The 117,569-nt window shown below is 37.8% G+C and overlaps 3 protein-coding genes and 1 non-coding gene across 5 annotated transcripts; 1 reads left to right on the top strand and 3 right to left on the bottom strand.

Annotated features, from left to right (window-relative positions):
* The first annotated feature begins 1,158 nt into the window (after window positions 1-1,158).
* Window positions 1,159-40,858, top strand: LOC149811618 (serine carboxypeptidase-like 18). Its single transcript, XM_089992886.1, has 10 exons — window positions 1,159-1,267; window positions 1,359-1,396; window positions 1,497-1,595; window positions 1,897-1,977; window positions 2,382-2,531; window positions 2,949-3,020; window positions 34,230-34,354; window positions 35,045-35,158; window positions 40,584-40,629; window positions 40,775-40,858. The coding sequence occupies exons 1-10, from the start codon at window positions 1,159-1,161 to the stop codon at window positions 40,856-40,858; spliced, it is 918 nt and encodes a 305-aa protein (XP_089849012.1).
* On the bottom strand, window positions 33,103-33,176 carry TRNAN-GUU (transfer RNA asparagine (anticodon GUU)). Its single transcript has one exon. It is a non-coding gene; the product is annotated as a tRNA-Asn (tRNA).
* A 13,265-nt stretch (window positions 40,859-54,123) lies between the features above and the next one.
* LOC149811617 (uncharacterized) lies at window positions 54,124-65,639 on the bottom strand. 2 transcript variants are annotated; one of them, XM_089993204.1, is made up of 8 exons: window positions 65,490-65,639; window positions 64,888-64,911; window positions 64,041-64,146; window positions 63,432-63,500; window positions 59,215-59,708; window positions 58,114-58,375; window positions 57,190-57,398; window positions 54,124-54,394 (listed from the first exon to the last, which is right to left on the bottom strand). In XM_089993204.1, the coding sequence occupies exons 1-8, from the start codon at window positions 65,492-65,494 to the stop codon at window positions 54,328-54,330; spliced, it is 1,236 nt and encodes a 411-aa protein (XP_089849330.1). In that variant the 5' UTR covers window positions 65,495-65,639; the 3' UTR covers window positions 54,124-54,327. The 2 variants fall into 2 exon arrangements, with proteins under 2 accessions (XP_089849330.1, XP_089849331.1); XM_089993205.1 differs by lacking the exon at window positions 64,888-64,911 and having other exon boundaries at window positions 65,490-65,624.
* Window positions 65,640-101,993: 36,354 nt separating this feature from the next.
* Window positions 101,994-102,755, bottom strand: LOC149811616 (cysteine-rich repeat secretory protein 55-like). The gene has a single exon (XM_089992885.1). It carries the CDS (start codon window positions 102,753-102,755, stop codon window positions 101,994-101,996), a length of 762 nt encoding a protein of 253 aa, XP_089849011.1.
* Window positions 102,756-117,569: the final 14,814 nt, after the last annotated feature.

Raw genomic sequence — 117,569 nt, 5'->3', positions numbered from 1 at the left:
TTAATATTTAAAAATGCATTTTTATTAGAATATTATTAAAAAGTAACATAAAATTATTAAAAATATTAAAATATTATCCATATGAATCCATGTTCAAATCAACGTGTCACCAAGAACGCACAGCCAATGGCCAGTCCATGCGACATTCAATGCATAGATACATGTCTTAGTATCTGTATCTATTTCATGTCAGATTGGGAAGACTCCAAATAGTTTTTGTGATTTTTTTCATTTTATACACTATAATCTCCCCCAATTAGGATTACATTTTTCTCTTCTTTATAGTTTTGTTCTTTCCAACTCTATAAAAAGAGAAATTAGTCAATGATTCCATAAGTCATGGTTGAATCTAACTAAGCTTTCATAAACATTATTAAAGTTCAATGAATCTTCTGGACCTTTTCACAAATTAGAACAGGTCATAATAAACATAAGTATGTTTCTAATACCTGTGATTTTGTAACTTTCATATGTTTCATGTGATTCTAAATAATATTTTAGAACTTTCGCAGGGGCATTGCAAACATGTGAAAATGCAACCTTCCATCTATGAATGTAAAAGCTTCAAAAGCTGAGAAAGTTTTACACAAGTATAATCCTGTGAATAACTTTCACAAGCATTACATGCTTAGTTGTAAATGTGATAAAGCAATGACATGACATAACACATTTTTGCATAATAGATTTTCACACAAGTTAAATTCACAACCTAAAAGCAAACATGAGAAAGTTAATACTTGAGAATGTGAATCACATAAATCACTTTCTCATGGTCGTCTGAATAACCTGTGATCAAAAGAGATGCGAGGAAAGGGAGATGTCTTCCTTTATTATGAGTACTGTTTACTCCACGACTGGGTAATTCAAAGAGTGATCCATCCGAAGGTCAATAAAGTATCAAGCACCAGTTATGCATCTTCAACTTCATGAATTTTCTCATAAAAAAAACTTCATGAAATTCAATTTATTAAAAAATCCTGCAATTTAGGACATTTTGGAAAAAACATAAGCCAATATATATCACCCAATATTTGAGCAATTTCAGCCTCATTTATTTGTTGTTTCACCTATGCGCGCATGCCTACATGCAATTGGTCTTGTCTTTTAAGTAACAAGAATAAAATTTTCAAAAATATAACCATACATATGTAATACGTGATGCAGTGGCTCTTAAGTCATCCTGAATTTTTGTCTAATCCATTATACATTGCTGGAGATTCATACGGCGGCAAAATAGCTCCCCTATTGACTCTAAGAATTGTACAAGGTAAAGTCTCTCTCTCTCTCTCTCTCTCTCTCTCTCTCTCTTGGATGTAGCACATTAACTTTTATCTTTATGGTGGTTAATGACGTTGCAGGAATTGAAGAAGGAAGCAAACTTCTTTCTAACCTCAAGGTTTACCTTATTTATGAAATAGGAGAGATGAGATATTAATGCATCTGCCAATTACTATTTATCACTATCTTCTACTTTTTAAATTTGGAAATGCTTTCAGGGTTATTTTGTGGGCAACCCAATTACCGACATGTGGGAAAATGCTTCAAAAATTAGATTTGCTCATGAGATAGGCATCATACCAGATGATCTATATGAGGTACAGAGGCACTGTATTTGAAGTCAGTTATGAAGAAATGAAAATGCAAATTAGAAACCATTAAAAGAGGGATCTTGTTTAAAACAATTGCAGTTGCTATAAACTTGAATAGTGATATACGTTAAGTAAAATAAACAACACTTTTTTTGCCATAGTAATTTTTTATCTCCAAATCTTTTGTTAGAAGTACACATTGCAAAACTTCTAACAAAAGTAGATATTAGTTAAAGTAGACGTGATTTACAAGATTTCAAACATGAACTGAATTTTGCTTTGTTACTTTTTACCTGAAAACCTGGAGGCTACCAAAATAAGTTGTGATGGGCAATATTATATTCCAAGCAATGAAGAATGCGCCAAGAATCTTCAAATTGTTGAAGCGGTAAGGATGAAATGCCTCACTACTTTTCCATTAACTTTTGTTTATTATGAATGCTAAGTTTGTAAAGTATAATTCTCACATGGATGGCATTCTATTCTACTCACCCTTGGAGAAAACCTTGTTGCCGCAATTTCTACAAAGATGGGAAAATTTTTTACTGCCTTCTATTGATGAAATGGGTTATAATGGACAGTCTTCATTTTTTTTTTTCATTTAGGAAATCTTTAGAATGAGAATTCTAGTAAATTAGCCTCTAAATAAAAAATCTGCAGGCCCCACTGAGATTTCTTCTTCCAAAAGTTCTAAACAATAGTTCTCAACACAACCTTGGTTGTCATTTACAATATAATTGACATACAAGTACTGACTTCGTTTGTTATGGTTTTGATTGTTTTCATGTTCAGTTGTATGCAGACATCAATCTACCACAAGTGCTTGAATTTAATTGCGGTTCATTATGGTCCCCTAGGCCAATAAGAAGCATGAGATCGAGGCAAAGAACTCTTAGTGAACATCAAAAAACAATCGCTCCTATTCCTCCTCTACAATGCCGGGTTCTCTCTCTCTCTCTCTCTCTCTCTCTCTCTCTCTCTCTCTCTCTCTCTCTCTCCGCATTTGTGTGTTTTAATTATTTACTATATAGATATCTACCAAATAAGAATGTTGGTTGATTCCAATTAAAGGAAGGTTCCCTTGGGATACATGATTCCCACTGGATCTTCACATCAGAAAGTTGTGTATTTTTACATATTTCTGTTGATCAGTAGCTGATTTACTGATTTACAATGGTAAACTGCTAGCTTCATAATGCCTCTTTTTTACTAGCGATGTGATGGTTTGGTCCTCTCAACTCATCTTCACATGAGAAAAACCAACATATGATCTCGTGCATGCGCAAGCACATTCGGAATATTTTACTGAAAAAAGCAAAATACATTTGGTAGAGAGTTTTGATTCATATACTTTTGCAGGCATATGGATATTTCCTCTGTAATATTTGGGCCAACGATGAGACCGTCAAGAAGGCACTCCATGTTCAAGAGGTACCATTTATCGAATTCCGGAACTATTTCTCTTGCATCACAAATTACTTCATTTCTTGTGATGGACTTTTTTTTAGCGTTTACTTGCATGACTAGTGGACAACAATAAATATGGCTAAAGACCACCAGGGCTGGTAAACCAGCCGAACTAACAGAACAAGGCATGTTCAGGCTCGGCTCATTTACCAGTGGATTGAGCTCATGACTGTGCCCGTGCTCATGTTTAGCGAGCCAAGCTCGAGCTTGACTCATCCGTTCATGACAAAACTAAGCACAAGCTGCCTCGTAAAATCATTCCATATATATATATATATATATATATATATATATATATATATATATATATATATATAGAGAGAGAGAGAGAGAGAGAGAGAGAGAGAGAGAGAGAGAAGGGTGTAATACTTTTTTAGAAAGCAATATGTATTCATTTAGCAATTATATACATAATTGGTTTATTACAATACATTCCCCATTACATTGAAGAGCCCAGGCACAGCAGTTTGTCATGTGCCTACATATAATTCAAACTCCTTAGGATAGCAATTCAGTAGTTCAGGCAGATAATCTATGTTAAACCCTTGCTTATGGAATAGGACAGTGCCTTCCAGTTTCAGCAGCAATTTTAGCAGCAGTTTCTATTGTAACGACCCAAACCAGGGCCTCTCGAGCTCGAGTTTGTAGACGTTAGTTCTCAGGAAAAAAATTATCAAATTAACCTCAAAATCATGACAACTTTTTTTTTTTATATAATAACTGAAGGTTCATACATCCATTTGACAGTAATTGCTACCATCCAAAAAGTATCACAAGTATATAAGCAGACTAAATACAAAATATAAAATGAACAATATGTCAAATATTATGAAGTTGGGTAGTAGCTGAGTTTAAAGTTCACGATTAATTCCTTCTGTTGGCAGCAATCCCTAAACCTATAGTTGTAACTAAGAGAGAGTGTTAGTCTACAACTCAGTAAGTTTTCATTTACAAATTAGATACGACCATTACAATTAACTATAGTGAGATCTAAGCTCCTAATTCTAGTTTAGTTTGCTAACTAAGCATACATGTTGTTTATGAATTTTGCCCTCTTTAGTATTTTTTATCATCATTCTCAAAGGAGACATTCGCATTCTACTCTAATCGACTATTTTAGAAATAGCCTCCTTGGGCATAGCAACCTATGTAGACAACTCAGCCTTTACGGTGTTGACTATACATTTGAATCACTCACAACAACATAGTCCAAACCGGCTCAGACTATGGACACAAGTGCTACAGCTGCTCGCCAAGAGCCACAAAGTGCTTATCGGTAGCTAACCGAAGAGCTCGAGAGGCTATATCTGGCCCCAAGGTGCTCGAGGAGCTATACTTGCCCTCAAGGTGTTGAGCAGTTATAATTGTCATACATCCTACATGTGTCTAGTGGGCAATGTTTTAACCCCTAAGGGTCACCTAAGAACTTTTGAGCAAATCCTAATATACGGATGAGGTACACACCCCAAACAATGACCTACACCATGCCTCACCTAGTAGAGCTTTTTATCATGCTATGTGTGGTTACCCTATGCATATTATTCTTTCAACTTTTATTTCTTAAAGTTAGTGTCTTATACAATCATTAATGTATGTCCACTAATGACTTTTAACATATATACACATATCGTATATTTAAGGATAATATTATACTACAAAGTCAACTCAATAAGTCACGACATTTATAATGCCTCTCCCAAGGCATACACATGACATTCTCAGAACAGATCCTATCCCGAAACTCTAACTCATTTCTTGAAGTCATATATCAATCTTTTATATGCAGTAATGTCATGATTATCTCTACACAAGATACATTCATAATTTAAATCATGTCATAAATCAACATACAACATGTATCATCATATTTAAGCATCATACTAAACATCAAGGTTATAGATTTCTAAGCATGCTAAACAGTTATTCTATTCAAAATAAGATAAAACTAGTAAACTTAAAACACATTGAAGGATTCCTAAACTAACTAGTATGTATTTTATTTAACTAAGGAGAAATTTGAAAATATTTACTTACTTAGGATGCTTAAATTCTAATTCTAAAGAATTATCTTAGTCTTCTCGCAAGTTATGATCTAAAATAGACAACAATCCCGTATCATCATTTAAAGTCTCATCTTTGTGAAAAATTATGAAAATACCCCTAGGATTTAATGTCAAACTCTGACTTTGTTTTCTCAAAGTTTGTCAACATATCCCCTGCTAATGGATCCTACTCGAAGAGAAGAATCCAAGGATCCAATAATTACTTGAATTCGATATCAGGGTGAAAAGTTATACCTCGTTTACCAATTAAGCATATCGATGGCAAAATAGTCTTTTTACTTTTTGACCTTCTCTAGGTTCATATAATTTTTTCTGATTCATTTTGTCTTTACACCATACCTAATTCGCATTCATTACAGTTTAGATTTAGTTTAACTAGATCTTTTGATTGAATTCTGAATCTAGATCTACTCTTATTCCAAAGCTGATGATTTAAGTTTTCAACTATAAACCTGACTGGATCTTGGACTGGTATGCCCGATCCAAACATTTTCTTGATAGTTTCGCACAAGTATGGCTTTAACTATAGAAATGACTTTGATTTCTACTAACCCCAACTGGATCCAATTAGTTTTAGATTCTCTTTATATACACGAGATCCAATCTAAGTTTGGATCCACACTCAAATCTGACTTGTATTGGGGAAATTGAGGTCTTCACCATCTCGATTTTCACCCTGCTCTATGTACATGTTCATATCTGCTTGTATGCATGTATATATACATATATTCTCATATATATGTATATATGTGAATGTTATACATATATCTAAAAATTCTCTTTTCTTTTCTAACACATAGTCGACCTGGTCTAGACCGAGTTGGTCTAACCCAAACGCTCGCCTAACTCGATATGGCAACAACAAACCTAACTCAGTCTGGACCACATCGGTCCACCTAAAGCAAAACCCGACTCGGTCTGTCCAGACCGAGTCAGTCTGCCCCGATTATGGATCTCGCTCGATCTATTCAGGCCTAGCTGGTCTGCCAAGAAAACAGATTGATTCGGTCTTTCCAGACCGAGTCGGTCAGCAAAAGCTAATTCAAACTTGACTCAGTCACTTCAGATCGAGTTGGCCTATCAAAATAAGTCAGATCCGACTCAGTTTCTTCAGATTGAGTCAATGTATCAAAATAAGTCAGACCTAACACGATCTGTTCAGACCGAGATGGTCTGTCGAAATAGCTCAGACCCGACTCGGTCTGGGTCTGTCTAGACCAAGTTGGTCTGCCGTTCTACAAGCACGATGCGGTTTGTCCAGACTGAGTTGATCTGTTATTAAAAAAAAAATCCTGACTCAGTCTGGGCACACCTAGACTGAGTCATCCCGATCGTCTGCTGACCCGGCTTGGTCTGGTCGTACCCAGATCGAGTGGCATGGCCAACTCAGTCTACTGTTAAGCGCAGACCGAGTATGCCCGATGCTCAGGATCAACTATGTCTCCCTCCTTTTCCATTGTGTAGCTGCCTTCGGCAACCTCATGGTTGTCAACGGTTATTGCAGGGCATTCCTCTATCGTCCACTTGAATGTAGAGGCACTATTGCATTCTTTTTTTTGTGTGTTTTTTGTTTTTTTTGTTTTTTAAATCTTAGGTGGCCGGCAACTAGCTGGCAGTGAGAACGGACTCCTTTGCTCCTCCTCACCACGAATGACAGGCGACGGGATTCACCCCCTACCCCTGTCGTTTCTCTTTTTTTTTCATCACTGGCAACCTGCTGGTTGCCGGTTATGAGGATAGAGGGAACCCCCTCTATGCCTCACTATCGATATGAGCGATAGGGGCAGAGTCCTCTCTGTCCCTGTGCCTTTGTAAATTGCCGACAACTTCACGATAATTGGCCCCATTTTTTCAAAGAAATGGGGATGAGGTGCTTACCTGGCCAGTAGTAGCGTTCCTCGCTGCTACTGCGCATTCTCCTCTCTCTCTCTCTCTTTGTGTGTGTATGTGTCTCCTCATCGCCCCTCTTGCCTCATTTAAGAGGCACGTTTCTCCTCTCTCCCTTCCACTTTCCAAACGTGGGAGAGAGAGAGGGTAATGTCTTCTCTATTCACGCCTCCATTGAGGGGCATTTTCCCTCTCTTCCTCCATACTTACCATAAGTGGGAGAGAGAGAAGGGTAACTACCCCTCCTCCCTTTGTAACTTACTTCCAAGTGGGTTATGCCCACCTGGGCAGCATTACAATTCCACCTCATTTAAAAGAAGATTTATCCTGAATCTTACATGAAAATAATTGGAGAAACTGTGCGCGAATGTCTATCTTACTCTCCCACGTAGCTTCATTCTTGTTGTGATGCTTCCATCTTACCAGGACCATCAAAATAACCTTCTTCCTCAATTTATACTCTTTGAATTCTAAGATCTTGATTGATTCTTCACTAATACTTAAGTATTTTTGGATATCCAATACTGATTCGACTGTATCTCGTATGTGCAAAGGATCTGACACGTACTTTCTTAACATAGATACATGAAACACATTGTGCATCCTGGACAACGATGGGGGTAATGACAACCGATAGGCTACAAACTTTATCTTTTTCAAAATTTTGAAGGGTCCAATATATCTTGGACTTAATTTTTCTTTCTTTCTGGACCTCATTACCCCTTTAAAAGGTGATATCTTCAAGAAAATATGGTTACCTTGCTCAAACTCTAACTCACGTCACCTCTTATCTATATAACTTTTCTGATGATGTTGAGCTGTTAGGAGTCTTTCATGAATGAATTTTATCTGCTCTTCCATTTGTCGAACCAATTCAAGCCCTAAGGTCTTTCTTTCACTTACCTGGTCCCAAAACAGAGGTGTTCTACAATGTCTCCCATATAAAGCTTTGTAAGGAGCCATACCAATGTTGGTTTGAAAATTATTGTTATAAGCAAATTCTATTAATGGCAGAATCTCCTGCTGAGAGTCATGATACTCTAGTGCACAAGCTCACAATATATCCTCCAATGTTTGGATAGTCCTTTCTGATTATCCATCTGTCAGAGGATAAAAGGCTATGCTCATCTTCAATTGAGTCTCCATTGCTTCTTAAAAGCTTTGCCAAAATTTGGATGTAAATTTTGAATCTTTGTTGGATACAATGGAGTCTGGCACTTCATGCAATCTTGCTATCTCTCTAATAAAGAGGCGAGTCAACTGCTCGAAGGAACACGTTGTCTTGCACGTGAGAAAATGCGCAGACTTTATCAATCTATTGACAATCACTTATATTACATTCAATCCTTCTTTGGTATTAGAAAATCCTGTGACAAAATCCATTGTTATATTTGCCCACTTGCATAGTAGAATGGGTAGCGGTTGCAAGAGTTCGTCCGGTCTCTAATGCTCGATCTTTACTTGCTGATATACAAGGCATCTATTGACAAAATCAGCAATATCCCTCTTCATTCCATTCCACTAGAAGTTGTCCTTCAAGTCCCTATACATCTTTTTACTGACAGGGTGAATGGAGTACCTGGAATGATGTGCTTCATCAAGAAGTTGTTTTCTAAGTTCCTCTTTCCTAAGAATACATACTCGATCTCGAAATATCATAATACCTTGGTCATCTACTATGAAATCTGAAACTTTATCTTTAGATATTATTGATCTGATTCCTTCTAATTCTTGATCTAAGGACTACTTCTCCTTGATTTTATCCCAAATTTTAGATCCCAAGATTGTTTGGACAAAATCAATCAACCTGGTAGAAATTGCACTTCTGCTTTTTGCTCCACAATACTGACAAGTAGGTATGATACAAATAGTCTCATGGTTAACTCTACTTTTCGACTAAGTGCATCAGCCACCATGTTGGCTTTCCCTAGATGATAATTTAATTCAAAATCATAATCTTTGAGTAGCTCAAGTCATCGCCTCTATCTCATATTTAATTTCTTCTAAGAGAACAAATATTTTAAACTTTGATGATCGGTATAGACCTCAAATTGTTCTCTATATAAGTAGTGTCACCAAATTTTGAGTGAAAACACTATCGCTGCTAACAACAGCTCATGGGTTGGGTAATTCATCTTGTGCACCTTCAATTGTCAAGATACATATGCGATAACCCTACCATGTTGCATCAGGACGTAACTCAATCTCTTATGCAATGCATCACTGTAAACAGTAAAATCGTCAATGCCAGAAGGTAGAACTAACATTGGTGCAATGGTTAATCGCTTCTTGATTTCTTGAAAACTTTGCTTGCACTTCTTGTTTCACTTGAACTTTGCATCATTCTTTGCCAGCTTGGTCATTAGGGCTGCCAATATTGAAAATCCTTCAACAAAGCGCCTATAATATCCAGCTAAACCCAAGAAACTCCGAATTTCCATGGCATTCTTGGATGTAGACCAGTTGGTCACCGCTTCAACTTTTGTTGGGTCCACCATCACTCCCTCTTTGCTAAGGATATGTCTGAAAAATGAGACTTGATCTAGCCAAAACATACACTTAGAGAACTTAACATATAGCTTATGTTCTCTAAGTGTTTGCAAAACTATTCTCAAGTATTCTGCATGTTGTTCTTTATTAGCCGAATAGATGAGAATATCAGCCACGAATACCACCACGAACTTGTCCAAAATTGGTCTGAACACCCAATTCATTAAATCCATGAATGCATCTGGGGCATTCGTCAAACCGAAGGGCATGACCAGGAATTCATAATGCCCATATTTTGAGCGAAAAGTTGTTTTGGCCACGTCCTCCCGAATTTTTAACTGGTGATACCCTAAGCATAGATTCAACTTAGAAAAATAGGCTTTCCCTTAGAGTTGATCAAATAAATCGTCTATCATCGGCAGTAGATATTTGTTCTTTACTGTCACTACATTCAATTTTCTATAGTCGATGCACATGCACAGTGACATGTCCTTTTTCATGAACAAGATCGATGTGCCCCAAGGTGACACTGATGGTCGAATAAATCCAACATCTAACAACTCCTGCAACTGATCTTTGAGTTCTTTGAGTTCTTTGAGCTCTACAGGTCCCATCCTATAAGGTGCAATAGAGATGGGTGTCGTATGAAGAGCTAGATCAATCTGAACCTCGACTTTTCTATCTGGTGGAGTCCTGAAAGTTCTTCAGGGAACACATCCACAAATTCTCTCACAATATCTACCTCTGCGACTAAAAGGTTATCACCAACTTTTATCTTCATATAAGCCAAATACCCAAGACAACCCTTTTGTAGGTAACGGTTGGCTTGAAAATATGAAATAATTGTCGGCTTTGCTACTTTTCTAACACCTTGAAAGGTGAGTATTGGGGTTTCGGGGTGTTGAAAATTGATATTTTTTCTCTGGCAATTAATCATCGCATGATGGTTAGATAACCAATTCATGTGTAAGATAATGTCTACTCCCTTAAATTCTAATATCAGGAGGTCTACCAGCAATAGATGTTCTTCAATTTGTACTATGCATCCTTTGGTAACCTTATCTACATAAATGGTCTTTCTCATTAGTGTGTCTACTTGATATTTTATGTTTAAAGATGTAAGTGGAACAAGTAATAGTATAACAAAAGTAGGGATAGTGAAGCTATGTGTTGCACCTGCATCAAAAAGAACATGAGCACTAACACCAGAAATCAGAAGTATACCTTCTAGAAGGTTCAGACTAGCAAGAGCTTCTTATAGAGTTGCCATATAAACTCGGCATGGAGCAATTGGTTTGTCTCTGAGTTTTGCTCCATCTCCTTACACTGGCAGGGGCACTTCCTCGCGAAGTGTCTCGTCTTTCTATAATTATAGCACTTGATATTCTTTTTATCATAGTGGCTTTCATGCTTGAAGCTGCAAGTCATACAATTGTCGTTGCTCTTACAAGGTGGCCCTTGGTTCTAGGACTTCTTATTGTTCAGGCTTCTTTACCTGTTGCTTATTGTTGCTTCCCACACTGCTTCCTTCTTGTGCCTTCAAAAAACTATCATTGTTTTTTCGCTTTTTAAAGAAATCATGGGACAATGAACTGGACTGTCCTTGTTATTCTTGCTTTGGTTTCTCCTCTGTCTTCGGCTTCGCTGTTTGGACAGCCCAAAACTCGTAACGAGATGTCATCTCCACCAATCTGGCAAACTTTCGAATTTGCAACAGTCTCACCATTCTCAAAATCTTGGGCTTTAGTCCACACTTATAGAGATTGCATTTCTGCTTCTCTGTAGATACTAAAGCCTTAGCAAATCTGGACAATGAATTAAGCTTGGCGGTATAGGCTGTCGTACTTATACTTCCTTGTTTCAACTTTTTGGACTCTTTTTTTTTTATTCTCTCAATCCTGGGGAAAAAATGTTGGTATAACTTGTTCCTTAAGGTAATCTAAGGAACAAACTCTACATTACCCAAGACATCTCTGATGGATCACCACTAGTACTCAGCATCACCGACCAAGTTCGATGTTACGACTCAAGATTTTTGGTCATCGGGGCACTGTATTGCATTCAGTGCCTTCTCTACTTGCATCATCCACTTTTCTGCGGCCTCTCCTCTAAGAGTTTCATCGAGGAAAGGCACCCTCATATTCTTGAACTTCTCAGCCCAAAAACTGCTTCCAAAGGCTACCTGGTTCTGGCTCTACTACAATGAATTTTTTTAATAACTCATACAAAATTATTTCCATAGTGTAGCTGGGAGGCACACCACTCTCCACCATAGCATGGGCCTGTCTGAGTGAAGTTGGTGAAGCTCCTCCACCTTCTTCTCCCACAATCCTTAAAGGCAAACTTCCTAATGCTTGTGGAGATACAGGACCGCTGGGGCTTGCAATACCCCTTCTTGCAGAATCCCTTCTTGTAGAACCCTCATTTGGTTGCCTTGCTTGAGAAGGGCTTGCTCGACTCTTGCTTGCTTGGGAGCCCCTACATTAGTATAATGTACCTTAATGAGTCCTCAAACTGCAATTAAGAGTAGAGTGTATTACTAAGTAGTTATACTTGTTTAGTCATTCAATATTTACTTAAATAGACATATTCATCACACATAAATTATTATTTATTAAAAGACATCTTTACAATGTTTTCATGAGTTCTTCCCTAATACAACTTGTGAATCCTTACTAATAATTAGGCCACAACAGGCCTTTATTACTCGACTACAAGACACTCAATAATCATCATAGAACCCACTAAGGGGTAGGGGTACTTGGGGTGTATGTGGGTTCCTCCTCATCCTTAAAGTCTGAAAGAACCCTAACAGGTGATGGTATCGCAGTGTTGCTAAAGGCACGAAGGTATGAGTGTCAATTCATATGCCCTCTACCTCTCCTAGGTAGAGACGTGCCCTAAAGCGGCTGCAACAATCCTCTTGCTTATTCATCTTCTGTGACAGTAGTGCTCGTGTCTTGTTGCACTAGTTTTCTCCTAACATCCTCGTGACAGGATGTTCTATGTTGCTCCTGACTTCTTCTTTCACTATTAGTAGGCATAGCACTGCTCGGCCTTGCCCCGTAGTGGTTGTAGCGGGGCCTACCATAACCTGCACAACACTTTGTTGCGCCCTACCTTCATAGTTTTTCATTGATCCTCTCCTGACATGTCAATAGGGAGGACATCCCCATGACGTTGCCAATCCCTCAAAGGGTGGTTGGGGTGGTGCTACCCCTTGTACTTCAAATCCTTGTCTCTGATCATTGATAATTGGTATGATTTTGCAAATACTTATTTTTTTAAACAAGAATTGCACGCCAAATAATAAATTTAAAACCAGTCCTTGCACTCATGTAGAATGGCAAGTCGGATCGTCTCCTTAGGGAACAAGAAATAAGGCATACTATTTCACTTAAAAACCTCACTTTATTAATATTTTAAATGAAAATAAAAGAATTACACTACCTCTGCAATTACAATGCAATAAAAGTAAACACAATTAAAATGAAAGCAAATCCTAAACTAAGCTTGGAACTTTCTCTCTTCGGGCTCAATTAAGGAGGCAATGATAGATATCCTCCTCTCCAAGGGAGCAACCTATAAGAGAAACTACCTGCAAAACAAAATAACATAACCATACCTATACTAACATGACTATTATCAAAATAACAAAATGACCACAGGACTAACAATTAAAAAGTCACACAAATTAAATCTAACTAAAATTGAGAACAACTGAAAGGAAATCAACAACTAATAAAAAAATCAACAATAAATCTATCTAATTTAACACTATGTAAAAACTAAAACAAAAATAATAAGATTATACTAATGGTTAACATAAAAAGATTGTGTTAACGGTCACCATTAAAAAGAAAACTAAATAAAAGCACCTCTATTTTTCTTGATGAAAATCAATGCACACACACATGTAACAGACCTAACTAACACTAATATATTGACTAACACGAAGCAATACCCAAAAACAATAATAAAAAAAAACTATTATACCCGAATTACAAATAAAGAAAACTAATTTCAGCAAGACCTATCAACTTTGGGCAGATGATGGGCAAGGTCAAAATATATCAGAATCTCCTCAATTTCGGCATAGACCTACCCAATATCCTCTAGTTATGTGTCTGCCTTATCCCTAGACGAAACTCTATAAAAAATCATATGAAATAATGCTCTAAAACATTAAATTCACTTTACTAATTTCTATTTCTAACTATAATTCAATTAAAAACTAAGCAATTCAATCTAATTAAATACTAATAAAAATGAATACTAGTCTAAAATCAATTCTAAACTAAAAAATAATCACTAACATGATGATGCAATGCTAGAAATTAATTAAAAACATAAGGAAAAACTAAACCTCAAGCTAAATGTTCTACCACTAAATCAAGCAAACACTGGGCTAAAATCGACTAATTTAATATTAAAAATATGGATGAAAACATAATCTAATGCAAAATAGCAAGATAAAAATATATTTTAATCTAACTACTATTGAACTAAAATTAATAAATGACTGAAATAAACTAGGACACACTAAAACTGCATGACACGCTATTCAAGTAAATCTAATTTATCTAATTCTAATTAATCTAATCTAAATAACATTTCTAAAATACAAGAAAATAATTTAATTAACAAATTGATTTAACAAATTAACAATAAACTATATGTCTAATCAAATTAAATCTATTCTATGCCTAACTACAAGCATTGGGTGAGAAGACTTACCTCAATGGTTGTTCGACCAATTTTAGGAAAAAGAGAGCAGTCCACCTTCCTTGAAAACACGTACCCATGTTTTTTTTTTTGTTACTGCATGTTGCCTTGTCTGTGCACCACCACCATGTACACTCAGATGCATGATTTTCTGTTGGTTTGGCATATAAATTGTTTTCTTCAAGGTTCCATGTTGTCCTGTAACCTATAACTCATAAACACTAGAAGAGTAAAAGATTAAAGCAACTATTCATGACAGTTTATTCAAAAACTAACTAACAACAAAAAGAAATTAAAGCAATCTAATATATTCCTAATCTATAATTATGATACAAAAGTTTGCTCAGTCCTACTTCTCGGCAAGATCCAAGACCTTGCACTCTCCTGCCTGTGAGCCATCTGACATGTAGGGCTTGAGTCTTTCTCCATTGACCTTGAAAGTACCTCATGTGCGAGGATTGTAGAGGGTCACCGCACCATGTAGAAAGACTCCATGCACCACATATGGACCATCCCATCTTGATCTAAGCTTTCCTGTGAAAAGCTGAAGACGAGAATTGAAGAGCCACACTTTTTGCTCAGGCTCAAACACTTTTCTAACAATGTATTTATCATGAAATGCCTTGGTTTGAATTTTATAGATCTTCGCACAATTGTATGCATCATTTCTAAGTTCTTCGAGCTCACTCAACTGCAATTGTCGCTCCTTGCCAGCCTAGGTCATATCAAAGTTGAACTTTTTGATTACCCAGTAGGCCCTACGTTCCAACTCGACAATTAGGTGACATGCTTTCTTGAAGACTAAACGATAAGGTGACATGCTAATAGGGGTCTTAAAGGCAGTTTGATAGACCCACAATGCATCACCAAGGCATTGAGACCAATCCTTCATGTCTGGCTGAACTGAATTCTCAAGAATCCTCTTAATCTCCCTAGTTGAAACCTCTACATGTTCACTGGTCTGAGGATGATAATGGGTGACAAACTTGTGGTGCACAGAGTATCTTATTAGAAGAGAGACAACCTTCACATTCTTAAAGTGCTTGCCACCATCACTAATCATCGCCCGGAACACACCAAACTGACTAAAGATATTATACTTAATGAACTTAAGCACTATTTTATGATCATTGGTCTTGGTTGCCATGACCTCAACCCACTTGGAAACATAATCAACCACCACAAGAATATACACATTTTCGAACGGTGGTGGGAACAGGCCCATAAAATCAATACCCTAAACATCAAAAAACTTTATTACAAGTATGAAGAGCAAGGGCATCATGTCCCTCTTGGACATGTTCCCGGACTGCTGGCAACGAACACAGTGTTTATCGAACTCATGAGCATCCTTGTGGAGGGTGTGCCAATAAAATCTAGACTGCAAAACCTTTGTTGCAGTCGTCCTACTATTGAAATGCCCTCCATAAGTTAAAGAATAAGAATGGACTCATACTCTTCCTCTAGGTCTGCATAATACTTGAACAACTCTGGCTTATCCCAGAAATAGTGTTTGACCTGCGCTAAGAATCGATCTCTCTCGTTCTTGCCCCTATGTGCAAGTAGTTGTATGGTCACCAAATAGTTTGCAATATTGGCAAACTAAGGCAACTGTGATGATCCTACTGCCATAATCTGCTCATCTAGGAAAGAATCACTGATTGGTCTCTGATCCATTGTAGAATCCACAATCAGCCTGGAAAGATGGTCGGCTACTACATTCTCGTTGCCCTTCATATCTCGAATCTCGAGATTGAACTTCTATAGTAAAATACCCACTGAATGAGCCTAGGTTTGGTATCTTTCTTGCTCAGCAAGTATTTCAATGTTGCATGATCAAAATAGATAACTACCTTAGAACCAAGTAAATAGGAACTAAACTTGTCCAATGCGAACACTACGAAGAGTAACTCTTTCTCTGCCGTAGTATAATTCATTTGAGCATCAGAAAGAGTCCTACTTGAATATTTAATCACATAGGACTTTCTATCAATCTGCTGTCCTAAAATAACTCCTATGGCATAATCGAACGCATCGCACATGATCTCAAATGGGAGCATCCAATCTGGAGACTTCAAAATTGGTGTAGTGGTTAAGGCATCTTTGAGTGTCTCAAATGCTTTCATGCACTCCTCATCAAAATCAAAGGGTTGTTCTTTGCTTAATAAAGCACACAATAGTCTATAGATTTTTGCTAAAATCTTTAATAAACCATCGATAAAAGCCTGCATGCCCTAGAAAAGATCGCATATGCCTCACCGTATTAGGTGGGGTCAGTCATGAGATCGACTCCACCTTGGCTCGGTCTACCTTAATCCCTCTCTTAAACACGATATGTCCAAGCAAAATCTCTTCCTGGGCCATAAAGTGGCTCCTTTTTCAACTGAGGACAAGATTTATCTTTATACAACGTTTGAGCACCCTGGTAAACTTATGAAGACAATCATCAAAAGAAGAGTCATACACTGAAAAATCATTTATAAAAATCTTCATAACATCATCCACCATATCGAAGAAGATTGCCATCATGCACCGTTGAAATGTAGCCAGGGCATTGCAGAGCCCAAATAGCATATGCCTGAACGCAAAGGTGCCATAGGAACATGTGAATGTCGTCTTCTCCTAGTCATCAGGGTGCACTGCTACTTGATTGTATCATGAATAGCCATCTAGGAAACAGAAGTAACTCTGCCCACTAAGTCTCTCAAGAATCTGGTCAATGAATTATAACGAAAAGTGGTCCTTCCGTGTTGCTACATTCAGCTTCTTATAGTCTATACAGACTCGCCACCCTGTCGTGGTTCTCATAGAAATACTCTCTCCCTTCTCATTTTCAACTATTGTGAGCCCAGACTTCTTAGGGACCACCTGAACTGGACTCACCCATTGACTATCCAAGATGGGTTAAATTATCTCTGCATCTAGTCACTTGACAACTTCCTTTATGTTGGGATTCAGTCTCCTCTGCATGTTTCACATAGGCTTAAATCATTTTTCACAATAGATTTTATGCATGCAAAAAGAAGGATATATCCCTCTAAGATTTGCCACCGCCCAACCTATCGTTGCCTTGTACTTTTGCAAAACCTCAATCAATCTGGTCTCTTGATCCTCTGTGAGGTTTGCAGAGATGATCAAACGCAACATATGGTTGTCTTTGAGATATCATATTTGAGTGAAGTCGATAAGGGCTTCAACTCAAGTTGTGGGAGACATTTTATTGAAGACTTAGTCGGTGTCTCAACTAAAGCGAGGAGCGGCTTGAATCCTCTTCTCCAAGAAAGGGTACTGAAAACTATCGACGATACATTTAAGGACTCCCTATCTAGGCTATCTCCTACTATACAATAAGTATCTAATAGATCTCTAATCAACAACTCAAAGTCTTCTTCCATCAAATCCTAAACAATATCCACATGGAAGCAAGCCTCATCTCCAACGGGTCCCATGACTGCATTAAAGATATTCAATCTTACTTTCTTGTTGCCAAATGAAACATCCATCGCTTCGGTACGATAATTGATACATGCATTAGTCGTTGCCAAGAATAGTCGACCCAAAATGATCAGAGTCTGGCACTGGCTGTTTATGCCCTCTATATCCAAGATAATGAAGTCGGCTAAAAATAGAACTCATCTACCTTGACAAGCATGTCCTCAAGGATTCCTCTCGAAACCTTAATAGAACGATCTGCTAGATGTAAAGTCATAGGAGTCAGATTCATTTCTCCTAATCCAAACAAATCATAGAAATACCTTGGCAAGATATTAACACTTGCCACAAGATCTAACAACGCTCGCTCAATCTGGATATTTCCTATAATGCATGAGATAATATGAGCACCAGGGTCCTTGAGTTTAGGTGAAGTTTTGTGTTGAAGCACCAAACTCACATGCTCTATTAGAAGGACCTTAGGAGGAACCTTGTCTCTTGATTTGCATTTCTATGTGCACAGTTCCTTCATAAACTTAGCGTAGGCAGGCACTTGTTGAATGTCATCAAGTAGGGAAAGGTTGATTTGTACTTTCTTGAAAATTCTAAGCATCTCTTGCATCTTAACTCCTTGTTTTCTAATGCCTCCTAGGGACTTTAGGGCTCTGGGATAGGGTGGTTTGGGGACAGACACTGAGGAATCATCTTTCTTCTGAGGAGACTCACCTCTATCATTGCCTTTATCAGGGGTAGACGACTGAATAGAAGTAGAAAGCATGGTCTTGCTTGACTCATCTGTCATCTATCTTGGAGCTGACAAGTACTCTTGTCCACTCCTAAGGGCCATAACTATGTTAGTCTACTGTTGGTGAGGATCTGCCATACGTAGGTTAGAAGATATGGGATCCTTTCCCTTGGGGTTCACTGCAAGTTGGCTCGATAAACTACCCTCATTCCTCTGCTAATTGTCCATCTATGTCTCTAATTTGGCTATGGACTACGTGTGGTAGTTTAGCACTTGGTTGAACTTTTTAAAGGCAATTTGGTTGGAGGTTTTCACCTCTTGAAATGCTTGAAGAAATCTCTCATCAATGGAAAATTGTTGGGTGGTCTCCTATGGAGCTACTGTGGGAAACATAGGAGAGGGTTGGGTATAGCTTGGCCTCTGATAGGTCTGAGTGAAAGCATTAGTCTTAAACTGCTATATTGGAGGGACAAAGACCAAAGAGTGTGGATTTTTTCATGAGAAATTAGGATGGTTTCACCACCCCGGATTATAAATAGCAAAAAATGGGTTGTTCACTAGCTTGGCGAATCTCTGAGCAGCCTGAACTTGTTCTTAAAGGTACTAAGATGTCGAAGGACACTCATCAACAACATGTGTTAGGCTAGTGCATAGAGCGCACACCATATGAATAGGTGATGGGCTAGCAAGAAGCTGATTCAGTTTTTGAGTGAGCAAATCCACTTTGCTCTGCAACTTAGCCGTTGTACTCACCTCAAGAGCACCACCTTTTCTCACGATCCCTAGTATGGCCCTCTCGACATATGAAGTGGAGGCATGATGTAATGAATTCTCGCTCAAAGTGTCAAACAGACGTCATGCCTCATCCTCACTCTTTAACATGAAAATACCCCCACACAAAGAGTTGATCATCTGACGATTTTGTTAAGATAAACTGTCATAAAAGCATTGAAGCAGTTGCCATTTTGGCACCTAGTGGTAGGGACACTTCCTAAGGAGTTCTTTCATTCTCTTCCAGGTCTCATAAAATTGTTCACCATTAAATTCTATAAAGCTCATGATTGCTCATCTCAACTAATTAATGCAACCTATCAGGAAATACGTCTTGAGGAACTCCATTTGCATTTAATCCCAAGACCCTATTTCTATGTTATCTAAGGACTTAAGTCAATACTTGGTCTTGTCCTTCAACGAGAACAGGAAGAGGGTCAATTTTAAGGCATCATCCTTGAAATTTTGGATTTTCATAGTGGAGCATACCTTAAGGAACTCATCGAAATGCCTGTAGGGATCCTCTTGACTAAGGCCATAAAAGGAAGGTAACATCTGAATAACACTGGCCTTAATCTCGTAATGTTAAGCCCCTACATCAGGTCTCTTGATGCATGATGCTTGGGTGTACTCTGGGTAGAAAGTACTCCCTCAAAGGCCGTGTAGGACCAATAGGCTCTATTTGATCATCCATTTCGTTTTGACCTTGAGAAGAACAAAGTAGTCTCTTAGGATCTTTGTCAAAAGCATACAATGGGAAACCCAAAGATCTACACCCTTGCATACACTAACGTTAGTGTCAGATACGAGTGCACTAACTATTCTAACAAGTCATCATAAATACGACAACGCAAAAGATCACAAACCTATATTTACTAAGTTAAAGCTTATATTTACTAACTAAACAAAAGTATCAATAAAGTGAGTAATGAATTAGACCATATCTTAGCCGTCCCTCTGCAACGTCGCCAAAAATTTGGTGCGATTTTGCAAACAATTATTTTTTTTAAACAACTACACACCAAAAAATAAATTGAAAATCAATCCTTGCACTCGTGTAGAATGGAAAGTTGGGTCGTTTTCTCAGGGAACAGGTAATAAGGTATACTATTTATCTTAAAAAACCTCACTTTATTAATATTTCAAAAGAAAATAAAAGAATAAAACTACCTCTGCAATTACAATGCAATAAAAGTAAACACAATTAAAATGAAAGCAAATCCTAAACTGAGCTTAAGACTTTCTCTCTTTGGGATCAATTAAGGATGCAATGATAGATATCCTCCTCTCCAAGGAAGCAACCTCTAAGAAAAACTACCTACAAAACAAAATAACACAACTATACCTATACTAAGAAAACTATTATCAAAATAACAAAATGTCTGCAGGACTAACAATTAAAAACTCACACAAATTAAATCTAATTAAAATCGAGAACAACTAAAAGAAAATCAACAACTAATCAAATAATCAACAATAAATCTATCTAATTTAACACTACTAAAAAACTACAACTAAAACAATAAGATTATACAAACGGTTAACATAAAAAGATTATGCTAACGGTCACCACTAAAAAGAAAACTAAATAAAAATGCCTTTATTTTTTTTGACGAAAATCAATGCGCACACACATACCAAACCTAACTAACACTAATATATTGAATAACATGAATCAATACCCAAAAATAATAATAAAAAAAAAAACTAAACTATTCTAATCGAATTGCAAATAAAGAAAACTGACTTCGGCAGGACTTGTCAACTTTGGGCAGATGATAGGCAAGGTCAAAATAGATCAGAATCTCCTCGATTTCAGCATAGACCTAGCCAATATCCTCTAGTTACGTGTCTGTGTTGTCCCTGGATGAAACTCTACAAAAATTTACATGAAATGTTGCACTAAAACGTGAGTTTCACTTTACTGATTTCTATTTCTAACTATAATTCAATTAAAACTAAGTAATTGAATCTAATTAAATACTAATAAGAATGAATACTATTCTAAAATCAATTCTAAACTAAAAAATAATCACTAACATGATGATGCAATGCTAGAAATTAATTTAAAACACAAGGAAAAACTAAATTGCACACCAAGTGCTCTACCACTAATTCAAGCAAACACTCAGCTAAAATCGACTAATTTAATCCTAAAAATGTGGATGAAAACATAATCTAACGCAAAATAGCAAGATAAAAATATATTTTAATCTAATTACTATTGAACTAAAATTAGTAAATGACTTAAATGAACTAGGACACGCTAAAACCGCATGACACACTATACTGATTAACGATATTCAAGTAAATCTAATTTATCTAATTCTAATTAATCTAATCTAAATAACATTTCTAAAATACAAGAAAACAATTTAATTAACAAATTGATTTAACAAATTAACAATAAACTATATGTCTAATTGAATTAAATATATTCTATGCCTAACTACAAGCATTGGGTGAGAAGACTTACCTCAAGGGTTATCCGACGAATTTTAGGAAGAAGAGAGCAGTCCACCTTCCTTTAAAACACGTACCCACCTTTTTTTTTGTTACTGCACATTGATATCCTCTTGCTGCATACATCCCAGAGCTGAATCTACGAAGGGGGAGATCGATGGAGAAGAAAAGATGGTTGATGGTTGCTAGATGGGATTCTCTGCCGTCGATCAATAAAGATAATTGACGTTTTCATGCCAAATCCAATTTGAAGCTCCAAAAGAGTGTACATGCAGTGACTAGACACAAAATACAACGAGAAGAAAAAAAAAGAAAACACGATAAACACATAGATTTATAAGAGAATCACAGAGAAAAATGAAAAAGAAAAAGAAAACAAGAAGAGAAACACATAAAGAAGAAGAGGAAGAAGAAAACGTGAAGAAGAAGATGAGAGAAGAAATGCATGACTTCCAAAGCTTCCAAACGAGTTTAGGGTTGTTGTAACATTCTTTTTATATAAAAAAATCATCTATTACCTAAACTTGTCTTCAATTCAAGCTATTTTTAAGAATCACCTTCAAATTATTAAAATTTGCAATTTACCTGTAGGCACTATCTTTGAGGGTGAATCAGACTTTTCTCACCTTGGATCTTCAAATCTTGGATGGGTTTGAGTATGGATCTAATCCAAGGTCCATGGTGAAGGCTTTGGGTCAGCTCTGGGTCCAAATCTTCTTGAAAACTGATCCACTACCTTGAAATAGCTCTATCTCTCTCATTTTAAATTGATTTTGAGCGAAATTTGAACTGAAGCCTGTTTATACCTTAAACATCATAAACATAAATACTTATGCCATAAAACTACATATTAATGCAAGAATTTGTGATAGAATGATATGAATTTCATGAATTATCAATTATCACTATTATCGAAGCCGGGGGAGGAGTGGGAGGTGTCATACTTTTGATTGCCCTAGAGACGTCCATAAGGGCTATCACAAAAAGTGAGAGGACAACGATCATTTGGTCTATGTGAATGACCTTTGGATGCCTTCACCTTCCTACACCCCTATCACTCCTTCAGTCGCTCTCATTGCTATTACTATTGTTAGCATACATACCTGCTAACATGAAACACTCATTAAGTTCTGGATCTAACCAACATGTACTTTCCTATGACTCATTGCTACTTATTCACTTGGATGGTTCAAATTATCCATCTTATAAGACCTTAATATCTTGATAATCCTCAATTCATGATATTCTTTTTTCATAATCTTTTCTTTTTCAAAATCTGGCACTGATACCAATTGTAACGACCCAAACTCGGTCCTCTTGAGCCCGGGTTCGTAAACGTTAGTTCTCAAAGAGAAATTACCAAATTAACCTCAAAACCATTTCATAATTTTTTTTTATAATATCTGAAGGTCCATACATCCATTGACAATAACTATTACCATCCAAAAAATATCACAAGTACATAAGCAAAATAAATACAAAATGTAAAATGAATAATACTTCAAATGTCGTGAAGTCAGGTAGTAGTTGAGTCCAAAGTCCATGATTAGTTCCTTCTGTTGGCAGGAGTCCTTGAACCTACAGTTGTAACCAAGAGAGGGGTGAGTCTACAACTCAATAAGTTTCCATTAAAAAATTAGACATGACCGTTATAACTTTAGTGAGCTCTAAGCTCATAATATTAGTTTATTTTGCTAACTAAGCACATATGTTGTTTATGGATTTTACCTCATTTACCGTTCTCTGTTATCAATTTCAAAAGAGCGATTCGCATTCTACTCTAAGCGGTTATTTCAAAAATAGCTTCCTTGTTATAGCAACCCATGTAGACAACTCAGAATCTATGATATTAGCTAGACATATGAACCACTCACAACAATATAGTTTAAATCGGCCCAGACTATAGACACAAGTGTTGCAGCTACTCACTAAGAGCCACAAAGTGCTCATTAGTAGCTAGCCGAAGAGCTCAAGAGGCTATACTTGCCCCCAAGGTAATTAAGGAGTAATACTTACCACAAGGTGTCGAGGAGCTATATCTTCCCCCAAACTTTTGTGGTTCATGCTATATCTTACATGTATCTAGTGGGCAATGTTTTAACCCTTAAGGGTTACCTAGAAACTTCTGAGCAAATCCCAAGGTACGAACGATGTACACACCCCAAACAATGCCTTAGACCATGTCTCACCTAGTAGAGTTTATTATCATTCTCTGTGTGGTTAATCTATGCACATTATTTTTTTAACTTTCATTTCTTAAAGTTAGTGTCTTATACAATCATCAATGTATATCCACTAATGACTTTTAACACATATACACATGTCATATATTTAAGGATAATATTCCACTACAGAGTCAACTCAATAAGTCATGACACTTACTCCCAAGGCATATGTGTGACATCCTTAGGACAGATCCTATCCTAGAACTCTATACTCATTTCTTAAACTCATACATCAATCTTATATATGCAGTAATGTCATGATTATCTCCACAGGATATATTCATAATTTAAATCATGTTATAAATCAAAAAATATGTAACACGTATCATCATATTTAAGCATCATACCGAACATCAAAGTTATGAATTTCTAAGCATGCTAAACAGTTCTTTTGTTCAAAATAAGATAAAACTAACATACTTAAAACACATGGAATCACATTGAAGGATGCTTAAACTAACTAGCTTGTACTTTATTTAAGTAAGGAAAAAATTGCAAATATTCACTTACCTGAAATGCTTAAATTCTAATTCTAAGAAATAACCTTAGTCTTCTTGCAAGTTCTTATCTGAAATAAACAAAAATTTTGTATTGTCATTTAAAGTCTCGTCTTTGCAAAAAATTATGAAATTACTCTTAGGCTTTAATGCCAAACTCTGGCTCTGTTTTCTTAGAGTTTGTCATCATGTCCCATGCTAGTGGATCCTACTCGAAGAGAAGAATCCAAGGATCCAAAAATCACTTGAATCCGATATCGAAGTGAAACGTTATGTCTTGTTTACTAATTGAGCATATTGAGGGCAAAATAGTCTTTTTACTCTTCGACCATCATTGGGTTCATATAATTTTTTTCAATTTATTTTGTCTTTACACTATACCTAATTCGCATTCACTACAGTTTAGATTTAGTTTAATTGGATCTTTTAATTGAATTCCATATCCAGATCCACTCTTACTCCAAAGCGGATCATTTAAGTTTTCAACTATAAACCTGATTGAATCTTGGATCTGGTATGCCTGATCCAATCCTTTTTGTGATGGTTTGGCACAAGTATGGCATCAACTATGGAAATGGCTTGGATTTGAACTAACCCCAACTAGATCCAATTAGTTTTGGATCCTCTTTATGTACATGAGATCCTATCTAAGTTTGGATCCAAACCCGGATCTGAATTGTATTGAGGAAATCGAGGTCTTCACCATCTTGATTTTCACCCGGCTCCGTGTGCATATCCATATCTGCTTGCATGCATGTATATATACATATATTCTCATATATATATATATATACATATATCTAAAAAATCCCTTTTTTCTAACACATGACTGACCCGATCTAGACTGAGTCGGTTTAACCCAAACGCTGACCTGACTTGATTTAGACTGAGTTGGTCTGCCAACAGCAGACCTGACTCGGTCTAGACCACATCAATTCACCGAAAACAGACCCGACTCGGTATGTCCAGACTGAGTCAGTCTACCCAGATTATAGATCTGGCTCGGTCTATCCAGACCGAGTTGTTCTACCAAGAAAACCGACCCGACTTGGTTTATTCAAACTCTATCAATCTGCGAAAGGTAAGCCATACCCTACTTGGTATGTTCATTCTACAGGCCCAACTCAGTCTATTATTAAAAAATGTTTTTCTTTTCCTAACTCAGTCAGGCCACACCTAGATTGAGTTGTCCCAGTCGTCTGCTGAATCGACTCGGTCTGGGTCGTTCCCAGACCGAGCGGCATGTCGTTAAGCGCAGACTGAGTATGCCAGATGCTCAGGGTTGGCTCTATCTCCCTCCTTCGTTGTGCAGCTGCCTCCGGCAACCTCATGATTGCCGACGATTGTTATAGGGCACTCTCCTGTCATCCACTTGAACGCGGTGGTACTACCACATTCTTTCTTTTCTTTTCTTTTAAATCTCAAACCATCAAGAACTAGCCAATGGTGAGGGAAAAGGGGACGAACTCCTCTACGCCTCCTCACCATGAATGGCTGGCGGCAGGGTTTGCCCTCTGCCCCTGTCATTTCTCTCTTTTTTTTCATCATCAGCAACCTTTCGGTTGCCGATTGTGAGGACAAAGGGAACCCCCTTTGTGCCTCATGACCAATATGAATAGCAGAGGCAGGGTCCTCCCTGACCCTGCACCTCTGCAAATCACCGGCAACCACACGGTTGCCAGCCCCCTTTTTTTTCAAAGAAATGGGGAAGAGGTGCTTACCTGGTGGGCAGTGACGTTCCTTGCTTCTGTTGCGCCTTCTCCTCTCTCTCTCTCTCTCTCTCTCTCTCTCTCTCTCTCTCTCTCTCTCTCTCTCTCTCTCTCATGTGCCAAAATCGAAAGAGGGGAGAGAGGTGACCCATGGCTTCTTATAGCCATGGGTGAGGGGTAGTCGTTACCCCCCTCTTGCCTCATTTAAGAGGCACATGTCCCTTCTCTCCCTCGCACTTTCCAAACATGGGAGAGAGAGGGCAACACCCTCTCCATTCAAGCCTCCATTGAGGGGCGTTTCCCCTCTCTTCCTTCTCACTTACCATATGTGGGAGAGAGAGATGGGTAACAGCCCCTCCTCCCTCTGTAACTGACCCCTAGGTGGGTTATGCCTAACTAGGCAGTGTTACGCCCATCCAAAACACTGACATCATCTTCCATTTAGAACTTTCAATCCAATTCAAAGGTCAGACATAGAGATCGTATTTAATTCGATGAACACTAGTAACCATCCCCTCCTCATTTGCTATCTTCCACCATAATTTAATCAATAGAGAGTTGTTAAATCGGCGTAGTTGTTTGATCCTCGAGCCCCCATGCTCAAGTGGCATAGTGATCACTTTCCAACTAATAAGGGCTTTTACCACCTTGTCCGGGTGGCCACCCTATAAAAATCGCTTGATGACCTGATTTATGTTCTTTATCATTGATGCGGGAATAGCGAAAAGGCTCATGAAGTGTTGGGCCTCAGTGGAGAGCACATGTTTTACTTTCCATGACTCTACTTTACTTTGAATTTTGTCTTTGACCGATGACAGTGAGTTGGCTCTCATTATCTCCTCGTGCAAAGGAATTCCTAAGTATCTCATAGGCAATTTTTGTTCCTCACATTGGAACATCCTCTTCGCTATGGTTGTAATATCACCACATTCATCATGAAATACACTTGCGCTGCTCTTGGCAACGAAGATTCTCAACCTTAAAATTTCAAAAAAAACTTTAAGAATGCTTCTTAGGTTTATCATGTTTTTCACACTAGCTTCTCGAAAATCAACACATCAAGCAAAAAGAATGTGAGTGAAAATTTTCAAACCCAAAAACTTTACCCTTTGTACAACCCACTCTTGTTGGCTTGCTGAAGCATGTAGCTCAGGCCCTTCATGGCTATGACGAAGAGAAGAGGGGATATTTGGTCCCTTTGATGATGCTCCTTCTTAGGCTTAAAAAATGCTCCATGTCTACCATTTATCAAACTGAGATAAAAGAATACTCCAATATTACTCTGACCCACTTAATTCAACTCTCACCCACCTCCGTTTTTTAGTAGGATTTGCAAAAGAAACTCCTAACATAAATCAAATCTCTTTCGAAGGTCCAATTTGAGTAAAAATGACTTCTTCTTGGAATTATGCATTGAATGAAATGCCTCATGAGCACTTTGGGACAAAATTACATTGCGAGGGTCTAACCACTTGGTGTATCACTTGTTTCAGTCAAGAAGCCAACACCCTTGTGATCACTTTAAGAGGGGTGTGCAACAGTGAGATCAGCCTGAATTTCTCAATCTTGAAGTCACTCAGTTCCTTAGGTACAAGTACCAAGAAAGACTCTCCCCACCGAGCAGGCAAGCATTTGTTTTTGCAAAAATCATCAAATACAACTTTGAACTCCTCCCTACATGCTGGCCACACCGTTTTAAAGAACTCGACAGAAAACCCACCTTCCCTCTATACTTTATTGTTTGGTAGCTCCCAAACTGTTAACTTTACTTCATCCACCAAAAATGGCTCATTAATCATTGTTCTAGCCATTTCATCATACACATTCATAATCACTTCATTCAAGTCAAATAAGTTTTGAGTCAATAATGTTTTGAACATATCGTGAAAGTATCTTGTGGCCTCACCAATGATATCTTCACTCTCATAGGTGCGCTCCCCAATTGACATCGAGGGGTGAAAATTTTTATGCCTTCGGGAGGAAGCATCTAGGTGGGAGAACTTTGTATTTTGGTCCTCATTTTTTATCCAGTGAACCTTAGCTCTCTTATTTCTTGTTTTGCTTGCTACTCTATTATGTCATTCGAAATAAAGCATAGCCTGCTTGTCTTGCCTCTCCCTTTGCGGAATCGAACTCCTTAATCATCATGTTTATTTGGAACGATTTTAACTCCTCTTCCCAAGCCTCCACTCCTTATGCAAAATCAAACTTCTTGACAAGTTCTATTCTTTTAACAAATCTAAAAGCTTTTTGTAGGGACTCCCCATTCTAGCATTATGGCCTCATTGTCCTAAATTGATATCGGCCCCATAAATGCTCTACCATCATGCATTTTCTCCCACCACCCACTTTTAACGATGAATCTTTCAAGCTTCCGTAAACAAGGGTTCATCCTTTTATTTGACCAAGTGAACAACCCACCCAAGATGTGCAAATCAACCAAGTCCTACTTCTCTATAAATTTTGCAAAACAGTGCATGCTTCTAGTAAAACTTTGCTCTCGTACAATACACCAACTCACCCAATTCAGACACTCAAGCACTTCCATTTCAACCTACTCAATTTCTCCCAACAACACCAGGGGTCTGGTTGATGCAAAACCCACATCCATATGTGTGATGGCAAGAGACGTTGCAGCCTTTAATGCCTCACCAATGGGTGACCCCTCCATTAAACATGTTTTGGGGTGTTTTTGATGCGGCCCATTCTTTACTGCCTGCTAAAAAATGGCTAGGTTGCCAGTTGTTTGGTTTTTCAAGTGTACATGTTCATCACCTTTGGCAGCTTGGTAAACTGGAGCCTTCCTTCACCACTCGACAATGTCGCTTATCTTTCGGTGCTGCATTTGAGGTGTCCTCTTATCCTATGATTGTCGATCCCCTTTTGCGCCTGCACTTTGTGTGTTTTGATAAGATAAGCACCAGCTCATCAAATGAATCGATAACTCTAAATGATAATCCTCCAGGATAAATCTTGGAGTTACCAGTCGATCCCTCTAATGTTGTTATTATGTTAACTGCCTCCTGAAAAATAGATATTTGTTTTCATGTAAGCAGGAAACATAAATAAATGTTTCTGAGTTTGTATTTACTAGTTGTAACTTATGTATTACCATTAGCTTTATAAAATGGGTAATATTTAGTTACGTGTGAGAAAAAGTAGGTTTTTCTCTGTTGCTCTCATTTTTTTATGGTATCAAAGTGTGAAGTTCTTTTGAGCATTTTAATGGCTTCCAATATTGTTGCAACCCAGTGGAATGTTGTCGCAAGTCTCATATCAATCAAGTTGAATAAAAAAAACTACCTTCTCTGGAGATCTCAAATAGAATCAGTTATAATGAGCAAAGATTTCCTTAGGTTTGTTGATGGCTCTTCTCCTGAACCACCCAAGTTCGTCCTTACAAAAGGCATTTTTCGTTATGTCATTACAACAATCTACTGATGATCAGTGGTATCCTGACACTTGTACAACCAATCATCTGACCATGTCTGACCAGCAGTTCGCCAACAAATTCTCTTATCAAGGCAATGAATCTATCATGATAGAGAATGGTAAGACATTACCTATTTCTCATGTAGGTGATTTGGTTTTATCTTCTAAAGGCTCTACAGTTGATTTAAAGAATGTCCTTCACGTGCCTGACATTGCTTAAAATTTATTATCTATGGTTAAATTCACAGAGGATAATGATTGTGTTTTCGAAATCACATCGTTTGAATTTATTGTCAAGGATCTACAGATAGGCAAGATTCGTCTTCAGGGGACGAAAACCAACACAAGACTCTATCCAATTAAAGTGAGTGGCACTTTTATGATGATAGCCTATGCAGGGAATCAATCAACATTTCATCTATGGCATCAGTATCTCGGGCATGCAAATAAGAAGATTGTTTCTTTTCTTTAAACTAATAATGTTATTTCCTTTTATAATGTTAAGAGTAAAAAGGTTTGTGAACACTGTCTTGTTGAAAAGGCTCATAAACTTTCGTTTGGATGTTCCTTATCATGTAATTCACAACCTCTTGAACTATTGCATGCCGATATACGGAGACCAACTCCTGTCACCTCTTGTGAAGATTTTTGTTTTTAATTGTTAATCGTGGATGATTTTAGTCATTTTTTGTAGCACTTTTCTTTAAAAATAAAATCTCAATTATTTGACTATTTCAAAGGTTTCAAATCTATTATGGAAAAACAAGTTGGGTTCAATATTAAATCTTTTTAATCAGACAATGGTGGTGAGTTCGAGAATTATCTTAAGTGCAATGGTATATTTCATCACTTCATGTCCTTATACGCTCGAGCAAAATGGGTTGGTTGAGTGAAAACATAGGCATATTATGGAAACAAGGCTCAGTTTATTAAGCGATGCCTCTTTATCATATGAATTTTGGGTTGATGCTTTTTGAATAGAGGTCTATATTATCAACCGCCTACCCACCCTAGTGCTTAAACAAAAATATTCCTATGAACTCCTCCTAAACCAGTCACCTGATTATCATCATCTTCGGGATTCGAGTGTATATGTTATCCCCTAGTTACCCCCTACAACTCCACTAAGTTCCAATCGAAAACCAATTCTTGTATTTTTCTAGGTTTCCCCCTCTGTCATAAAGGCCATATCTGCTTTCATTCTTAAACCTCTCGCACATATGTCACTCATCATATGTACTTTGACGAGTCCCTTTGTACCGTACCATGTGTTTTGTCTCCCTCATTGGAGCCTGATCTCGCACGATGGGGCATCTTTCCCATGGTGGTCTTGGTAAATCCTTTGCCCACCTTCGATATCATCCCCACATTATCCGCTACCGACTCTGCATATGACCAGCAAGTTCTAAGCTCGACCCTTGAGTCTTCCACACCTGCGCCCACTGATTATTACTCACTTGATTCTCCTACACTCGTGCCTGTCTCACCTGACCCATCGCTGACTCTTTTTTAGCATGTCCCTTCTGCATCTGCACCTACTATCCACCGTTCACATGATCATATTCATCAGATGGTGACTCATTTCATGACGGGTTCGCTTAAATCCAAATCATTTTCTGCATCTTGATACCCCATTGCCTATACTACTTTCAATGCTCTGCTTCTAAAGACTGAGCCTACCACCTACAAGTAGGCCACCAAGCATCAACATTGACGTTCTGCCATGGAGGATGAATATACAACCCTCTTACATAATCACACCTAACATCTTGTTCCACCACAGCCTCAACTTAATGTTGTCGGCTCCAAGTGGGTATACCACATTAAAAGATATGCAGATGGTTCTATTGCCTATTACAAGGCTCACCTTGTGGCCAAAGGCTTTCACCAGGAGGAAGGGGTTGATTTTTTTGAGACATATAGTCTCGTCGTTAAACCCACCATAATTCGGGTTGTTTTGTCTCTTGTTTTCTTTAAGTGGCATATGCTTCAATTGGATTTTAATAATGCCTTTCTCAATGGATTTTTAGATGAAGATGTTTACATGAGCCAACTGCCTAGTTTTGTGCATTGATAATTCCCTCATCATATTTGCAAGTTTGACCAGTATTTGGTCTCTCATGCCTTTGTTATTTCCCAATCAGACGCTTCTCAGTTTATTTTTCAATAGGGTGGTCTCATAATCTATATATTAGTTTATGTGGATGACATCATAATCACTGGCAACTCCTCAACGGAGATCACTAACCTGCTTTCCAATCTTGGTGTGGCTTTTTCCATCAAAGATCTTGAGCAGCTAAGTTATTTTCTTGGCATTGAGGTGTTATATTCTTCAGCTGGCATGACTCTCTCTCAACAATTATACACTCTTAATCTGCTTTAGAGAGCTTACATGACCGATGCCAAACTCGTTTCTACTCCTATGAGTTCCTACTCCAAGTTATTCAAAGCTAGATTGACTTTGTTTCAGGATCCCACATTATATCACAACATTGTTGGTGGCCTGCAATATCTCTCTCTTACTCATCCTAACATAGCATTGATGCTCACTGGTGTGCAGCCAAAAGAATTTTACGCTACTTGAAAGAAACTTTGCATCATGGCCTGCTACTTCAATCATCATCTTCTCTTCAGTTCAGCACCTACTCAGATGCAGACTGGGCTGGTTGTCCCAATGATAGAAAATCTTCCACCGGATTTGTAGTTTTTCTTGGTATGAATGTTATTTCTTGGTCATCCCACAAGCAAAAAATAGTGGCTCGCTCTAGTACAAAGGCCGATTATAAATCCCTGGCCTATGTTGCTTCCGATTTGCTTTTGTTACACTCTCCTACGTGAACTTGGATTTCCTCTTCATACACCACCTGTGTTATGGTTTGACAATATCAGTGCTCTTTACCATTGTTCGAGCAGCCGAACCTTGCAGTTGATTGCTTAGAATCGTCAAAAGGTTGTTTACGAGCGGGAGGTTTTGAAACCACCTTCGAACTGTCTACATCTTCACCCCTGATCCATCCCCACTGCACTCGCTACTTCATGGACACAGACATATGTTCACATAGAGAAGGGTGTAATAGTGGACCAATCATGAACAAGTTCGTGAGGAATCAAACCAGGCGGAGTCACCAGCTGATTGATTCTTTTACCAGCCTTAAAGACCACCACCATCATACGTGCTTATTCTATTGCAGAATTAACCATGAGTGACTAATGGAAGCCTTTTATTACCTTTTAAATTAATAAATCTTGAGGCTTTACGTGGCAATGGGCATGGGTTTCTAAAAAATTCATGTTAGGAAAGGTACGAGAGGATTTACACATAAAAAGTGGTCGGTGCATATTAGCGCACAACACTTTCTGACCATGATGATTTGATGTTTGTTTCATTTGTGGTGGGAAAGGATTACATCAGTACTTTTCCATGTAATTTGCATGAAATAAACGAGGCCTAAGTAAATTACTCTATGTACCTTTTCACATTTTGGTTTTTAGTGCATGCATGGCATTGGCTAAGCTCATGTGGTAGAGGTGACTCATCAACATCTCTAAGTTGAGGGCGATGTCACGATCTCAAAACGCATAAGCACGTCCATTTCCACGAGGCTGAAGCCAGAGGAAGGGCTTGAACCTTCGACCTTATGGTTAACAGCCATACACTCCAACCAACTGAGCTACTTCAGCTGTTCCACGAGGCTGAAGCTGAGTGTAATCTTTGGTGGGCAAAAGTGGAACCTACAATCTTTATTTCAATGTGGCTGCGAGTGAGAGAGGTGGTTTTCCCCAGTTATTAAAAAAAAAAAATTAAGGTGTGTTTTTAAAACTTAGTATCTCAAATCCAAAATTTTCTGAACCAACCAAAAAATTGTGGAATTAGGCAATTTTGGGGATCTCAAATCTGAGGGTATGAGACCTCCCATTTGCATGAAGGTCAAATCTAGAGCAAGCCCCATACCAATGAACTTGTTTAATAGCTATCAATATGAACTTCTGTCAATATTAGTTTAATAGCATATCAGTACTATATTGGTAAATTAATTGCTTCTTGGCATTGTCTGCTGCAGTGAGCTTTATTTTTTCACAAATTAAAAATAGCATCTAATATATAGCATCTAATATATTCATTGCATGGTTGATTCAGTTTGTATTATCTTTGCTTGAAGTTACAAATTGATGCGTGGATATGCTTCCATACATATTCACAAATATAATTATCATCACATGTATATGCATCGTAGATGGGGTTAATAGTTGCTTCAATTGATTATACCTACAATTGACTTAGCAAAACCGATTTTTTTTGGAAAATTTTACATATATTTTCATTGAAAAATATTCAAGGATCGATTCCCACTAAATTGGCCATACCAACCAGGTTAGATTGACCAACGAGGGCTCTGGTAAGAGCAGCTAGTGCACGTTACCTTGTGTTGGGACGTTGCTGGTTCAAAACCCAATGGTATAGTTGTATTACTGGTAGGTGTCTACCTAACTGCCTTCCAAAAAAAACAAGGTTAGATTGAGTCATGACAACTTTTATCACAAGACCGAACTTGATTGTAAGCACAATTGATCGTAGCAAATATGTCCTTTTCAATGGGTGCAGCTCATTATCATGTGCAGATTGAATTAGTTTAGTTACAAAAATATTGTAAATGGTAATCATATCTAGCTTTCTAAAGTTCCTTTATTTTTAAAGGATCTTAATCCATCTCATTTCTTTTGAATAATTTTCAGGGAACAATTGTCGAATGGTATAGGTGCAACAAATCAATTGTGGGTATTTTCGATGATGAAGTTGAAAGCGTCATTGAGTGTCATCACATTCTCACTAGCAAAGGCTACCAACTTCTTGTTTACAGGTTATATTTATTTTCAGAATCCTTGAAAATTTTTATTTCTAAAACTCGTGCATTTAAATTTAACATTATTGATATGCTTCCGAATTATGGTCTTCCCATGTCAAGTGACAAACCATGGTCACCACTAACCAGGAAGGTGGAGCTTGAGTGGGCCATAGGTTAATTATCAACACCATAGTCAACATTAGATAATGTGCATAATGGGAATAATTTTGTCCTTCTTTTCTTCTTTTTTCCTTTCAAAATCACTCAAGACTAGAGTCTCTTTGGGCATCTCTAAAATGAAAGAAAGGAAATGATTAAGTAATAAGTATGGATGTACTGAGTCACTAGAATATGAGAACTAAAAATATGGCCATTTCCAACTCTTTTTTTGCAAATCCAACCATGTGGATGTGCTTGGCATGGTGAATTTGCTAGGAATAAACCATTGGATCGTGTATTTTTTATGAAAAAATGTGATTTTTGAATGCTTGAATATTTATGAAGATTATGAGCCATTGATTTTAAAGCCTTAAAAAAATCTAGTTTATGTTCTTATAAAACCAAGCATCTAGATCACATCCATACGGTTAGAATCAAGATCAGAAAAGAACAAAAAATCCATAAAAATTGTGGTTCACACATTAGTTCTGATATTCTAGTGACTATATTTGAAACAATTACTGATGAAATTACATATTTTGATAGTGGCGATCATGATCTAATGATTCCGCATATCGAGACAGAGGAATGGATAAATTCTCTTAATTACACCATCATTGACGAATGGCGACCTTGGTTTGTTGGCGGTCAAGTTGCAGGGTGAGTCTCTTTTTACTTTCAATGTTGAATATAAATATTTCAATGTTGGATATGCAAACCTAATCGCTCATTGTGGCATGGCATTACAATTTAAATGAGGATTATATTTGGTCATGTCTACATGAGATACAAATGCCTGTCTTTTTTAAATTTTTTTGTTGTTTATCATGAACATAATCATCTATTTGTGATCTATATGTTTTGTTTAATAGAAATTAGCTTTTGGATTGTGTGATTAAAACATGTAGGCAGGTTTTTGAAAGGCTTGAAAAATCAGAGGTTCGTGATGACCTATATATACCATGAGTGGTCAAGATCATAGTTTAAAAACTCACCGAGTCAACCCAGTGACTAGTGGATCGCCCAATCACTTGGTCAAAAAACTCAAGGAACTCAGTTTTTACAAAACTCAACCGAGTCATAGTCTGACTCGTTCTAGTCATATATATATATATATATATATATATATATATATATATATATATATATATATATATATATATATACTATATAAAATATAATATAAATATTATGTATATTATATATAAAAATATGGTTATACATTTATTAATAAAATTATACATTAAATATATCATAAGAAATATATATCATATAATGCATATTATATATAATATATTGGTAAAATACTATATAATATAGATATTATATATATATATATAGATAGATAGATAGATAAAAAGTCATGAGTCACTCAAGGACGAACCAAGTGACGAGTCACTAGGTTTTAAAACCATGTTAAAAGTTTTGTTTTGTTTTTATAAAAGAGCATGATTGATCCAAAAGTTGATCCTAGCATTTCGACCATGTTGAACCCTCTATGAGATCCCGATTGAGTCAAAACAGCTTGTGCCTATAATTATAATTTCTAGAGTCGTTTGTGTCTCATTGCACCATGACCAAATATTAACCCATAATGACTAGCCGATGTTGGCAAACTCACCAGTTTGAACCAGCCAACTCGTTGACTGAACCCAAGTGGCATCCCAACCAAGTGCCCTTTTGAGTTTTAGGGATCAATAATCTATCTTCCCCATTCATGGAGAGGGGGTTTTCTTAATATAATAGAATCAGTTACAAGGTGAAAAGATTTTGAGAATTTTCATGGGAGCTCGGACGAGAATCAAATGGAGATTCAGGGTGGTAAACTTAATCAACCCGTTGCCTATTTAGGATCGAGCGACTTGTCCCATACTAACCAGAATGCCCTTAACCTGTCAACACCACCCAATTCTCAGGACCAGCCTCCGGGGATTTGTACTTTAAGTGACCTACATATCCTGCCTGACCTGACAAACATGGATCCCATCATTTGAAATAAGATGGGTTTCATTATACATTCAATCCTAACCATCCAGCAGAACCATTTAGCTTATTGATTGGATGGCTAGGATTGAATATATTACAGAACCCATTCTATTTCAAATGATAGGAGCTGCTGACGAAACTGACTCAATATACTTTCCCTTTCCCTTTCCCTTTTCCTTTGGCTACTCACCAAACTCAGATCTCCATCACACCCCAAGACCCAAACTCTCACCGCAATATTTGTTTGTCATGGAAGCGAAGTAGGTTATATGTTCCCCCCCTAAAGATGCATTGTAGCAAACATTCTGTGTTTGGGGTTCGAATGAGCGCCACGTATATAAGCACGTGGGGCTCATATCCCGATGTGTGTCGACATCAATTAGCATCGGAGTTCGATGTGGTTGCAAAGACTTAAGTATCCTTTCTTGTCATTCTCGCCATGAAATGATGATTCTAGAAAAGGACAAAAATATCCTCAATCCAGAAAAAAGATTATGATCTTAACTCTTTAAAGTCCAAACATTATGTTTTCGCCCTAAGCAGTAAACTCCTCTTCCGTAACATGAGCTCTTTGATGAGTTGTGGAGCCTGATTCACTGTTTTTGCCCTTGCAGGAAGGGGGGTCCGGGGGCTCCCCCCGATGCCCCCCCCCCCCCCCCCCAGAAGAATTTTTTTTGGGACTTATAGGGGGGGAGCCGGTTTGCAGTGGATCCGACCTGATTTGGTTAGGGTTAGGGTTGTCGCCCTTGCCTTGTTTATATTCTCGCTTTTTTTTCCCGCTTGTAACTGTCTGTTAAGAGTAATAATATTTCTCTCTGGGCGGCCGTGGTTTTTTACTCTCTCGAATTTGAGGAGAGGTTTTTCCACGTAAATCTGTGTTCTTGTATTTGTTTGATTGTTCTTGTTCTTTGTTTCCTTTTGATTGTCTCTTGCTCGCGGTTTTTCCTAACACTCCTTATAATATTTTGCCCTAAACATTTCGGATCACCCTTTGACAACACATCATCCTGTTGTAACAGGAGCCCACTTTGACGATGCACCCTTTGTCGTCGTCTGCTACCACCGGAGCACACTTTGTCGTCGTCTGCTGTCGTCGGAGCACCATTTGTCGCCGTCTATTACCGTTGGAGCACTCTTTGTCATCGTCTACTCATGAAAAATAGTTGAACTACCAGGAAATCAACATTCTGACTATTGTTCATCATGATACCAGGGTGCAAGCGTTAAACTGAATAGACAGAGAATAGCGATTTACAATAGAGATAATGGTGGCAGCTTCGAACTGAGTAGACAGAGAGCAGTGATTTACAACATAAATCAGATAAGAAAGTATTGATTTACAGTAAAAATAATATCAGATAGTAGCAATTTACAATAGAAATCAGATCAGAGAGTAGCAATTTATAGTAGAAATCAGATCAAATAATAGCAATTTATAATATAAATTAGATTAGAGAGTAGCGATTTACAATATAGATCAGATCAGATAGTAGCTATTTACAGTATAAATCAAATCAGAGAATAACAATTTACAGTAGAGATCAGATCAGAAAGCAATAATTTACAACAGAAATCAAATCAGAGTAGCGATTTACATTAGAAATCAGATCAGAGAGTAGCGATTTACAACAAAGATCAGATCTGATTTCTACTGTAAATCACTACTCTATGATCTGATTTTTACTATAAATCGCTACTCTCTAATCTAATTTCTACTATAAATTGTTACTCTCTCGTCTAATTTCTACTATAAATTGTTACTCTCTAATTTGATCTCTACTGTAAATCGCTACTCTCTAATCTGATTTATACTGTAAATCGCTACTCTCTAATCTGATTTATACTGTAAATCGTTACTCTCTGATCTGATTTTTATTGTAAATTATTACTTTTTTATCTGATTTTTAATGTAAATCGTTACTCTCTGATCTGATTTATACTGTAAATCGCTACTCTCTTATTTGATCTTTATTGTAAATCACTGCTCTCTGTCTACTCAGTTTGACGCTGACACCATTATTTCTGTTATAAATCATTATTCTTTGTCTACTCAGCTCAACATTTGCACCCTGGTATCATGATGAACAATAAACAGAATGTCGATTTCTCTGGTAATTCTACTATTTCTCATGAGCAGACGATGATAAAGGGTGCTCTGACGACAATAGATGATGACAAATGGTGCTCTGATGGTAGCAGATGATGATAAAATGTGCTCCAGTGACAGCAAACGATGGTAAAGGGTGTGTCATCAAAGGGAGCTTCTGTTACAGTAGATGGTGTATTGTCAAAGGGTGATCCGCTGATAACATAGGAGTTTACTGCTTAGGGCGAAAATAAAACGTTTGGACTTTTGAAGAGTTAAGATCATCCTCCCTTTTCTAGATGGATGACATTTTTGTCCTTTTCTTGAACTGTCGTTTCATGACGAGAATAACCGGAAAGGGTACTTAAGTCTTTGCAACCGCACCGAACTCCGACGCTAAGTAATGCCGACACACATGAGGATATGAACCCCATGTGCTTATATATGTGGCGCTCATTCAGACCCCAAACACGCACTGTAGCAAACCCTACATCTTGGGGGAGAACACACAACACCCTCCCTCACGAAAGAGGGTGCCAGCACATTCTTCCCCTCTTTCCTTTTTACGGAAAGAGAATCGGGCCACCCCCCGGAACACTTTCTGCTGAAAAGGAGGGGAATCCCGTGTATTTTGGACTCTTTTTCCTCGTGGAAAGCAAGTCCTTAGTTTGTTTGGTCACAGTGGGTCCAGTCGAAGCATTTCCGCAGAAAGCACCCACTTTCCATGACATAACGGGCCCTTAAGGACTGATTCAAATTTATCTCGATGTAGAGGAACAGAGAAAGAAAATAAACCTATAGTCAAATCTTCTCACCTTGCCTTCAAAAGAAAGGGAGGCAACCTCTCGCGAGAAACAATGAAAGACATTGGCAATGTTGTGGCATCCAGGACTGTTAAACTTAATAGTGGGGAAAAATGAAGGCCTCTAGTCTGCCATTCTCAGAATATCTCAGATGGGCTGAGTAAGAGAGCAAGAACATGAATAAGGGGGAAAGCCAAACCCCCTTGCAAGGTAGTTCTCCCTCCAGAGCTCATATCCAAGTAGATCGTTGCTTGGAACATTAGGGGATTGAGGTGGAGGTGGGCTCGCCATCAGATCACGAAGACTTTGCGTAGCCTGAGAGTTGGCATCGCCTTCCTCATTGAGACAAAGGAATCTCATAGAATGTGATTAGATCATCAAAAGAAGCTGGAGTATTCAGGTCAAGGGTTGTGCTATGTTCAGGTTGTATGCCCGACTAGAGAAGGTTAAGCGCAATCTATCACAATAGTCCAAGCGAAATATAGGGCACATCCCCACTAGAATTAAATCCATTCAGTAAGAGCTCACCACCTATCAACAACAGATCGAAAGCCAAGACCAAGGGAGTATATCTAGAGAATTTTACCTTAGAGATGAGCTCTAATCACTCCAAGAGATGGAGGAACTAATGTGGAGACAGAAATCCAAATGTAAATGGATCAGGGAGGGTGATAAGAATACTGAGTATTTTCACGCAATAGTTAGCAAGAATATTACGAGGAAGAAGATTCTCTCACTAATAATTGAGGACGAAAGCACTATCAGCTCAAGGGAGGATATCCAAGCAGAAGCGGTCAGTTTCATGTCTTACATGTTTAGAGGAGCATATGTGATTGACAATGAGTCATCCAGGTTGATTTATCCGAGCCACCGGTTGGGCCAACCATATCTTTGTTCAATGTTATATAATTTATTCATATCTCTATGGCTTAGACTGTCATGATTAATCACAATACTTAAAAGTCATTTGTATCATTTAAAAGGACGTTTGTTACACGTTTTTATGCTCTAAATATCATCATCGCTTGAATGTTTTTTATATTCAACATCCAACACTTAGGAATACGTTACTTTGAGGAAATTATGAAGTTGGCTTTTGAAGAATACGAGTGCGTCAATAGCTTTTGTCGCTTAAGACTGTTCACACTAGAAATGTTGCTGTCGATGGGGACATTTCTATGCTTACTAATTTCTTAAACCTCATATGCAGGTATACAAGGAAATATGCACATGATCTTACATATGCCACAGTCAAGGCAAGCATGTTCCTATTCATATTTGGATCCAGTTGCTTGTCAAATAAGTGGATAGAATCTGTCTCATTTATTGATAATTTATTTTGACCTTTATTTGTTACTCATCAAAATGTTGCTTTGTTTCTGTTATAATGTGAGCATGCAGGGTGGGGGGCACACAGCTCCAGAGTACAGACCTAAGGAATGTTATAGCATGTTCGAAAGGTGGATAACCCAACAGCCACTTTAGTCTCTCTCTCTCTCTCTCTCTCTCTCTCTCTCTCTCTCTCTCTCTCTCTCTCTCTCTCTCTCTCTCTCTCTCTCTCTCGCTCTCTCTCTCTCTCTCTCTCTCATCAATGATAAGGCTCCATAAGGACTACTGTGGGTTCCTCCTAAATGAATAAATATGACTGGAATTTATGTGGATTATTTTTTGTTTTAAGAGAGAAGAATTTAATTATGGTGAATGAAAACCTACCAAATAAAAAAAATTTGTTGTTTTTAAAATTCTAACCACACAGATGTGTTCAGCATGATTGATTTACTAGAAATAGACACTTGGATCATGAATTTTGGATAGACAAAATAGTATTTAGAGCCTCAAAAATTTATGAAAATTGTACACGGTTGATTTTTAAAATTTATAAAAACCTATTCATGCATCGGAATCAAATGCTCCAAGAACTGATTCCTATAAAAACAAGCATATGGATCACATCTGTACGGTTAGAATTTTGAAAAAAATAAAAAAAAAATTAAATAAAACATCTATTTGAAAGGTTTGGCAGGGTTTTCCATTAAGGAGGTTTTCAAAATCATATATATATATATATAAGGTCACAAGAATATGAGAATTAGAAATATGAGAACTCAGGTGTGAACAGACTTTTATGAGCTTTTTTTTGTTTTGTTTTTTCTTAAATCGGATTGTGCATATGTGATCTATATGCTTAGTTTTGAAAGGACCAGCTCTTGAATCATCTGATTGCAAAGCATAAGGACTTTCTAAAGCTTGAAAATTAATGGCTCAATATTTTCATTAATATTCAACCATTCAAAAAAAATGTCGAAAATCATGATCCAACAATTGATTCCTAGCAAATAGATTGTGCTGAACGCATCTACATGGTCAGATTTGAAAAAAAAAACAAAAAATGCCAAGTTTACACTAGTTTTTCTTATTTTAGTGCTTATATATATGAGACACTAGAGTGAGAATCGGGATTTTCATGAGTCTTTTTAATTTTTCCTTAAATTTGATCATATAAATGTGATCTGCATGCTTGGTTTTAAAGGATCAACCCCTGAATCCTGCTTAAAAATTAGTCTTAGAATTTTGAAAATATTTAAGCATTCAAATAACATGTCTTTTGTTGAAAAATCATGATCCAGCAATCAATTTCTAGCAAATGTACCATGTTGAACACATCTGCAGGGTCAGGGTCAGATTTGAAAAAAAAAATATCGAAAATGCTTAGTTTGCACTCTAGCTTTCATATTCTAGTGAATATATATATATATATACATATATATATATATATATATATATATATATATATATATATATATATGTGTGTGTGTGTGTGTGTGGATTGAAGTTACACTGGATAACTTAAAACACTAACGGGTGGACGCGCGGTCGCATGCCGTGCATCCGTCTGAAGGGCCTTTAGCGACAGTTGCAATTGCTAAAGGCCCTTGTGCAAAAATATTCACGCTCATCTGATCCCTGTGTCCATTGATACGCCTCTCTCTCTCTCTCTCTCTCTCTCTCTCTCTCTCTCTCTCTCTCTCTATATATATATATATATATATATATATATATATATATATATATATATATATATATATATATATATATATATATATATATATGTGTGTGTGTGTGTGTGTGTGTGTGTGTGTGTGTGTATAGGGTTTATATTTAGTACAATCGATTATACCTCAATCTAGTTTGAATCTCACGATTTGAGCTATTTTGATGCAATCTAAGCTTATAGATATGTTCATCATGCTTGATTTAGTAGGAATTGACTCTTGGATCATGTTTTTTCGATGAAAAAACATATTTTTTATAAGTCAAGAAAAAGTGATGCCTTTATAGCAGTTGATTTTTGGATCACCGAAAAAAACCTTTATACATGTCAGAGTCTGAGGATCAAAAAGCTAGTTCTCACTGAACAAAACTTGTCAATCACATCTATGGTGTTAGATGTGAGAAAAAAACCTAATTTGCTAGGTTGTTTGCACATACAAACTATAGTAAATCTTAACCTATATATATATATATATATATACATAAGAGAGATAGAGAGAATAACCGCTAGTCTAGCCCCAAGCTTTGGTCCGCCTCAACCCTAAACCCTTCAACCAAATGATCGGTTGGTCAAAAAAGACCTAGGATGTTATCTACAAGGTTTGTTTAACAAACAACAAATTTTGAATTATATCATTACTATGTGTAAAATGAATTTTCAAGTGTAACCTTTGGGCAAGCCAAAGCGTGGTGACTCCTTGGGGAAGAGGGGTAGGCCCTCAGAGTTTTACGCTGCAAGGACAATGACCATAAGTACGACAAACAAAGCCAGTGCAACTAGATCTATGATCTTGGGGTGGTTTTTTCGAGTAAAAATAATAAAAAAAATGTATAATGCATTTTAAGTGGGTTTTCTTTAGACATCATGGTGTATTTGGATTTGATTGAATTCAAGAGAATTAGAATTCTCATATCCCTCAAATTCTCTGCACCTCTCTAAGAACTCTAATTCTTGGAACGTTCAGTACCCACCATGTCCATCGAGATACCCACTCCTCCCTCTTTCTTTGTCTCCTCTCTTCTCTTCCTCTTCTCTCTCTCTCTCTCTCAAGAGGTGCAAATGGGTAGGGTACAAGTCAGATCATGTTAAATTCGATCAAGAATCTAAAATATATGCAGATCCAAGTATGGATCTGAATGATATCAGATGAGATGTCTTGAATCAAAATACAAACAGGAATATTGTGTTGAAAATTTTACCTTAATAGGTGGGTCAGACAGCTGAGCTTAAACCAGGTATGCTCGGAGGCACGCGTATACATGCACTATCTTTCAAGTGAAAGTTCCTTTGCTTAAGATCAAGTCCTCAGTGCAATGGGTATTTATGCAACTATCAGGATACAATCGAGCTTTCGCCTACTTGCAAAAAAATTGATCAATACTCTGCATTGGGTGAGACCAATAACCTCGACACTAACCACCTTGAACAGCCTCTTGATTAGGATAGGAAGATCTAAGATTGATTTGGGTATGGATTCTGAATACAAATGAGTATAGATCAGAACTGCAGTTGAATATGAATCCAAACATCAACTGGATTAGGATCCGAACTATAACTACATTTGTATTTGAATAACAACTGGATCATAATTTGAACTATAACTGGATTTGAATCTAAATAGCAATTGGATTAGAATCCAAATAATGATTGGATCAGGATTTGAACAACAACTAGATATGGGTTTGTTCAGCAACTCGATTTGTATCCTGAATAGAGATTTGAACAACTACATCCGGATCCTGGATGAAGATCCGAACAATAACTGGATCTAAATCCTAAATAGGGATCCAAATTGCAACCAGATATGGATCCTAGATAGAGATCCAAACAAGAACCGAATGTGGATCCTGGGTAGATATTTGAATAATAATTAGATCTGGATAGTAATCGAATCAGGATCTTAGTAATGGATGAAACCATCAACTAGATTTAGATAGCAGATGAACCTAGATCTGAATAGCAACTGAATTTAGATCTAAACTATAACTGGATTTGGATCTTAAGATTAGATCTAAACTGAAACCAGATCTAGATCTGAACTGCAACTCTAAAACCAAAGAAGATAGTGAGAGAGACAGCAGGGTAGAGCTCATGGGAGAGAGAGGAGAGGAGAGATCTGAGGATGAGAGAAATGGGAGAGGGTTGGGGTTTATATAGGCCTCAACCCAAGGCCAGTCATAAAGGGCCTTCAAGAGGCCAAAACGACCAACTATAAATGGGTCATGGCTGGCCAAAATGGCCAACCATAAAAGCTCAAATAGCTGGCTAAGGAGTCAGAACCGACCTTAACCGAGTCAAAAGGTCAATGGTCAATAGGTCATAGATAAGGGGTAGCTATTGGACCATTTTGGACCATAAATGCCCATGCAAAACTGTTGGGCTTGGTCCAATATGGATAATATCTAAAAATATCTGAATAAGTTTAATGCAAAGTCAAAGCCAATAAAAAGGACTGGTCAAAGTGGGTTTTAGACTTTGATATTATATCCATCCCAAGTACTAAAAAGATAAAGACCAAATACAAACCCAAGGTCCAAGATCCAAGATTCAAGTCAAAGGTCAAGGGTCAAGATTCAAGGATAAAGCGATGCACAAGCCCAAGATCCAATGCCCTTGAGGACCTTGCCCTTTGAGGCACCACCCTTCTATATAAGTACAATGAAAGTTCTTACAACTTTAAATATAGGACTAAACTTTTGTAGAGAACCCATTACCCATAAACTTAGAAAAAATATGAACCAAATTTCAACAATCCTTCACGTGCATCAAAACTATAGATAATGACTCAAGCGACTGTTCGCAAATATTCAATGCATAAGTAAAGGTACCTTTTAGGTTTGAACTCCCACGTTAGTGTTACTTAGTCTTAGTCAGTCTAGGACCTCAATAGTGTTAGTTTTGAATTGAGAATCCTAATTGACCTTTCAGACATTGTAAGATATGCTTTCACTTTAGATGATCATAATGTGTCTACCAATATATAGAAGTTGTACATTAAGGGTTTTATGTTGTATCCCAGTTTTAAGAGTGCTCTAGAGACAAAGTCTTTGTCCTATAAAAGGCAACTCTCGCATTCACACTCACATAGGTAAGTTCATCAAGGGTGTAAACCTGTTTGAAACACCCTAGCCATACGGCCTATGGATCTTATTAAGAGTTCAATTTGAGCTCAACCTCTGTACACAGGTTTTGAGGACTTGACATCAAGAATGAAAAAATTATTAAGTTCTTAATCCAACCAATCAGAGACTTATTCTTCACATTGAACTACTCGACATGGTTTGACCCTTATCATGTGTTTGGGTTTTCTTCAATGGTAATTGCTTTTATAGACTTTAATGACATTCTCCTCAACGTCTTAAATACGATATCTCGAGAAAGTTTTTTTATCAATAGATTCGCTAAGTTTTGATAAGATTTCACATATTCAATTTAGATTACTCTTGGTTTGAGTAAACTATTCGCATAATTCTGTTTTAAACTAATATGTCTAGATTTTCTACCATAAATATTACTTCTTACTTTATATATAGTTGTTTGACTCTTGCAATGCATCGCTACCAGAGGTACTAGCTTATCTCTTAATGATATCTCCATTATTTAGTCACTCAACATCCTTACTAGCTAATTCTAGTGCTATCAACTCTGCTTTCATTATAGAATGGGTTATCGCAGTTAGCTTCTTGGATCCCTAAGTAATTGCTCAAAATCTAAGGGTAAATATTCAACCACATGTAGATAATGACTCATTGAAATCAGAATTTTAGTTTACATCATTGTACCTTTCAAGTACAACAGGTTCTCTTTCATAGAATATTCTATATTCTAAAGTTTCTTTCAAGTACTTCAAGACACGATATATTTCATCTCAATGCTCTTGTCCTATATTGCTAGTATATTGACTCAACTCGCTTATGCTGAAAGTTATGTCTGATTTAATTTCATTCATAGCATACATGAGACTGCCAATAATACTTGCATACTTCAATTGAAATATATTTCTTCCAGTGTTAATCGATAGCTTAACAATAGGATCAAAGTAGCAATAGGCTTACAATCATAATGATTATATTTTCTCAATATAGTCAAATTGAGTTAATGTATAATCATTTGTATGTCTAATTTAGTTTAATACAAAGTATGACATCAACTGAACCCTTGTCTTTCATGTCAAATTTAGATGAAAGAAGACTTTTGGTATTATTTATGTATTTTACATTATTACTCATGATTAGCATATCATTCACATATAGAAAAATAATTATAACATGACTATTTTGCAATTATGAAAGCTTTCAACCTCAGCTTTTAAAATCTTAAATTTTTCAAATGACTCATCTTTTGATTTTATGAAATAGACATAAGCATATTTTATGAAATCATCAATAAAAGTTATAAAATAATTGGTATCCCCATGAGTTTGAATATTTTTCAAATCACATACATCATTATGTATTAAATCTAATAATTTAGACATCACATTTTATAATATGTTCAGATTTGCATTTAAGAATAAATTCTAAGTTATCCATGCTTCTCAAAAGACTTATAATTAACATATCATAATTTAGCATGATATTAATCATATGAGTCAAGCATATAAATAGAAGAAGAATTAACTTTATTCATCAGATTGAGCTTAAATAACCCATTAGTGGTGTAGCCTTTGCCTACAAACTTGTGGTTCTTTGACAGTATAATAAAGTCGGATTTCCAATATAACTTTGAAATCATAAGTTATAAGCAAATGGAAAAATACAAGATTTTTCGTAATGGTAGGTATGTAATACATATTTTGTAAGGTTAAGCATTTTTGAAGGTAAAATAAAGTTTTACACTCTTTTTTCCTTTAACCTTAGCTTCATGTTTATCACACATATAGATAATGTGCTATTTCTCTACAGTTTTGTATGTTTTGAACATACTTCTATCATTGAATGAATGAATCATTGATCCAGAATCCACATATCTCATTTATCTGAATTAATTATAAATATCTCACTAACTACAACTATCAAGTCATCATCAGGTTTACAAGTTTTATTGCCTTAAAATTTCTTTCTGTGTTGGCATTCTCTCTCATAGTGACCCAATTTTTCTGAAGTATAGCCGAAAACATAAGTTTTCTTCTTAAAAATGAACTTGGATTTTTTGTTCTTGTTTGTAAGTCTGAGTTTTAACTTTGGTTTGCCTTCAATAATATTTACCTTAGCATGAACTTCTTTTACTCTATATTTCTTATCTCAAGATCAAGCTTCTTCCTCGATTTTAAGATGTTGAAGAAGTTGTTCTAAGGTAAACTCTTTATTCTTATATTTTAATTTATTTCGATAATCTTTCAAAGATGGGAGCAATCTTTCAATGATTATAGCTACTTGAAATAATTTATCAAAGTTCATACCCTCATGCTTAATCTGATTAGCCAAGATCTGCATCTCATAGACTTGAGGTAGCAATGGCTTTACATTGAAGAATTTGAAATCCATATATTTGTTAACTAAAACTTTAAGATTTCTTGCATCCTCTCTTTTGTACTTGCTTTCTAGGGCATTCCACAGCTTCTTTACAGTATTGACTTCTGAGTAGAGGTCGAACTGAATATTGAAGAGTGCATTCAGTATTTGACCATGATACACAAAGTTATCATGCTTTCACTTTGGTCTCCTGTCATTTTCAACAATGGTTATGTCCTCCCATTCTTCTGGATAGTCCTCCATGAGCACTACATTATTTTTGCAATCGTGAGGAAGATGACATCATGTATTGCCATAGTTTGAAATTAGTGCCATCCAACTGAGACAACTTGGGAAACTCTTGGTTTTCAACCTTCACAATCACCGTTTTGCAGAACTATCGCTTGAAAATTGTTTAAATTTTACCTTACTTAGTGGGTCAGGCAATTGAACTTGAACCAGGTACACTCTGAGGCACGCGCTATCTTTTAAGCGATAGTAGCTCTACTTAAGATCAAGTCCTCGGTACAATGGGTATTCGTGCAAGTATGCTCCCAAGATACAATTGAGCTTTTGCCTACTCATAAAAAATCGATTATTGCCCTACACTGGGTGAGACCAATAACCTCAACACAAACCACCTTGAACAGCCTTTTGATTAGGATAAGAAGATTTAGGCTCGTATTGGGTATGGATCCTAGGTATGAGTATGGATTATGAATATAAATGGGTATGGATCAAAACTCTAGTTGGATCTGAATTCAAACAATAACTGGATTAGGATTCAAACTGTAACTGAATATGGATCTGAATTACAACTAGATCAGAATATGAATTGTAACTAGATCTAGATCTGAATATCAACTGAATAAGAACCCGAATAACGACTGGATTGAGATCTGAACAACAATTGGATATCGTCATGTTCAGCAACTAGATCTGGATCCTAGATAGAAATCAGAACAACAACTAGATCTGGATCCTAGATAGAAATCTGAACAACAACTAGATCTGGATTCTAGATGAAGATCCGAACAATAATCGAATCTAAATCCTGGATAGAGATCCAAATTTCAATAAGATCTGGATCTTAGATAGGGATCTAAACAAGAACTAGATGTGGATCCTAGATAGAGATCCAAACAATAACTAGATCTGGATAGCAATCAGATCAGGATCATAGTAATGGATCATACCATCAACTAAATTTGGATAGCATATGGACCTAAATCTGAATAGCAACTGAATTTGGATATGAACTACAACTGGATTTGAATCTCAAGATTGGATTCAAACTGAAATCAAATCTGGATCTGAACTGCAACTCTGAAACCAAAGAGGATAGTGAGAGAGAGCAAAGTAGAGCTCATGGGAGAGAGAGAGAGCACTTGAGAGATAGAGGAGAGAAGAGAGCTGAGGATGAGAAAAAATGGGAGAGGTTTGGGGTTTATATAGGCCCCAGCCTAAGGCTACCCATAAAGACCATAAAGAGTCTTTAAGAGGCTAAAATGGTCAGCTATAAATGGGCCATGGCTGGCCAAAATGGCTAGCCATAAAAGCCCAAATGGCTAGCTAAGGAGGGTGCCCAAATAGGGTCCAAAATGACTTTTGAAGGGTCAAGACCGACCTTGGATGAGTCAAAAGGTCAACGGTCAAGGATGAAGGGTGGCTACTAGACCATTTTGAAACATAAATGCCCATGCAAAACCATTAAGCTTGGTCCAAACAAGTCAGTTTTGGACTTGGTGATTAAATTCACACAAGTACTAAAAGATAAGTCAAACTGAAGGTCCAAGGTCAAGCTCGAGGTCAATATCAAGATCCAAGAATAAAGTGATGCACAAGCCCCAGAACTAATACACTTTAAGGTATCACCCCTTTATATAGAGACAAAGAAAGTTCTAACAACTTTCGGTATAGGACTAAACTTTTGTAGAAAACCCATTACCAACAAATTTAGAAAAAAAATAGAGAAAATACATAGAGATAGTTTTAAGCTAAATTCCAACATATTGTATCCATAAAAAGGTTCAAGAACAAGCTTTTTACATGTAAAGATGCAATTGGATCAGATTTTTAAAACCAAACATAAATCATCAATTTTATATACTTTTATATGTATAGGGTCATTACAATATGAGAATTGGAAATAAGAGAACTCAGGTGTGAACATAGACTTTTATGGGCTTTTTTTTTATTTTTTTTCTTAAATCTGATTGTGATCTATATGCTTAGTTGTAAAGGGGACCAGCTCTTGCATCATCTGATTGCGAAGCATAAGGACTTTTTAAGTCTTGAAAAATGATGACTCAATATTTTCATAAATATTCAACCATTCAAAAAAAATTTATCGAAAACAGCATGATCCAACAATCGATTCCTAGCAAATGGACCATGCTTAAAGCATCCATAAGGTCAGATTTGCAAAAAAAAAAACATTGAAAATGCCATGTTTACACTCTAGTTTTCATATTCTAGTGCATATATAAATATAGAAAGGGGTAGTTGTGCAACCCTTAGGTGTGCAACTAAGCAGGATGACATTGAGCGTCAGTGTCAATTTTTGCAAAAAAGGCCTTTACTGGTGCACTAAAAGTGTGCGCCAATAAAGGACTGGAACCTGTAGTGTATTTCACCAGTAAAGGTCTTTTTGTGAAAATATGTCAGCGTCATCCCACTGGCATTGCGCTCTTAGTGATTGCGCAGCTACGCGTCACTATATATATATATATATATATGTGTGGAACACTAGAATGAGAATCAGGATTTTGATGAAGCTGACCATGTAAATGTGATCTACATGCTTGGTTTTAGAAGATCTTGAATCATCTCATTGCAATGTATAAGCAGGATCCTTTAAGGCTTAAAACTGGATCTTAGAATTTTTTAAAATATTTAACCATTCAAATAACATGTTTTTTGTCGAAAAAACATGATCTAGCAATTGATTTCTAGTAAATGAACCATGTTGAACACATCTACAGGGTGAGGGTCACGGTCACGGTCAAATTTGCAAAAAGAAAAATATTGAAAATGCTTAGTTTGCACTCTAGCTTTTATATTCTAGTGGATATGTGTGTGTGTGGATCGGAGTAACACTGGAAAACTTAAAACATTGAATGGGTGGATGCATCCGTCCAAAGGGACTTTAGCGGCGGTTGTGACCACTCCTAAAGGCCTTTATTTGCACAAAGCTGAGCATGCTCATCCGACCCTTGTGTCCACTTATACGCCCATCTCTCTCTCTCTCTCTCTCTCTCTCTCTCTCTCTCTCTCTCTCTCTCTCTCTCTCTCTCCATATATATAAGGTTTATATTTAGTACAATCGAGTATACTTGCAATCTAGTTAGAATCTCATGATGCCAGCTGTTTTGACACGATCTAACCTCACAGATGTGTTCAGCACGCTCAATTTAGTAGGAATTGACTCGTGGATCATGTTTTTTCAATGAAAAAATATATTTTTTATGAGTCGAGAAATCTGATGCCTTCATGGCTGTTGATCTTTGGATCACTGGAAAAAAACTTTATACAGGCTAAGGATCCAAAATATAGTTCCCACTAAACAAAACTTGTCGATCACATTTATGATGTTAGATGTGAGAAAAAAATAACAAACAAGGGGGTTCCACCCCATTTGCTTGGTCGTTTGCACATACAAACTACTATAGCAAATCTTAACATATATATACATAAGAGATAGAGAGAAGAACCGGTAGGCATACCCCAAGCTTTGGTCTGCATCAACCCTAAACCCTTGAACCAAATGATCAGTCAGTCAAAAAAGACCTAATATGCTATCTACAAGGTTTGTTTATCAAAAAACAAAATTTGAATTATATCATTAATGTGTAAAACGCATTTTCAAGTGTAACCCCTTCGCAAAATGAAGCGTGGTGGGGAAGAGGGGTAAGCCCTTAGAGTTTTACATTGCAAGGACAGCAATCATAAGTACGACAAGTAGAGCCAGCGCGACTAGGTCTATGATCCTAGGGTGGTCGCTTTGAGTAAAAATAAAAAAAAAAAAACTGTACAATGCATTTTAAATGGGTTTTCTTCAGACATCATGGTGAGTTTGCATTTGATTGAATTAAAATTCTCATATCCCTCAAATTCTCTGTTTAGATTTTTCACCTCTAGGGCACGTTTGGTTGATCCTTTAAAGAATGATTCAGAATCAATGTGATTTAGAATCTGGTGGGGTCTCATGTGATTCAGAATCTCACGCAAATTAGAAAGTGGCTCATTTGCAAAGGCAATTGAAATTCAGTTTCTCACAAGTTACCTTTTTATATTTGGTAGAGACTCCATGTGATTCTGAGTCATTCTTAAAGGAGCAACCAAACATGTCCCAAGGGTGAGAACTCTAATTCTTGGAACATTAAGTGCCCACCTAGGGATGGCAGTGGAACGGGGGACAATGGGGCCCCACCCCGCCTCGCCTCGTTTGGACCAGGGATGAAGGGCATGAAACGGGGATTGAGGCGGGGATGAAGGTTAAAATCTATCCCCGTGCGGGGATGGACTTATGCTTTCTCCCACCCTGTCCCAATGCCCGCCTTGCCCTGCCCCGCCCCTCCCCTCCCCTCCTTCAAGGGATGACTATAGATCGATGAAAATGGGGCCCCACCTCGCCCCCGTTTGGACCGGGGATGGAGGACATGAAACGGGGATGGAGGCGGGGTGGAGGTTAAAATCCATCCTGGTGCGGGGATGGAGGGGATGGAGGTTCAAATTTTGAGACGGGGTGGGAGTGGAGACCTTGTCCCCCGCCCCGGCCCCTGTACACTGCCATCCCTATATCCACCGTATCCATCGAGATCCCCACTCCTCTCTCTCTCTCTCTCTCTCTCTCTCTCTCTCTCTCTCTCTCTCTCTCTCTCTCTCTCGGGAGGTGCAAATGGGTAGGATACAAGTCAGATCATATTAAATCCCAACCTGAATCTAAAATATATGCAATATATCCATATCCAAGTATGGATCTGAATGATATAAGATGAGATGGGTTGAATCCAAATACAAACAGGAGTATTGTATCCATAAAAAGGTTTAAGAACAAGCTTTTTTACATGTAAAGATAAAATTGGATCAGATTCTATCTGAAACCAAACATAAATCCAGTAGAAATTAGGATTTGAATCCTAAAGTATTCTGATCAAGTGATCTGGATCTGATCCAAAATACATTTGAATCTTGTGTTAAGGGTACATACCTAGAAGTATCCGACTTGGATCAAATATCATGTGTTCAATATTATAGTTTTCTAGTTTGACTTCTAAACCAAATCTAATTAGGCAATATCTGATCAAGTTAGATTTAGTAATATACAGATACAAATTGATTTTGATCCATTTACATCGCAAATAGTATACCTTCGTTTCTGGGTGCCTTAATACCAAAAAATAATAGTTCTCACATCAGTTCCATGATAAATCCAAATGACAAGCTTTTCTTCCTGTGAGGGAAGGTCCTTTCTTATATGACCATGCGTTTCTTATATGACCATGCGTGACAACCACCACTATGTGAAGATCAGCATGCAGGGCGAGTCTTGTTCTACCATGACATGACAATTCATACCATTAAAGATAGACCTCGAGGAAGGTTCCTCAAAACTTATGTTGTTAGACCAGATCATTGGTTCATATAAGGATTGTCGTTCTTCGGGAAAGCCAACTTCGGGGTAGGGATGGTATTCAATCACCAGCAAGAAGTCACCTGAGGTAGGTGAGAGGGGAAGGAAAAGAAAAGTATGGTTTAGAAAACTAGAGATTGAGAATTCTATTTCTTGATATTTCTTTGGATTGAGAACTCTCTTTTCTACAAGATTTCGGAAAATATCTGAACGCACCCGAAAAGTTTGTAAAATTCTACACTGCAGACACCAAGACAAGGCCATCATCAATATTGACGCCTCTCCCATGCAACAGGCCGTTCAAACCAATTGTAGCTGGTCCTACCCCACACCTGAGCGCCTGGAACAACCTCTGAAACAGCCTTTTCCATTACAGAAAAAACCCACATCCTTATATTCCTTTTTGAGTGTGTAACGATCACTTCAGCTAGATTCCAGGTAATCCCTACTTCTAGAACAAACGAAATCTAATCGAGGTGTCTTCAAATTCAAAATCCACCAAGGGCTTTCCCACAATATGTGTGTGTGTGTGTGTGTGATGGTGATATCCCCATCAAAAATTGGGATGTTCAAGCAGCTGTTTTGCCTCAGCATTTCCAAGATGTTGACATAAAAAGGAGAAGCAAAGTATAGATTATAAAGGAAAGTCATCGCAAATCCACACACCATATAACTTAAGGTAAAAGCATCAAATAGCAGAGCCTAAAACATACTATCAGATAATGGCAGACACATAAATCAGCCTAACACATACGACCAGACAATGGTCGACATATATAATCCAAAACAACTAAAGCTTCAGAAGCCATTTTTATCATTCTTCCTCCTCGGCCTCCTCCAGCCAATTTACGAAAGGCTCCAGCGCTTGCACGAAAGTTTGCCTGTTCACCATTGGGAGCGTATTACACCAGCAGAGAACAAACGAAATCAGTATGCGAACATGTGAGGAATGCAAGCATTCATTCATTAATCAGAGTTTTGACAAAAGATTCATGGAAACAAGTTGAATATTAGACTCAAAAAAAACAACTCAATAAGGGTGTTGTACCCTTGTCAACACTCAACACTGGTACTGGTTCTGCTACTTCATGGGTACGGGTCAGTCCAGATTTAGAACTGACCAAATGCAAACCTAACCCATTACCTATCATGGTTTTCTTAATCTGTTCTTGTATTGTGTTAAAAATATATCTCTCTCTCTCTCTCTCTCTCTCTCTCTCTCTCTCTCTCTCTCTCTCTCTCTCTCTCTCTATATATATATATATATATATATATATATATATATATATATAGACATGCATGTGCACATACATATAAATATATGCAACTTTTTAATGAAAAATCAATACATATTCATATCTATATATGTAAAAAAATCCTACCTCCAGTACCATGATTTTAGAAATTCAGTTGACGTATCTACATGACAGTTTTTTCTGCAGATAGTAATGTTTAGAGACTACTAGTTACATAATTTTTTGATACAACAACAAACAACGACTACGCCTTTATCCCAAAACAATTGGGGTCGGCGATATGAACCAAAAAAATCATTCTGGGTCTTCCACATGAATCCTTCTCCTCCAATCATTTCTATCCAATGCCATGTCCTCGGTGAGGTTCAAAGCATTCATATCGTTTCCTATCATCTCCATCCAAGTCTTCTTGGGCCTGCCCGACCTCTTTTAACTAATATATTTTCTCATTTCTCCATCCTTCTAACTGGAGCATCATTAGGCCTTCGTCGAATATATCCAAACCACCGTAAACGATTCTCTCTCATCTTATTTTCAATGGATGCAACGCCTACTTTCTTAGGTATCTCCTCAGTTTTGAATCTTATCTTTTATTGTATTTCCACACATCCATCTAAGCACATGCATCTCAGCTACACTCATTTTTTGAATATGATGTCTCTTGACAGCCCAACAATCTGTATCATATAGTAAAGCGGGCCTAATTGTCATCTTATAAAATTTTCCCTTCAACCGCAATGGCATTCTACGATCGCACAACACTCCAGTTGCACTTTTCCATTTCATCCACCCAACCTTTATCCTATGATTTACATCTCCATCCATTTCTCCATACTTTTGAATGATAAATCCCAAATATTTGAAACAGTCATCCACCGGTATTTCTTGCTCACCAAGCTTCACTACACTTCCATCACTACTTTGTTGCTTACTAAACCGACATTCAATATATTTTGTCTTACTCTTACTCAACTTAAAACCTCTTGCTTCTAATGTCTGTCTCTATAATTCTAACTTAGCATTAACCCCAGCTCTAGACTCATCAGCAAACAACATACACCACGGCACATTTTCTTGAATTGATCTCATAAGCTCATCCATCACTATAGAAAATAGAAAAGGGCTTAATGCAGATCTTTGATGTAACACAACCATTATAGGAAAATTGGTTGTCACCCCTCCACAAGTGCGGACATTGGTTACTACTCCTTCGTACATATCCTTAATTATACTAATGTACTTGAGAGAAACACTTTTCTTCATCATTGTCCACCAGAGAACATCCCTCGGTACTTTATCGTATGCCTTCTCCAAATCAATAAAAACCATATGCAAATCTTTGTTTCTCTCTCTATATCTCTCAATAAGTTGTCTAAGAAGATGTATAGCTTTCATAGTTGATCTTCAAGGCATAAAACCAAATTGATTCTCCGATATCATGACAACCTTCCTCAACCTATACTCAATCACCATCTCCCAAAGTTTCATAGTATGACTCGTGAGTTTTATACCACGATAATTTGTGCAATCTTGTATAATTTTTTGATGAAGTAAATTTTATTGATCAGACAACAGGAGATAAGATGTCAGGCTTAGGTAATACATTGATAGATGAGACTCCTAGTTATATGATTACAGGGTAATTACGGAGGATAAATCCGACTGAATCTGAGCACTGTTATTAGTTGGATTTGGTAAAGCAAGTCAAATCCAATAAACAATCGGATTCAGATTCAGTTTTGGATTTTCATCCAAATTTGATGGATATAAGAGTCCAGATTCGGCTAAGGCTACGTCTAAACCAAACCCATCCATTTACATCTCTGAACCTAATAAAAAGGACAAATAACATAATTTTTTAATAAATGTGCACCAGCAAGGTAAAAGGCAGATAAACACCAAAAACATATAGAGAATTATGAAAGTTCAGAAACTCTGACAAGTAAAAAGAGAATAAAAATAAACTCAGGTGCTTTTCACATGTTTCTAATGTATTCTTATGGTAAATTTTTATTTAGTACGAGTTTACCTACGCTAAATTGCCCTCAATGCAGAAGCCTTTTTTGTGGTAAATTTTTGAAGTTTCAACTTTCAACCATTTTGGTACGAGTTCACCAACCCTAAAATACCCTCAAGGGAGTTTTTTTAACATTAGTTATTATTTTTAAGTGTTAAACGAATCATTTTTGGATGTTTTATCAATTAGCTTGATATTTTAAAGAGGGGTCATCATGCATTGTTTTATCAATTAGCTTGATATTTTAAAGAGGGGTCATCATGCATTGTTTCATTATCTAATCGGTTGTAGTTTCCCCACCACAAAATTAACAAATTTTTCAACGCAGTCACCACCACAGAGGTAGGTTGAAAATTTATGCTAACTTAACACAAAAAGGGAAATTGAAAATAGTTTTCCATACCTTCCTTTTGGGTTGGTACCCCTACGAAACCACATGAGAATTGTATCCTCTGCAAGCACATCCTGATCATAAAGAGACCTTATAATTTCAGGGAACAGCTTTATAAGCTTGGCATCCTCATAGCATTGAATCTGAACATTGTATATGAGCTCAAGCTCCAGTTTCGCATTCACACAAAATGTACTCAGCAGTTTTGCCCATGTCTTCACCTGTTAAACAGTAAAGATACTAATGAATCTTTCAAACACACATGCGCGCTTATGAACTCAACCCCCTTCACTGGCAGCATATTTAACATTTACAGTGTCAGCATCCAACTTTGCAGTGTGCATGCATGAGCATGTGTTCTATCTTTTATTACCCATCTTCATGATTCCCTAGTTTACCTTTATGCTTTCCTATGTCACACGGACTCGGCTCCAAGGTCGACGCACCCGCATCGACACGGGTGCGGCTCGGACTCGGTCCATTTTTTTGGTCCATTTTTTGGAATTTTTTTTAAAAAATTCTGGGCTACAGAATTTAAAAAAAATGGGGGGTGGGGGGGGTGGGGGGCCTGGACCCCACCCGCTGACCGCGCAGCGGGACCTGCGCTGGGGAACACCCCCCCCCCCCTCCTGTAAGGAAAAAAAACCCTGAATCCTTCACAACTCATCACCTGTCCCCTAACGGGCACAACTTTGACCGAGTCTTTATATATATATATATATATATATATATATATATATATATATATATGTATATATATATAGCCGAGTCCCCGTGTCCAAAAATTTTGAAATTGCGCCACACCCATGTCGCACCCGCACCCATATAACATAGATGCTTTCTATATTTAATTGTATAATCATTATGGTCTTTATAGTTCAGCACATAATGCAAAAAGAAAGGGGGGAAACAGAGGAAAAGTCAAGAAAGATTAACCTGGCGAAGTGCTGCATTTGCATTCTGCTGCTGATTTTTACCAGACCATTGGACAGCCTCCATAAGGACATTCCACAACATCCGGACAGCATCTATATCTGGTAATTTAGCATCCCTGACACGCTGCTTCACTGTCTCTATAACTTCAGATATGTCAGCCTCCTCTGATATCTGTGCTATAAGAGCAGATTTCATCTCCTTCAATTTGACCTCAAATATCTTCTTATCATTGTATTCAACCAGAGGTATGAGACCTTCCTTTCTGCAAAAATGCAGAATCCACTAATAAAATTTACTGACGACAAAGAGAAATCAACTTATAAATTTCACCCACACACCGCCAGCATGTGTGCGCACGTGCACACAATAATAGAATTTACTGATGACAAAGAGACATCTACATATAAAATTCACCCTCATCCACACCCACACACAGGCACAAATACATGAACATATGCATGGACACACGCACACATGCACACACATGTACCCGCCCCCAATACACATGCAAGATTGAAAACAAGTAATTACCTCCAACTGTAGAAACATAAATAAAATAAAACAATTCACCACATATGCACACAACCTCAGTTCCCAACCATCAAGATGTATCGTCTCAAATTTATTGTTATACAAGCAAAACAAGTATTTGTATGCCAAAGATCAAAATCATCATGAGATGGAGATGACGTTTACATTGTTAACCGCTTAATGTTTCAGACCAACTGAAAGAACAGGGATACTTTATCCCAAGAAAAAAATCATACAAGTCAACATTTAAAGTGCAAGTCCTCTCATTCAACATTTTAGAAATGCTCTGGCAAATTAATAAAACCACCAGTTCTATTGATCTGATAAGATGGAGAACTGGTAAAAAACACAGGAATAGACAGATGGCTCCACTAGCTATACCACTTAGAGAAGAGTAACATGAAACACATGGGAATACGCACATGGGTCCACTAGTTATAACGCTTAGAGAAGACAAATAAAGATTCAACTTTCAGCAACGTTTTAAGAAACACTGCAATGTTATAACTAATGGAACACTTAATTAGTCACTGGCTAGCAAAACTATGAACCATGAAAAAGAATATCCACCTGAAATGCTCAGAGAAACCTTCTGCAGATCGTTTTGCAGTGGGAAAAAACTCCAAAAGATTGTCTTCCATTTTTCCCCGCTTTAGAAGGGATATCAGATCATCAAGACTGTTCTCAACCAAATACTCCTTGAAAAATTCTGTTATGAACGAAAGAACGAGCCCCTTGGCCACGAGGCTGTCATTGAGCAGCGGCTGAAAAACCGTCTCTGGCGGAAGCCCCGATAGCTTCTGAGAGAATGTAAGGGCTGTGAAGATAGCAAGTTTCTTCCTTTCATTCTCCTCAAAAAGTTCCAGTGACTGCAGGAATTTTCGCATAACATTTTCAAGATTCTTTATGAGAAATGGCCTTCTTCGCAAGATCTTCTGTATGTAGAGAACATATGGGAGGATTGCTTCCCGCTTTGGCTCACAATCTAAAACAGAGTATGTGTGACGCTGTCCTTCATCAGGCTTTATGGTTCCAGGTTGTGTACGTCCACCAATGAAGACCACCTGCAGATCAAAAAAATTGTAAACTTGGAGCAGGTAACGTTTTGTCAGGAAAGCAGAATCAGAACAGATTGCACTCAAATAAGAGAAAAGTTCTCTATGACTGATCTCCTATAGTCCCGTTGCGCAGAGAACTCCTGATTCTGGTTCTTTGTCATGATCTTCATTTTACCTTATCATGTATTCAATTTATCAAATTCAAGATTAAAGACATGTCAGCCTGAAAATCAAAACTACAAGTTCAGATGTTAAGGTATGAACCAAGGTTTCCAGAAAGAGAAACGGAAATGGGAAACATCTTGGGACACAGAAATGGGAAATGAGGTTTTTCAGGCACATGTGAAACAGAAGACGAGAACAAATCGGGAAGCGAACTGGCAAAGTATTGAGAAACATGTGGGAAATGCATGGAAAACATTTAATAAAAAAGCCTTAATAGCATAATAAATTAATGAAACAAAACATGAGAAACATGTATCACACGAAAGGGAAACAAGTTTCCCAAATATGGGAAATGTGTTTCCCATCCTCTTAGGGCATTTCTGGTAACCCCGGTATGAACTATCAGCCAAATCCCAATAAAACATCCTAGATATGTCCAACCTATTCTGAAATTTTAGATATACACTGTTGACATCATCAGTGACTACATAACCTTAATCAAGACTGTCACTAACTATGTCACATGGGTGCGGGTACGGAGCAATTTCAAAAAATTTGGACACGGGGACACGGCTATATATATATATATATATATATATATATATATATATATATATATATATATATATATATATATATATATATATAACAATAATAAGATCTGACCATGATACCATCTTGGATCCGGGTCGGGTCCGGATCCAGACCTGACCCAAGTCCAAAGTAATTTTAATAAATAGACAAAAATAGACTCGGTCAAAGTTGACCGAGTCCAAAATGTGGACAGACTCGGCCCCGGTGCATTGACTGAGTCCCACACTTAGTTGACTGTGTCCGCCCGTGTCCGAAGTCGCACCCGTGTCGGGGCATGTCGATGCGGGTGCGTCGACCTTTTAGCCGAGTCCGTATGACTTAGGTCACTAATCGAAATTAATTATACTGGGGTATTCAAGACTAACATAGGGAATTATGATGAATTAATTGTTTTTGACTGAAGGAAATTCTTGATTCAGGCAGTTCATAGAGGAATCACCAAGACATAAGCATTAGATTGAACATTTCTGGACAATGAGCAAGATCTAATAATTGTGTATCAATATTCAGAATCACCACCCATTTATGTCATGGAAACCCTTCATCCAGCATGTTTGCCCAGTATCGACATGACACAACAACACAGGCACTGAAAGCAGGAGGCAACAAGGGAATTGGAATTGAGAAATGGCCCTTTCAAATCTTAGAGAATTTATGGAGCGAAGTTTAGGAAATGATATATAAAATCATGTGAAATACTGATAACTTGGAGGAAAGAAGAAAGCTTTTAAGAAATGAAAAAAATAAAGAATGAGAAGTAATTTATGCATATTTTATCACATACATTACAAATCTTGGAAACTTCAAGCATAACATAAGTGAGCTACTTTATGATACTTTTGAACAATAAATTAATATGCCAAGGGTAGAGGTGCTTTATAGATCCATACCTTCTAAAGGATATAAGAGGTTGTCTGTATCGTGCCGTATCGTATGATACGGTACGATACATATCGTTACATTTAGGGTTTATGATACACACTTGTATCACGATACGAGTGTGCATCATACCTGTATCGAGTATATCGTACGGTATCGTGTTGTATCGTATGATACAGAGCATATAGTATGATACACCTTCGACATACTTTAAAAAGGCCAAAAATTATTTTTTTCATTTTGAGTCTTAAATACCTTTTGAAGGCCAACTTTTCCATTTGTCTAGAGGCCATTAGAAGTGTATTTCCATTGTTTCTCACTGAAAGAAGTTGGTTAAGATAAAAAAATGCATTTTCACCATTTTTTCACTCAAAAAATGGGTTAAGAATTTAAGATAAAAAAATCTTTATTATGACTCTCCAAAAAAATTTGCATCGGAAGGCGCTCCCATACAAACTCCCACCAACGTACCACGAAGTTGGAGTGTGGAGCCTGATTTCTACCTTGATCCAACTTCACGGTAAGTAATCAGGCTCCACACTCCAACAAAGATGGCATCAGATGATCTGGCATAGCAATGGGGCACTCAATTAATGAGTGAAAACCGATTGAAAATCGAGTGCAACTATTGCCTATGTAATATGAAAGTATGAGTCTTGTGGCCTGTCACACGGACTCTTCTAACAGGGCACCGCACCCGTGTCGCACCCGCACCTAAGCGGGTGCGACACTTGGACACAGCTTCCTTTGCATTAGGTGAAGTCAACCACATTTAGTCCATTTCTATCCAAAAGTAGATTCAGTTAACCCTAATCAAGTCCATTTTTATCTATATCATATATATAAATACATAAATGCACACAACTACCCATAGTGGTAACTTAAAACTGCTAAAAATTATATATATATCCTCCCCGCACCCAAGTTTTTTTAAAGTGACGCATCTGCACCGTACCCGCACTTATGTGATATAGCTTGTGGCATGTTGCAAGATATTTAATATTTTGCATTGTTCTTGTGAGATAGTTGATGTTTGATGATGTCTTATGCAGCTCATAGAGACATAAATGCTTCATATGTGATTTTATGGTTATATTTTGTGCAATTCATCATTGTTTGATGTGATATGATTTTTTTAGATTTTTTACTAATTTTCTCTGATTTTTTTATGTTTTTGGATTTTTGAATTTTTTTATAAAAGACTCATGATACATTTATGATACAATACGATACTGTACGGTGTTACTATTAGCCCAACCGATACGGGTAACGATACACTACTTACAACCTTGGGATATTCAATGTCAATCCATAGTAGAAAAGCATTGATTCTTTTCATCTAGAAGGCAAACTTATGAAGATATCACAAAATATATTCGTATTACTTCAAATTTTATAAAAGAAAAATCTAAGCAAATAGCATCATACCTGCATCACTATTATTTTATAAAAAAATCTAATATCCAAATAGTTTCATGGCTTAGAATCAAGATTCCAATGACTAACCAGCTTTTTTTCATGTTGCAAAATAAAACTACAAAAAGAAACAATTGAACAGAAAAAAAAACAAGTTTTCCACTGAAAGGGAAAAGTACCCTTTCTTCTTTTATGCACTCACAAGATTTTGCAAAAATAATTCTTCCATTTTAAATTCACCACAATTAATTTGCACTATAAAATTCATAAGATAACAAAATTACAATAAATGGACCACATAGATTGACATGATAATCATCATCTGATCAAAACAACGGTCAGGAGGACTTTGCAAGGCAAAAAAAAAGAGAAGCAGAAAAAAAAGGAACAAAAGCTACAAAAGCAAACACAAATGGGAATGACTAGAACTGCAGCACGAAAATGGATCTTATATAGATCATCATTTCTGTGAACCTCAAGATGATTCACACCAGAATTTATCGTCTAAAATCTTTTCTTTCATAGTATATCTCAGTTTTGAAGGGGAAAAAAGGAAAAGAAAGAAAAGGTCCATGATACGGCAAAATTGTGCATTCCCATGACTAAATAAGTGAAAGAAATGTAAATATCCATTCAGCACTTAAGTATTTGAGTGAGCAAGCCTATAATGAGTACCTCAAAAAAGGTGTCACCATATCTTGAGAAGTCAAGATCTGCTGATTCAATACTCTTGGCAACAAGTTCCTGGATATTAAAAATATATATATATCAAACAAAGTAACAAGAAATAAGTGAAATGTGTCTTTAATTGTGCATATCATAGTCAACAAATCTCCCAGTATTTTCAAAATATCATAATTTGAAGGTTCATTGACAAAACCAAAAAACAGACTGTAATGCAATATTTTAAAATTGATATCTGAAAATATCACCACAATTGAAACAGTTTTTAAGAAATTCAATCTTTTGAAGTTTAAGATCTTGATTTTATAATTATTTATTTTAAACTTCCCAATATTTTGCTGAGAAAACCAGTTTTTTTTTTAAGTTCTACCCAGAAAAAATTAATGCCCAATATAATTGCAAGTCGCAGGTTAGTGACCATGATGTATAAATACAACAAGAAAAAACTCCGTGTGTGAGATGGCTGATGAGCAACTCACCAACAAAGCAAGAAATTCTCTATTTTTAATTTTTTTTAATGAGTAAGCCAGCTCCCTGAAATATACATTGCTTTCATTCACTAACAAGAAGTTCAATTCATGAAGATAGAGTAGTACGAACCAAATCACCAGCATTATCCAAATAGACCTGGACCACTGCATCTGCAAAAGTTGCAGTGTCCAAAGGAGCTGCGATATTCCGTTTGCGGGTCCTAATCCGCGTGCCACTAGAAGGAAAAAATGAAACCATCAGGAAACAAAATTTCCAACTAAGCACGAAAAGCCAAAAAAGAATAGTAATAACAACAAGGCAACCATGAGAGGAAAAAGATTCAAAGAACAAGCATCTCCGGACAAACACAAATCCAACTTACTAGAAAACAATGTGATGGCGAACTTATTTCAACAGACTCATGGCAAGAAATAATGTCTTTTGAGTAACCAAAAAAACAAAAAAAAACTATGGAAAGTAGAAGCATTAATGACAGAGATCAATTTTCCTCCTGAAGAAGCACCAAAAGCCAAGTATACCAAAACAGCAGTTTTCTTCATGATCGCATATATAGCAAGAGTCCACATTTCAAAATAAGCATTCATAAGTGATATTGACTATTCAAACAAAAATTATAGAAAGCATAAACCAAAAAAAAAACTAGTTCGACCAGATCAAGGATGCATACAAAGCATACAAATAAAATAAACAGGATAAAAAGATGTCAAGGATGGAGATATCATCAATTAGTTGCATAATTGCATATCAATTACTTGGAATCGAAAAGGAATCCATCTAGCATGTGCTTTAAAACTCGATTCGGCTCATGCATCGAGTCTTAAATATATACATAACTTATCAAAGAACACCAAGATCGATTCATAAATCAGGAAGCAGATCTACTTGAAGGCATACTAGATTACTAATATAAATGAAAATGGGCACGACAGATCGAGAACAAAGTATGCTAACTTACCCAAGAGTGGGTTTCTCCTTCGAGCTGCAACAAATTAAATAGGGGAAAAATCAACATCATCAGACAACCCAAATAGAAAACAGAATCCAAATTCCAAACAGATCAGAAAACACATATGCTAGAAAATCATAAAAACCAATCACCCACAGCACACAGAAATACCAAAATAACCAAGATTATCCAAAAGAAAAAGGCACAAAAACCTCTTCAAAAAAAGGGGGCATAATTTTTCTCAATCCAAAGGGGGCGACAAACCCAAACAAAGCGAAACCGAGAATAGATCTACAAGAAAAAATCGATCCCAATAGGTTTAAGCATCAAAAAAACTATCGAAATCCGATTTTTTGGGGATATTACGAATAAAACCTATGAAAGCAAGAAAGAAAGAAACAAGAAATCAAGAGAGACATCAAAACGTCCTTTTTTTCGTTTCTGCTTTCTTTTCTTCAGAAAAAAGACGAGGGATTCCACACCAAGAAAATCAAAAAGTGATAAAGAAAAGGCTAGGGAAAATCAATATGATATATACAAAGAAGATGAGAAAGATCCCAAAAGTGGTAAAAAAAGAAAGAACAAAAATTTGGGGATCAAGCAAAGCATACCTCATAAACCAAGACGGAGAGAACTCTCTTCTGAGGAAGGGAGCGGAGAGAGGAAGAAGGGAAGGGAAGGGAAGGGAAGAAAAAAAAATCCAAGTCGCCCGCTCACTTTCTCTCTCTCTCTCTAACCGACCTCTCCCTTTCTATCTCTACAGGGGGAAGGGTGGGAGGAAGTCTCTTTACCATCTCTACTAAAGAACCCTCATATTTATGAAAATAACTAAGTTGCACCCCCAAATTTAGCTGCTGTAGGAAAGCGCTTTCTTTCTAATTTTTTTTTTCCCTAATGTTATGTAGAGGTGGGCATTGGTCCGGGCAGCCCGCGGGCCGGTACCCTGGCTCGGCCCGAAACAGGCCGAGGGCTGGGCCACGGGCCGGAATGGTCGGCCCGGTCCAACCCATTATTATATATATTATATATAACATAATATATAATATAATATTCATAATATATAATATAATACATTTTATAAATAATATATATTACATTATATATAATATAATATATATTATATATTGGCCCAGCCCGATTAGGCTTATGGGCTAGCAGGCGGGCCGTGGGCTAGGGTTTTCCCAACGAGCTGAACCATTACCGGGCCAAGCAGGCCCGATGCCTACCCCTAATATTATGCAACCACTATCGGTAAGCTATGAGGTCATTTTAATGATCAGTAAATCGGGGCAGATTTGGTTTGAGATTTTCACATCCAAATCTAAACCATCTTCATGGATTTCCTATCTGATTGTGATATAATCACTTGTAGGGATGTATGTGGGTTAAGCTAGGGTCAGATTTAAGCACTATCAAGTCCAGCTTAATTGGATTTAATATAATTGTATCCAAATTGAATTCTAAAGTTAATTAGCTACAATCCAATTTGGATCCAACTTGCTTAAAATCTGACATTTACGTGTATTCGAGTTTAGATTTTAGTTGGATTCTTGTTTTTTAATATTTCAACTTGGATTCAGATGCAAAACGTGATACTGAATCAAGATCTGATTATCGTTCAGATGCCACTTTGGCTACCGAATTTGACTAAACTGATTCAGGTTCTTTTGGATATCGGACTTGAATCTTAACCGTTTACATCCATCCAATGATAACACTAATTAAATTGTGTTGACCCCCCATTGGTGGGACTAATATTTGATGTAGGATTGTAACTGGGTCGGGTACAGGGATGAGGATGAATCAAATTTTATTGGATATTCAACTGAATTTGATTATGTTTAGTTGCATTTGGTTAGCCAAAACCATATCCAATATGGTTTTGATTTTTTGCGACCAAATGCAACAAATATCTGAATTTGATGGATATTCGATTATGTTTACATGTAAAAAAGCAGATTTGGTATGAGCTTTTTTACAATCTGAATCTGAATCAGAATCTGTTTAACCAGCATCCAATTAGTTGAATATGATATTAGCTTCGATCTTAATAGACCTTCAGTCAGTCTTGGGTAAAAAAAAATATAGATCGGAACATGTTTATATCTAACCTATTGTCATGCCCGACCCAAAATAGTTCTATTTAATTTGTACTTGAAAAGATCCAACTCCGATGCAATTTGTACCAAAACCCGATTCAAACCGACCCGGTCAGGTTTTCGTGGCTTCCTCATCCGTTTCCCAAGCTAAACGTACTTTGAGGTGCAATATAACATGGCAAAGCTGTTTAGATTATGGTCTACGGAGGGCTTTCCCGTCATTTTAGTGCTAAGCAATTCTTTTGCGAACTCCTGGCGACCCACCGCTTTGGATGAAGTGACGAGATTACCCTTGAAGAAGGGCATTGCTGCCGTTTGGCTGCAATAAAAACTATGGTGTATTTTGGTCTTTAGGCAATAAAACATTATTTGACGATGTACACGCAAACATGAGGACACGGTACGAGGACTCGACTCGAAAGTTCCAAAATATTTCCTTAAATGAAACATGAAGACGGTCGTCTGAATTTTTTCAATTTTTAATCTATAAAACTATCAAAGTTAGTTTTTGCTATTTTAACACTAACAATTTTTAAATTAAAACATTATTAAAAAGTTTGAATCTAAGTCCGAGCAGTGTGTCCGAACCCGCTCATCTCACATGAGACTCACCCAAAATGACGTATCAAGGTCTGAAAATGAGGCTAGCAGCTCGGAGTTTGCCTCGGTTCAGCTCAGCAAGCCAAGCTCCCAAACAGCTTGTTTAGGTAAATTAGCCAAGCACAAACATAGCAAGCTAGCGTTGTATAAGCTCGTTTATATATATATATATATATATATATATATATATATATATATATATATATATAGAGAGAGAGAGAGAGAGGTTGTAACCCACAAGAGAGAGAACATTTATCATTCAACATTACCAAAATACATCCAACCGAATATTGGATGAGAGATGAACATAAGAGTAAGACAGCCACCATCTAGATGGTGACTGTGCACAGTTCAGAGTACAAGTAGATCCAAACCCCCGTCTCTACTATGTAATTTAAGAGTCAGATACACATCAAACATAACCCGCTGACGTAGTCTTCCAAAATTAAATTTGATGCCCCTGAAAAAGATATTGTTTCTTTCAGTCCATATCACCCACCATGTTAAAAACAACCATACCCGCCACAATAATCTCCCTTTTTTTTTGTTTCGTAAACTCATGGGACCAAACAAGAGGTCCTGAATAACAGAACTCGAACGCGTTTGAACAGGCGATGCACCCCAAGTTTGAAAGAATAGGTCTAAAACTACCGCGCAAAACCAAAATAGGTGAGTCGTGTCCTCTACTGCCTTCTCGCAAAGAACACACATGCTTGGAAATTGAAGCCCCCGTTTTCTGACATTAATCTGGGTTTGAACACGATCCAGAGCCACTAACCACACCAACGCTTTTGCCTTTGGAGTGGGCCCCTTACCCCATATACAATCAATGGAAAACCAATCCATCCCGGATGGCAACTAGGAATAGTAAACTTGCTTAATGAAGAATCTATCTCCGTTCGCCATGGCCCAGTGAAGCCATGGGCGGCCATGGCCAGGCCTAAGATCCCTGTCACTGAAGGAGCGAAGTGTTTTTCGCCACTCCAACCAGAGGGACGAATGACACACTGAACTGGGCGTCGAAAGAAGCGAGTCAGGTAAACTACCATATTTTTTCCTAACAAACGTAGCCCAAGAAGATGGAGATGTGGAAGTGACCCAAGCCCACTTCAAGACTAAAACGATGCTCCTTTTTCTCAGAGTCGGAATCTCCAAGCCGCCTCGCTGCCTCGGGAGAACAATCTGCTGCCAAGAAACAAGTGGGTACTTTTTGTGAGACGCATTCCCAGACCAAAGAAAGTGCGAAAGCAAACGGTTAATTGTTCGTTCTACTGTCGTCGGTATAATGGACATGCTCATACGAAAATCTGGTAATCTGGCCAAAACATGACGAATGAGCATCAATCGTCCCGCAAAAGATAAATATCGGGCCTTCTAAGACTGAATCTCCCTTGCACCCGCTCTATAGTAGACGTCTCAGACGAAGTTCTCGACGGCTGCAGTGAGTGCAATGATAGACCCAAGAAATTAACAGGAAGGTCGGATATCGGGCAGTTGAAGATCTTTGCAGCAGCCGATTGGAGGAGAGGGTCAGCATTGAGTAAGACCAGAGCGCACTTACTCTCGTTCAGGCGAAGGCCAGAAATTGCAGCGAATATTTTAATAATGAAGCATAACTTAGACATTTGATTAACATTCGCATGACCAAATATTAAAGTATCATCTGCATATTGGATTGTGTGACCAACAAAACCAGGAATGTCCAACGAATTCAAGAAGCCTGTTTGTTCTGCCCTTTTCATGAGAATAGATAAACCCTCTGCCGCGATATTAAAAAGGATGGGCGCTAGGAGACAACCCTGTCGCACGCCTCTAGCCAACTTGAATTTTTCCCCTCTCAGTCCGTTGATGCACACCGACGACACTAATTTCGTGACCAGCTCCTTAACCCATGCAGTAAACCGGTTGCTGAACCCCATATTTGTTAGAGATTCAAACAGAAAATCCCATGTCAGACTATCATAAGCCTTGTGAAAATCCAATTTTAACAAGAAGTACGGTGCTCTAGTCGACTATAAAGAGTGAAGAAGCTCAGTTGCACAAATAAATGACCCTTGCACACTTCGACCTGGAATAAAAGCCCCCTGATTCGGAGAGACAAGTTGATCAATGACAGCGCGCAACCGGTTAGCCAACACCTTAGATATAATGCGATATAGAGCGCCCATCACCGAAATCGACCTGAAGTTGGATATGTCTGACACCCCTTGCCTTTTAGGAATCAAAGAAACGACTGTCACATGGTATGGTTTAGGCAGCCTGGCATTACGATAGAATTCATCGAACAACTGGAGCAGGTCAGCTTTAACAATTGGCCAAAAAGCTTTGAAGAAGTCTACGTGAAAACCATCAAGGCCTGGGGCCTTCCATCCTGAGAGGCTGCTAATAGCATCAGAAATCTCAGCTTCGGTGAATCTAGCCTGCAGAGGAACAAATTGGTTTGCCGCCAACCGCTTATAACCCATATCGCCGATGACCCCCCCAACACCTACGTCAGTCGAATACAGCCTGGAGAAATAAGAAGTAATAGCTGGCAGGCAATTATGCTCATCAAACTGGCATCCATCGATCTCGATCGAGAGGAACCGGTTCTTTCTGTACTTATTTGATGTGTTCATATGAAAAAATTGTGTATTATCATCGCCATTTGCCAACCATGCAACTTTGGCCCTCAATTTCCATCTAAGCTCATCTCGCGCTCTCCATTCTGCAATGAGGGCAGAGAGGACAACGATACGCTCCTGCAATTGAAGCACTTGACCCTCCGACACACCAACAAGATCGACCTGACGTTGGGCAAAAGAGGAGAGCTCAGCTTCCCACTGACCGATGAACCTAAACTTGTTCAGGTTGTTAACGCTGAGTCATTCCTTAATACGGTGCCGAAGACGAAGAAGCTTTGCATGGATGTGAATGGCCACCCAAGATCCTAAAACCGGTTGAGCCCATGATTGACCAACCAGTTGCTGAAAGTCTGGCACACTAACCCACCATTCCTCAAAGGAGAACCTGCGACACGCTTTAAAGCCTGCGCCCCAAGAAACAATTAGTTGTCCATGATTGGACATGGTCCGCGGCATCAGGCAAGCAGTGACATCCGAGACTGCGTGAAATAGATCTTGCGAGAGAAATACACGATCAAGTATCCGCAAGCAAGGGCGAGACCTCATATTTGACCACGAGAATTGCTCCCCCACATGAGATACCGAGTACAGCTGGTTCCGCTGAACAAACTCCTGAAACCCCCTAATAGAGGAGTTGAAAAGAACCGGTAGACTAGAATCCTGCGTAGACAATAGGCAATTGAAATCTCCTCCTAAGCACTAAAGAGCTCCAAAGGTAACCAAAATTCGGTCAAAGTCAGCCCTGAAAGTTGGTCGCGAGGACGACACAACATGACCATACACAAAGGTGAAGACGACATCTTGTAGCGACGACAACAAGTTTGCACAAAGAGAGATGGAATAGAGACCAATATCCACTATTGTCGCCTTAAGAGAAGCTTTCCAAAGAACCAAGATGCCCCCAGCAAACCCAACGGTCGGTTTAAAAGCATATGCTACACCTCTCCATAAGTAAGACGCCACTGATAACGAAATATCCTCCATTTTGGTTTCACAAATTACAACGATGTTCGAACTTTTATATCTAATCCAGTTGGCTAAAAACAAGCGCTTACAAGAGCAATTCATGCCCCTAATATTCCAAATACACATCTTCATGATAAGAAATCAGGGAGCACCCTAGTGCGCCTTTGCCTAACTGAGCGTCGCACTAAGCTTGATCCATCTTCTTGAAACTGGGCTTGCGAACGGGCCAATGATTTCGCTCTACGAAGGCTATTTGCAACCCTGTCCGCCGATTGTACTCGAGGAACAATCTGTTGCTGGATCAAAGAAAGTTGCCCGGGTGAAATCTGCACTCCTAATGCCCGCACAGCCTCGACGAAGGACATACCCCAAATGACAAACCTGTCCTCGACCCCCTGTGCCCCACACTCCGAACGTAACAAATCTGGGCAAGGTTGTGGATGCACAGGTTGCGAGCAAGAGACCTCTGAGACCCCCTGAACAGGTGCTCCGAGAACCTCCATGGGACAACCCCCATCTTGATCGGGCAGGCAGTCCGTCGAACACAAAAATTGAGTTTGTTGCGACATGCAAGGAGAAATCGAGACCACACAGGTAAAACCAAAAAAACACGTCGGGGCAGACCCCATGCAAACCAGGATGCCTTTATGCAGTAAGAATCTCGTCAAGATACGACGGGTAGAATCGGTAGAACAAAAGATTCCACGATCATCAAAAAAAGAACGAGCCTCGGATCCATCATGGTCGATAAATGCAGCATACCTCTCGGAAGCAAGGTCGTGCTGGCGACCCAATAATCGAAGAGGCAAACCAGATGAACGTACGTTGGATGTACGAACAGAGCCCAAAAATTTCTCCATGCAAGTTGACCCACACTCCATCCTGAGAACAGTCGTACTCATTAACTCGTTAGGGCGAATATGACAGCTAGCCGACTGATAAGGACGCTTCTCGATGGTTGCTCCGAGATACGAGTGAAAGAACTGCGGTGAACGATCGGCCTTGCGGAACAAACATACGGCATTAGATATCTTCAACGGTACCCAGAGCGATTCGATCTTAACCGCCGAAAATGGAGAGGTGTCTGCCTCCAAAGCACACACTTGCGCCACATCACAGAAAGATACACTAGGTTTACAAGGAGTAGATACTCGTTGCCTGGCATGTGGTGAAGGTTTCGGCATACAAGACTCACCGGCTAGACAAACAATACGTCGAATTCTCAAACTATCCGAGCCACACCTATGACAAAAAACTCTGGAACAAAAATTGCGAATGAAACACACATTACACCACCAGTCCCCCGGCTTTGCCCGACCCACATCGGCCTGTCACCTAAGGTTACAGCAAGATGGTTGCCACGCCGACCTAACCAACTTCCACCCCTCTAATACATCATTGTTAAAGCACGGTCGAAAAAAAGGAGCACTGAGCGACCCCTGAATCCCATTGTCTTCAAGAGCTTCTCTGCGAAGGGACTTAACAAACCCCCAGACGTCAGCTAAATCAAGCGCTCGTCAACGCAAGCCGCAGACCAGAAACCCGACTAAGGATGTGAAGAATCCCTGAGACAACCTGAAAGGGACCCTAACGGGAAGCCCCCACTTTCAGAGCGACACAGCCAAGGCCCAAGCATTAATCTCATCCGCCAACTCTCGGAGAGCCTCTCTGTTGCGAGAAACCGAACGACTACACGAGATACTCAAAAAACGATCGTGCCCTCATGACTTGTCTCTCATCCTCAGCAAAAAGAGAGAGAGAAAGAAAGGCTTACCGTCTCCTTCAACGAGACCTTTGCAGGGAAGGTGGAAGGCCAATCTGAAGGCTGGAGACGCAATATTGTTCCTCCAGGACTGGAACGGGGAGTTCACCAAGGCTGCTGGGGCTATCTTTGATCTCAGCGACAATCCGTTGAGGTTGGGGAGTGCAGACTAGGCGGAACGCTGTAGGGCGAAAAACTGCGCTATGAAGATCGAGAGGTGTTCGCTACCAGAGGTGGAATATGTGTGTCTACGGCCAGTGTTATGCAGAGAGAGAGATCGGGAGGGGCTCTGTTGGCTGAGCTCAGCCCCGATGAGTAGAGGTTGTTGCAGATGTCTACCGCTGGGGGCCAACGGTGGAGATGGTGGTTTGGGAGTGTCTGACGTCTAGAGATGGATGGTGGTCGATGATGGCTATAGAAGGATGCAGACGGTGGTGACCGCAGATGGCTGCCGCTGGGGGGGCGATGGTGGTGATAGGGGTTTGGTAGCGTAGAGAGAGGAGCAAGAGCCGATGGTGATGGGGGTTTGGGGTTTGGGAGTGCTGACAGCAGAGCAAAAGCCACAGATGACTGTCGTTGAGGGGAGTTCGATGATGGCTAAAGATGAATGCTGACGTTGGTGGCCACAAATGGTTGCCGCTGGGGCCAACGGAGGTCGATGAGGCTATAGATGGACGCTGACGGCGGCGGCTGCCTGATGGCCGAGAAAGAGAGATAGGGGTTTGGGAGTGTTGAGAGAAAAGGAGAAACAACCGGTGGAGATGTGGGTTTGGGGTTAGGGGTATGGGAGTGTTGACAGAAGAGCAAGAGCCGTGAATGGCTGCCGCTGGGGGCCGACGGTGGTCAAAAGAGGCTATAGATGGGCGCTGACGGTGGTGGCCGCAGAAGGTTGTCTGATGGCCTGATGGCCGACGATGGAAACAGGGGTTTGGGATGGAATGTTGAGAGAAGCCAAGACACCACAGATGGCAGACCTGTGGATCACGATGGAGTGTTGAGAGAAGCCAAGAAACCTTAGATGGCCGACGCTGGAGTGTTGAGAGAGGCCAATAAACCTCAGATGGCCGACGATGGCTCAATGGCTAGATTTTTTCGAGAGAGGGCAGAAGAGAGAGAGAGAGAGAGAGAGAGAGAGAGAGAGAGAGAGAGAGTTGCTTTTTTTTTCGGTGTTAGGGTTTTGTAGTTCATGTCTCCGAACGTCACCGGCAACGGCAATGCGAGGGTTCAGGCGGTGCCTAGGAGGCCCCAGAGGAGGACGCCGGAGCTCATCTCCCGCTGTTGCGACGATGCTTCCCTCGACTCAGCCTCGTGGTCGTCCGGCGCATCCTCTGACTCTTCGCTCGGCCTTGCTGCCATCGGACGGAGCGCCGACGCTTCGAGGCTCGGGTGTCGGAGGAAGCAGAGCGGGGTGAAGTCCGCCAGGGTCTCACGGGTCGCTGCGGTGCCGGCCCCGTCGTTGGAGAAGAGGAGGTGTGGGTCAAAAGAGCGAGCGAGAGAGAGAGAGAGAGGTGAGAGAGAGAGAGAGAGCGGTGAGAGAGAGAGAGACCACAAGAGAAAATTTCAAAAGTTTCAACACCAAAATTGATAGAATGCCCATCAAATTATACCAAATCTGAATCAACACTCATCAAACTGCCTCATACAGTGGTATATATTTCTTCAAAACAACCAACAATTTAAAAAAAAAAGACACAAAAGGAGACAAAATTCAAAAATCTAATTCTTTGTTTTAGGAGTAGGGTCTTTTGCTGGACGGTTTTAAAATTTTATAAAAAGAATTTAAAAATCTAATTTCTATTTTCCTGAAACAAAAAAAGAGAAACAAAGAAAAAAGAAGAGTAACCCATCAGAACCCCTAAATAGATAAAGGACAAATAGAGAAAGACTATCAATCCTTGGTGTAATATCTTTTAATTTTTCATGATTTTTAAAAGTTTAAAATATAATTTTTGAATTATGTACTTATCTTCAAATTTAATAAAATTATAGAAAAATAACTAGATAGAGGTGACATCAGCTGGGTTTGGGCGTAGCCTAGAGCCCACTGACAAGAGTTAATTATGTTAATTATAAGTTGATAAATTTTTAGTTTTCAACATTTAAATTTGAGCAAAATTCAAGTTAAATTCAGGCAAAATTTAAAAGCAAAATTGAGTTAAGACCACCGTTAGATCCGCCTTGGAATATATTTCTCGTAGGAGATCTGTTTTCTCGAAATCGGATTACGGTTGACCCAAAAAAACATATTTTAAAAAATGATCGGCCACTATTTTTTAGTTTTTTCTGGTTTGGAACATACTAGATCTGCTTTATTTGATCCATGTTAATATGAATCTAGACCTAGTTCAAGATCCATATTGACTAAGATTTGATCTAAGTTAGGATCTATTTGGATTTGAATATGGATTTTAATCTTGGATTCAATCTGGATCCAAAATTCATCTACAATTTTAAAACTAAAATGAATTTAAAGTTTAAAAAATAATTAACTTTAAAATAAAATAACGATGAGGTAAAGTTCTACCTGGGGTAGAACTCTACCCCATGAGAAATTTCTAAAAAAAGGTGTCCCCCTTAGAATATTTCTTAAGAATATAAAATAAATAAAAATAAAAAATAAAAAAATAATCAAATCTAGAAGGTAAGGAGGTTAGAGATAGAGTTCCACACTTAGTAGAACTCTACCCCTAAGAAGAGCATCTAGAAGGGGACGTCATCTCCTCTCAAGAAAAAAATTATAGAATATATAAAAGGGACTAGAGCCTCTCCTCTCTAAAACTCGTGTTCTAGAGAGATAGAGAAAGAGAGTTGAGAAAAAGAGAGAGAGAGAGAGAGAGAAAATGAAAAGAAAAAGAAAAAGAAAAGATGAAAAAAATACAAGCATCCATCAATTTCTCTAATTTTTTATACTTCGAATAATGGTGCGGGTTTCTCTCTTAATTCACATGAAAAAGAGAATTGTATAAACTGATTTGGACATAAGTTTAGAGAAAAAAAAGGAAAATCTAATTTCAAAGCTATATATATATATTTTATGAATATCAATTTTCCTTGTTCATGCATCTAAATATATATAAAGGTATATATAATTAAGATTTGTCGATTTTATTGATCTTGCATATGAAAATATGCATGTAGTTTAGATTAACAAATTTTATTACTCATGCATACTGAATATATATGTGAATCTATATATTTAGATTTATTAGTTTTCCTTACTCATGCATACTGAATATATATATATATATATATATATATATATATATATATATATATATATATATATATATATATATATATATATATATATATATATACACTTCAGGTTTGTTGATGTTCCATGCCTATGCATTTGAGAATATATATGCTTAGATTTGTTTGTTGATTTCATTAAGAATGCATATGAAAATACATATACAATTCAGATTTATCGACTTTCCTCTTCATGGATCTAAAAACAGACATATAAATCATATTTATTGAATTTCATGCTCATCCATAAAATATACACATAGTTTAGATTTGCTGATTTTATTGTTTGTGTTGATGAATATGTTGTGTTGGTCGATTCATGTATATGAATCTGGCCAGTAACTGAGTATATTTAGACCTGGTTAATCCATGTACACGAACTTGTTCATATACATGAATCAGACCAGTTGAAATATATTTAGATCTAGTCGACCATGTACATGAATCTATTCATGTAAATGAATCAGATATGCTGAAATATATTTGGATCTGGTCGATCCATATACATGAACATCTTCATGTACATGAACATCTTCATGTATATGAATCAGACCAATTAAAATATATGTTAGATCTGGTCGATGCATGTTTTCATGTACATGAATCAGATCTGCTGAAATATATTTAGATCTGGTCGATCCATGTACATGAATCAGACCAGTTGATGTTAATTCATGTCTGACCGATCTATGTACATGAATCTAACCAGTTGTTGCTATTTCATGCATGGTCAATCCATGTACATGAATCTAATCATGTACATGAATCCGATCAACTATTGACATTTTATGATTGATCAATACATGTACATGAATCTGACCCATATTTGATATTTTATGATTGGTTGATACATGTAGATAAATCTAACCAGTATTTGATATTTTTTGATGGATCGATACATGTACGTGAATCTGACCAATAGTTGATAATTTTTTGCATGGTCGATACATGTACATGAATTTGATCATGCATATGAATCTGACCAACAATTGGTCACTCTTTGACTGGCCAATGCATGTACATGAATCCGATCATGTACATGAATCTGACCAGTATTGGTTAATTTTCTATATAGCTGATTCGTGTTCATAAAACTGACCATGTGCACGAATCTGATCGGCACTTAAAAATTTCTGCATAGCCGATTTACATATATGAAGATAATCATGTACATGAATATGATTGGAAAAATATATTTTTCTGATTTGATACATAAATTTGATCCTAAAGCGATCAATTTGAAATTATGCATATCATACTCATGAATCTGAATATAATTAGATGTTTGCATGACTGTGATCATATGCATGTTTGGTTAATAATATGCATGAAATTGATCATGAATGGTATGGTCTCTAAGCTTCTATTTGCATGTGTATGTGCTTGGCTAAATGTGCATTCTCTTTGTGTTTTGGATGTGCTTTGTGAACATAAATTATGGAATTGTGTGTGTTTGTGTTCACTAAAATTATGCAATTGACAAATTATTTTTTGTGATATGTTAGTGGTTATCTGTAAATCATTGCAGGCCTATATAGGCCAGAAGCATGTGTTGTTCTAATGTTATTGATTTGTTTATGCATTGCAAAATGACTTATGAAAAATATTAGTTTTCTAAATTTAATTACACTATTAAATTATGAGGCTCAGAGCTCAAAATTATTTTTGCATATGGATTTTCAAAACGGTTCTTGAGTAAAGAACTTGAAATTGATTTAAAATGGTAAAAGAGACCAAAATAGTGTAATTAATCTCTTCTTTGATGTCCCTTCTACAATATGAGAATCTTGGATGATGGTCATGAGGGACCGTGATGATACTAAACCTCTGTGTGCAATTGTGCCCCAGAACTCGATATATGGTTCATTTTTCGACCATAATTTTAGGGAGCTTTTAGACACTTTGCATGGGAGTGATGTTGTTGACACAATTGTAGTTATTGGTATACCAAGAAAGTGGTGTCAGTGGATGTTGATTTTTCTGATGTCCCTGTATTAGATGTTAATTTCTAATATTCTGATTGATGGTGTTGATTTTTTATATCGGTCAAGAAACAAGTGTGAAACATACTAAATAAAATATAAATTATGTATTAAGCTATGACTGATAACCTAATTTAAACCTCGACAATTATGCTTGTTTTAAGTATTCACGGGTTTAAGAAAAAGTGTAAATTAAACTTGTGTGCATTTAATAAGAACATGCATGCAAAAACAACTTTGATAAATAACTTAATAAATTATTCATGCATATGCATTAAATCATGTATATTTTACTGTTCAACATTAGTTCATGCATCTCTACATATTTGATTCTGCATGATATTTGGTTGAATGCTTGAATGACAAGATAATTGTGGTAAGTTATTGCTTGTGATTTTCTCTGAAATTTATGCAAGAGTTAATTTATGCTTTTTTTTTATTGTTGAGATTTTAGAAGAATTTGTATGAGGACTTCGGTTCTTATCCATTTTTCTAAAATTGTTTTACAGGCACAAATGCTTAGTGATGTCTTGGACTGACTAGCTGGAGGATGCGAGACTTGTGACTGGTGTTTGGGTTTTGACTGGAGGGAGTAATTATGATATAGTCAAATTTTTTATTCTTAAACTTTTCGACTTATTGATTGATTATATACAGTTCAATTTATTGCTTTAAGTTAATTCAATGCATGAAATGGTTTATGGTTTGGTTACATTAAATCTGTGATGTACCCCAGGCCCTTGAGAGTTTTTTCGCAAATGTTTAAAAAAATCCACTATTTTTCGAGTGTCAGTTTGGGTCGTTACAGAGTTAGTATCAAAGCCAGGCATAGAATTATCAGAAGTTGTTATAACTATTACCACAAAAGTCACAATCTTGTACTCCAGAAGCAGTCTCTACATCACTGGTAAGAGCTATATTGTAAAAGCTTATTTTCTTACTATCTTGAAATTTATAAATTTTTATATTTTGACTGTAGGGATAAGTATATTTAAACCAATGTGTTGTGATTTAAATTCTCTGTTTGATATGATTGTGTTTGTTATTCTGGGATCAATCCTAAGGAGGTAGGCTTGAGCAAGGGTATAAATTTACTAATAAATTCTGATTGAATTTGTTTTATAGATGTATGCTCGTACTAGTGCTAGTTCTAGCACTCTAGTAGACTGGCAAGTGTAGAGGGACTTTCTGACGAATGCCCTCAACAATTTGGTTGTGATTGTTACTACACATGTCTAGGCGTAGATGGTGCAACCCACGACATGTGTCCATCACGCATTAGTTCTCACTAGAAAGACTAGTACAGTTACATATGAGAAGTTCCTAATGTTGGATCTGTCAACTTTTTTTGAAAAGGTCGACCTTGAGGCTGTAGAGAGTTGGGTCAAGGAGACTGAGAGGGCATTTTGTGTCCTACGAGTGCTCGAAGACAAACATATAGACTCTGGCACGTACTGTCTGAAGGGTGCATAGGAAGACGAACGAGCAAGTCTATGTTGTCACGTTCTCTAAGCATGGCAATTAGGCTGACTTCATCAAAGATATTATCATTGTCGCTGACCATCTTTCTTGTGTTATGTTTAATTCAGGGGCAACTCTTTCTTTTATATCTTTGTCTTTTGCTAGTCTGCTTAACCTTGTACTATCTAGCTTAGAAGAAACACTAGATGTGATGTCTCTTATGGGTGTGTTCACTCGATATCTGAAGTACCTTTCTATAATTTGAGTAGTTATCAATGGACATGACTTGTATGATGACTTAGTCATACTCGACATGATATTCTACAACGTCATTCTAGGTATAGATTGGTTGTCCAGACATAATGCAACTCTTCAGTGTCGGGGTAAGAAGGTTTGCTTGGAGCGCCTCGACTTGTCAGCATTGGTGTTTCAGGGGACTAGGCCTATGAGTGAGGTGAAGATCATCTTAGCTATGAAGATATCAAAGTACTGCAAACATGGTTGTACAATGTTCTTGCCCAATGTGTCCACCACAGATAGTCAGGAGACACTCCTAGAGTAGATGGATACGGTTTGCGAGTTTCTAGATGTTTTTCCAGAGGACTTACTATGTTTGTCACCTCATAGGGAGATCGAGTCTTCGATCAAGTTAGTGCTTAGCACGACACCAGTGTCATGTGTGCCTTATTGCATGGCACCTGCAGAGCTTGTTGAGTTGAAGAAGCAACTGCAGAAACTTCTTGACAAAAGTTTCATCAGATCTAGCATATCACCATCGGGTGCATCAGTCTTGTTTGTCAAGAATAAGGATGGATCCATGTGACTCTGCATAGACTACCACATGCTGAATCAGGTTACTGTGAAGAACAAGTACCATTTACCTAGTATTGATGATTTGTTTGACCAACTGTGTACAACAAATGCATTCTCAAAGATTGATCGTTGTTCAGGGTACCATCAGTTGTGGATCAAGGCAAAGGCTGTCCTGAATATGAAATTCAAGTTCAGTTATTGGCATTATGAGTTCTTGGTGATGTCTTTTGGACTCATGAATGCCCCTGCATCATTTATTAACTTGATGAATCGAGTCTTCAGGTTGTGGCTGGATTAGTTTGTCATCATATTCATTGATGACATCTTGATATATTTTGAGAGCGTGGAGGAGCATAGAGAGCACTTGAGGATTGTGTTGCAGAAACTAAGAGAACATAAGTTGTATGCTAAGTTCTCTAAATGTGAGTTTTGGCTTAACAAGGTGATTTCCTCGGTCATGTTATATCAGAGAAGGTTATAGAGGTGAATCCAACCAAAGTAAAGGTAGTGTTGTCTTGGGAGCAACCAAAGACCGTGTTAGAGATTAAAAGTTGCTTGGGCTTGATGGGTTAATACCACTGATTCATACAGGACTTCTCATGTATAGCTGCTCTGATGACGAGTCTATTACATAAGGGGGTGAAGTTTGTTTGGTTACCTCGGCGTGAGAAGAGCTTTCAGGAGCTCAAGAAGAGGTTGACCTCAGCCTCAGTTTTGTCTTTGCCTTCTGAGATAGGAGGGTTTGTATTATACAACGATGCCTCAAGGACCAATTTGGGTTGTGTCTTGATGCAACACAGGAAGGTCATCGCTTACGCTTCTTGGTAGTTGAAGGTGCACGAGAAGAACTGTCCTACACACAACTTGAAGTCAGCAGTTGTTGTCTTCACACTGAAGATTTGAGGCCACTACTTGTACGAAGTGCAGTTCAAGGGTCTTTCTGACCACAAGAGCCTCAAGTATATTTTCACGGAGCGGGATCTGAACTCAAGGCAACACAGGTGGTTAGAGTTCCTCAAGGACTTCCAGTTCACCATCGCTTACTACCCTGGTAAAGTGAATGTAATGGCAGAAGTGTTGAGTAGGAAGACATTGGTTATAGCAGCCAACTTGATTGGTCAGAGTTGAGACTTGCTTAAGGAGTTTATCAAGTAACAGTCATTTGGAGATAAAGCCAGACACATCGTTTGTGTAGAAATGAGGGCGCAACCTGAGATCATTGATCATATTGAGGAGCTTCATTCAGCCAATCTGGGTTTCAAAAGGTTGTGCGAGAGTGCCCAGAAGTCAGGTGTACAGTTCCATCGTAAGGAGGATGGGACTATTATGTTTGGGGATAGATGGTGGGTTTCAAAAGCACTTCGGGAGGAATTGACGAGTGAGGCCTACATGTTGAAGTATTTTGTTCATCCAGGTTCTACCAAGATGTTCAAGGATCTCTAGAGGACATATTGGTGGAACGGGATGAAACAGGATACCACTGAGTTAGTGTCTTGATGTCTCACTTGCCAGAAAGTGAAGATCGAGCATCAGAGACCTGGTGGACTATTGCAGCCTTTGGATATCCTTGAGTGAAAGTGGGACAACATATCAATGGATTTTATTATGGGTTTACAGAGGACCCGTCGTCAGCATGATGTTATCTGGGTGATAGTAGACAGATTGACGAAGAGTGCCATTTTTTGCCGATCAGGGTGAGCCAGATCCTTGCAGATTTATATGTTGATGAGATTGTCAAACTTCATGAGGTACCACGTTCTATCGTGTCAGACCTAGATCATCACTTCATGTCTCATTTCTGGTGCCAGTTGCATAAGGCCTTAGGTACCACGTTGAAGTTTTTCACGACTTTTCACCCACAGACTGACGGGTAGACAGAGCACATGATCTAGACATTTGAGGGCATGCTTAGAGCATGCGTGTTGGATTGGGCAGAGAATTGAAACAAACATATAAAACTTGCAGAGTTTTCGTACAACAACTACCATGTCAGTATTGGCATGGCCCCGTATGAAGCTTTGTATGGTAGACCATGAAAATTCTCGATATGTTGGAACGAGCTTAAAGTGAGAGTTGTGGAGTCTTCAAAAGTGATCCAACACTACTCAGACCAGGTGAGGATAATTTGTGATCATTTGGTTGCAGTGTAGATTAGACATAAGAGTTTCGTCGACTAGCGGGCATAGGAAGCTTAGCTTTGTTGTGGGCGATCACATGTTTATTCGGATATCACCTACAAAGAGTGTGTTCAGGTTTGGAAAAAAGGAGAAGCTTAGTCCTCTATACGTTGGACCATTTGAGATCCTTGAGCACGTTGGTGAGTTAGCATACCATGTGGCGCTTCCTCCTCTGTTTTCCCCGATCCACAATATGTTCCACGTCTTGATGTTGAGAAAGTATGTGCCCGACCCCTCACACGCTATTTACTATGAGGTGATCAAGGTACAACCTAATATAACGACAGAGAAGAGACTGGTGAAAATTATGGATTGCTAGGAGAGGACACTTCGAAGTAGGAGGATTTCATTCATGAAAGTGCATTGGCAACATCATGAATTGAACGAGTTAACCTGGGTGTCTGAGGCCAATATGCGTGAACACTACCCACATTTATTCGGTACGTTATAATCTCGTGCACAAAATTCTTTTAAGAGGGTAGGGATCTAATATCTCATAATTTTATATAATTTTTAAAAGTCTAAAATATAATTTTTAAATTATATACTTATATTTAAATTTGATAAAATCATGAGAAAATAACTAGATAGAGGTGACGTCAACTGGGTTTGGGTGTAGCCCAGAGCCCACTAACAAGAGTTAATTTTGTTAATTATAAGTTGAGAAATTTTTAGTTTTTAACATTTAAATGTGAGTGAAATTCAGGTTAAATTCAGGCAAAATTCAAAAGCAAAATTGAGTTAAGACCACCTTAGATATGTCTCGAAACATAGATCTTGTAGGAGATCTATTTTCTCAAAATCGGATTACGATTGGCCCTAAAAATGCAATTTTAAAAGATGACCGACCTCTATTTTTGAGTTTTTTCTGGTTTGGATTGGACTAGATTTGCTATGTTTAATTCATGTTAATATGAATCTTGACCCAGTTCAGGATCCATATTGACTAAGATTTTGTCCAGGTTAGGATCCATTTGGATTTGGATATAGATTTGGATCTTGGATTCAATCTGAATCTGAAATCCATTTATGGCAATCTTAAAACTAAAGTGAATTTAAAGTTTGAAAAACAATTAACTTTAAAATACAATAAGGATGAGGTAGAGTTCTACTTGGGGTAGAACTCTACTCTATAAGGAATTTCTAAAAGGGGGTGTCCTCCTTAGAATATTTCTTAGGAATATAAAATTAAAAAATAAAAAAGATAAAATCTAGAAAATAAAGAGGTTAGAGGTAGAGTTCTACACTTAGTAGAAATATACCCCAAAGAAGAACATCTAGAAGGGGACGTCATCCCCTCTCTAGAAAAAAAATCATAAAATATATAAAAGGGGCTAGAGCCTCTCCCTCTCTAGAACTCATGTTCTAGAGAGAGAGAGAGATAATCATGTGGGTTAAGGAGAGAGAGAAAAAAAAGAAAAGGGAAAAAGGAAGAAAAAAAAAATACAAGCATCTATTGATTTCTCTAGTTTTTCATACTTCAAATCAAGGTATGGGTTTCTCTCTTAATTCACACAAAAAAAAGAATTGTATAAACTGACTTGACCATAGGTTTAAAGGAAAAAAAGGAAAATCTGATTTCAAAGCTATATATTTCATGATTGTCGATTTTTCTTGTTGATGCATCTATATATATATATATATATATATATATATATATATATATATATATATATATATATATATACTTCAAATTTATCAATTTTATTGATCTTGCAACTGAAAATATGCATGTAGTTCAGATTATCGATTTTTATTGCTCATGTATACTGAATATATATGTGAATCTATATATTTAGATTTGTCAATTTTCCTTGCTCATGGATACTAAATATATATATATATATACACACACACATCAGGTTTGTCTATGTTCCATGACTATGCATCTGAGATATATGTTCAGATTTGTTGATTTCATTAAGCATTTCTCTGAAATTATATATGCAATTCAAATTTATCGATTTCTTTGTTCATGCATATAAAAATAGACATGTAAATCAGATTTATTGATTTTCTTACTCATGTATATGAAAATATACATGTAGTTTAGATTTGTTGATTTTATTCTTCATGCTACTGAATATGTTGTGTTGGCCAATCCATGTACATGAATCTGATCGTGTACATGAATCTGGCTAGTTGTCGAGTATATTTAGACATGGTCGATCTATGTACATGAACTTGTTTATATACCTAAATTAGACCAATTGAAATATATTTAGATCTCGTCGATCCATGTACTTGAACCTGTTCATATATATGAATCAGACCTGCTAAAATATATTTAGATCTGATCGATCCATGTACATGAACTTGTTCATGTACATGAGTTAGTCTAGTTGAAATATATTTAGATCTGGTTGATCCATGTACATGAACTTATTCATGTACATGAATCAGACTGGCTAAAATATATATTAGATTTGGTGAATGCATGTATATGAATCAGACTTGCAAAAATATATTTAGATCTGGTCGGTCCATGTATATGAACTTGTTTATGTACGTGAATCAGAGCAGCTGATGTTAATTCATGTCTGACAGATCCATGTATATGAATTTGTTCATGTACATGAATCTGACCAGTTGTTGATATTTCATGTTTGGTCAATCCATGTAGATGAATATGATCATTTACATGAATTTGACCAACTGTTGACATTTTATGATTGATCGATACATGTACATAAATCTGATCATGTACATGAATCTGACCCATATTTGATATTTTATGATTAGTCGATACATGTACATGAATCTGACCTGTATTTGATATTTTTTGATGGATCGATACATATACATGAATCTGATCAATAATTGATAATTTTCTGCATGAATCCAATCAACAATTATATTTTTTGCATGGGTCGATACATGATCAGTATGTTTTCTACATTATCAATACATGTATATGAATATGATCATGTACATGAATCCGATCAACAATTAGTTACTCTCTGACTGGTCGATCCATGTACATGAATATGATCATGTACATGAATATGACCAGTAGTGGTTGACTTTCTGCATACCCCATTCGTGTTTATAAAACTGATCATATGCATGAATCTGATTGGCACTTGGAAATATCTGCATAGCCGATTTACGTACATGAAGATGATCATATACATAAATATGATTGAAAAATATATTTTTCTGATTTGGTACATAAATTTGATCATAAACCGACCAATTTATAATTGTGCATATCATACACATGATTCTGAATATAATTAGATGTTTGCATGATTACGATCATATGCATGTTTGATTGATTATATGCATAAAATTGATCATGAATGGTGTGGTCTGCAAGCTTCTATTTGCATATGTATGTGCTTGGCTAAATGTGCATTCTCTTTTGGTTTTGAATGTGCTTTGTGAACATAAATTATGGAATTGTGTATGTTTGTGTTCACTAAAATTTTATAATTGACATAAATTACCTTTTATGATATGTTAGTGGTTATGTGTGAACCACTGCGGGCCTATGTAGGCTAGGAGCATGTGTTGCTCGAATGTTATCGATTTGTTTATGCATTGCAAAATGACTTATAAAAATTATTAGTTTTTTAAATTTAATTACACTATTAAATTATGAGGCTCAAATGTCGAAATTATTTTTGCTTGTGGATTTACAAAACGGTTCTTGCGTAAAGAACTTGAAATTGATTTGAAATGGTAAAAGAGACCAAAATAATGTAATTAATCTCTTCTTTTATGTCTTTTCTACATTATGAGAATTTTGGATAATGGTCATGAGGGATTGTGATGATACTAAACCTCTGTGTGCAATTGTGCCTCAGAACCCGATATATGGTTTACTTCCCGACCACGATTTTAAAGAGGTTTCAGACACTTTGCATGGGAGTGATGTTGTTGACACAACTGTAATTATTGGTATACCAAAAAAGTGATGTCAGTGGATGTTAATTTTTCTTATGTCCCTGTATTAGATGTTGATTTCTAATATTCTGATTGATGGTGTTGATTTCTAATATTGATCGAGAAACATGTGTGAAACCTACTAAATAAAATATAAATTATGTATTAAGCTATGACTGATAACCTAATTTGAACCTCGAGAATTATGCTTGTTTTGAGTATCCATGGGTTTAAAAAAAGTGTAAATATAACTTATGTGCATTTAATAGGGACATGCATGCAAAAACAACTCTGATAAATAACTTAATAAATTATTCATGCATATGCATTAAATCATGTATATTTTACTGTTCAACATAGTTCATGCATCTCTGCATATTTGATTTTGCATGATATTTGGTTGAATGTTTGAATGACAAGATAATTGTGGTAAGTTATTGCTTGTAATTTTCTCTAAAATTTATGCAAGAGTTAATTTATGCTATTTTTTTTATTGTTGAAGTTTTAAAGAAATTCGTATGAGGACTTCAGTTCTTACCCATTTTTCTAAAATTGTTTTACAGGCACAGATGCTCAATGATGTTTTGGACTGACTAGCCGGAGGATGCGACACTTGTGACTGGTGTTTGGGTTCTGGCTAGGGGGCGTGATTATGATATAGTCGATTTTTATATTCTTAGACTTTTTGACTTATGGATTGATTATATAAAGCTCAATTTATTGATTTAAGTTGATTCAATGCATGAAATGGTTCGTGGTTTGATTATATTAAATTTGTGATGTACCCTGGGTCCATGGAAAGTTTTTCGCATATGTTTTTAAAAAAAATATTTTCACTATTTTTCGAAGGTCAGTTGAGGTTGTTACACTTAGAGCCTCTCACACATCGGTCTTCGATGCTAGTAGGGGCAGGTCGAATGGTGGTCGATCTTTCTCTGACGATTTAGGGTGCAACATAGCAACATGAGAGAGAGAAGACTCGAGCGAGAGAGAGGGAAGGGGAGATAGGGTTGCAAACAGAAAAGACTTTGACGATGGTGGGGAAGAAGCTTCGCAAAGCGGAAAGACACTCGGTGTAACGGCAAAGAAAGAAAGTGGAGAGCGAGAGGGAAAGGAGAAAGAAAGGGACAAGGACGCCTCCCATGAAACCCTTTTTTGCCATATTTTTTTATTTATACTCAATGCCCTAGCCATTGGATTTTATTTAGGGTTATTGAGTTGAGGTTGAGTAGTTATAGATTGACCAGCTACCAACTTCTTTCTTCTCTCTCGATATATATATATATATATATATATATATATATATATATATATATATATATATATAAAACTGAACATATTTGGCCCCTTTTTTTGTTAAGTCTCGTTAGGCCTCATAGTTTAAAATATTTTATGATAGATTTGAATTGTTAGATGTGTTTATCATTCTCAATTTATTGAGAATCTACTCTTGAATCATGTGTTTTTGACAAAATTGTATTTTTACGAGTCAAGAAAATTTGATGCCTTTATAGCCATTGATTTTTTGGATCACCAGAAAAACATGTATACAAGTCAGATATCGGCGATCTATTCCCACTAAAGAAAACATGTAGATCATATCTATGGTGTTAGATGTGAGAGAAAAAAAACTAAGAACTATGATTTTTGAAGGGGCTCAATGAGAAAAGGGGGCCTAAAGAACATATTACTCTCTCTCTCTCTCTTTATATATATATATATATATATATATATATATATATATATATATATATATATATATATATATATATAGAGAGAGAGAGAGAGAGAGAGAGAGAGAGAGAGAGAGACTTGTATCATCAGTGGCGCCCAATGCATCCATGTTATTTTTTTGTGTTTTTGTGACCTTTAGCGGCACAAAAAATGCATTTTTGCTGTTGATTTTGTGCAATCAATGGCAAAAAATGTTTGATATCATAAAAAACTGTGTTTGATGATATGAGTTGCTCTCTCTCTCTTAGAGAGTAGGTGGTTGAACATTAGGTGCTTGTGATACGTGCTTGATGGGGTTTTCTACTCTTTTAGTGTTTTTTTGACAGTTTCAATCCCATAAATGTGTTGGGCATGGTCAATTTACAAGGAATCTACATTTGGATCATGTGTTTTCGATGAAAAATGATATTTGAAGCCTTGAAATTTTACAAAGATTTTGGACCATTGATTTTTTGAACCTTTTAAAAACCCACCCATGTGTTGGAATCAAACACTTCAAGAGCTGATCCCTATAAAATCAAGTACATAGATCATATCTAGTCAAAATTTAAAAAAAGAACTAAAAAACCCAGAAAACCCCATCAAACACTTATCGCAAGCACCTAATGTTCAAACACCTAGGCCCTACTCTCTCTCTCTCTCTCTCTCTCTCTCTATATATATATATATATATATATATATATATATATATATATATATATATATAGAAAACCCATAACACCGAAGGGTAGTTCATCGAATGACCCTTGTTCATCGATGTGTGCAAGAAAAAAGAGTCCCTGGGCGGAAAACAACCTTTAGCAGGAGCCAATGACCATAGCTAAAGGCTGCTTTACTCTGAACGAGCACACACCAGCGTGTAGGGATGGCAGTGGACCAGGGGAAAGCGGGGCCCCGCCTCGCCCCGTTTGGACCGGGGATGAAGGGTATGAAACGGGGATGGAGGTGGGGACGAAGGTTAAAATCCATCCCCGTCCGGGGGTGGAGGCGGGGATGGACGTGCACTTTTTCCCCGCCTTGCCCCGATCCCCGCCCCGACCACTTTTCCCCGCAATATCCCCGCCCCGCCCTGCCTCATCCCCGTTTGAACCGGGGATGGAGGACATGAAACGGGGATGAAGGATAAAATCCATTCCCCGCCGGGGATGGAGGCGGGGGTGGAGGATAAAATCTTGAGGTGGGGCGGGGGTGGAGACCTTGTCCCCCATCCCGCCCCACTGCCATCCCTACCAGCATGCTCGTTCCACGTGTGTGTGTATGTATATATATATATATATATATATATATATATATATATATTCTATTTAAGGCCTAACATTTTGCCTCTAACTTTAAAAAATGGAGCTCATGTTTGTGAACTCTTACATGTGAGCCATTGTTTTTTCTGGAAAGTGCCAAACAAGGGCCTATATTTATCATTGCCCTTTAACACAAGTTAAATCATTAGTCAAATTACAAATAATAGCTTCATTATTAAGAGTTCAAACTGTTTACCTTTTCCATTTTCTGTGGATAAATGAGTATCTTTCAATTCTCAAAGGACAATACAGAATAAAGAAAATGAATTGCATTTTTCAAGATGATAAATGTTGAATTGAGATTCATGTTTGATTGCTTTTAGGAAAAAGATGGCTTACATTTGAAATTTCAAAAAAGTGCAATTTATTTTTGAAATTAAAGGTAAAAAGTAGAGCCCTAAATAATTTTTTCTGTATACATAATTTATATATTATCAAGTTTTAATAAACACTTAAAAATAATTTTCTTAGAAAATAAGCCATGTCATGATGGCTGGTAAAGCTCGGTCAGTAACGAGCTTGAGCAGGGTAGGGGTGTCAACAGGTCCAGTTTGGTTCGGATCCCATATGCATCGCGCTGCGCTGGACTAAAACGATGAAGTCCACAGCATTAAAAAAAAAGGAGCGTTATTTTCGTTTCACCCTCCCCTGTTACGAAAATAATAGGACGGGAGGAACAACCTCTACAGGGGCAGCCGACTCTCTTGCAGCGACGAAGGGGCGGAGATGGGTTCGATGGAGGCAGGTGAAGCTTTCCTCCACTTTACATTCCTCCAGTTCCAGACGAGCACATCACCACCTCCAGATTGGGCTTCTCACGCAGCGCCCAGGTTCGTGACCCTCGCCCTCCCTGTCTCTTTTTTTCTCGTGTTCGTTCCTTCCCGTGTTTGAGATGATGTCTTTCTTTTCGAATCTGTTTAATTATTCGTGCAAGGGTTTCTTTCTTCGCAGATCTGAGCAGAGGTTTCAATAACAACTAGAACTGATGGGAAACTGCTCGACGGAGCAAGCTGAAATTGATCCCTAATGCCATCGCTGTAAGAATAGATCTGTCTTTTCATCTCACAGTCTACGAGCACACCATCCTGATCTTTGCTCATTTATATAAGGGAAAATTGGTGAATCCAGACGCCACTTCTGAGTGTGAATTAAGATGCCTCTCGCCATTCGAACTTGCTCAAAATCTAGCGGTACAATCTTAGGAATTTGCACAAATAAGGTGAAAGATAAAATGATTTTGGTTTTCTTCTTTGTAAGGCATCTGCATTTTATGGCATCTTTTGTTTCCCGATTCTTGTTCCAGTTATTCACTCATCAAACGAACATTGGACTCGGTACAGTACATTGAACCAATATTCTGTGTCCTCTTTTTTCATTTCGCTCTATCCAAGACAAATCATCAAACATGCCCTTAAGGTCTACTAGTGGCTGGACGTGGCTTTGCAGGTTTAATTAGCTTAAGCAGTACCGCACTTAATTTTTGGTTGGGTCTGATCTTTATTTGATTCAGTTTTGCTTTGCACTCCAAACTGCTTTAATTAGCTCTAGTATTGCACTTAATTTCTAGTTGGTCTGATCTTTATTTGTTTCAGTTTCAATCTTATCAGATCTAGATTCAGACTGAAGTTTTTTTTATATCAAGATCCATTTCTACTGATTGACGCCTAATCGCTTATCCTTGCCAGGCATGCATAAACCGGGTCAACCAACCAGGGCTCCAACCATCTGGTAGGAACAGTTTTTGCAAGTCATCATTTGATGGTACGTTGCAAGTTCAAACCCCACTGGTATATGGGTGGTTGCACTTTACCAACGGGGGGCTCAGCTTGGTTGTTAGGAGTTGTCAGTGCACGTCTCCTTTGTGGTGGGATGTTGCAGGTTTAAAACCCAATGGTACGTTGAATAATAAAAAGTGAGGTGTCTGCCCCAATTCCCCTAGCTCTGTTAGCATAAAACTAGTCCGGTTATTGTACAGATTCAATCCGTTCATTTCTAAACATTGTTGGATTATATCTTTCAGAAGGGGGGCACCTGATATATGACCAAGGAGACCATCCCACTAACAAAGAAAGAGGGGTTGGAATTGGGTGTAATCACATTGCACAAATGTAATGTGCCGCTGCACCTGATTCACTATACATCTGCTGATTCACTATAACAAAGAAAGAGGGGTTTGTGGTTGTAAACGCTGGGTGAGATTGCAGCTTTTTACAGGATCCGCTCTCAGAGAAAAGAGAACTTTCTCGCTTATGAAAATAGCATGCCTTTTGCTTTGAGAAAAATGAATCACATTTATGTAAAGCTCTACCCCTAAAAGAACCAAAAGAAAAGCTCTGGACTCATGCAAGGCCTACATTTCGGCCATGTTTGGAAACTGGCCATCAAAGGTATCCGAAGTGGGAAGTGAGGAATACCCAGTGCTAAAGTCGTTTGGAAATGATCAAACTAAGATGACATTTGACACCTTCAGTTCCACATTTCACTTCTCGCCTACCTTAGGTGATAGTTACCAAACACTACACCAGTGCCTACACCGTTGAATGCTCCGACGACCATCCCGATGATCAACCAATATTAATTTCAGCTTTTCAGGTGCATTCCAAAGTAGATTTGCTAAAACCACAAATTTTGGAGATTTTATAAAAGGGCCTTCAATGCTTTTGCATCTCATGTGATTTTGACTCATGTCATTTCAAATCATATATTCCACTTTGTGAGTGGAACCATATGAGATTCACTCCACCTTTTCTCATCTTTAATGGTTGGTTGACATTAATTCTCTCGTTTGCATGAGATTCTGGAGGTTAATGTTTTATTGTAACGACCCCAACTCATACCCAAGAAAAAGTGTATATTTTTTTAAAATCAATTACGAAAATCTTCTTAGAGACCCGAGGCCTTTACAGTTTCACCACAACTAGGAAACTTGATACACCACAAGGGATCTTACACCTCATCTTTCAAACCAAACCCAAACTGAATCAATTTTATTAATTAAAAAATGATAGTCATGAGATAAATAAATAAGAACATTAGAGTACAAAAATAAAAATAAAACAAAGAGCCCCACTATCCAAAGAAGTATGCTAAACAGTCATGTGATCCTCTCGTAGCTTCTCTCATGATCAAGTCGCCTCACTAAGCATCTGAGGCTGCGAAAAATACCAAAACTAGGATGTCAGAATCCAAAAAATTATATACGAATCCCTCTAATGAAACAAATACTCATAAAGAATACAGATAGAATTCGTGCAATAATTAAGAGGGATGCTACTAGAACACTTTTCATAATTTTATAAGCAGTAAAAATATTCATCATGCAACAAGATGCAATATCGTAAAATTCAACCATGCATCGTAAGTAAAGAACACAAATAAATATGCATGATCTAACGCATGATGTCAGTGCACATGCATGAATAAATTATTAACTTTATCAAGTTCTCTTAATTGTATGCATGTCTTTCTTAAAATGACACAATTTAAGTTTATCTTTTTATTACAGTTGCCCGCGGATACACCAAACATATAAGAATTCTCAAGGTCAAGTAGGGTTCCCAAGATAACTTAGCACACAAGTTGTATTTTATTATTGGGTTCTAAACTTAGCCCTCGACCAAAACAGTCTTCAAAATATTATATCACTATTTAATATCAGGACACCAAGGACCACTCATTCATAAGTGTCACTTTTCTTGGTATACCAAAACAACAACTGTGTCTACACAACACCCCAGGCAAAATGACAGAAACTTCCTAAAACCTTGATCAGGAGAAAAATCTCAATATCGGGTTTAGGGGTAACAATAATGCATACAGAGTTTTTGTATCTTCGTGGTTCCCTCAAAACCGAAACTCTAAGAGTCTCATTTTAACGATGAGATATCTCAGAACGTATATTACAGTGTTTTCTTTCTTTATCTTGTTATTAATGACTAATTTATCAATTTGTAATTCAACATGAAAAAATCAATATACAAGTTCACATATCAAAATGTGAGGCTTACCACGGGACCATAACTCATGAAAAATATGGAATAGTACAATATAGTGAAACAACATTAATGTAACTTTTGCGATATATTAAAACAAGTAAAGAAGGAGCAATCCAAGCTTAAGGCTCACACAACCCACAATGATCAATCTATTATTTGATCATTGATGCATCATATGCAAAAATTATAACATGTTATATATATAATGATATCAACGTGCTTTGTGATGCACATTCACATATTCTAATTTAACGATGTGCATAAATTACAACATTCATATGCAAGTTTTCACTATTCATGTGCATGTGCTTTTATGTAATCATTCCATATAGATGCTTTCATTCATGAATCATTTAAAACTAATACATGTGAACACTCATGCAATCACACACAGGCAAGAATACATAATGTTTTCGGAATGCACAATCATATATACCAATTTAACCATGTGTATGAAACAAAAATATTCATATGCATGGGTTTACCCCACTATGTTATTTACATGTTTTCATTTATCATGTAAGCATGAGTACACACTCCCATATAAGCACATATTGTAAACATTCCACATTCGAAGTCTGTGTATGCATATAATAGCTAAATTTGCATTTAAAAACCAAAGCAAACAGGGTGTGTCAAGTATAGGCATGTGAAAAGTTTCATTATTAGTATGCATAAAGATCAACCAACCACCTTAGCGAAATCTGAAAACTAGATCACATAAACGAATCACATTCTTTTTATGAGTGCATGTGTGCTTGGAACAATTTTGAAATAATATATTGCTCAAGCATGTCATGCCAGGTCAAGACATGTGAAAAATTCTAGCCATAACATGTATTAGAATCAAAATGCATGCACTTAACAAAAGCTGAAAATCTACGTACATTTTCAATTAAAATTCTAGGTTCAAGCAACACTCGGTATTAAGTACACCTTTTTTTTTTTGAAAGGCACCCGACTGCCTACAAGGCCCAGCACACGTTTAGGTGTTGCCCAGGTCTGGGCCGGTCTGGCCAAACTACCAATAGAAATAAAAAATTTACTTTATTATTATTATTATTTTAAAAAGCACCAGTCGACCGCATCAGTTGGGCTCGGTTCTAATCCAGCGAAGTTTAGTCTGTTGGGCCTGGCACACACAAGCCCATATCGGGCCTGTGCATGTAGCCAATGATTGGTAGTCAGCCGAGCACCCTCAGATGGTTGCCAATCAACACAAAAAAAAGTCTGTTTTTTTTTTTGTTAAGCTTTTAAATACTTGGCCCAGCCAACATATGGCTGGGCCAGAAAGAGGTGCCAAGGCCTGACAGGCCAGCCGTTTTTGGTTGGGCTACCAATCAGTCTGTAACAAAACAAATATATATAGATATAAGCATAAGACATCCAATATACATGCATATGCAACTTTATCTTGCAAGAATGCATATGTATTTTCAGATTGTATGAATAAAAAGGGTTTCATGACTCACATATGCATATATATGCATATGATCCTTCAATAGTGCAAGATTCACCACAAGCAACCATGTTTTTATAGATTTCCAATTAGGCATACATGCACAAGCACAAGCACTTACAAGAGTACATGCATCCATATATGCTAATCAAATAGTGAACCACAATCAAAACAAGTTTTTTTTCGTTTTACATGAACATAAGCATAAACAAATTTTTTTCAGGCATCTATCCCAGCCGAAGTCAGTCAGTTGGGTTTGTGCACTACCAAACCACACCCAACCGACTCAGATCGACTGGAGCCATAACTAGACCACTTGCCCAGCCAAATCAGGCTCGGCTGGGCTTGGTAACCAAAAAGTATATATATTACATATATTTTTATGATTTATATATATATATATATATATATATATCTAGTGATAGGGACTCTGTCGGTTGGGACTGGACAACAAGTTTGTCTTGTCCCAGCCGACTGCATCGGCTAGGGCTAGGTAGAAATCTATCTGATCCCAAAAGCAATATTTGACCCTGTATATCATTATTAAATCTATTTTTTATTCAGTATTCAGTTTATTGCTGAACAAACAAAACTTCTTTAAATTTGTCCAGATCGGTCATAATGGATAATAGTCCAGACCGGTCTAGATCTGCCCCTCATTACGGTGGTCAAATCTGTCCACTCCATCCATGGGATAGATCTGTTCAAACCTGCCCAAATACATACATATATATCTAGTTTTTACACATGTATATACATATATAAAAAGAAACACATATATATGCATGAATATCACTATAGGAACCAAAAACATGTATTCTAAGCATGTATACATCGATTTTCATGGATTAAAACAATGGTTGGGTTCTAAAATGTTTGGCAAAAACTGGTTTTTCAAAATTTGGAATTTCGAGACAGGCTTGTTTTTGGATTTTTACTGATTTTGAAACTCTTATATCTGGAGCTTCCAGATGAATTTTTAGATTCTGTAAAAAAAATATGATTCCTGCACGTGTCAGGAATCAAACAAAAAACATTTAAAAATTTTGGATCTATTTTGACCCTTCAAACTGCCTGTTTCTAAAAACCTGTCAGAAAATTATTTGTGTACTATAGCGAGGGCAAAACAACATTTCACTGGCTTATTAATCTGCTGTAATTTTTCATAGTTTTCTACAGAATAGTTAGTGTAATTACAATAGTTAGTTTAGTTAGTCTAGCATACATTAGTTAGTTTAATTAGAATCTTCTTTTTTGCTTATTTTTATTCTAATTACAATTTAGTTTTTCATAATTATTTTTAGAACTAGAACTAGTTATATTTTTTAATTAATTATAGTATTTTCATTGCTGATTTGTTATTTTTTTGTTGTTTAGGTTGGCAAGTCTCCTACAGGTTAAAGGTTAATTACGTCAAGTACGAGAAAGTTATAGTTGGTAAAATGATGAAAATGCCTCCGTGTCCTGGATGAAGCTTGAGTAGCCGCATTAGGAATTACCTGTAGTTAATTTTCATTTTATGATTTAATTATAGTTGTTTTAATTCATTGTAGACAATTGTTATATTAATAAATTAAAATTATTAGATTTAATTCAAATATTCTCCCATTCCCTGTGGATTCAACCCGTACTCGGCAAATTCAAGCACCCACAAACATTTTGTTTTGTGTGTAGGGCATGTCAGTTAACAAAGTAAACCCGGGATGCGAGAGCAAATTAGGTGATTTGCTAAATCACTTTTGAGCTTGTTTGGAATCTCGGTGCTGGGATATGCATTTATGTATTCGGTGTTATCGAGGCAAAATCTTGATCTAACGCCCATGCTGATCTCGTTTGGAATTTCAGTGCTAGGATGGGCGTTTATGCATTTGGTATGGGAAGTGAGGCCCTTTCTCTTTTGTATTTACATTAAAGGATGGATTTGGCAACTACCACCTGTGGTAGCTGCACCCATCTCAGCTACTGATCTCAAACCAGCCCTTATGAAAAGTGATTTGGCATCCTCACCGTCCATAACTTGCATAAATGTTGTGGGGACCTTGTGCAATGAAACAATGGATGGTGAAGATGTAAAGTGATTTGACAGATCACCTGATCTGCTCTCCAAAGATGCCATCTGCTTTGTCTTCTTTTTCTTTGTTTCTTTGGAAACCATAAGCACTAAATCTGAATTTGATTAGCCAGATTCAGTGAACAAAGTAGCATCGGATTAATAATTAGATTTAGATTCGGTATGTAGTTTTGCATCAAGTCCAAAGCTAATATGAATCCTACAAGGGTGCGACATAATTACAGACAAATCATATATGATCAACTAATCAAATCTATGTTTGACATTACTTTCTAACCCAACTCTTAATAATATCCAAATGTGGATCTCATTGGGCAGGATCTGGTTAGGTTGGATTCAGTAATATTGTGATCTAAATGAGCGACCCCATTTGTATCAGTATCAGTTCTAAGGGAAATGAATTGCCCAATACGAGGGCATTTGTGTCATGGGCTGCGGGCTACCCGTACTCCTCTGTCTGCGATGCAACAACCAGACCTCCTCCCTCCAACTCTTGCATGTCATATTTTTGGGACAAAAAAAGGCATAGGGGTGGGGACATGTTTTCTCACAAGCCAACGCATCATGTGTTTGCAAGGTGAAGGGATGCCCTTCAGTGGGTAAGGATAGTTGCATGGACTCAAACGACTCATAAAACATATACATGCTCCTTAAGGGGTTGGTTGATGGCACCTTCAACGTGATTAAGGACAGTGTTGCTAAAAATCATGCTCTCGCGAACAAACAATGGACAGTGGATGCACGGAACCATGTCCATCGTGTTTGTGGAACTGTGATTCACCATTCCACCTCCCTGTTACGTTGAGAACAGTGAATCACAAAAAAGAAGAAGAAATAAGTGAGCATCAGGGTTACCCTATGGTGGGCAGCAGTCCGAGTGACTTGATAAGCCAAGCTGACCCAGCCAGCCAAAGGCTGGGTTTGAGTCAAGGTTTTAGGTCCAGGCGTGATACCTACTGGGCTGAAACTCGGCCCGTTATATACGTGGGCTGAGTTTGGGTCAACCCATGGGCTATCGGGCAGGACTAAGGAGCCTGAGCTATTTATTAATTAGTAATAATATACAAATTAATTAATTACATAATAACTTGATAACTATTATTATGTACCTAATTAGTTGCATTAATTTTATAAAAACTAGGAAAATAATTAGTTGAGTACACGAAAACTTGTTAGTTATTTATTATTTACCTAATTAGTTGGGTTTGGGTTGCTTCTTCACATTGGCCCATTGGGCCAATGTGCTGGGTCATGGTCTGTTCTTCAAACCCGAGCCCATTAAGACCCGGCCCCAAGCCAGGTCTGTTAATAAACCGGTTGGGTGATCTTCAGGGTGGGTCACACAAAGCCGGATCGGCCAAGCTCTAAACGGGCTCGAGCTAGCCCGATGCCCACCACTTGGTTACACTGACGTCCTCTCATTTCTCATCTCCGAACACCCCCCTCCCCCCTCTCTCACAGTGAGAATCTGGCAGCTAGAGGTTGTTGTCTCTCTTTTCTTCCCCTTCTTGGTTTTTCTCTCACTGTATCTTCTTTCCTTTTCCCTTTCTTCCCCATTTTCTTTGTTTCTCTCCTTCTTCTTCTTCGATTAGGGATTTGAATAAAATATTTTTTTAAGGCTTGAATCAAATTCCTTTAATTAAGGATTCTTATAGTTAAATTGATTATGGTTTTTCTTGTATTTAATTAGGGTTATTTTTCTTTGAATTTCTTTGATTACGATATGAATTTATGCTTTATTTTTCTTGTGATTTATGGTTTTTTGATAGTTAATTTGATTAAGGCTTTTCTTGTATTTGATTAGCATTATTTTTTTTAATTTGGGTTTTTTATATTTTTTATTATGATTTATTTATGGTTTCTTTGATTTTATGGCTTATTTATAGTTTATGTTTTTTGTAGTTTAGGTTTTTTGGTTTATTTATGATTTATTTTCTTGCATTTTTGGGTTTTATAATTTATTTATAGTTTTTGCATTTGTATATAAAATATATGAATTCTTGTTGGTTTTCTTAAATAACCCAAAATTTAAAGTTTTTTTCATACTTAGATCAATTTTGAGATCCATAATTGGGGCTAAAATCCATAATTTTTGATAAACTTCATAATTAGACTCAATATGACACCGATTAATGCATTCATATATATAATATAAATTTTATTTTTTCTCAAATTACCTAAATTTGAAACATTTTTTTAGCTTTTAGATCCAATTGGAGATCTATATCCGAAGTTAAAATCTATAATAAACATGTTAAAACATTATATGGTTGGGCAGATCGAGTCGTACGATCCAAAACAAAACCATCCGACACATTATCCGTGTGTGTCCATGATGTCTACACAGCATAAAACAAATGTTATTTGGAACACACCTTCCATGTACAGTCGAAACAATGGTGGGATATAGTACACGTGTGTTCTATCTGTTTTGTTCGTTCGTTTTGTCCATTCTTGGAGAAGCTATCAAACATACCATAAGATGTTTCATATGCAAGACAATCCTACATCGTGTGGATGCCAAGCTTCGCGCAAGATCGCCCCATGCTTGAAACATTGGACAAAGTAGTTCTGATTGTTTTTTCAAGGGTTGTCTAAGTTGCACTCTAGGTAATGATGTCAACCGGTCAGGTTTGGTTTAGTTCGGGTTCATGTGGAATTAGACCCAAACTTGACTTGTGATGTTGGTATCGGGTTTGGACCTGGGTCCAATCAAACCCACTATAAGAGAAACCATACCAGGATCCTATAAAGATTACCCCGACCATACCTGATAAAATAATATTGTTTATATTAAAAATCTTGAATCTTAGTAGGAACTCAGGTCAGGCCCGGGTCTGGTATAAAAATTTACAAACCACATCCAGCTTCATATATTAATCAGACCCTTTGGGTCTCACCTGGATTCTAATTGGGTCTTTTTATTTATCACCAAAGCCCGACTCTATAGGGTTTGATAATGTCAGATCTGGTTCAAACCTGACCCATTGATACCTCTAACACTAACTCTAGGGGGTTGCATGCCAGTAGTGCTAGAGAAATACTGCCGGGCATATTTTGGGTGGCGTTTGTCCAGCCAACGAAACATCTTGGATGGCTTGTTACTTTGATTCAACATCTTGTCTGATAAAACATATTTCATGTGGGTCTATTAAGTGACCCGGTTCTCAGCCAGGGATACCAAACCAGTCCCTGAGGACTCGACCGATTAGCGGTGCCAAGTCCGGACCTGGGTATTCTTATTTGTCTATGTATTAAACGGACCTTCGAGTCCGGACCTGGGTATTCTTATTTGTCATAATACCCGGACCCTATAGGGTTTGGATCGGATCAGGTCCGGGTAAACCCAACCTGTTGACACCCCCTAGCTAAAACAACAATGATTTGGCACAGTGGTCCTTGGTAGGGTGTCAATGGGTCGGATTTGACCCAGACCTTATAGGGTCAGGGTTTGGTAATAAACAACAATGTCTAATTAGAATTTGGGTCAAACTCCAAGTATTCCATTAATATATGGACCCAGGTATGGTTTGTGAAATTTCATACCAGATCTGCATTTTTTCAATGTAAAAAGATTAAAAAATATTATTTTACTCGATATGGTTCATGGAATTCTTATAGCATCCGGGTATAATTTCTCTTATGGCGAGTTCAATTAGACCCGGGTCTGGATCTGGTACCATCATCTCAATTCAGGTATGGATTTGGTTCCACTTGGGTCTGAACCAAACCCAACCTATTGACACCCCTAGTCGTGGTGCTTCACCCGGGGTTTTCCATGGCTTCATAGATGGTTTATCATCATAAAAATATATATAATATTTTTGCCAAAACAATTTATCAACTTAGCTGTCACTTATATTAGCATGTGTTTTTGCCTAATATTGACATGTAGATGTGTTTAACTGTTGGTAGCGCTTGTTTTACAAAAAAAAAAAAATTAGAATCAAGTCAAATTAACAAAAAAAAAGTGGTTATATAATTATTATTTTTGTGCAATAAGAGCCATTAATTTTTTATCTCCATAAAATTACATCTAAACATGAAAAATACAAAACTTAACACAAATTGTCTACCAAGTTATAGAGGATAATTCCACAAATTCAGTTTATGCAAATACCTGCAACTATATTTCTTGGAACCAACCAGAATGGTTAGATAAATTGGTCAGGACCCAATCACACACACACACACACACACACACGTTCAAGGGTTGAAGCTCTAAACTCACTATAAATGGTTTAAATTTTTGCCTAAACCACATCATAACCAAAAGTTATCTAGTGGAAGAGCACATCAACACAAGCCACAACCTACTTCAGTTTTGGGTGCTGTTCATCTTGGCAATGAACGGAACTTGAAATTTGATATGTTCTCGTTTATTACTAGATTGACCACACAATTACACATCTGATTAGTCCACAAAGATTGATGTTCATGACAATAGACAAACTATACATGGATTGAACTTGGACATCCTCGCCCACAAGGGCTCTGTTCTTGGTTTGGCTTGGATTGACCACATAATTACACATCTGATTTGGCGAGTTCATAAGTCACCAAATCGAATAGATGTTACGAGTTCAAAACCCACAGGTGTGATCCTTTATTGAAAGGTTGAAGAGGGAGTGCATCGATCCTTTATCGAAAGCACAGCTTTGTCCCCGCCCTTTCATTTTATAAAAGGTGCCACTGGACACGCCAGTCCCAACCCCCGTCCATGACAAACCCCACAAGTTCTGTCGTAGCCTTGAAACGCCAAACACAATTTTCTCAGAAGTTATCCTTTTCCCTTGATAGTAAGGTACATCAAGCTTTTATTTGAGTTCTATGGTCAAGAACTCTGCTCAGAGAGAGAGAGACTGAGAGAGAGAGAGAGAGAGCACATAGCACAGCGAACCAGCCAAGTTTGGCATCGAAGACTACACAGGGAATTAGAAGAAGCGATAGACTTCGTAGTGTACGTTGCAGCTACCAAAGATGACATTCCCACGTTCCTTCCCCACGCAGCAAGTCTGGAACTTAGACACTGCGGTGGCCAAGCAATTGGAACATATGGAAGAAGCCAAATCTCGGGTGCACTGTGCCAACCCATAGATGGTCACCTTGGGCGTGACCGCTATCTCCGCCTTGCCCAGCGCTCGGCTGCCTGGCGCCACAGCAGCGGCGGTCACTTGGCTCATCAATTTCTTCACCTTCTCTTGGAACACCTTTGGGTTCGACGCGTTCGCCGCATTGTTGTAGGTGATGTAGTTGTCCATCCGGTCCAATTTGCCGAAGAAGTTCACCGTGTCGTAGCGCAGGTAGCAGCGCTCGAACCAGAGCCTGGCCTTGCCGTCCTTAGCACAGAGATTCTGGAATTGAGTCTGGGCCTCCTTTGCACAGGCAGCACAGTCCATGGAGCTAACGTCGGCCCTGCATTGGAGGAGGCCGTAGACGGCAGACGCGCCACTGCCATAGCTGGCTGTCGCGATACCCGTTCGCACCACCTTGGCGACGAGCTGCGCACCCACCCTGTGGATGCTGTCCTTGATGGTTGCATCGACGGCATCAGCGGCGAGGGGAGGGATGGGCCTCACTGAGTTGCAGTCGAAGCCTACAGGCGAGGGGTATGGATTAAAGGACGAACCCAGTTGTAGGTTGAGACCTAAACAAAGGAACAGGAGGAGGAAGGGATGGCAAGAGGGTATTTTCATTTCGATGTGATGAGAAACTCTGAAACTGAACCTACAATTTGTCACAAGAAAGAATGGCCGCGTCCTCCACATATTTAATGAGCCAAGCCAGGGGTCGAGATCAGGAGACATTGATAATGATATCCATCCTCATTATTATGGTTGTACGGAGCACCACCAGCCGGCATCTTTGACTCGATTGAGCCGCGTTGAATTGTCAGATACTCAAGACGGTGTGGTTGAAGAATGACCACATCCTTTCATTTAAAAATTGTTGTACAGTCAGTGGAAAACTGAGAGATATGGGTTTCATCATACATCCAATCTTAACCATCCAACAGAACCGTCATTGATTGGATGGTTAGGATTGAATGTATTTCAAATGATGGGATCCGTGTCCAAGTCAGTGTAGTCGTGCTCACAAATTTAATGATATTTTTTAACCCCCACTTGATGTACACACCGCACACCCTTCACGTGTGGGCTCAATCGCACCGCACACCCTTCACGTGTGGGCTCAATCGCGTGCCGCACACCCCACATGCTGCATGCCTCAGTGTCACGCGCCTCAACGCACAGTTGTCCCTGCATCGCACGCACTTCGTGCCACACCCATATCCCATCGCACACTGCAATGTGCGACCATCCCGACACTGCACACCCCTGCCACACGCTTCACATCGCCCATGCCGCACGCCTTATCGTGCGACCCTGTTACTCGCCAGCCCCTATTGTTGCGTGCATCCACGTGTTACCCACCTCATGCACTACACACCTCAATGCCTAGGTCTTCCTTGTTGGTTAATGCTCAAGGTCGTGGGCAAGAGGATCCAAAGCTCACATCCGTTTTTTTAATGCTCAAGGAAGAAGAAGTGGGTAGGGCATCCAATGCCCACGATTTTCTTGAAGGGCACTCAAAGCCCACGATTTGTTAGTTTTTCTAGTTTATAGCAATTGCTTTTTGTTAGTAGGGTAAAAGGTAGTGTACGTGTGTTTTGTTTTTCCTATCTTTTAGCTTAGCCTTTCTATTTTCGTGTAAAGGCCTTTTGCCTTCTATAAATATTGTACCTCTTCATGTTAAAAATGTAGAGAAAGGTAGAGAGAGTGTTAGAGAGAAAAGAGAGTTCCTGACTTAATATATTTTGAAGTTTTTGGCTTTTCAGCTACTATATTTTGTGATATTTTATGTGTTGCACTTTTGCTTTTTACCCTACATTTCTCTCAATTCTTGGTATCAGAGCACAGATTCGAATCAAAGCTGAGCGTTCGAGAAAAACGCAATAGGAGCATTGCCGAAGCAAGGGGTTCCTATAGATTCAAATTTTTTTTGAAGGATAATTGTTGAGTAAGTCTGGTATGGCAAATAATTTCAACTCTCTTAATTTGTCACAATCATTAGTGCCAATTTTTAATGGTGAAAATTATGAATTCTGGAATATTAAGATGAAGACTTTCTTTATCTCACAAGACCTCTGGGAGTTGGTCGAAAATGGTTATGCAGATGTTGAAGGATCAAAGGCAGCAGAAAAAATTGATGTCAAAGAAGCTCGAAAGAGAGATGCAAAAGCATTGTTAGTACTACAACAGGCTGTGTCTGAAACCATTTTCTGACTATTGCCGGTGTTACTAAGTCAAAAGAAGCTTGACAACTTCTGAAGCAAAAATTTCATGGTGATAAGAAGATCACTACGGTTAAACTTCAAACCTTAAAAAGAGAGTTTGAAACGTTTTCTATGAAAACCAGTGAGTCAATTCAAACCTTCTTTTCTAGGCTCTTTACTATTGTAAATCAAATGAAGACCTTTGGTGAAATTTTAAATGATCAAAAAATAGTAGAAAAAGTTTTAAGGTGTCTACCTTCTAAATTTGATCATGTTGTTATTGCAATTAAAGAGTCTAAGGATTTATCTGTGTATTCTATTGATGAACTAATGGAGTCTCTTTTAGCCCATGAGCATCGCATAAACAGGTCTTCAGAAAAAACTTTAGAACAGGCCTTTCAATCGAAAGTTGAAATTCCAAAAGAAAAGAATGCTCAGTTTGATCAAAAGTGTGAAGGTAGAGGTCGAGGACGAGGAGCTTTTAGAGGATCCTTTCGTGGACGTGGAAGAGGTCGAGGAAGGTTTTATGATTCCTCTCAAAGGAATGATGGAACAAAAAAAGATAATCAAAATCTGTTCTTTAGAGGGAAACAATGTCATTTTTATAAGAAATTTGGTCATATTGAAGCCCGATGTTTTGAAAACGCAAAGCAACAAGCAAATTTTGCAGATGAAAATGAAAATTTGTTTCTTGCAAGCATGAATACTAACAACTGCAAAAGTGAAATATGGTTTGTAGACAGTGGTTGCAGTAATCATATGACCGGTGATAGAAGTCTTTTTAAGAATATTGATGAGACTGTGAAGTTGAATGTGTGGCTTGGGGACAACAATAAAGTAGACGTCAATGGCAAAGGAACAGTTGCAATCAAGACAAAATCAGGTAATGAACGATACATTCAAGATGTGTATTATGTTCCTGGTTTGGCTCAGAACTTATTGAGCGTAAGGCAATTGGTTAAAAAGGGTTACACTCTTTTATTTGAAAATGACGTCTGTGAGATTAAAAACAATAATGGTACAATTCTTGTAAAAATAGATATGGTTCAAAATAAAATGTTTCCACTTGAAATGATCAAGATAGATGATTGTGCCTTTATGGCAAATGGTGTTGATCAATCTAAACTGTGGCATTTGAGGTATGGGCATCTTTATTTTAATGGTTTGAAACTCTTGCATCAAAAAAATATGGTGGTTGGTTTGCCAGCCATTAATTGTACAAATGAGATATGTGAAGGGTGTATTTATGGTAAACAACACCAATTATCATTCCCAGTTGGAAAAGCATGGAGAACTAAAGAACCTCTTGAATTAGTTCATGCTGACATATGCGGGCCCATGAGAACTCCTTCATTAAACAATAGCAAATATTTTTTGCTTTTAACTGACGATTTTACTAGAATGAGTTGGGTGTACTTTCTTTCTCATAAATCTCATGCATTTGATAGATTTAAGGAATTTAAGTTTCTTCTTGAAAATGAGAGAAGAAAAACTATAAAAATATTGTGCACAGATAGAGGAGGAGAATTTTTATCTGATGAGTTTGGTTTGTTTTGTAAAGATCATGGTATTCGCAGACAACTGACAGTAAGAAAGACACCACAACAAAATGGAGTGGCAGAAAGGAAAAATCGTACAGTGGTAGAAATGGCACGCAACATGCTAAGTGAAAAGAAGGTGCCAAATGAGTTTTGGGCAGAAGCCGTTAACACTGCAGTTCATATCTTGAATATTTCTCCAACAAAGGCAGTTCAAAACAAAATACCTTATGAGGCATGGTGGAATCGAAAGCCAAATGTAAGTATGTTGAAGGTATTTGGCAGTATAGCATATGCTTTGATTGACTCTTCAGAAAGAACCAAGTTAGATAAGAAAAGTGAAAAGTGTATCTTTGTTGGTTATAGTAATGAAACTAAGGGATATTATCTTTATAATCCTTCTTCTAAAAAATTAATTATAAGAAGGGATGTTATTTTTGATGAAAAAGCATGTTGGGAATGGACCAACAATGAAAGTGTGAAGTTGCAAATTGATGAAGTGACATCAGAATCAAATCATACTACTGAAGCATTATCTCTAGAAACGTCAAGTATGGGAGATGAATTCACATAAAATATTGAGTCCACACTTGATGTGGACACTCCTCCAAAAAAGGTACGGTCTCTAGAGCATATTTATAAATGTGATTTTGCTTTTGTTGTTCTAGAACCATCATCATATGATGAAGCATGCACAGATAAGAAATGGATAGATGCAATGAAAGAAGAAATGAAGGTCATTAAGAAGAATGGCACATGGGAGCTTTCTAACTTGCTACCTGAAAAGGAATCAATTGGAGTAAAGTGGGTTTATAAGGTCAAGTATGATGCTGGTGGAAATGTAAAAAAATATAAGGCAAGGTTAGTTGTTTAAGGGTTCGTGCAAAAGTATGGAATTGATTTTACTGAAACATTTTCACCTATTGCAAGATTTGAAACTGTGAGAATGATCCTTGCGATTGCAACTCAATTTAAATGGAAAGTTTATCAATTTGACGTTAAGGCTGCATTTTTAAATGGTTTTCTAAATGAAGTCGTGTATGTTGATCAACCACCTGGATTTGTTGTTAAAGGAAAGGAAGAAAAAGTTTATAAGTTAAAAAAGGCATTATACGGGTTAAAACAAGCCCCGCGTGCATGGTATAGTTGCCTTGATAAATTCTTCCACCAAAATGGTTTTCAAAGAAGTGATAGTGAACCTACACTTTATGTCAAAGTAAATGGGAATGAATTGCTCATTGTAAGTGTCTATGTAAATGATATTATCTACACTGGTTCTTCATTTAAGCTTATTACAGAATTTAAACATAGTATGATGAAGGAATTTGAAATGTCAGATTTGGGGATACTATGTTTTTTTCTTGGTCTTCATATCGTGCAATCTGAAGAAGGGATTTTCTTGTCTCAAGAAAAGTATGCTTTGGAACTACTCAAAAAATCAAAGATGTTGAATTGCAAAGTTTGTGAAACTCCGATGAATGTGAATGAAAAATTGAGTTTGGAAGATGGAATGGCAAGAGCAAATGAAAGATGTTTTAGAAGCTTGGTCGGAGGATTAATGTATTTAACTCACACTCGGCCAAACATTGTATTCTCAGTCAGTATGATCTCATGGTTTATGCACAATCCATTTGTGCAACATCTAGGAGCAACAAAAAGAATTCTCTGCTATATACGGGCAACAATCAATTATGAATTTTTTTATAATCATGTTACTGACTTTAATTTGATTGGATTTACTGACAGTGATTGGGCAGGTTCAATGGATGATCGAAAAAGCACAAGCGGGTTTGCTTTCAGTTTTGGTTCAGGCATTGTGTCGTGGTGTTTAAAGAAACAAAATTCAATAGTGCTATCATCTTCAGAAGCGGAATATATTGCGGCTACATCTGCTACCTGTCAAGCAATCTGGATGAGGCGTGTTATGAAGGATCTGCATGTAGAGCAAAATCTCCCAACTAAGCTCTATTGTGATAATCAGTCTATAATTTCTATTGCTAAAAATCCTACTTTTCATGGTAGGACAAAGCACATTGAGCTTAGATATCATTTTATAAGGGATGCAGTGGAAAAAGGTGAAGTAGTGCTGAAGCATTGCTCTACAAATGATCAAGTTGCTGATGGCTTTACAAAAGCCTTGTCATCTAAAAAAATTTTGATGTTCAGAGAATTCATAGGTGTGCAAGGCCTTTCACATTAAGGGGGAAAATGTTGGTTAATGCTCAAGGTCGTGGGCAAGAGGATCCAAAGCCCACGTCCATTTTTTTGATGCTCAAGGAAGAAGAAGTGGGTAGGGCATCCAATGCCCACGATTTTCTTGAAGGGCACTCAAAGCCCACGATTTGTTAGTTTTCCTAGTTTATAGGAATTGCTTTTTGTTAGTAGGGTAAAAGGTAGTGTACGTGTGTTTTGCTTTTTTTATCTTTTAGCTTAGCCTTTCTATTTTCGTGTAAAGGCCTTTTGCCTTCTATAAATATTGTACCTCTTCATGTTAAAAATGTAGAGAAAGGTAGAGAGAGTGTTAGAGAAAAAAGAGAGTTCGTGACTTAATATATTTTGAAGTTTTTGCTTTTCAGCTGCTATATTTTATGATATTTCATGTGTTGCACTTTTGCTTTTTACCCTACGTTTCTCTTATTCCTATGCGACACACACTCTGCTGCACGACCCTGTGCCGTGTGCACTCCTCCACGCACCACATCGTAACGTGCCAGCCTCTGCGACTCCAGCACCCTGCTGCATGCCCCAACGCATGGAACCTTAGTGTTCTGGTTTCACTTGCGTTGGGCACCTCAACGCGCGAGTGACTCTTCCTTGTAAAACCCCTTTTTGCAGCCATTGCTCGTGGGGGAGGTTTTCCCCAACGATGTCAGAGCTCCCCTTTTGTTCCAAGAGAGCGTCGTTCAGAGGCGTGCCCCATTGAAGACCTATAATTGTTTGGTCTAGAGTTGGTGTATCACAGCGTAGCACCTGCTCTACTTGCTGAGTCGGTTGTGGCCGAAGTTTTTGACAACCCGAAACAACCAGAGTTATCAGATTGATATCAGAGCGAACCACCTCTCATGGACGTTTTAGAATCTTCAAGGGAACGCGAGCGAGCCGAGGACTCGCTTCGTCACAGTGAGCAGGCTTGGGCCTTGGCCGAGCAGACTCAAGTTGAAATGGCGAAGGGTCGACAAGTGAATGCCAAGAACTTTCAGCATATACAACATACGCTGGTATTGCTGAGAGAGCGCTTTGAGGCGCTAAACACTTCCATGCGCACCGGACAAAGCACAGGCAGTGGCTGCACCAACCCACCACGTTACCCGGGTGTGACAGGCCCCAGCATAGTCGACCAGGCCAGCATGTTCGACCGGATAGACGATGCGGCTGAATCTCTCCTCGGCGAACCGCCGAGGCATGCACAGGGTGGAAACTATTATAGCTATGAGACAAGACCTAGCCGCAAGGTGAGATTTGAGATTCTTATTTTTTTTGGCGAAAATGTTCATGAATGACTCTATAAGGTGGCACACTTCTTTACTTGTCACGGCATACCCCTCGACGCCAAGGTTGATGAGGTCATCACCCACCTTGAGGGCAGCATCCTCCGATGATACCAATGGATGGTTATAGTGTGAGACAAGCCCACATAGGATCAGTTCATGACCGGGGTCATGGAGCACTTTGACCCTACAACCCTTGTTAATTATCATGTGGATTTAAAGAATTTACGACAAAAGGGTAGCCTCGCAGACTACCAAAATGAATTTAAGGAACTTTACACCTTGGCCCCGCACGTAGTCAGAGAGATACTGTTAGGCTCCTACACGGGTGAACTATACGAAGAACTTCAAATAGAGGTGCTAGCTGCCAATGTCAGAACTTTCAAAGAGGCATACAAAATAGCCCTTTTTCATGATGAAAAGCAAAAACACTTAGAAGCTTTAAAGAAACCTCCTTGCCTATTTGAGTCATATGCAAAAGGCAAACAGGGCAAACCCACCCTGCGGTTTGCCCGAGGCCCCTCGCCCACCACCCCAAAGGTGGAATTCATCTCACGAGCCCAGAGAGGAGATCAAATTAAGAAAGGACTTTGTTTCAATTGTAACGAGAAGTGGTCGCAAAACCACCAGTGCAAAAAGTTTCACGTTTGCCAAGTGAGAGATGAAAGTGAAGAAGAACTGAGCTCCACTGAGACGGTGGAGAAGAGGATGAAGGTAGCAAAGATTCCACACATGGGATCTCCTACCATGCCCTCTTCGGTGCACCCAGCCCATAATCCATGAGAATTTGTGGGAAGGCATGCTCCCACGAAGTGGATGTCTTTATCGACACCGAAAGCACTCACAATTTTATCAGTAAGAGCCTGATGTTGTCTCTAGGGTGCAAGTTCAAGAAACACCCGACGTTCGATGTAATGGTGGGAGACGGATCCCACCTCAAATGCAAAGAATTTTGCGCCGACGTGCCACTCAGGCTACAAGATAGTGGGTTTGTGGTGGACCTTTATGCGATCCTCATAATCATAATGATGCTAATGATGGGTTTGGATCTTTTAAAATTGTGATATTCAAGAAAATGCAAAAAATGTGCAGTTTTTTGGTGATTTTCAATCTTTGCAAAATAATATGGAATCTTGCTGAGATCGCCCAATATAATTCAATAATGAAGAGAATTATGTTAGATCGCCCACAAGTAGATAGATATATAGAATATCAACCACAAAAGAATAATGGAAAGCAAGTTGTGCGCCATCAAAATGAAATATTCAATCTTGAAAAAAGATGTCATGGTCCAAACTCCAAACCTTTTAGTATGGATTTGGTATTAAAAACACACACCAATTAGTCAATTTTGAATGATTTGGACTCAACTGATCTGATTATATCATTTTCTATCACAAACAATCCCAAAACATCAATGCCATAGAGGGGCGGGGCCAAGAATCAAAACTAGGGTGGGCACAAATGCACGAAAAATAAATCAAAATCCTAAATTCTAACAACATGATCCATAGATATGTTAATTGAAAAAAACATAAAACCCGTAAAATTCTAACAAAAATCAAGCATGCATTCATGAAATCATGTTTAATGCTTATTGAAAAAAAGACAAAATGCCTAATTAAATATTCATGGCATTTAAAAAATTAAATACAAAACTTAAATCCTAACAAAAATCAAAGATTTAGGTGTTTCATAAGTAACAACCAAAATCAAGCATTCATTAATGAAATTATGCTTAATGATATATTAAAAGAAAAAATACACAAAACCCTAAAAATTATAATTAAACATTTGCATCGTTTGGAAAAATGCAAACCAAATCTCTAAAAAATTTAGAAAGTTAATTAAAAAACAAAACCCCTAATATTATAACTAAAATCAAGCATTCATTACATGCCTAATGCTAATTAAAAAACATACAAAAACCTTTAATTACATATTTATGCTATTTAAAAAGTAAAGTAAATAAAAAAAACTGACAAGCATCATACATTATGCTAAAAAAGCAAATAAAACCCTTAAAATCAAAACATTCATGCTATTATCAAATAATTCTTAAGCAAAAGAACACGAAAAAAAACTTGAACCCTTTTTTTTATATTTCCATAGAGAAACTGCCCCCGAAATCAGAGACCTAGTCACACTAGCTCTGCTTGCCATACTTATGGTCATTGTCCTGGTAGCGTAAAAACTTTGTGGGCTTACCCTTGCCTTCAAGGAGTCACCACGCTTTGGCTTGCACAAGGGGTGACACCATTAGATTTGAACCTAGATTGCCTGCCACTATGTTAAAGCCCTTTGGAGCTTAAACCCCTAATTAAATATTTATGTCACCATCTCACTATGACAAACCCCTTTGAGGCTTAAAACCCTAATTAAACATTTATGTCATTTGGAAAAGTTTAAATTAATAACTTAATTCTTAAAAAATCATAAATGTATGCTAACTAAAAACAAAAAACCCCTAATTGTCTAATTAAAACCGAGTATCTATCACTTTCCTCATGCTAATTTAAAAAATACACAAAAACTTCAAAACCCTAATTAAACATTTATGTTATTTAAAACATAAAATAAAAACTTGAACCTTAACAAACATTGTATAGTATACTAAATAAAAAAGAAATAAAACCTGTAAAATCAAAATGTTCATGCTATTAGCATACATTATGATAACCAGAAAAAAACTTTAAAAAAATCCTAATTAAATATTTATGTCATTTGAATCTTAAAAAATTCTTAGATTTATGCTAATTGAAAAAATAAAACAAGTAATATTCTAATCAAAATAAGGCATTCATTACATGCCTAATGCTAATTAAAAAATACACAAAAAAACCTAAAACCCTAATTAAACATTCATGCTATTAAAAAAACAAAATAAACTAAATACTAACAAACATCATGCCCTGCTAATTGAAAAAATAAATAAAACCCTTAAAATTAGAACCCTATTTAAGGAATAATTTGAAAAAGAAAATTGAAAAGAAGAAGAAGAATGCAATGGTGTGCCGTCGTGCTGGACAGGCAGCCAGATAGCGAGAGCAGGAGGGTCGCAAGAGGGCCCGACCCTTCCTACACACACAAAGAGAGATTGCAAGGGGTGCATGTTGTGTGGCATGCACTGAAGGCCCAAAGGAGTGGTGTAGGTCAGGGCTGGAATTTCAAAGAGAGAGAGAGAGAGAGAGAGTACATGTGAGAACGACGAATGGTAGGAGGGCGGACCAGCGGAGGCAATGACATCTTGATCTCCTCTGGTCTGGTGGCGTTGAAGAGAGAGAGAGGTGGCAAGGTGGGGGCAGGGTGGGAACACATTCCACAAAGAGAGTGTAGAGGGAGAGAGGGTGAGCTTAAGAGAGTTAGAGCTAGGGATGGCAGTGGACCGGGGGAAAGCGGGGGCCCACCCTGCCTCACTCTGTTTGGACCGAGGATGAAGGGTATGAAACGGGGATGGAGGCGGAGACGAAGGTTAAAATCCATCCCCGCCGGGGAGGGAGGTGGGGACGAAGATTCTAATCTTGAGGCAGGGCGGGGGTGGAGACCTTGTCCACCGCCCCGCCCCGCCCCACTGCCATCCCTAGTTAGAGCAAGAGTGGGGTCGGGGGGCACCATGCCATGCATATCGTGCCCTGCCACCCTGACCATTGGGTCGAGCCAGGGTGGTGCCCACACCCACCTGATACCTTCTTTGGGTTTTTTTTCGGTGGACCACCCTGTCCATAACGTGGCCCCGGCCATATAAGATAAAGAGAACCCAAACATGTGCTACTAATGGTGAGAAAATCCAAAAAGTCGTTTACATTTGCTGAACTCGATTGAAGAAATCTCCTTGTCTTGACCAAGCTAAATTACTCGAAGAATATATATATATATATATATATATATATATATATATATTGGTGATATAAGATTAAACATAGATGTAAAAATTAAGACACATATTATAGCACAATAATATCACGATAAAATGTTATTATGAAAAAATGAGATATTTTTTAAGAAAATCACAATTTTACCATGCTATAATTCTTTATTCTTCGATATCACTAACATTAGTTGAAAACTTAATCCTCATGGCCTTCTTTTGAAAGGGTCATTTTTCTTTCATGCACCATGGGATTTCATTACCTATCATAATTATCGGCAGGTTTGCCTTTTTGTGAAAACCCTGCCATCCTATATCATTATCACCACCTCTTTGAACTCCCAATTGGGAAGTCTTGTAATCCTCCCCAATGATCCCATAATTTTAAGGAAAATTTTCAAATACCACCCAAACTGTTTGGTATAATTCATTCACACACCAAACTTTTGGAGTTTGCAAATCCCACACCAAAGTTTTCTAATTGTCTAATCAAATTACCCCGATTGTTCTCGGGTCGGGTTAACAATAACTCATGTTTTGAAGTTACCATTTTACCCCTATAACTGGTGAAATAGTTTCTTGAAATCTTAAAGTCATTTAAGACGCCACTACAATCGCCTCTCTCTCTCTCTCTCTCTCTCTCTCTCTCTCTCTCTCCCTTGATGCCAACCCAACCGTTTCAGGAATGTGATTAGATCAGGTTACCCAAACCCAATCATTGTTTTGAACCTATAAGACCCAACCTGGTCTTAACAAACTCATCAATTTAGGTTGAGTCTAAAATCCAAACCCATTTTAAAAATGGGTCAGTTATTGAATATGAAAAATATAAATCCTGATTCAATTTTATACCCCACCCAAATAGTTTTATGCAAACAACACTGAAACCCAATGTGTACCTAAATCCAATTTCATGCCCAATCCATTTCACATCTGACCCAATCCCAAACATGTGTTGTACTCAAACCTTTTGTATATCCAACTTAAATCCAAACCCGAGCCTGTCACAAACCTGAAATTCAAACCAACCTTAACCCGACAGTTATGATAGATTTACAAATAATTATCATAAGTATTGCATGTACAGATTTTGAAAAATATAACTTATCGGATGTGTGAAATAGATAGGACAATAGAATATTTGACCCTAGTCTAGCACATTGTTCTTAAAATTTGATCTGTAGGATACAAATATTTATTCTATTTGGTCACATATCTACTAAATTGAATTATTTTCTAATTTGAACCAAATTTGATCAGTATTGAGAATCAGATCCAATTCAGATTGAGATTAAAATCTAATCCAATTGAATTTCCACATGTAAATAACTTGGTTTTATCCTTTTTCTACTAGATCTAATATTTTCACATATATTATGGATTCAAATTCAAACTTGACTGATTGGTTTTATCCTTTTTCTACTAGATCTAATATTTTCACATATATTATGGATTCAAATTCAAACTTGACTGATTAGATTCAATTCAGATATGAATTCACATTTGAAAATATTAATTTGAATTTGGATTTATCATGATCCATTTTAACTTAATATATGTACTTTAACCAATAAATACACACTTAGCTACCCAGAGAGAGAGAGAGAGATTCACGACTTGTGATAAGTGAAAAAAAGAAAGTTTCTTAAAACTAGGCTTTTCATGTGGCAAGACATACCGGTAGCATGGTCATTTAAAAAAAAATTATAACTGAATTAATTAGAGGTAATTAAATTGGGGTCTTTTGATTAACCCAGTAAAAACCTTTGGTGGGCATTTGCAAACTCTGAAATGTTTGGTGTGCGTATGAATTAGGCCAAAATGTTTGGGGTGTATCTGAAAATGTTTCTAATTTTTAAATATATTGTGATAAAATCATGATATTTTCAAAATATAGCTGATATTACGATGATGGACAAGATCACAATCTAGTAATGCATTGAATTCAAATGTATTAATAAAAATGAAATAAACAACTTAGGCCCTGTTTGAAAACTAGTAGCTGGGATGGGAAGTGGCAGCTGCCAAATCCTGGATTTAGTGTAAATACAATGTCAGTTCCCATCCCAAATGCATTAACTCCCATCCCAGCTGCCAGTTTCCAAACAGCTACCAGGTGGTAGTTTGACCAATTTTTTGCCAAATGCATTAACTCCTATCCCAGTTCCTAGATTCCAAACAAATCATTAGTATAAAAGTTAGGAGAAAACAAAAGTCCTACCCGCTCAGTAATTCTTTAAGACTAAGTTACCAATGAGGATCCACCACCTAAAGGCAAGCTGGGGTTAGGCAGACCCCCGGCCAGTTATTCAACATACTACTGGTTTTTGAACCTGCAACGTGCCACCACATGAAGACATGCACTGACAGCTCCTACCAACCAGCCGTTGGTACCTTGATGTCCCCATTCCTATAGGAAAGTACATTCAGCTTCATGTGCTTTTAGTTGTGATACTCCCTTTGTCAAGAACAAACCACGGCCTTCACAAGCCAGGATGGCAGAGCCCTTGTTGGTGTAATCCTTGTTTCACTAGTAGTCAACACATTGCTACTCTTCTATTTCACAAAGACGCCGATATGGTTGCAAATGGTTCGGATTCAGGAAACCAAATTTGCAAATTTTGGCTGTCTCATATCCGAACCCATCAGACTTCCCAATGTATTTTGGGATCCGAGATCCGATCCATTTGCAACCCTAGATGCGGACATGTATCGTGACTTGATTTGAGATTGAGACACGAGTGCGCTCACAAACATTTTGAAAAATAGAACATAAGGATACAAATTTTTTTATTATTTAATTGATTAAAAGTATTTTTATAATATTTTAACATATAAAAATATATTTATTATTGAGCTATATATTGTTAAAAAGTATTAGAAATGATAAAAAAATAATAAAGTATTATACACTACGCGGCATGGATATGTGCAGGGGCGTAGCTAGGATTCATGTGAGGGGGGGGGGGGGGGAACAAGAGTGTAGCAAAAAAAAAAATATTGGTGTGATAGTCGGGTGTTCGAGGGCAGCGCCCCCAAATTTTTTTTTTGAGATAAAATAAAAAATGGCTACAATTATTAAAAAAATCTATTTCATATGGACAAATCAAATTATTTGTTGCAATCTTTCTCAACCTCAACGGAAAGTTCTTAAACTCAGGAGTGAGTGATGCAGCAGGGGGGGGGGGGGGGTTGGCTCTCTGCCGACCTTCCTGCGAATACGATACAGAGAGGGAGCATCGGCTCCCTGCTGACCTCTCGACGACCTGAGAGAGGCATAAAGGAAAAAAGGCCACGACAGGGGGGCACAACATGGGGCCATCGGCCTCCCGCCAATCTCTTGGCAGCACAAAGAGGCACAAAGGGGGGAATCCCCGCAAGGAGGCCTGTCGGCTCCCTGCCAGCCTCCCAACGAATACGATAACAGAGGGGGAGGCGGAGCGTCGCCGCAGGGGTGGGGCGTCAGCTCTCTGCCGACCTCCCGACGACCTGAGAGAGGCATAAAGGAAAAAGGGGCACGACAGGGGGCCATCGGCCTCCCACCAGTCTCTCGACAGCACAAAGAGAGGAATCACCGCAAGGATGGTGGGTCGGGGCAAGTATACCTAACCTAATTACACTGCTACCTGAACCCGAACATGGTATGTATACTACAAGAAACCTGTGGATTAGCGACGACCTAAATTCGTCGCTAATCCGATGCTAATCCGTCGCTAAATAGTTTAGCGACATAAAACTTTCATCGCGATTTTTTCGACGCTAAGTAGTGCCAGAACTTATCCGTCGCTAATTTGCGACGGATATGATCCATCGTGAGTCCTTCGCTATTTTAAATTAGCAATGGATAATATTTGTCGCTAATCTGTCGTTAAATTTAAAAAAAAAAATTTAAAAATTGCTCGTTGCCGACGCGTTCTCCGACAAGGAGAATTTTTTTTGCATAGAACCGACGCGTTCCGACGTCAGGACGCTCTTCCGTAGCGAATCAGTCACGGCGGGAGAAGGGGTCGTAGTGGAGACGGGATCCGGCGAGGGAGAGGCGGGACGAGCGGTGGAGACCGGCAAGGGGCACCGCCGGGAGGAGCGGTCAAGACAGGCGGTGTAGCCAGGGTTGACGAGGGGAGCTCCTCTTCAAGTTCCAGGTCTCCCACGAGAACCAGCCAAAGAGCTTCACGGCGGGGGCGCTCAACTTCAGCTGCGACTCTGCGCGAATCTTCGCGAGCTGCAGGGGGAGGAGCAACGAGTACGACATAGTGGTGTGGGACGGCCACACCGGAAAGCAATCAGATTTCTACTACGAGACCCCTGGCTGGTCCGTCGGCGACTCCGGCAGGCTCCAG

This window comes from Nuphar pumila, chromosome 17, assembly GCF_984573655.1.
Source record: "Nuphar pumila chromosome 17, dmNupPumi1.hap1.1, whole genome shotgun sequence".
Classification (NCBI taxonomy): domain Eukaryota; kingdom Viridiplantae; phylum Streptophyta; class Magnoliopsida; order Nymphaeales; family Nymphaeaceae; genus Nuphar; species Nuphar pumila.
This window is presented reverse-complemented; position numbering and strand designations above follow the sequence as displayed.

What these genes read in the sequence shown, in the direction of transcription:
- LOC149811618 (XM_089992886.1), top strand. Translation starts at nt 1,159, where the DNA reads ATGCAGTGGCTCTTAAGTCATCCTGAATTTTTGTCTAATCCATTATAC. An exon ending in GACTCTAAGAATTGTACAAG is followed by an intron (nt 1,268 to 1,358) that starts GTAAAGTCTCTC and finishes ATGACGTTGCAG; the next exon opens with GAATTGAAGAAGGAAGCAAA. An exon ending in ATCTTCAAATTGTTGAAGCG is followed by an intron (nt 1,978 to 2,381) that starts GTAAGGATGAAA and finishes TTTCATGTTCAG; the next exon opens with TTGTATGCAGACATCAATCT.
- LOC149811617 (XM_089993204.1), bottom strand. An exon ending in GGTTTCTCTGAGCATTTCAG is followed by an intron (nt 58,376 to 59,214) that starts GTGGATATTCTT and finishes GCATTTTTGCAG; the next exon opens with AAAGGAAGGTCTCATACCTC. An exon ending in CAAATGCAGCACTTCGCCAG is followed by an intron (nt 57,399 to 58,113) that starts GTTAATCTTTCT and finishes ACTGTTTAACAG; the next exon opens with GTGAAGACATGGGCAAAACT.
- LOC149811616 (XM_089992885.1), bottom strand. Translation starts at nt 102,755, where the DNA reads ATGAAAATACCCTCTTGCCATCCCTTCCTCCTCCTGTTCCTTTGTTTA.